This window comes from Talpa europaea, assembly GCF_964194135.1.
Source record: "Talpa europaea genome assembly, chromosome: 9".
NCBI lineage: Eukaryota > Metazoa > Chordata > Mammalia > Eulipotyphla > Talpidae > Talpa > Talpa europaea.
The window spans coordinates 42,552,577-42,696,755 of NC_140076.1; the positions used below are offsets into that span (position 1 = coordinate 42,552,577).

At 35.7% G+C, this 144,179-nt stretch overlaps 1 protein-coding gene across 3 annotated transcripts; it reads right to left on the reverse strand.

Annotated features, from left to right (window-relative positions):
- Positions 1-5,249: 5,249 nt before the first annotated feature.
- On the reverse strand, positions 5,250-117,803 carry PRKACB (protein kinase cAMP-activated catalytic subunit beta; the record flags this gene model as incomplete). Of its 3 annotated transcripts, none has more annotated exons than XM_084242062.1 (10): positions 5,250-5,375; positions 9,447-9,611; positions 23,475-23,597; positions 24,954-25,049; positions 25,917-26,043; positions 29,453-29,535; positions 31,101-31,199; positions 34,217-34,345; positions 36,243-36,304; positions 117,758-117,803. In XM_084242062.1, 10 exons carry the CDS (start codon positions 117,801-117,803, stop codon positions 5,250-5,252), a joined length of 1,056 nt encoding a protein of 351 aa, XP_084098188.1. The 3 variants fall into 3 exon arrangements, with proteins under 3 accessions (XP_084098188.1, XP_084098187.1, XP_084098189.1); XM_084242061.1 differs by lacking the exon at positions 117,758-117,803 and adding an exon at positions 65,041-65,224; XM_084242063.1 differs by lacking the exons at positions 31,101-31,199; positions 117,758-117,803 and having other exon boundaries at positions 36,243-36,302.
- Between the last annotated feature and the right edge of the window lie 26,376 nt (positions 117,804-144,179).

Here is a 144,179-nt window from a genome sequence, read left to right on the forward strand (position 1 = left end):
AGAACGCCGGGGAGCCCAGATAGAGTGGAGACTTGATGGTGGCTGGGAGGCCTGCCAGCCTCCCGGACCCCCAGCACCCCTGCCTGCCATATGCCTGGTGAACCCCAATAAAAGGCCTGCAAAAAACCACTGAGGACTCTGACTCCTCCTTTACCCGGTCTGCTGGATCTTAGAAAACCTGCGCTGTGGCCAGTCCTAGCCCTACAAGATGTCAGTCAGAAAAAAAAAAGGCTTTTGAGGCCTCTTAATCATAGCGCCAGCAACACATAGGGCAGGTTCTCTATTGATTCAAGCAGATGGGTAAAGGAGAATCCAGGAGCCCTCAGTAGCTTTTTCAAGCTTTAATGATCTTTCTACACCATTTGTAGTGAGGCAGGCAGGGGGCCCAGAGGCCTGGAGGCTAGCAGGCCATCCTGCCCCTGGCGAATCTTCACTCTCTCTGGGCTCTCAGGCATTGTCACGTGGTCTCTCCGGTGCTCTCTGCTGCACTGGCCTCTTCAGTTCTTATATGCTCAGCCTCCGGGCTCAGGTGTGCCCAGTTACGCACACCTACATCATACACCAGGTGTCCACCATCAGGCATGAGTCCATGCTCTGAGTCCATGCTCCCAAGCACCTCCTGCATTCAAGGCCTCAGGTGATAGTCACAGAGGCCAACGGCACAAAAGCCTGAGCAATCTTCATTTACCCTACATTTATAGATGGCTTTCTTCTTTTACCTTCACATGTGTGCCCCAGGTCCTGACCTCTTCTTATAACACTATTCATATTGGATTAAGGCCCATCCGTAAGACCTCATTTAATCTTGATGATCGCTTTCTTAACACCCTACCTTTAACTATAGTCACATTCTAGTTATACTGACTGGGGGTTAAGACTTCAACTTGTGAATTTTAGTGGGATGCATTTGAGCCTTTATCAGAGGGCACAAAGGGTAATCAATTTCAGGGGACTTAAAGTGAAAGTATTAATCTTCACACGCAATATTTGCACATAAGAGAAAATTTAAATGGATTCAAATAGTGATAATCCTAGAACAGAGATCTGCTCAGATTTTTATAATTAGTTATATAAGGAAATGAGAAAACTGGAATTTATATTAAGCCCTTACAGTGATAAAGTGAAACAAGTGCCAGTATAAAAATAGTAAGTACCATGTTATAAAATGCACCAATATTTATAAATGTTTGCAGTAACAATCACATCAATGGTAAGCTATTAAAATTACCTAAAAAAGCCATTTCTTGAGGAAAAGGATTATAGAAATACACTAATCAACATAGCTAAAACTGGAAGAGGTACTTTGAAGCACAAAAGTACTTAGGAAGAATAACGCAAAAATTCATAGTTCATTGTTTCAATATAAGGATGAGGGCCTGTAGGGTAAGGAAAAATGTCAGGCTTTTCTGCCCTCCTGCCATCAGGATAGATGATGGATCCTTGTCCTGAATGCATGCCTGATGGCGGGCTCCTGGAATAGGGTGTGGGCATAGGTAGATGGGATTCAGCTGAGTTGAGACTGTGCTCTTAAGGGTGGCGTCACGGGGACGCCAGCAGGAGCAGCAGTAATAGCAGCAGTAGAAGCCCAAGCAGAAGCCGAAAGAGAAGCCGAGAAGCAGCAGAACGAATGCTAGAGAGCCCAGATAGAGTGAAGACTTGCTGGGGGCTGGGAGGCCCCCCAGCCAGCACCCCTGCCTGCCATATGCCTGGTGAACCCCAAATAAAAAACCTGCAAAACTACTGAGGACTCTGACTCCTCCTTTACCCGGTCTGCATGGGATCAGAAAACCTGCACTGTGGCCAGTCCTGGCCCTTACAGGGCCCTTGTAGTGTCAATTCTTCACATATTAGTATTTCCAATATGTTAAAAGTAATTTGGACCAATAGCGTGAGGAATGAGTAGGAACACTTTTTAGAAACTATAGAATGAATCTAGTAGTTTCTTAGTAGATACTAAGTGGGTGTAGACTAGTGGACATTCCTTCCATTGCCTTGGCTCCAGCACCAAAAGGCCAACCTAAATATATAAAAACTAGAAGCACTGTCGGTATTGTTAAAAATAAACCAAGAGATAAGAGCATCAAATAGAACTCAAGACAATAAATTATTTTACCTTTGAAGATACTTTAATTTTGCAGTTATTGATTAATTAAAAAACACAGTTGATTTCAGCATTTCCTAGCTACAGTAGTGCATAGGAAATTCCATTCTAAACAAAGAAGTAATTAATGAAATAACAACACACCTTAACATTTTACATTGATAGGTTACAGTGTACAAGGTGCTTTCACATACATTATTTCATTTGATTCTTACAACAAGCAGAAAAAAACAGTGGGAAAGAAAAATGATTTTTATTTCAGGCTTACGATGAGTATTCAGGCCAATGGGCAGTCAGTACAAGAACGTATCAGAAACAAGACAAGCAATACCCACAAGCCACAATATCTTTTTTGGTAGGTTGATTGATATAATTGGATATTTAGCATCAGTGAATGAAGAAAAGAATCAAGACATACGTAAGGTTCTTGTGATATTCAAAGAATTGTAAGAACACTGTAAGAAATAAGAATGATGCCCTAAAATATCACCTTACTAAAATTTACTTCTGAGAATGTTATCCTTTCAAAATGTCAAATACAAATAATCTTGTTACAACATCTGAAAGTTAGAAGGGTCATTAGAAACTGCCTAATGTGATGGCTCCATTTTCCAGATAACAGAACCCAGGACCCAGCTAAGCACCTGGCTGAGAGTGACAGATCAGGCCTGAAACTCAGCTGCTTGACTTTCAGTCTAGGGCACCTTCCTCCACAATCCCATCTTCTTATTTATTGAGTAAAAGAAATGATTTATTTTGTTTCAAATAATGTAATATGAGGTTAAATACTGATTCATACCACTTACTTCTTATTCAAGTTTGTACCCTGTTGGCTAGACTGTGGCTGAAATTGAGAGTTTAAAAAATAATTTTAAAAGTCTGAATTCAGTGTACTTAATTGGTTATAAATAGGCTTGCTTGATATATGCAAAAGCTTGCTTAACGTCTTTTGGAATGGCTGAATAGCCTTCAAAACCAATGCGGGCTTAGGGGTCATCTACCACAGCAAATTGTATTGGGTAGTAGTAATTCCATTTACAAAATCTGGAGAATTCATAGAAATCTTTCAAATTACTGAAACCTAAAATGCAATAATCAAATTATCATCCCTGTGATTTATTAAAATAATTTTACAATAATATACAACAAAGCTACCATAGAATTTGTAGCCTACATATAAGAATACAATGATCAGCATGTTTGGGGGTCAAAATGAAATACAAAAAACTAATGAAACTATTTTATACAAATGATATTTTAAATTTATTAATATGATATAGTTTTGTTACATAAAACTTGCTACGCAAAGTATTTCATATTTTTCTTGCACATTTTAAATATAGGTAAACCAACTGAAATCAGTATCAGCCTTTACGTGACGTAACCATGCAGAAACACTTGACAACCAAAAGACATACAGATTGATGCAGAGAACATCTCAGGCAAGCTTTTTCAATGTCTTCAAAGGTTTTACAAGGGTGTGGTACAGAGGAAAAGTAGAGTCAGTGACCTATCCGCACCAGTGATGAAGCAAACAGAATGCTTATATACATTAAGATCCGTCTGATTAAAAACAACTCAGCTTATATGCATGTAAATTGATCATAAAAAAATGAACAGTTTATTTTCAAATATTTTGGTGTGTTGTTTTAAGATAGGTCACTGACACACAGAGATAAAATTAGATGGGAAAATTTTAAAGCAAAGGAAAAATACTTATAAACCGAGTTAAGCCATCGAATCTCAACAAACACTGAACTAAATGTGCAAAAGTGCTTCAAATTTCCACATGATAGCAGTAAGTCAGTTGGCAAATAAAGTATATAAAAAACTAAACTCAAACACTAGAATTGTATCTGCATGATCATATATTCTGTTTACTAAAAGAAAAGAAGCTAGAAATGATGACATATTTAAAAATATCAACTATGAAATTAAAATACAATTGTGGCAGTTTTATAAACTTTGTCCCCTTTCCTCCTGGATGAGGCGTAGGGTGAAAGTAGAAGTTGCAACAGCGCCTCTACCTTAGGCTAACAATTATAGTACAACTGAATAATAACTTGGTAATCAATTCTTGAGTTCTTAACTGTTTCAAAACAAAGCAGGTAAAACAACCAAAAAAACTCCCGTTTAAATGAGTGTCTTCGGTTTGCAAAAAATCAAGTCATATGACTTAGCAAAGCATTTGTCCACACGCTTTTTCTTTTTCCTTTGTTTCTTTTCCTCTAAAAAGTTTACAATAAGGATTATTTGAGAAACTTTAAAATTTGTCACTTCATTAGTCATATTCTATTAAAAATACTGGCTAAAACACTTATGGAAGAGTTAAGTTTTAGCAATCTTAGAACTCTTCTCTAATACCTACAAAAATGCTGGTACCAAGAGAGAGACTCAGGTTGATAGTGATCCTCATCATTAGTTTTTCTTGCAAATGAGACACACTTGTCACACTGCAAAGATTGGTCACTTAATTACTTGGGGGGTGGGGGTGATATAAAAGGGGAAGGGAAATAGAACATAGGACTCCAAATTGCTGCGCCTAGCTACTTTATATTAGCCTATCCAAATTTACAGCCTAGAACAGTGAGTTCTAAGAATGTACTGTTTAAATTTGTATAAACTGACTTGGTTGATAAGATAGTCTATCTTCAAAATTTGTCAAGAGTTTTGGCAAAACTGGGTCTGAACTACTCAAAGAAAAATTATTATTAAAAGGTCTGTCCTTAAGCCATTGGCGGATAAATATTGGCAAGAACTACCAAAAGCTACACTTATCCTTCCCTTCAAATACCACATAGCTTTGACACTGCCCATCTGAAACATGAACAAAATAAAATAGAGCACTGTTTGGAGAAAAACCAATAAAAATAAAAAGGAAAGAAATGGATGTAGGAGGAGAGGAGGAAGACAAACCAAAGAGAAGCAGGAAAGTGTCTAGTTCTGTGTTATGGCACAGACAATGCTTAGCGGTGCCTTGTTACATAGGTGGATGCAAAGTGCACACACGGATGATGGCAATATAGACCTCACTCAGTCGCTGGAATGAAGGAACTAGGTAACTGCTTCAACAAGGACGGTCTCAGCTCCACCTAATCTCTCAACAGAGTGCAGAGTGTGAGCTCTGATGTCATCTTGTTGTTCCTCCTTAAAATTCACAAAATTCTTTTGCACATTTTTCTGTTATAGAGACACGGATATCTTCTTCTTCATAGTCATCAAAGTTGCTGGTATCTCCAGAGCCTCTGAACTTTGGTATGAATGGAGCTTCAACCTATAATTGAGGTAGGAAATTAAAGGTGACATTGTGACTCATAATAAAGATATACTCGGTCTTCATGCCAGTTCCTGGCACAAAGCTCCTAAAACCCAGTATTGAGAGAGAAAAGGTGTACTTTGCTATTAGTGAGGTGAATACAGAAAGCCCTTAGATAACCTAAGAATGCCTTTTAGTAAAATGTTTTTGAGTACATATCATAAATATAAGCAGAGTTAAAGTATTCACATGCATGACTATAGTATAAGATATACTCACAAACAGGACATTTGAAAAGAATAAGGTGAAGAGTGACAATGGAAAGTCAACCGTCTAGTTTTGCCAGCTGGCTACCTTGCATGCCCTGGTTTGCAGACTGCTGTTTTGCACCATGAAGAAAAATGAGCTAAACAGACAGTTGCCTCATGTCTAGCCAGGCAGCAATTTAGGGTCACACCTATAAGGACAATCATTTAGAGAATGATTATATGGTCTGAGTTGCACAGGTCACTTTCTTCTGTTCCTTGTCTTTCTGCTTGATATCTATGGCTACTAATGAGTACTGGGTCAGAGAATAAAAAGACAAAGAAAACCATGCAAATGTACTATCATTTTCTACTGCTGTGCGTAGTTATAATTGAGATGACACTAAAAGAAATGGCTACATTAAAGTACTGAATTCTTTTTATTTCAATTTGTATTATCCATGGATCTCAAGTTCAATTGTGGTGATAATCCAGATGTGCTGTTGATCAGTTTGTTCAATACTACAACTGTTTGTTATAGCGCACTACTTCTTGACATATAAGCTGTTTACTGCCTGGGATAAGTTAAGCCCTTCAGAATGCACATGAAATCTAACTGAGCAGAAGCAGAAGCTGTTTAGTTCTACGTCATTTGAAAAAAAAATGTTAAAAATATATTATGTGACATAGATTGGTAAATGTTTAAGTAACAGCATTTTTCATTCCTATGAATATAAAAAGATTTCAAAATATGTTATACTTAAAATACTAATAAAATGAACAAGCCTCTAGCAAATCTAATCAATGCAAAATATCTAAAAATTCCAAATACCTCATTACCAATAAATATAGCAAGAAAGGTAATATAACACTCACAATTACAAAGCGATGTGGATGATTTTATAGGAAAAAATAAATTTCTAAAATTGACTAATGAAAAAACTTGAAGAGACTGTGTCCAAAGAATAAGTCTGTTACAATTTCCAAGGAATAAAAATAAGGAAATTACTATGGTTAACTTTTCAAAGAATAAAACACATGGAAATTTTCCATACTCATTTTTTACGAATCCACATTTATCTCAACTCTAGGAAACCAAAACTGCAGTTCAACAGGACTCATGACTATAGAAATAAAAACCCTAAACAAAATTTTAGCAAATAGATTCCAGAGAGATATTAAACTAATAATACTCTATAATTAAAGGAGTTCCCTTTAGAAATATCTCGCTGATAAAATTAATCATACTAATTAGTCAAAGGAAGATAAAACATAGTACACTAAACCTGGACTCATCTAATCTTTTTGCATTCTCAATACAAATTTTAAGGATGAGATAGCCAATACTTTATAGAGGTTAAATAATTTGCTCAAGATTACACTGCTTTTGGTTGGTTGATCTGGGATTCAAATCAACCTCTATCTAAACTCAGAGTTCAGTTCTTGCTTTGTTTTAACTTTTGAGGCAGAGTCTTCCTATTCCCAAAATGCTCACAGTGTAAGTATTCAAGAGACAATATTTAAAGTTTATGAAAATCTTATGAAACAAAGTATGTTCAATAGTTTGGAGTTTTATTACTACTACCATGTCAAAAAGCCTTTAAAGGGGTAAGTGATCCTGGAATTGGAAATTTTAAGAACCTGGGGTCATTTACAGGTGTACCTTATAAGCTGCATGATTATATTTATAGTAGTTAGCTTTTCGAGCTGATTTTGTTATTGATAAAATGGGGAAAATGGTATCAGCTCGCCCAAAGAAGTCTTCAAACATAAAGATGAGAAATATCAGGGTTGCTTTTTATTTATTATTAAGCACTACATTAGTGCTGGCAAATTTAGAAAAACATGAAAATACGAGTTTACTTATGATATCCAAAAATTATTTTTTTTATTTTATATAGAGATCCAAAAATTATTTTTAAATACTATGTACCTTGTTCTTTATGTAATATTTCCAGTTGAGATAATGATGTTAAAGCTATGTTTCATGAATTTAACGATTAGGCAGTTTCTGAGTGCTCTTTGTGAGTTGTAGAGGCTTGTATTACTTATTTTCTATATGCTTCATTTAATTTTTTTAATGTTTTGTTTTCATAATCTCTTACAAAAGCTATAAATTATGTAAACTATGCTGTTAATTCTTAGCGAATTTACATATTCCCCCTAAGGAAATTCACTCTCAAGTGGCTACACAGCATTATAAAACATGGAAAATCTCTAGAACATTTACAAGTGTTGGTTTTATGAAAAATTAAATATAGTCAGGATGAAACACTTTATTCACAAATTTTTCTTCAACTGGACACTGAAAAAACAAAGACATTCTTAAATGTCTCAATTCATTACAAAGTGAAGTGATTACTATTTTTTCAATTTATTTTCTTCTTTTTTTAATTACTTATTTTTATAGCTGCTATCCCCATTTTTAAAAATGACTATTATGTAATATAGCAGTATTATTACAACTATGATATTGGCAACTTGGAGAATAAAAAACTAGTTTCTTTTTAATAAGTTACTGTTCAACTGGAGTTTGTTCTCTGCCTTTTTATGGTAAACTAATACTAGAGATTAAATTTGTTTGTATTTACATTCAAGCCTTCATGTTACCTCAATTTTTAACACTAATAATTTTTTTATGAGACACAGTGAAACAAAACAGAAAAATGAAAGTACAAAGTTATTATTTTAGTATTCCCACATTTTCCCCAGTAGTACCTTCCCATTTATTTATGTGAAGGTTTGATTAATGCCTGTCTCCTTAGCCTATGAAACTATAAGCTTCATTTCAGTAAGGACAAGGTTGATTTATTCACCACTGTATCCTCAGCACCTTGCAAAATATCTAGCATACAAGTAGACATCTAATAATTACTCAGGGAATGATTACATGAATAAATGTTAACAGAAAGAAATGCAGCAATTTCAGATCTTCTGTTTTGTCTTTCCAAAAAGTATTAATTAAAACTCCTATTTCTATTTTTTATGTTCAAATTAGCTTTCAAATGGATAAATGGAAATTATATCTGAAGAAAGACCAATGTTTAGAGTAAGCAATTCAACAAACATTAGTGACATGCTCTATCATAGGATCTTGCCAGATGGTGGGAGCATATTAATAAGATAAGATCCTTCCTCTCAATGAAATATTTGAAAACAATATAGTAAGTATATAAGGTATTAAGGAAGAAAACCCAGCAGAGAAAATAGCATACTTAAGCTAAATATTCCACTAGTAAGAAGATGGCAGGTGCATAAACGAGGAAAGTTATTTAGAGCGAAGGGGGAAATGTACAAAGGCTTACAATGAAAAAGCATGGTCTGCGGGAAACAACATAAAAACATTTGGATTTCTAATAAATGCCAATGGAGGTCAATACTGAGAAATATTTAATTAATCTAGCAATTATATCTGGCAGTGTATAATTCTGTATAAGAGATTATACTTGTTTCATATTGTCTTTCTAATGTGATTTCATGTCAGTTTGAAGTGCCAACCCTTAGAACCTTGCCTAATATATAATCAGAAGAGTAAAAGGCAAGAGTGGGAAAAATTTAATAAGGAAAACATTTCAGATTGATGGCTGAAATGGAATACATGTTTTCTTTTTATCAAGGACAAAACTCATTTTTAAGGGCTATAAAAGATCCTTTACATACTACATAGGATTAATGCAAAAAGTGAAAAAACTATAATCTTATTAGATTGAATATATCTCTACTACATTATCATTTAAAACACTTACTTTTCTGAGATTAGATTGGGTGTGTTTGGGGTGGGGTGGCCATAGACTAGACACTTACTTTTAAAAAGCTTTTAAATCAAAAGAAAGAAAAGACTCACCTTCCTCTGGTAAATAGCAATCCAATCTGTGGTGGCAAACCACTTGTGAGTTTTTATATCACTCACACCATTCTTTAGATTTCCAAACCGCTTCGTCAAATCCACCTGCAGCAGGTTTCTTAGAAGGTCCTTGAGATCTGAACTGAAGTGAGATGGGAACCGGACCTGCACAAACACACCATATAGTAAAATACACATTCCAAGACTCATGATGTTTCTCTTCTGATTTCAGAAAGCGTTTTTTATCATTCCCTTAATAAGGTATATAATGATGGCCCTCAGCTATTTTTAACCACATACTTCTGTCCCTAGAATGGTCTTACAGAGGAGAATGATTTGGGTGAATGAACTAATAAAGATGGTTCTTAGGGTCTTATTTTGGTTGTGAACCCTTTAAAGAACATGGGTCCCTCTGCAAGTGCTTTACATACAAAACTTTTCCAACAATGCCAGAAGGTTCATCCATTCTCAAGAGATCCCTTGGATCTGACATTACAATCCTCTGCCTTAGAGACATGCAAATTTAAACTTGTAACTTAAATAGAAAAGGCAGTACATGAAACATATCAGTATGCACAGTTTAAAAAAGGAACTCTAAAAATGGCTATAAAAGCCCACACTGCCTTTCAGAGCATCGGAAACCATTCTTCATTTATTAGTGGATGACTTTCAAGCATAATTCTGCTGTTATGCAACAGTATAAAAATGATTTAGGTTGGTTTAAAAGCATTCTCCATCTCATAAATTGTGAAAATTTTACAATTAGCTGACTGGCCTCAATTCTTAAAAAACCACAACAACAAAAACAACTGAAGATGATACGTAGCAGGCTATTACTGAAATAAAGTAGCATTCATAGAAGACCTAGATCTATTGTACATTTCGTTTTGTTTAAACACAGTCTTGTCCTCTTTCTATTCCAATCTAACTTTTGGTTCTCATCTTTTATTAAACGCAGAATTATAATGGGTATTACTAAAGATGGCACTATTAGGAATAGTTGCGCCTATGCCTCCTTACCTTGTTCTTCCTACCACCTCTCCTCTATACTTTCAACTTGCATCCAGTCACTTGCCTTGCCCTGTCCCCTATCATACACACAGATATGTATGTGCCTATGTGTCCATGCAGGTGCACTTTCAGTCTAACCTCATTTTCCTATTTTGCACACCCATTTCATATTCTCTCTACCACTAAACAAAAACACTATTCTATGGTTATTATGGTCTCAACTTCAAACTGACCAAATATGAACATGCCCTTAACGGGTTAACAAATCCATTTCTGAACTCCTTACATTCTTACTTTGCTCTTCTAGTGCCTACCTTCATCATACAACCTGCCCAATGCTTCATTATCTCAACTGACCTTCAAAATGCATCCATTCATTTAATTACACTGCAGGATTGTTCATGTACCTGTCTCCCCTAGACTATGAAACAAAACACAAAAATAATTTTTGTGAATTCCCCCCCCTGAATTTATTAGATCTTTTAAAAAAGTGCAGTTCATCCATGTGACAATTATTTATTGAGTACCTATTATGGCAGGCATTATTCTTGGTGCTAGATTACAGCAGTAAGCAAAAAAACAGACAAGGTTTGTGATTTCATGGGACTTACATCCTAGTTAGATAGGACATACTTAATATGGTATTAATTCTCTTCTAAAAATGGATAAAGATTCAGAGACATTATGTAACTTACCCAGCTGTTAGATTATAAGTAGCAGTAGAAATCTAGTCTCATGATTCCTTTCGAATTTTGTTCTTTATTATACCATCTTCAAACATACAGAACTCTTTAATTTATATTCTCACTTTCAAAGAGCTCAACTTGATACACATTCTTAAAGTAGAAGTTAAATCATTAGCATGCAAAGCTAGGTTCTATAACAAAACTAGATTCATGAAAATCTCCTGACGGCCACTCTTGTGCTGCTGTGTAAATAAATATTTCTCAAGGGTGATTCCAGAACCCACTTTCATTGAAATCAACTGGGAGAACAGAGGATGAAAACGCAGATTCATCTCTTCACCTTATTTAATTTGATGGGGAGTCTATGCCTGAAAATCTGAATCTGTATCTCCAAGTGACACATATGTACATGAAAACTTGAGAAGTTCTATTTGGAACTCTAGTCACTATGCAAAAGTCTTATTTTCTCTGCTGACATAAAAATTTTTAAATGTATGGGGCCTCCCTGATGGCACAGAGGTTAAAGTCTCAGTGCTATCAAGCTATCGCTAGCCACTGCAGCATGAGTTCAATTCCAGGCCAGAGAGCTAATCCACTTGGCACAACAGACTTCTCCTGACTCGCCCGTTGCTCCCCTTAGAAGTGTATTTCAGTAGATCCACCAGTTCTGCTCCCCACTCTGTCTCTGGTGAATCCTCTCACACCCCACACCTCTGGCCTACACCCAGTTCTTGTATGCATAAATAAATAAATCTTTAAAATTTTTTAAATGTAAATAATAAACCAAAGTCATTAGTAATACCAGAGGAAAGCTAATATTTATGTCAGGCAACCAAAGACTTTTGAAGGTTGTCGAGTTAATCAATGACCAAAATTTGGGATCAACACATATAAAACATCCAAAAGCCTCATTTTTTTCAAACCCTATATTACTACAGGTTATAGGAAGTTTTATGTCCTAAGAAAAGATACATGAGCTACATCCTTCTCTAGATTTTTTATACATGATATCTTGTTAGAAGTTTAGGTACTATGCTCAATACTTCATATACATGGACTCAAAAAAATCACAAACATACACTGAGGTAAGTATGATTATTATTAGCCTCATTTTATAGGTGACGTACTTGAGACTTAGAGAGATGAATTGATTTGCCCAAGATTATAGAGCTAATAAGTTAAAGAGATATCATTTCAAGATTGGTACTTTGATTACAGGGTATGTAATTTTAATTTATTTTTTTAAAGATTTATTTATTTATTTATTTGTTTGTTTGTTTGTTTATACAAGCACTGGGTAGAGTCAGAAGCACGGGAGGGTGATAGCATTCACCAGAGCCAGAACGGGGAGCAGAGCAGGCAGAAGGACTGAAGCACACTGCTGAGGGGAGCAGCGGGAGGCAGGAGAGGGCTGCATGCCATGTGGGACCCTCCTCCAGTGGCCGGGGAGCAGCCGGGGATTGAACCAGCGCTGCAGAGGCTGAGGGCAGCTTCGCAACTCAGTGCTCAACTGCTGCGCCACTGAGGAGCCCCGACAGGTTATGTAATTTTTAATTATACTGCTTTCATGATTCAATAACCTGAAAACAGTTATTTTTAGGAGTCTTCTGAAAAACTGAAGTCTTCATCTTAAAAATATTTGCTGTACATTTCCTCATTTTTCCTAGTTGGAGTAAGAACTAAAGAATATGTGGTATTTAAAAAACACACTATCTATTTGTAAACTGACTTATTTACACAACGGTTACAATCTAACTTTATTTAGACTCCAAAGAGTTTATTTGAAATAGTCTATCTTTGTTTAGAATAGAATTTATATGATCAATGCTATGTGTCACTTATTCTTTCTTTCATGATATTCAGAATGATAGACGGGCATGCACTACGTATAAATTATCTTCTGAATTTCAGGTAGTATTAAATGTAATGCCAATAAGAATATTTGTACCTAAATAAAGTAGTTCTTTATTTTCTAATGCAGATAAAGTGTGTCTTGAATTAGTTAAAGTAGGTATCTGTTTAATCTTCAGAACAGTGATTCTCTATTGGAGCGTGGTGAAGGGTATTGTGATGGTAGATATTAGAATCATTTAGGAGCCTTTCAAATTATAGATACAGATGCCTCACTTCCACATCCCTCTTCTTCCCCAGAGATTCTGATAGGTAGTCCATACTCTCATAGTAGGCCATGTTAAGTTACTTTAAGGAATCTGTCAGACCCTTAAAAATATACTAGGGGAAAAACAATCATTGAAAATCATTGTGAGAATCATTGTAATCATAGTGAAAATATCTGTTCCATGATTGTTCTGAAATATAATCAAAAATACAGTTTCTTTCCTGACTGAATTTGCCAAAAAGTCACACTGACTTATCAAATTGAAATGAACAAGAACCAGAAAATAACTTAAACAGAATTATTTTAAACAATGGAACTTTATTTATAGTATATCAACCTGAAAACACCAAAGATTTCTATAAAAGGAAAAATGGCTATTTAATTTTTCCTTCAAAATCATAAGTATATTATTTTTATCAGTTATAACTGCTGTAGAAAATTAAATCCTACCATACTGGAGATAGAGGGAGAGTTTAGTTTAATTTAGTGTAAACCTTCATTTTAAAGATAAAGAACTTGTGCTTCAGTCAGACTATCAACTCAGTGAGGGGCACTGTTTGGAATATAACTTAATCCTCCTGACTCCTACCTCTTTCTGCCAGACCATGACAGGGCAAATTATGTGAAAGTAGCTAGAAGGAGTCACACATGGAAGCAACAGTCAAGCCCATTAAAAATCATTAGATCTGAGATATAAGCAGGCATTGTTTAACATGAGAGAGAACTTATACAATATTAAAGGGGAGTTTGTGCAATATAAACTTACTAGAGTTTTTATTTTGTCTTTCTCTAATATTTCCTGCTTAGAAATCTTTTCCAAACTCCAGAGATCAAATTATTTCTGAATTTCCTGATGATACATTCTTGAGAATAAATCTATTTCTACAGTGAGGTATAGACACAAAGAACAAATGTTTAACACATGGCAGACATCAATCCAAACTGTTATAAACACAGATATTTGGAATACACAGAACACCAACTGAATCACTATCTCTGAGAGTGGGAGTCTACTTCATGAAAGTTTCGTGAAGACAGAGACCATGAGAACTGATCAGACATATCCTATGAGCTCAATAAATATTTAATGAAGGCATGAATTCAAATTTGGCAAATATTGACTTAACACCTACTACATGCTAGGCAGTGGTATGCTTGGGAAACAGTGTAGTAAGTAGTAAATAAATTCCTGCCTTCACAAGGTTTACTAATAGGAAGACAGATGATCTGTAAAAATGTTGTCCTATCACTTCTGACAAAACCTTGATTTTTACCTTGAAAAAAATGGAGAATTATTGCAAGGTTCTGGAAAGAGGAACAGGATCTGATTTAACATTTTAAAGAACCACTCTAGTGATTCAGAAGACAGCAGTATCAGTGGAGGTGGTACAAAGTAGTTGAATTCTATATATATTCTAAATATAGAGCCAAATGGTTTTCCTGCACATTAGATATGGGGTGGGGCCCCCAAGGTGTATTGGTTTGAGAACATGAAAGGATGGCATTTCCAGCAATTGAGATGGGAAATGTGGTGGGAGGAATAATTTTGCTAGGGCAAACAAAAATCTGTGTTTTAGATATCTAAGTAGAGATCTCGGGTAGGAAGTTGCATTAAAGAGTAACTCAGGAAATATGTACGGACTGGAAAAATGACTTTGGGAATCTCCAGCTAGCATTAAAAGTCATTAGACTGGATGAGACCATCAATGTAGGAAGTGTAAAGAAAGACGAGCAGAGGAGATTGAAAAGGAAAGAGTGGTAAATAAAAATAAGATTGTAAAGAATCACTGAAACCAAGCAAAGCAATAATAAATGTACCGTTAAACTAGATTCTATTTTTTTTTTAAGATTTATTTTTTATGTATACAAGAGCTGGGGTACAGGCCAGAAGCGCAGGAAGGTGAGAGGATTCACCAGAGACAGAGTGGGGAGCAGAACAGGCAGAGAGACTGAAAGCACTGCTGAGGGGAGCAGCGGGGCAACAGCAGAGGTCTGCCACGCCATATGGGAATCTCCCTGGCTGGCTGGAAATCGAACCCATGCCGCAGAGGCTGTGGACAGCTTCACAGAGCTTCGCTCAACCTGTTGGGCCACCAGGGAGGCCCTAGATTCTATTTCTTATGTTGTCATAAACTATCTTTTATCTTTGGGTGATTCTGGGTCTTGATTTACCTACATATAGGATGACGGGGTTTTGGGCAAACCCCTTCACTTTTCTAAGTCTCAGCTTCCTCATCTATAAAATGATGAGGGTATATTTCAACTGGCAGATATTGGTGCTGAAAGCAGAATAAATATTGAGTTTGCTCAATATTTGCATCATGCCTAGTATTTTATAGGCACTCATTCAATACACTTTTCAATTTTTTTCCACCTCTCCAATAAAATAATAATGATCTAAAATCAATTTTTGCAACTATGAACCAGAGACACACTATGGGGGGTGGCGGGGAAAGGAGGGATTGCAGTCAAAATAAGGGGGTTGCAATTGTATGGGGAATATAAAAATAAAATTAAAAAAATAAATAAAATCAATTTTTGACTCAAAGGAGGACTCTGGAAGACAGCATCAGCCAATATTATGTTTCCAGACCCAAGGAGAGTCTGAGCTAGAAAAGTCATTTGGAGAGTGTTAGAAGTTCCTCCTTGCTTCTTGTCTCATGTTCCACCTGTTAATTTACAGAACACTTTTTTTTTTCCTTACGGTATTTAAATTTGGCAGCATCAGGGAGAAAATGGACAGCTAATAACCATGTTTTATAAAGACAACATTGTGAATATAACTTGATATTTTAAACAACTTTGTCAAATTACATCATGTAGTATGCTAAGTCAACCATGAAACTCATTTTGAATTGAGCAAACTCAATATTTATTCTGCTTTCAGCACCAATTAGAAAGTCTTGAACATTCTGGTTTTAGGAATGACTATTACTTTTTAAAAACTTAAGAGGAAGTTAGATCTAAAAAGAAAATCAGTTCATGATGCTATGGTATCCATAATGGGTGATTTAATTTTACTGTTTTATTTACTTTCTTCCTTTTAGAAATAAAAAAAAAATCCAAATAAAACTTGCTTATACTCAGTTCAGTCACACAAATTACAAAGTTAATTGTCGAAGGGAAATTTTTTACTGTTACTCTCTGCAACTGTCAGGGGAAATGATCTTTTAATTAGTAACATTATCTTTTATGCATTGGAATATAATTTACTGGGTTTAAGACACTCAAAAGACTTTATAAACAACCAACAAATAATAATCTGCTTGCTAACTTCTGTCCATACACCTAATTCTTCAAATTATGTATAATTCTAATAAATCGGTATCAGTGAAGAATTTGTCTGGCAAAAATGAGCAGATAATATATGTTAGTTAATTTTTTAAAAGACATAACAATTTTTCATACATTAGTCTTTACAGTTTTGGTGCCAAGCTCCACACTGCCTCATAGGACCTGGCAGGATCCTACCTACAAAAAAAGATCTAGGATATTAAAAAGAATGCTTATAAATACTGGTACTAAGACTGGATATTTTGTTTAATCTGTTCTCTTAGTTATGCAGAAACAGTGGTAGATCAGCCAAATTTACACAGTTGTAGAGGATATTACCCACCCCATCTTCATTCCCTCCCTGGCAAAAAAAAGTTGTAACCATTTGCCCACAGGACCACTATGGCAAAGAGCTATCTCAAAGCAGGTAGTAAGGTTTTTAAATGACCACAGCAATGTATTAAAAATAGTTCTGGGTTTCATGCAAATGTTTTGTATTTTATGAAAATGACTTCTCAGTGCTTTGAAAGTCTCTTTAACTATAGCCATAGCCATGTAGAAAATAACATTTCATTTTCCCAAATGCATTAACAAAAACTGCATATGTATATATTATTTAAGAAATAGAACATGTTCAAGAAAAAGATAATATAGCAGGCCTGAGATTGCTATCCTTAAAAAGGCCTGATTGCAAATCTGGCCCTAGGCAGGTGTTCTGGGAACTGATAAGAAATTTTCTCTCAATGATATCAGTGGCTCACTGTACTTATACTGCACCAACAATAAGGCTTATGAAGAACATCTGTTTTTCTTTGGGAAGTCTATGACTTTGGTATGTGCTAGGGGGTTCATTTATAACCCTGATAAAATCCTGCAGCACTGAATATCTAATAAGAATCCCTGGTACACCACATTCCATCTATGAGGAGTTTCATGCTGAGGAGTTAAGTGTGTCCTGTGAGCCACAGGGAAAGGACTCTTGAAAGTCTGTGTCTAGGTTCCTCTGGATTTTGCACTACATACGTTTTCCCCTAGCTGATTCCTTTTTGCTTTGTACACTTTCCTTGTAAGATTCTTTATGAGGACGGCACATTGTTAAAATGTTAGCTACTCCTTCCTTAATTACCACTATATGCAGAATTCTGCATGGAGAGAATTCTGCATCACCCTCCTAAAGAATCACCAAACCTGGGGATGGGCTTGGGAATCCCCACCACAGAAGGGAATAGTCAATTGGTTGCTAATCAACTTACGCTTCAGGTAAATGAAAATTTCCCCTGAGGAAAAAAATTAACCAACTATGATTATTCTGTGTTTACATGTTTATAAACTTTATATTTTGCATAATGTCTCTTTGCATGTTTCTTGGTACTCACTAAAAGTGGTGTAATATTGGTTGTTGGAAAAGTCATGACATAATTTTTCATTGAAAAACAGAAAAAATACATCATAACTTTTCTGACAAACCAGTATTTATATATAATGAAGTTAAGCAATTTTTTCAATTACATAAGTCACAGATTCTAAAGTAGTATTTCCACAACAGCTGTTGACTGCTCTATTTGCAAATATCATTTCTGAACACAGTATTAACTTTCATTTTTCGAAGAGTAATGTAGCCAATGGAGTTGCTATGGAAACCAGTATAACTGATTCTTGTCATAGAGTATATGGCACTGAGGCATAAAATTTAAAGACTATATACAAACACTAAGCACATGTATTGCAAGGAGAGGCACAGTTAATGTAAGAATTATACTTTTCTGTCAACTATGCATTTTTAAACCTGAACATTAATAGCATGAATAATTTGACATTTAAATACCACCTCCTCTATTATTTTAAAGACAAAATATGTGTAGGAGAGAATCTAACAAGCTGATTGATCATCTTTCCATGCATTTTAAAATACCAGCTTGAATTAAAATATTGTAATAAAGTATAAATCTAATTTTCAAATGTATGTACTTTAGTGAACTAATAATTTTATTAAATACATTTGATTTGTATATGCAAACAGTCAGTCTGAAGAGGAAGAAATTAAGAAAACCATCCCATTTATAACTGCACCAAAAATAAACACCTGAGACTAAATGTAACAAAGGAGGTGAAAGACCTATATAAGGAAAATTATAAAACACTATTAATAAGAGAATTAGAAGAAGTCACAAAAAAATGGAAAGACATTCCCTGCTCACAGATCGGAAAAATTATCATTATCAAAATGGCCATTCTACCAAAAGTAATCTACAAATTCAATGCAATTTCAATAAAAATCTTAATGGCATTTTTCAAGGAAATAGAAAGAATATTGCTGAAATTCATATAGAATCACACACAAAAAAAAAAACTGACCAAAACTCTCCTGACTAAAAAGAGGCATTACACTTCCAGACTTCAAACAATTCTACAACCGTAATAATAAAAACAACATGGTAATGAACAAAAAAAGACATAAAGATCAATGAAATCTAACTGAAGGCACAGAAATATAACCACACATGTATGGTCAACGAATTTATGACAAAGGAGCAAAGAATATGCACTGGAACAAGTAAAATCTCTTCAATAAATGCCACATGAAAAGAATGAAACTAACCTACTACTTCATACCATACACAAAAACCAACTCAAAATGGATAAAAGACTTGAATGTAAGACTTGAAACCATAAAATATATAGAACAAAACGTAAACAACACACTCCATGACATAAACCTTTGAAACATCTTTGAGGAGTCATCTCCAGAAGCAAGGAAAACAAAGGAGAATATAAGCAGCTGGGACAACCTCAAACTAAAGCTTCTATATGGCAAAAGAGACAGCAACCAAAACAAAAAGATGTTTTACTGAATGGAAAAAAGTATTTGCACACCATGCTACTGATAAGGGGCTGACATCAAAGATGTACAAAGAGCTTACACAACTCAACCAAAAAAAAGGGTAAACGATCCAATTAAAAAATGGTCAGAAGGCTAAAAAGACAATTCTCCAAAGAAGAAATGCAAGTGGCCAATAGGCATAGGAAAAATGTTCAACATCACTTATTATCAAGGAAATGCAAATCAAAACCACAATTAGATACCACCTCACAACTGGGAGAACAATCCATATTAAAAAAGAAAACAACAAATGTTGGTGAGGACATGTGTCAAAGGAACTCTCCTATACAGCTGTTGGGAATGTAAACTGGGAATGTAAACTGTGGAAAGCTGTGTGGAGGTTCCTCAAAACACTAAAAGTGGATCTACCATATAATCCAGTGATTCCATTCCTAGGAATCTAACCAAAGATCACAAAAACACTAGGTTAAAGGATATCTGCACTCCTATGTTTAATGCAGCATTATTTACAATAGCTAAGATAAGGAAACAACATATATACACAATGGAATATTACTCAACAATCAAAAAAGATAAACTCATGCCATTTGAAGTAACATGGGTGGAGTTGGAAGGGATCATGCTAAGCAAAATAAGTCAAAAGGGAAAAAAAATATCGGATTGTTTCACTTACATGTAGTATATATAGAGAAAACAAACAAAGAGCCAATAACGTGCTAGCTAAAAAAGACAAAAAGACAAAACTTGCTAGCTAAGGGTGTGGGAAAGGGGATGTCAAAATGGGGAAAAGTCACAGGTACTATAATGATGGGAGAATTACAGGGATAATACCTGAAGAGAGAAATCAAATATGGTTCAAAAATTAACAATGATATAAGAAAATAAAATTTTAAAATAAAAATAAATATATTTTAACTTGGTTTAAGTCACTTATACCTATAATTTTTATGACATAGTTTCAGAATGGAAAATATAATCAATATATTTGCAACATTGCAAAAGTATTTTTAAATCAGAAAAAAGAATTCTTAAATAAAAGTCTTAAATGAGATACTGTATCATAGAAACTATTAAAAATATCAAAACAAATATAGTATTTATAAAACCAAAATGGACTATTTAATGACTTGATCAATTAGCAAATTCAAAAGCAATCTGTCTCCAATTTGGCTTTGAGCAGCTACCTAGAGAGACAATAATATTTGTGTAATGTAGAGAGAGATAAATTCTAGTCTGGGTTTGAGTGTTGAAACAGATGGTTTTATTGGGAAACAGTGAATATGATTTTATATTCACATAACACAGATCCTAGAAAGCACTTAATTGCAATATTCAGCTTTCATCAGTTCTATATTAAGTGAGTGAAGAGAACAAGGGATAAAAACAATTTTATATACAATATAGGGAGAGAGAATCTGGCAGCTTTAATTAAAAACAAAAGTACACCAATAACTTATTTCCAAATAAATGAAAAACTCAGTTATTGTGATAGGATAAAATTTTATGTTGCTACTTTTCTGAGCTGACTAGGATTTAACTGTCATGATTTTAAAATAAATATACATTTAAATTTTAAGCAAACATTGCATTATAAATATTAAAGTTTGATATGAAATAAAAACATTCATAAACAGTTGAAAAAATTTTATACTATGTAGAATGATTCACAAACTGAGGCTAATTCACAGAAATGAAGATATATTTTGAATTAAAGCAATGTCACTAAGAAAATAAAATTTAGTTATGATAGCAACCTTGGTAGAAAATGTAGAATCCTTTTATGAAGTTAAGTATAAACATAAGTAATAAAGATTCAGGAGCTTTGTAATTAACCATAATTAAATTATTTGGAACTATTACTGTAACTTGGCATTCTTAGTCTTTGTATTAGCAAAATATGCTTTTCCCATTCAGTGATTTTTAAAGTATTTTAGTTCTCACATCATTATTCACAGGCCCTTATGTTCTTATTTTCTCTTGAGATTTTTACAAAATCACTTCTCAAATTCTTAAATCACTGTCTTTTCCATTAATTTTTCTTGATGCTTAGTTTTGTTCATCACAAAATTTCTTTTAATATGACTTTAGTATTTGGCTTGGTGGAAACAATCACAACTATAGGAATCCAAAGCTTAGATATCTATAAATAATACCAAGGACACAGTGATACTTTATTGCTTCAATATTTCATTCTGCCTTTCTGTAGTACCTTAGTAAATCTATTGTTACCTAACTTGGTTTACTTATCTGCAATATATATATATATATATATATATATATATATATATATATATATATATATTACCTCTGACATAGCTGAAATGCGTAAGCTATTTAGTCAGTCCCCTGCCATACTGCCATAACATAAAATGTTCTCCTAGAATTCAGTAAAACATAGCTGAAAAGCAGGTGATCTCTACAGACTGCATATGCACAGTGAGATATGGAAACAAGACTGTAGTAAGATGTGGATTCTAAGTGGCTTAATAGACTCATTCTGTTGGTAAATTTCTTATTCCTACAGCCCAGTTATGAGCATCCATGATTAAATTTGAATCTTGGTGAGAGAGAGAAAGAGAGAGAGAGAGAAAGAGAGAGAAAGTACTATATTATGAACATTAATGGTACCCTCTGAAATAATAACCATTATAAATTTTAAGTTCATGGATGTTAAGTCAGCTTTCATACTAATGTATAATATGAACCTGACTGAGATACAAAGAAATAATTTTCCCCTTTCTCCTTTCAGAATCATTAGGTTTATTAAGCTAATCTCTGCATTAGAAGGTTACAAAATACAAAACATGTCAACTATATCACATCTCAGTATGTCATGTCAATATTCAGGTACTATTTCCTGGTCATATTCTAAACAAGCCTGTGATAATTTTTTTTTAAAAAGCAAGCTAACAATGTACCAAATGTAGGAATAGGAAAAAGGGGGGTAGGGGAGAGAAGGGCAAATTTTCCTTCCCATAATCTCTGTAATAAATGTACAGAAGGCCTCTTTCTGGGTATTTTTAAAAGCATATTCTTGCTTTGCTCTATAGGGAGGGAAAAATCAGGCTCATTTGTATTAAATTTGACTGTAGGGTCTCTCTGGTGGCCTAGGGGTTAAGTCTCAGAGCTATCACCGCTACCAGCCTGAGTTCCATTCCTGGCCAGGGAGCTAACACACATGTGGCACAACAGACCTCTCCTAACTCGCCTGCTGCTCCCCTCAGCAGTGTATTTCAGTAGATCTGCCTGTTCTGCTCCCCATTCTGTCTCTGGTGAACCCTCTCACCCCCACATCTCTGGCCAGTTCTTCTATGCATAAATAAATAAATAATCTTTAAAAAAAATAGACAAATTTGACTGTAGTCTTTTTTTCTTTTAAGATCAGAGGTATATAAGTTAAGGCAAAAGGGAATGGTTGACTTTAAATAAAACACTTTTAGGAGAAAATTAGGGATTATAAATGCAAAAGAAGGAAGATTATGGAACAATTACAGACTATAAAATATTACAACTTTTTGTAACTTTCTCATGTGCAAGAAAAAATTGTTATTTCTATATTTGCTAAAGATCAATGGCAGTTATAATCAAAAGCAACATGAACAATTGTATCTATTTTATAATTTTCCACCTTACAAAAGTTTATCTATTTTATATTTATTTACAATTATGTTTGACATAATTCAAACAAGAAGTCCCTTCTGAAAAAGCAAGGACAAATAAAAATAGCCACTAGATCTTTTCTACAGGTTACCTGAAATAAGTAATGTTTTTTTATTTGCTTAACCCCGAGAATCAGTGCTATCATCCCAGAGTTTGCAAAAGATATATTACATAGAGAAATTATTATTTTGCTAATTTCCCATATTTCTTAAGAGATGTCATGATTTGATATCTGTGCTACTATTGAAATGTAAAATAGATATAAAAGCTGTAATTATGGATATTCTTTTCATTTTTCCCAAATCAAGGCAATATTCTCATGATATCAAATGGCTTCTATCTACAAAGCTTAACATATAGAAATAATAAATATTGTGGCTGGTTACAGGGGGAAAAAATGAAATAATAATAGAGGAATAATAAAATGCATTTCTTACCTTTCCAGAAACTATTTTTTCATAAATCTGAATTGGTTGGTCTGCAAAGAATGGAGGGTAGCCAGCTGCCATTTCATAGATTAACACTCCTAATGCCCACCAATCCACTGCCTTATTGTAGCCCTATGATAAACCAATATCAGATGTGAATTATAGATTCAAAGTGAACATTAAGCATACGAAATTAAAACAACAACAACAACAGTACCTATTCAGGATAGAATAAAAGTGAACAAAATATATCAGGTCAGATTTAAATTAAACAAAGGGGTGAGTTTCCAGATATTGGAAGTGAATATTATAAAATATTATTCAACCTTCTTCCTAAAACCATTAAGAATATTATAGAGATTTATTTAATTGAGATAATTTAGTCACTGCTTAACAACAGAGAACTGGACCAAATTATTTCTTGTAGTTAATTATAGGTCCATAATCTAATGAATCAGATTTTCTAGAGCATACTTAGGAAGGTCAAAAGTTTTGAAAGAAAATAGTAGATACTGAACTTCATAGTAAATAGTGGAGTTGACTTTAAAAAACTCTATATTGTTAGAATAAGGATGGTGAATATACTAGGGACAATCCCACTCACTTCACAAGATCTTTCAAAGCTGAAAGTTTAATTCAAAATCTAGTAGATGTAAAAATTTAAGTATACTTCAGCTTCGCTTCTCATCTCTAAAAGGCATTCAGGAAAGATTACTAATTAGTGGGATTTTGTGAAAACTTTATGAAAGGAAAGGAAATAACATGCACAAAAGCTACACTGCAAACAAAATACACAATTTAAAGGTCATTTTCAACTATATGTTTTTTCATATGATGTTTACTAAAATTAAGAAGCATTTATATGAAGGGAAAGTTTAAAAATTCACATATCTACATAGAGTTTGTCAAGTATGATTAGTGCCAATTGGCACTGAACAAGATTATCAAAAAAACTCCAACTTGAGCAGAGTTCTTGCTAGGTCTTCTGGTCTTCTCTCAAATGTGTCCTCTTATTACCCTCATGATGCCTCATATTCCAAGTTTTTGTTAAAATTTTAGCTTTACAAACTATCTAATTTTCAAATTACTAGCTAAAAATAATAGTATAATATGGAGATTTTTTTTCCCCTTGCTTTTGTATTTCTCTAAATGGGAAAAACTAATATGATAGGAATAACAGTTTGTTTTCAACTTTGCTATAGCTCTGTTAATTCAAATCACATAGTAAAGTCAAAACAAGGCTGCATAGTCAGATTTTTTCCATAGTATTTTTTGATACTGAACTTCACAGAATTGAAATTCACAGAGATTATAGGGTTAGCAGATGACTCTAAATAATTATTTTTAATAATTACACACAAATAAGTTCAAATTAATAAATTTGATTAAACAAGATGTAAAATTAGATCAACAAACTATTTTTATTGAAACCCACAGTGACACATGCTTTATATTTCTACTTAGTATATGATGAAATTATTAATATACCTTGCTGAGGATTATTTCTGGAGCCAAGTATTCTGGAGTGCCACATAATGTCCAAGTTCTGCCTTTAACTCTTTTGGCAAACCCAAAGTCTGTGACCTATAAAAGAAAAAATATTTATGGACATTTATTATTTCACAATAAATTTATTTATTGTGCATAAGTTGAAAGTTAAAAATCAGGTTTAAAATTAAAACCATGAAAAAAATTAAGTCAATATAATTGAGACTAATCCACAAAGGTCACTATTAGTTAAAGAAGGTTAAAACAACTTACATAGTTTTAATAAAAAAAATGAGCAGTGCCAGAAGTATTCCTTCAGTACAGCATGTCTTCTGTCACACATCATCAAAGTGCAAAAAAGGGAGAATTCATTGGTAACTGCACAAAAGGGGGTGTTCCCTCTTTCATATTAGAAGTGGAGAGAAAACATTGCCACATTCCAATATTGGAAGCCAGGGCACCTTGGGCAGCTGCACTGAAGTGATAAGGAGCAGGTGCAGGGGGCAGCCTGTCCAGGTTCAGACTCTGACTCTACCATCGACTGCCTCTGTGACCTTGCTGTGCCTTATCTTCATTAGGCTTCAAATGAAGATAACAGTAGGGCTTATACTTCATAGAGTTATCAGGATTAAATGATGTGTTAGAAGTAAAACACTCGCAACAATGTCTGGCACTGAGTACTCAAAAATTTAGCTATTATTTCTTTATGCAGGAACCTGTTCAGTTCACAGCTATAGAATAAGGGAGGTATAAACAGGTTCTATTCTTGATGGGATTTTTAGTTCTCTGTAATAGCGGGAAAACCATGAACTCAATTTTAGCTCTCAGGAAGAAATTATTCTCTCAAAGAAAGAAAAATGCAATATTGTTAATTGTGGTTAAACGCATATAATTTCTTAGTTTTTTTTCTCAAATACATTGTACATATTATATACATACACATATAACTTCTTCAAGTCATACCTGGATATAACCTTGGTGGTCAATTAAGAGATTTTCAGGCTTTAGATCTCTGTAGATGAGGTCTAGTGAATGGAGGTACTCGAATGTTAGCACTATCTGAGCTGCATAGAACCGTGCATGAGGCTCACTACAAGGAAACAAAACATTGATGATCTGTGAAATAGGTTAGCACGCAGTAATTATACAAAATAGTTAATATGGGGTATAAATATTTTGGAAGCAAAAATTATTTTTTTTTCAAACATATGTAAAGAATCTTAGTTTTCAAATATTTACTAGACCTCTAAATTATATATTTTTAAAGATTTATTTATTTATGCATACAAGAGCTGGGGGTACAGGCCAGAGGTGCAGGGTTGAGAGGATTCACCAAAAACAGAGTGGGGAACAGAACAGGCAGACCAACTGAAACATACTGCTAAGAGGAGCAGCAGGTGAGACAGGAGAGGTCCGCTGCCCCATATGGGTCACCTCGCTGGCTGGCTGGTGGACTGCCCCATAGTGCTGTGCCCAAGCCCCTGCACCACCAGGGAGGCCCCTAAATTGTATTTTAAAAATGTTCTGGTATGCTTAGCAGCATATGCAAAAGAAAAATATAACTCAAATTGTCATCTTATTTTAAACTATTATTGCCCATATCAGAAGACACTGATGTCTTTATAATTATATCTGATCTTGCGAATGACTAAAAAGCAAATGTGCTCATTAGAAATATCTATCAGACCATTGCTACTGCTGGTAGGTTCCATCTATCTTTCTTAAAAATTTCAAGTGCTTGAAGAATTTCACTACACAGAAGTTCTTTAACTGCATCAATCTTAATGCCATTTTACCCAGTTCTTTTTTTTTTCATTTTTATTGATATTGATACCCAGTTCTTATTACAAAAATTATATATGCTGAACACAGGAAAAAGCATCATAAAATATTGATAAAGAATGAAGACACTCACTACTCCATCCAAAACCATAGATATAATCCTAGTGTCTGAATTTCCAAATCTTCCACTATGCATGTTTACATAGACACATAAACATGGTATGTATGTTTGTGTTAACACACACAGTTCTTGCAAGTATATGATGGATCAACTGATAAAGCAGCTCAATCATGATGTCATATTCTGAATATTACCCCAAAGGATGTCTGATTTGAGTTTGTACTTCATCTCCTAGTGTATACTCTGAATTCTGTTGATCTTCCTGATAAATTGCAATGACTTTCAGATTTGTGCCCTCAATGAACAACCTCGGCTATGAATAAATTTCTCTCAAGACTGTTGACACAAGTCTGATCTGATAGTACCAGAAATGGAAATTCCCAAAAAGATTATATATGCTGCTCTTTTTGCTCATCACTGTATTTCCTAGTTCTTAACCTGATACACATCAAGTGCTCAGCTATCACTTGTTGAATGAACATGTAAAGAAAAACACTTTAGGGAGGTAATGTTCTATAATACACTTCCAGTTTTAAACTCATATCAATAATAATGCTACATTGCACTCTGTATGACAAGGAATGAGAACATTGTAAGGCAAAAATGGAAGAATCATACTTATCACTGAAATATTTGTTACTAACCATGGAAATATGTTACCTGGGAAATCCCCTCTTATTTTCTCCATGTATCTATAAATATAAGATGTACTTAGCATCTTATAAGCAAATATAACTTAATCATAACATGTAAGTACAATGTTATTATCATAAATATAAAATGCATTCATTATTTTATATTTATTTCTACACACTGGTGTTTAATAAGAACACAAACTAGATAATTGATAAAGTGTTGAAAGGTAAAGGCAAAATATTCTGTAGGAAGACTTAATGTAATAGTATAAGTCTGGACAGATGCTATTTAAAGAATCACACCATTGATTTTTTTTTTTTTTTTTTAAATACATGGGAGCAGTGGGTTGAAGAAGAAAGTTCTAAACAGGAACTGTAACCTAGAAGAAATAGGCATCAATGTGATGAGGACACCATAGCTAACCTTGTATGAAGTCAGGACCAAAATGGCAGGTTTTGAATTCACAACTAATACCTATGTATCTCTCTCTCTCTCTCTCTCTCTCTCTCTCTCTCTCTCTTTTCTCTCTTTCTCTCTCTCTCCCCCCTTTCTTTTTGGATACCTGATTCCAAGACTTCTAAATGTTGGTCCCCCTTACTTAATATTTAAAATAATCAAATTTTGACAAAATCCCATATTACATATAACCCTTCCTGTCTCTCCCTATTTAGACAGGCAAATAGACACCATCTAACAGAGGAAAGGTGAAAGGTGAAGAATGGAAAAAGTGGGCCCCAACCATTGTTCAAAAATACTCCAAGATATTATGACAATTTATTTTAAGTAAAAAGAACAAATGAAGAGTATCTCTGGGATGTTAAGGTTATTTTTAAAAAAAGAATACTCCATAGATTCCAATTAGAGCCATGCACAACAGTAACTCAGTATTCTTGTAGCCTCAAAGTTTCTAAGACGGAAGTTAGTAAACTGTTAAGTGTATGTGTAGTGAAATGAAAGGTCAGAAAAGACAGTTTCTCAGTATGAATAATTTCTGTCAATTTCCTTTTCTCTTAGGATCAAAATACTTATTAAAGAAATAGAGAATAGGGAGGTAGAAAGGGAAGAAGTAATTCTAAAAAGTATAAAATTTTTTTTGAAGAATGGTTTATGTGTGGTACTTCAGTGTAAAACTTTGAATTATCATAGGCTAGTGTGAGGATTCTAATCTTTTTTTTGAACAAGTAGAGGAGAAGACAACCGTAAATAAAAGAAACCATTAAAGATAAATAAAAATTACTTTGCATTAGCAAGTGCCTGACACATACTAGGTTTGGTTTAGGTCTCAGGTAACTAAAAGAACTCTAATGTTGGACCATTTTCAATATAATTTCATAATAATCTAAGGTTATCATCACTTTTTTATTAATTAAATTATCATCATCAATCCTTATTTGAACTCATATTTAATTTTAATTATAGCAATATAAAATGTAGTGAATGAAGATGCACCTATGTTGATTTTAGCTTCATTCTATTAGTTATTATCAATGAATAGTAGTAGTTTATAAACTATTATATACCAGTAAAGCTAAAAAAATTTAGAAACTATTTCAATAGCTGTGTGACCTTATCAGGAACAATCTAATGATATGGTACAAACTCTTTTAAGATTACATATATATTTTTAAAACAGCATAACAACTTTGAAAACATATTTGTGGGAAACAAATTTTCATAATCTCAGCATGATACCATCTTTTCTATATACCTTTCTTATCTTCATCCTTACACAAATTCTTCCTCAGAATTAGTGCCAATGGTCAAAATATTTAAATTAGTTTCAGGGAGGCTTGGATTTCTAAAACTTGGTCTGGTGTGGTTACTTTTTAATGTTTCCATCTTAATATAGCTAAAATATTACTAAATTAAGCAACATAAATTGTTAGCATTGACAGTAAGTTAACATTTCATTTAAAACAAACACACAGTATAAAATTTAAGGAAGTTAAGTATTAGTTACCTGAACCTTCCAATTCTTCTTAGATGTGAAAACATTTCACCCCCAGGGACATACTCCATAACCATGTATAAATTAGAATTATCCTATGAACAAATAAAGATAAATAAAAATAAGAAATCCAGATTATTTCAAGAAAAAATTTGAAAATAACACCATGTTCAACTAGAAAAAGACAAATATAAGAATATATCCGACAGATTACTAGTATCAGGAAATAGAGAATAAACAGAAAATGCTCAAACTTTTCTATACTAGGGAACTAATATATATTTTCCTCCTAGTATTCTTGGCACAAATTGGTATTTTTGCTTTGAGTGTTCTATCAGGGAACATATAATTCATCCACAATTAAACACTATGCCAATGGCTTAACATCAGCATAGAATACAAAGCAGTATACAAAGGAATAACAAAGTTTAAAAACAATTTGAAAAAGTAAGAATATTTACATTTTGTGTACTAAATCAGGCAAAACGATAACACACACATGATTTGAAGAATAAAGGGAGAAAATAAAAGTTTAAAATATTTCATGATAATTAATACTGCAGAGATGCCAACTACCATTACAAAAAGCTGGAAAGCTGTTAATGTATAAGATAAATCTTGCAAAACTTTATGAGACACTTTAGCAGAGGGCCAAAGACTGTTCTGTCTCATATAAATGAAGAGTAGAACACAAATTACTACAAAAAAGAAGATGATGAGATTATGGCAGAAAAGGTTCAAAAGAAGTACAAGTTGGGCCTCCCTGGTGACGCAAGGGGTTAAGACGCAACCTGTGAAGCTATCTGCAGTCACTGCAACATAAGTTTGATCCTCTGCCAGGAAGCTACCCACATGGCACAGCAGACCTCTCCTGACTCACCTGCTGCTCCCCTCAGCAGTGTGTTTCAGTCGGTCTGCCTGTTCTGTTCCCCACTCTGTCTCTGATGAATCCTCTCACCCCCCCGCACCTCTGGTCTGTACCCCAGCTTTTGTATGTATAAATAAATCTTGGGCCTCCCCGGTAGTGCAGCGGGTTGAGCACAGAATTGTGAAGCTGCCCGCAGCCTCTGCAGCGTGGGTTCGATTCCTGACTGGCCAAGGAGAAACCCACATGACACAGCAGACCTCTCCTGCCTTGCCCACTGCTCCCCTCAGCAGTGTCTTCAGTCCATCTGCCTGTTCTGCTCCCCGCTCCATCTCTGGTGAATTCTCTCACCCTCCCACACCTCTGGTCTGTACCCCAGTTCTTGAATAAATAAATCTTTAAAAAACAATAATTATTAAAAAAAATAAAAAATTAAAAAATAAATCTTTTAAAAAAAAGAAGTATAGGCATATGAGCATATTCATTTGCATGATTATAAGAAACTCTTAATAAGTTATCACTATGACTTCTAATAAATTGAAATATTTGATTTTACAATACCATCACATGAAGAATTACACATTAATTAATCTTCCCCAGGAAGAAACAAAACATTTTAAAATTTTGAAAGTTTACAAACACAAGAGGATTCAGTTACATAAACTCTAAATTTATTTCTTTTAGGTTTATTCATATTCTCCAGGTTTATCATCTGGTTTAGAAACTCATTATAGCCATATACTTTAAAAACACATGAGATTGGAAGTATTTTATTTGGTTATTAGAAAAATTTACCTTAAACGAATACTCCAGTCGAACAAGAAAAGGAAAATTCACTGCCTGTAATATTCTTTTCTCGTTCAGTGTATGCTCTATTTGCTTCAGTTTAACAACCTATAATTGAGAGATAAACCAAGTTAAAGTATTTGAACAAAATACAAAAGTTACTATGATTTAAAAGAAAAATATAAAATGTTTACCTCATATAATGAGAGGTAACTTCCTTAGGAACTTAGGAACTTCCTTATTAAAAATTCCTTCCCTATATACTTTACAACGGGTATATTTGTGTCCTTTTAATGTTTTATGACTAAAGAACATTTTATTTATTCCTTAAGAAAGATAACCTATTAGGAGCTATTAAAGCCATAGCATTTTAATGACAAATTTAATAAAAAATATAAATTTGAAGCATTTTTGGTGTTGTGCCACCAACACAAAATTACAAATCACTTACTCTCTCTGAAATACAATTATCTCATCTAGAAAATTAGGGTAAGAATCAATCACTTGAGTCGCATGGTCAGATTGCACAAATTAGGAATGTAGAACTTAAAGGTGAATTGAGGTTGTTAGTGAGAGTACTCAGGAGAGGGTATGGAACAAGAAAAGGAGAAGAGGGGCCAACCCAAAGATTGGGATTAGCAAACTTTAAAGAGCAAACAGAAGGGAAAAAAAAAAAAAAACAGGAAAGACACACAACAAGGATTAACCTAGAGATGTGTGGCATGATCAGAAAGCACGGGTTCTGAAAGTACTGAAACTTGAGACAGTTTCAAGGGAGTGAGCAGCATAGTCACAGACTTGCAAACAGTCACCTAAAATGGGTGCTTTGGTGGGAGGTGTGGTGATACATCTAAGGAGGTGTAAACCTATGCTCCTATATCATATACAGTGTTGTAAACCCATGTTACCTCAGTGAAAAATACAATTAAAAAAATGAGTATAAAGCATCTACTAGGCTTGGTGAGTAGTCACTTAGTGGAATAGCTTGAGTGTGAGATAAACAAGGAGGCAGCTGAATTGCTGTAGATTTCAAAAGAAATGTTGTAGGTTGAAAAACTGACGGAAAGTGAGCTAATAGATAAACATTTTTAAAGAAGAATACTTAGTGCGTCTTATGGCAGCATAGGGGTTATCACCCCTACAGCCTGAGTTCAATGCCCTGGCCAGGGAGCTAACCCACATGGCACAGCAGGCCTCTCCTGTCTCACCTGCTGCTCCCCTCAGCAGTGTATTTCAGTCAGTCTGCTCCCCACTCTGTCTCTGGTAAGCCCCCTCGCCCTACCCCCCATGCCTCTGCCCTATATCCCAGTTATTCTATGCAAAAAAAAAAAAAAAAAATCCTTAAAAAAGTTAGAAAACATGTAAAAAAAAGATAACAAAGATGGACAATTAGAAATGTGCATGTATGCATATAATTTTAGAGATTAAGACCATCACACCTTTTCAAGTTAGAAGTTAGTTTTATTTTTTTGTTTTAAAATAGAGGTTGGACTGGAACCTCTAGACCAGACTAACACTATGCTGTCCAATATCGTAGCCACTCATCACATGTGGTTCCTAACAACCGAAATGTGATTAATCTAAATGGATGTATACTGTAAGTGTAAAATACGCATCAGATTTTGAATATTTGGTGTCACAGAGAAATACCTCAATGATTTACATTAAGCACATGTTATAACGTGAATATTCTGGATACACTGGGCCTATGTTCGATGTAACTATTTCTTTTTACTTTTCAGTTGGCTAGTAAAAAAATTTCAAATAATGCATGTAGCTCATATTATACTTCCATTGGACAACATAAGCTTAGGCCACTCTCTGTAACTTTGTCTACTTACTTGTTCAGTACTATTTCCTCCACATTTTCCTATCTATATCCCAGTAGGTCAAAACGTCATGCTAGAAACTTATTTATAAAATAGCAGTATTTGTGACTTTCTGTAACCTTCCCTTATTGATTACTAGGAAAATAAAAGCTAAACATTTAAAGCCTGGACAATTCAGATGTCTTGATTCATGTTATATACCACTATGTGATAAATTCTTAAAAAATTGTTTTTTAGGGCCTCCCCGGTGGCGCAGCGGTTGAGCGCTGGGTTGCGAAACTGTGCGCGGCCTCTGCGGCGCCGGTTCGATCCCCGGCTGCTCCCCGGCCACCAGAGGAGGGTCCCACATGGCGTGCAGACCTCTCCTGCCGCCCGCTGCTCCCCTCAGCAGTGTACTTCGGTCCTTCTGCCTGCTCTGCTCCCCGCTCTGGCTCTGGTGAATTCTCTCACCCTCCCGCGCTTCTGACTGTACCCAGTGCATGTATAAACAAAACAAACAAACAAACCAGCAAACAAATAAATAAAACATGCCTCTATAAAAAAAAAAAAAAATTGTTTTTTATAAAATGTGGGTTTCAATACTGGATCAACATGGCAGCAAGGAAACACTGCGAGTAAGACCACCCATAAAAAATAAAGTTAATAGGGAGGAAAAGCGGCAGGTGCCTGTGAGAACTTGGGCACGGAAGATAAACGGGCAACTCTGGCAAACTGCCCTAAGAAGAAAGTTGCCCTAAAAGAGGACTAGAAGGGAGGAAAGCTCTGAACCCTGCTACCCTCCCCCACCCACAAAGTCGGCACTCACTGACCAACAGAAAGGAGGAAATAAAATAAAATAAAATGTGGGTTTCAAATTTTTCCCTGTCTAAATTGACCTTTTAAATTAGTCAAACTCAATCATGTTAGACAAGAGAGCTTCTACTATCAAGTAAAATAAATCATAAAATTACTAAATTTCCATTCCCTCAATCCAAGCATCAACTAATTGATTCCCACAAGGTAGACTGTAGAAGCGATGCCTGTTCTTTACCTGTTAAATTATTTTGTTAGTAAATATACACATATACTTATTATGAATAACTACTTAAATAATAATGTGTCCCACACACACAAAAATTGACATTGAATTATATAACCACAAAAAATAAGAATGAAAATTAAATGCAACAATTATTTGAAATTGTCCATGGATAGTCATTGCACTATATCCGTTTAATAGTCTAATGATAAAACTGATACTTTATTTAGTCTAATGATAAAACTGAAACTTCAGGGAATAACAATGAACACACTAACCTTCTGCTTATCTAGGATCTTCATGGCATAATACTGTTCAGTGGCTTTATGTTTCACCAGCATTACTCTTCCAAATGAACCAGTTCCAAGGGTTTTTTTCCTTTCAAAATCCTCAAGTCCAGCATTGTTCTACATACACATGAAAAATAAAATAATCTTTAGAAGTGAGAAATTCTCATAAGAAGTTTATGGTAAATATAATAGATTCAGTGATATATAACTATATTTAAAAATGCAAAATATATTTTGAAGTTCATATGACTGGTTCTATTTTCCCTTTTGAATAAGAAAGGACCTACACATGAGAAGAGAACATATTGAAAACAAAGAATAATAGTAACAGAAGGAAAGAGACACAGCTGAGATGTTAAAGGTTCTATTCAGTATGAATTCCTAGTATTGACTTAACAAATTAGTCTCGTATTTTAACAATTACAAACTGACCACAAGTGTACCAACAAAAAGAATCATGTAGCCATAGAATTTTAGTGTATTTGTAATGAATATATATGCTGAGGGATCAGAGTCCTTTCACTAATTACCTCTGAAGAAAGCACTGTTTTACTTCATTCCTATCTTTACACTAGTTTACAGAATTAGACAACAGCATGAGAGAACCTAATGGCTTTCATTCTCTGATGTTATAATAATAAGCAGTATTACCTAAAACAATAATACTAAGGAAAGAAGAGTTCCTCATTTCCACAGATAACCCAAAGTCAGAGTCCCAGAACAATAGTCAGTCTTTTTCTCCTTGAATAGATGCTTTGTTATGAGCAAACATCTTTGTTTAGCTTTGACTATAGCAAAAGAACTAGAGGCATCAATCTATTAAATTTGTTGCTGCCACAACAAAATGAAAATTATTAGGAACAAATCATGTGCTAAAACAGCAACAAGTAGTAATTGCTGACCCATTTGCTTAATAGGCTTTTATTACAAAGATCTTCATGAAAATCTTGCAAAAATATTTCCAAGGGCCAGTCTCTACAGTGTTGAGCTGGAGAAAAATGTGATACAATGTCACTCCTACATAAGAGAACCTGGATGGCTAATGGAGTTCACTCCAGTTGGATTTAATCTCTATTGCAAATCAAGCCTTTCATTTGGATACATCATAGCCTCCTACAGAATTATTACAGAAAGAATAGGCAACAATAACTTTTTACACTTATAAGACCTGTTTTCATCATATTTTAATTTTACATTTCCAATCATGATAAATTGCAATGAGAGTCTATATCAATGCAAAAGGAATGTATCTTTATAATTCTGATTGAATTATTTTTTATTTTATCAATTTTAGACAGATTGAAATATTTAATACAGTTTCCCACTAAATAACAGAAACAAACTTCATTAACAGACAACCAAATTTGCTAATCCCTGCTTTTCATACAAATATGCCATCTTCCCTACCTCCCTTAAGGTCTCATATTACATGATGTCTAACTTTTCAAAATCACTAAGGTGACTATGTTTTAAATTATAGGTCATGCTCTTAGTCTTGGTATCTATGGCATTTCACAAAATATGGAAAAAATGTTGAAATAAAGATTTTTGTGCTAAGTTAAGATTTAAAGTACTTAAATTATATACAATTTACCCCATCAAAGTGTTCATAAAAGGATCCCTGTGTACTTGGCATATATCATAGCTGGGTATTTGTGATTAAAAATATGAAAATACACAATAGGATCCCTATTGCCATAATTAATTTAAAAAAATTATCAAAGACATAAATCAAGATTGCTATACTATTAGAAAATATCAAGAGTGTGCAGCAACTTAGAATTAGAATAAAAATTTATAACTAGGTATTACACTGAAAATCAGTTCCTTCTCCAGTTCAGGTATACATAAAACTATTAATAAATAAAAAAACACTATGGCAAAATTTCTATGTTAAACTTACATTTATGCTATGTAAAAATTAAAGTTTCTGAAGTAAAAAATTACTTAGGCAAGAATCATTATTTTATTTACACAGGAATTTTAACTAGGAGAAAATTTTAAATATTCTTACCTGAGCAGGATTTTCCCACTTTTTTAAAAAGTCTTCTTTGGCTTTAGCTAGAAACTCTTTCACTGAAAATAGACATAAAAACAAATTTTGTCTTATAAAAATATGTCCATTACATATAAACATACTTGTTGACAAAACAGACCTAGATTAACTATGGCTGCCATGAAATTTATCTATTTACAACCATGATACACTAGAAAGCTACTGAGATTCTCTAAACGAGAAGCAAACATTTTCTCAAATTTCTAAAAATATGTATTATTGTTCTATGTGGAGATCACTTTGATAATTTCAAATCCAATAATAAAAATATTGTTCCTGAAAACATACTTGAGAGTGGTATTAAAATTGTTAGAAATCAATCTCGGACAAAATGATGATTGTAACAGGCCCCAGTGATAGTAATAGAGCCTTTAAACACAAGAACTGAAAATATCTGAAGCATGTGGTAGTTTGTGGAGTTTCAAGATCACTGACTTTGATAAAGGGCTGTTTTCAGGTATAAGGATTTAGATTATTAGATTTGTGTTCTCTTTACTAAAGGTACAGGGAAATGGAAAAACCACAGATGGACACATAAAGGGTAGTCCCTTAAAAGAACAACAACAAAATACCACAACCAACCAACCCAAACAGTCTAAAAATCTCTTTGTAAATTTGGAGCAAAACTAAATGTCTGAATGCCTAACTTCAAATGTACGTAAAGTAAAGCAACTCAAACCTCATATTTACGTAGTAACTAATAACACTTCTTTAAGAGCTGTAGTTTGAAGACTTAGGTTTGTTAAATGATGAATTATTCAAAAGGAGCCTCTTTTTCATTGTCTTTCCAAAGAGTTGTTAACAATGACTTCTATTTACAAAATGACATCAGGTGTTTGAAAACATAGTAGAAAAACATTTTTCAGAGGTATTAATGACAATAAATGTATTCTTATTCTTACAGTTAGGCGTGAGAACAAAATCTGATTATACAAGAAGAATAATTTTAGTCTTTCTTTTTGTTCAGAAAGTTCCCAACATTTTTCCAAACCCTCAATGTATAAATTAAGGAAAATATAGCAAAATAAAAAATAGGATTTAAATAGTGGTAAAATAGTAAAAAAACTAGTCAAAGTGAACTCAGAGTTCACACTGGCATTCACTGCAGAAATATTAAGAGTGATGATGATGAGGAGGAGGAGGATGATTATGATGATGATGATGAAGAAAAGAGAAAATTAAAAGTGCAAGTGCAAGGCTCAGAAATTCTTTTATAAGGTCATTTAGTGAAGTAGTAGCATTAAGATGAGGCACTGTTAAATACACATGATTATTTCTTCCCTTATCTCCAGTGAAGTACTTCTGGCAAAACACTCTAACCAACAAGCCCTAAGTTAGAATTCTAAAAGATATGAGATTTCAAAATGGTGATGACGAGCACCAAGAGCAGACAGTTTGTAAGTAACACCAGAGTATGCATTTCTGAAGACATTATTTTGCGACTTTATGTAAACTGTCACTTGTATTTTGCTATAAAATACTCTCAAAATACTTATTTTAGAAAATTTGAGAAAATAATTTTTAAGATTAGAATCTTCCCATTGTATGAAAATCTCATCCACCAAAATAATGAATCAAATAATTGCACCTAATTATGTAAATATGATCTTATTTCTTCTGGGGGTGGATTTGAGGGTGGAAAATCCTTACATTTTCTTTGAGTTTAGGATGGCTCAAGTCATTCTACTTCTAAAAGTTAATGTACTACTTACAACTGATACAGGGTGGTTTTATTAAAAAAAATTTTTTTTTTGGCATAAGGACAGACATATCTGCACATGGCTTTGGCCTGGAAATGGCAATTAGAAAATAAAAACATAATTTATTGCTAAATACAACACTGCCTTGCATGACCCCCCTAATATACCTCTGATTTCTTTGGAAAAAAATTTTTCAGCTATTTTCTATTTATAGAACTTGCACATCAGTGTGCAGTAGAAACTCTAGATGACTGCAAGAATACAGATAACTTGGAGAAAAGCAAGAGAATCAGAGAGGGAAAAAAATATCCTTAACATTCTGTTTCAGTTTCTCCTATCACTTCCTGCTTACTGGAGTTAAAGAAAAATGTAACTAGCAAAGGAAGGAAGACTGGCAGCATTGATGGTAAGCTGAAAGAAGTTTCCATTTCCTATTTGGTGAAAAAAATTCAGATACTATTTAATTTCAGTCACTAATAGGATATTCAGGAAATTCTTTGAAATAGTCTCTGTAGTCGTCAAAATTCAGTTCACGGTCAAGTAACACTATAGAGAGTAAATAATTCTCATAAAGGTGTCATGGAAATTATTAGAAATGGACATGAGTAAAAGTTATTAAATTTTGTGGTTTATTTGAACAAATGAAGAGATTCCCTTTTAGAGTAAGAATATGCCTTAACTACATCATCCATTAAATAAATAATTCCTTGAGGAAAACTCTGTTCCCAAACTATTTTTTGTCATGTAAGTATTTACACAGACATAAAATCTCCAGTTTATGTATATGTACTATTTAGATGCAAAGATGAACAGTCAACTCTGAAAATTTAACCAAACCAAAGTATAGCTCTCATAAATAGGAATACCAAAAATATTTTACAATATGCTGGATTATTAATAACTGCAAAACAAGCAACCCAGAAGCACATGCTTTGCTTTCAATTTCATTATTTTTAGACAGTGGTGAATCTAATTTTCTAAATGCTTTTCTCTGGATATTTTTAAAATTCATATCCACTGACATAAGGTGTTGGCAGCTTATTAATAAAATAAGTGTTTGGAGAGACAACCAAATTAAAACACTGCAGCACATTCAGTCCAGAGTTCTCTATAAAGCATATACTCTATGTTAGCAAGTTTTTAGTTTTCTTATATATAAATCATATCTATATTTAACTGTTTAAACCACTGTGACATCCTGAAACAGTCATAGGTTTTGGAGCTTGGCACATCTGAATTAGAATATTGGTTCTAATACTTCTTAGCTACACATCATGGACACCTAGTTACAAAGCATCTAACAGTGATTAGTAACTTCCCTTAGGATAAAGACCTCAAGGAAAGATTTTTCTGCAAATATATTTTGTTCAGTACTGGTCAGTAATGGAGCAAAGTAGGTATTACAAAATGGAGAATGACACTCCAAAAATTAACTCAATTTCTTCCCAGGTTTATATGTTTTAATATTTATTTTCCAAATAAACTGATTCTCTCTATTCAGTCTGTATTATTTAAAGAGTCTGTCACATTGTGTTCTAAAGAACTGAGCATACCAAAGAAATCTGTATGTGCACCCAAAGTTATTTGTAGGAACGTTTATCAACATTCATAGGATGATGAAACAAAGAGACGACTTGTACGCATTTCTACAAGTACATGCAAACACAACTTTTATCACCCTCAAAATATTTTTGAACATATTTCTACACAGGACGTAGTCTAAATATTAGAAATATTTATAAAAAATTCAAGCATGGCATACCTTTATTCCATGTTATTCAGACAATTCTACAATGAATAAGAATGTTTCACTAATTACATTCAGTAAATTCATCTACTAGGCATTCTGGGGTTCTAGATAAACTATGTCAGTTAGATAAACAAGATTACTGCTTATTATAAAGGGGGTCAGAATGGGGGGGTTGCAATTGTATGGGGAATATAAAAATAAAATTTATTATAAAAAAGGGGGGTATATTGTTAGTTATAGTATGCCATTATCTAATTCTTCAAAGAGGTTATCATTCATATTTTGTAAAAAGAGCTTAGAGTTCTATTAGTTATAGATTACAACTAACGTTAAGGTCTATAGTCCCTTTGTTATGAAATAAATGTTACCTCCTCCTTTATACCCCTTTTACATACAACAACAACTTTATTTAACTTTTACTTATTAGATGTCAGAAAAAATGAAGGGAAATAAGCAGAAAACAGGACAAAATAGAATATGAACTTCCTAGGGTAAATACCCAATACATCAGTAACTTTTTTTAATTCTCAACTTACAGTAGTATATTTTCTTTTAAAAGCCATTCATTAACCTGGATTGTCTTATTTAAGTGGTATGTCTGCCTGTACAATTCCCACTATTTCACAGTGCTATTATCTGTTGTTTCTAAAACACCACACATGAAAGCTGCAATAAAAATTATTTCTATAGATTAAAAATTAATATAAAACTAAACAAACCATGTCATCCATCAACTAAAAAAATTTATTCAATAAACTTTATAAAAATATAACTTTATGTTAGCAGCATAACAACAAGTAACCAAGCAAAATTTCTAAATGTAACATTTGTTTTATGAAAATGTAGTTGCCTACCATATACTTCTGAAGAGGAGCAAGCTTGTATCCAAAAAAATAAATTGAACAATGATTAAATGACACTCATATAAACAACATACATTAGCATGAAGTCATTTATACAATTCCCCCTGAATATTGCGTAGAGAAATAAAACTATGTAGAAATTCAATTATTTTACTGTACAAATTCAAATAGGACATTTTAAAATTAAATGGTAAAGAAGCAAAATCAATGATTACATTCAGTGCCAAAATCAATACCATTTGAATTCTGTTTTAAAGAGACAACATAACTAACAACTCACAACGTTAACAATAGCACCCATAATATCAAGTAGCAGGTACTGAAATATGTGTCATATAACTAACTATTGCAATAATATCTCTGGACTTTTGTTATTCAAACCTCTACTGTAGAGAAGACACTATGAATTATAACACTTTATTAACTTCCTTCTGAAAGACATCAGTGTCTTTAGGCATTTCATTTCCTTAGTGTCGGTTTATAATTTTCCCACATTTACCGAGCATGGCGTAGTGGTGCCAAAAACTCATTTCATTAGTTTGAGACAGTGAGTGCACTGGATTCTGGGCATACTGTGGAGAACAAACATATATCCACTATTAGGAGATGAGAAGATCACAGGGAGACAGGACCATTAGGAAGGATGTGACAAGGACTACAACTAAGGAAATTAGAAAGTGCTATGAGAGCTTGAAAGAGGAAATTCTGGGGTATAAGGCGAAGTATAATAGGAATATAGCATTTGTGTCAAATTTTGAAGGATAAAGAGTTCCTCTGGCAAATAAAGTTGAGGAAGAACACATTCTAAGCTGGAATGAGCTTGTAGAAAAAGCATGAAGGAAGAAGCATGGTTTATTCAGGAAATGGCAACTGACTAACAGCTGCACCACAGGGTATAAGTGGACAGCAGTGGTGGTGGGTGGGGTGAAGTGTACATGCAAGAAGGTGCCCAGTCACAGAATTAACTGCCATGGCGATGCTTTTCAATGTTTGGGAAGAAACGATAGTAAACTGAGTTAGTTCACAATTGCGAGACTCTCTTTTGGGAACTAGAAGGTAAGGTCACTTGTTAAGGAGAGGGAAGCCTGATGGAACAAGGAAGATAATGGTGGAGTTTGAGGCCTGAATAATTTAAACCTAGATTAGATGGCTATTTATGTAGGGAATAAAGAGTAGGCTATTACTTTAAAATTATCTATTTGGGAAAGAGAAAGTATTTTTTAATACTATAATTTTTAAATATTTTTGTAGTAATAGTTAATTTTTTTGGCTTAACAAATTAAACTCAAGGTCTCTCTAATCTATTTGTAATTACATTTTCCCCTTCCTCTTTAGCCTTAATAAAAAAAATTCTATTAACAGTTCAGCATATTATCAGAAAGCACAAAACAGGATGAAAACTGAGGTGAATTACCCGTGAAAATATTAAGCTGTAGCAACAAATAACAAACAGTACAACTCCTTCCAAAAACTTTTGGAAAGTGTAAATCTAATATAGAGTGAAACAGTCTCTGCCAATCCTACTTGAAACACCCACTACTTTAGAGATCTATAGTTATTTCTAAGAACACCCTCCATACACTGTACTAAGAATACTTAGAGTAAATAAAATAAAAAACATTCTAGTTGTCACAAAAATACCTCATAAAAATCCAATTTATAACAAAGTAACAGAATTATTCTGTAAAAAGTGGTTTCCTACCAGATGCTTCTGATGATTTGCGTGCTTGATCAGAAAGAATAAATTAAACAGGTTAAATATCAAATAAAATTAAATGCCCACAAGAAATTATCATCCACATGGGTTCACTATATATATACACACAGAAATAAATGAGAAAATACTTGCACATACATGTGCTTTATATAAGGATTACAACCAATTCATTGGAAATACATAAACATGTATGTGTTAGAACTGAAACCCTCCTCTGAAACTGTTAACAAAAAAATCATACTTTGATTCTTTAACTTGAAGAGCAATTTTCACAGCTGAAGGGACATTTAAGCTATCTCACCATATTCAAACATGTTCATTCAAAACAAACTCGCTGTAACCTTATGAAAACAATAGCAGTTATATAAACAACTTTAATTACTGCAACTGTATTTGTACATTTCAGTGTATGGGGTCATGCTTAGTTTTGTTTTCTAAGATATCAATTAGTCTTTGTCTTTGTACAACATCACACATGAATGAACATTCGGAAATTTAATAGGCAATAAAAGCTGTATTTCCTACTGGATATTTATTTGACTTTTATTTCCTCTTTTTTAAAATTAAATTCTTTATCAAGTCTTGGTTACAAGTGAACAGTAAAACTGACTGACTTGCACTAAACTACTGAAATACATAAAAACATTTTGTGTGGCATATATGTTTAAATGATCAAATTATAAAAGTAAATATTAACTTACTTGACTAAATTCTACATGGACAGATGGATACACCATGTACTCATTCATCTCTAATCATGAGTACCTGCTTTCTTCCCTCACTTGTTTTCTATGAAGGGGTACTGTGGATTTTCTAGGCCATCCAAGTTATGTTTCATTGGAAATATTCCCTACAGAATTTCCGTAATAAAAAAATCTTAAACTAAATTTATAGTCATAAACTAACAACACAGACAACTTTGAAATGAACTTTACTTCCTAAACTGTTAGCTGAATTTTTGTCTTGGAAGACTACTGTATCCGCTATAATCATATGCCAAAGATTTGCCATTGATTTAAAATTTAAATATTCTGTCTTGTTGCCAGGCAGTACAGAGCTAAGAGTACTCTAGATGATAGGGTATGCATATTTTCAACTTAAGCAGAGAGTAATATAATAAATGACTCAGTAAATGGTTGTGTCAATTTATATTCCCACCATATCCTCAACAAAGTGTGTTACAAACTTTCCAAGTTTTGCTTATCTAATGGATATAAAATCGTATCTTCTTGTTAAAGATTTGGTAAATATTTTCTCAGAATACTTCTTTAATTTTCCCTTAAACAGTGTTATTACTCTTTTATTAGATTTATTACAAGATTCTTTAGAGCTTTGCTTTCTATTATAAAAGGGAAATTTTTAAAAAGACACTTTTTATTTACTGCTGATATACACAGCACATCGTGATGCTGATATATTAATTTAATTATACCTGGCAACCTTGCCAGTCTCTTTTTTAAATTCTAAAATAACATTGGTAGATTCTCTTGAATTTTCTATGTGGGTGATCACGTGGGTGATCACACATCATCAGTGAATAATAACAATTTTGTTCCCTTCACCTTTTTCTTTTCCAACTGTGTAGGTTATATCTAACAGTACAATACTGTACAAAAGCTGATAATTAACACCTTTTTTCTATCCTTAACCTCAGAGAAAACAATTTTAAATAATTTTCTTTTCCCATATTTACCTGTAAAGTTAGACTCAATTAGTAGATTTAAAAATATTTTCTCTTTTTCAATTCTTTGGAAAATTTGTCCAAGATTGAAATTTTTGATCTTTGAATGTTCCCTAGAACTTGACAGTAAAATTATGATTAAATCTTAAAGAGGTATAGTTCTAATTAGTTCTTTTAAAAGTCTTGCATGAACTAACTTTTGACTCTGATGTATCTTTGTTTTATTTCACTGATTTTTCTCCATGTTTTATAATTTTTTTCTTTTTTTGACTACGATGTTTTCTCTAATGTTTACTTGACCATACTTATCATGAATATCTTTCTCCTTTCCTAACAGAAATTTAAAATTTTTGTACCTAAATTTATATTAGTTTCATCCCACAAGTTTTGATACATAGTTGAATTTTAAATTTATATTATGAGCTAATTCTTAAACTGAGTTACTTGAATCTATAAATCACAAATGTAACATTTCTTTTTGTTCAATTGTTTAGTTACTTTTAAATTATTGATTAAGTTTAATAGCTTTCTGGTCAAAGACCACAGTCCCTATATATCAATTCCTTAAAATATTTTGAATGTGTTGGGCCTCCCCGGTGGTGCAGTGGTTGAGCCCTGGGTTGCGAGGCTGCCTGCAGTCTCTGCAGCACGAGTTCGATCCCTGACTGCTCCCCGGCCACTGAAGGAGGGTCCCACATGGTGCGCGGACCTCTCCTGCCGCCCGCTGCTCCCCTCAGCAGTGTGCTTCAGTCCTTCTGCCTGCTCTGCTCCCTGCTCTGGCTCTGGTGAATTCTCGCACCCTCCCGCACTTCTGACTGTACCCAGTGCTTGTATAAATAAATAAATAAATCTTTAAAAAAAAAATATTTTGAATGTGTTTAGTCATATAATCAATTTTGCAAGTGTTCTATATGTCTGCATATTCTCCAATTACTGGGTGAGAATTTCTATATATACCTATGTGTACATAAATTATGTGTTTATAATTTCTTCCTCTAAACTGATCAGTTTTGTTTTATATATTTTAATGCTTTGTTAAAGATGCACACTTTTTTTTCTCTTATTTTGTATTTCTTTGTCATGTGATTGATTTTAAATGGTGGTCTATATGTGACAATTCTACTCTGATAGTCTTAGAAGAGTCTAATTCATTGTGTGTGCTGAATATCACTTGTGGCAGGTGTGTGTATGTGTGTGTATTTTGATTTTAGATTATGAATTCAATGTTCAGTGGTAGGTTTTCTATGAGAAATTGTACTTTTTGTTAGGTTTTGTATTAGCTTTTGTCTGGCACTGTGTAGATGTTACTAGACTTGAAATATTATAATAATGTACTATATTTTATTGGTAATTCTTAAACTACATAATTAAAGAGTTTAAACTGAAATCTCTTTGAGGGAATGCAACTGGTTACAAGCTCTCAGGAGTAGCATCATATAAACACATACACACACACACACACACCAAGAAACACAAGTTTCCTTATCTTCTCCCCATGGTAATGGAAAGTTTTATTTACTAATCTATGCTTTCACTGAGGTTATCATCTTTTGAGGATCCTGGCTTTATACAGGGGTCTAAGAAATCGTAAGTTGTATGAGTCAATGAGCATCATCTCCATGAAGACATTTAAAAAGAACCCTTGTGGGGCCCTCCCTGGTGGTGCAAAGGGTTAAGCACCGCACTATGAAGCAATTTGCAGCCTCTGCAGCACGAGTTAGATCCCTGGCCAGCCAGAGAGCAACCTACATGGCAAAGCAGACCTCTCCTGTCTTGCCTGCTGCTCCCTTCAGCAGTGTACTTTGCCCGCTGCTCCCCTCAGTAGTGTATTTCAGTCAGTCTGCCTGTTCTGCTCCCCACTCTGTCTCTGGTGAATCCTCTCACCCCCTACATCTCTGGCCTGTACCCCAGCTCTTGTATGCATAAATAATCTTTTTAAAAAAAAGTTAAAAAAATTAAAAAGAAAAAATAAAAAGAACTCTGTGGTTACCAACATATGAAAATCTCTTCTGAGTTGTCAAAGTATGCTCCCCCTGATAGGTCTGGTTTTCATTTACCACTTCACTCTTTCCACACTGAAGATTTCTATTATATTCTTGTATATTCAGTTATTCATTTATGGGCTACTTATTATACTTTCTTCAGCATTTCTAGGTACTGCTATATTTTCATTAACTTTTACTCTAGAAAGGTTTTCAAATTGCTTAGTCTCTAATTTTTGATTTTTTTTTTTTTAGAAGACAGGCTTTGTGCTGAGTTGCAAGATGTAAAGAGATGTGGATATTTGTAGAAATCATTTTTTTTTATCCTTGAAATTCAAAACTTCTATCAGGACTTATTTGGGTGTTGGTTTCTTTGTTAACATTTGTCAGTTCTAGAGAATCAGTCTACAAATTTAAATTTTTCTTCACCTAAAGTTTTCTTGAATTATATTTACTACTACTTCCATTACAACTTATCTGTTCTGAGCCTCCCTGGGGGCGCAAGGGAGTGGATGTCAGCCACTGCAGCACAAGTTCGATCCCCATCCCCAAGCACATGGTGCAGCAGACTTCTCCTGTCTTGTGTGCTGCTCCCTTCAGCAGTGTATTTCAGTAGATTCACCTGTTCTGCTCTCTACTCTGTCTCTGGTAAGTCTTCTCACTGTCCCCCACACCTCTGGCCTATGCCCCAGAGGGTATACATAATACCCTCTGTATACATAAATAAAATAAATCTTTTTTAAAAAACAAATTACCTGTTCTGTGGGAAAGCTCTTCATTCAATTTATAGAGTTCCCTATTTTTATCTAACATACTTTTTACTTCATAATTTTTGGTCTGTTTTCCCAACATCCTGGTAAGTTTTATCAAGCTAGTTCTTTACATTATTAATTTACTTTCCTGCATTATTTTACTCTTCAGTGTTTCTAAATAAGCTTTATATTCTGAAAGTGCCAGTTTTATTTTCTTATAGCCTTCCCTTATATCATTATTGCTTCTTTTCTAGATTTGCCTCTCACCTACTTTCTTTTCATCCCAATCTCTTGTTTATTCTCTTTCATGTCTTATTTCAGATTCCATGATTACTTGAAATTTTTTTTAAAGATTTATTTATTTATGCATACCAGAGCTGGGGTACAGGCCAGAGATGGGGGAGGTGGGGAGAGGATTCACCAGAGACAGAGTGGGAAACAGAATAGGAAGATTGACTGGAAGTACACTGCTGAGGGGAATAGCCGGCGAGTCAGGAGATGTCTGCTGTGCCATGTGGGTTGCTCCCTGGCCCACTGGGGGTCAAACTTGGGCTACAGAGGCTGCGGATAGCTTCATAGGTTGCGTCTTAACCCCTTGTGCTACCAGGAAGGCCCAGTTACTTGAAATTTTTAAGAATTCAACAAGATGCTCTCATAACTTTTTAAACTCCCTCATACATACTTTGTAAACCAAAGTTAACACCTCGAAAGCTGTAATTTAATCCTTAATTGGTGCATAATCTCTTTCATAGGTTCCATGTTGTTTGGTTGTTGCTTTTCTTATTTATTCATTATGAACAACAAGAATGTTTTTAAAACTTGACAAACGCCCACAAGTAAAGTGGATCCTCTCATCTCCTATTTGGACATGTTGGAATCAACTTCTCAGATCTTTTGGTTGATATAGATGATATATACACACAATATATATATATACCATATATACATATATGTGCATATATGTACATGTACATACACACACATTAAAAAAAGTTGAAAAACCTAGTGACTTTCAGAAATGCAAATGGAGCCAAGATTATAGGCTCCTTACTAGTGGTGATGTCCATTACATTAGGGAAGAATCCTCTCATATGTAGAAGAAAAACCACTTTTCAATTTGGAATAGACCAAATATTTTAGAATGAAAGTATCAGCACAGTTAGATGTTCCTTTATTCTCTCACAGTGTTTCTTATATGCTTCATCCTTCCAAGTAAATGAAGATGACACATTTTATTTCTTTCCATAAAGGCAAACTACCCAAAGTAAAAGTGTTCAACTTTGGTACCTGATATTAATCTGATACTACACTTTTCTAGGCATGTACAGTTCTTTAATTCTTAAAGACGGTTACAATATTTTCCAGTTTTTTGCTTCTTAGATTTTGAACTAGGCTATAGAAAGAGGAATTAATTGTTTGCGCTCAAGTCTGTAAGTTTCTTATAATCACAATAGGTTGACAGTCTTCTTCAGAGGTTTGTCCTTAACCATAACCAGAGTTCTCACCTGGGATTCTGATATAATGATGCTGGATTTGTTCTGAGAAGAACATGAACCTCCAAAAATCTAAACACATGACTTACATTTTCACTGATAATGTAAATAAATGTATTAGATATGTAAAAAGTGGATAATTTTTAGTCATTAATTCTACAAGGATTTATGAGTTTCTTATTCTGTCTGGGATACAGGTTTAACTATTGGAAACACACAGATGGACAGAGCACTATCCATGACATAGGAGTTCAAAGGTGGGAGACTGGAAACTGATATGCAAATAAGTAACTTTAGTGTCATAAAAACTGTTATCATTTATGATTTTGCTTTGGAACTACAGGGGAACCACCTAACTCTAGAGCATGGCAAAACTTTTACGATGAAAGACATAAATGTGGAAAGGTAGCAGGAAATAATGTGCAGCCAAGTCTGACTGATCAGAATTTTATGGAAGAGATGCAAATTAAGTGAGAAAAGTAGGTCACTAATTTTGTATCCCCTACTAAGGAGTTTACTGTTTATCTTAGAGACAACAGGAATCAGCGAAAGTTCTCATGTTGGGTTAAGAAATGGGCAGATTTGCATTTTTAAAATGGCAGCATGGAAAATGGTCTGGAGAGATACAAAGTTGGAAACTGAAAGATTAGTTCATTAGTTACCACAATAGTAATGAGAAGATATACAATACCAGTGTCAGTGACACTGGAGAAAATGAAAGATTTTTTACACATTTCTGATATACGATAAATAGAAATTAATGACTCAATGAGTGTCTAGGAATAAGAAGCAAGTATGGAATGACTACAATATTTCTGTTTTAAGTCCCTCGAGGGGTCGTGAGATAATTAACAGAAATTAGATTAAATGTAAAAGAAGATTTGGGATGGAAGGAAAAAAATTCATTTTTAACTGAATTTTCAGGTAACAACTGAAGACGTGGGCATGGAGGAGATCATTCAGAGAGCTTGTAGCATTAAAAGAGGGTCAAAGATAGATTCCCAGGGAAAATATCTAATAGACTTAGAGAAGAAAAACATAGATTTTTAACTAGAAAAATACTACATACACATAAATACCACATGTGTAGGTATAGACTTAAATAAAAAGATCTAGTATTTGCCCACTTTTACAAATAAACAGATATTTCATTTGAAATTTTCCACATTTTGATATGGCGAAGGCATTTAACCACTTATAACATGAATAAAATTAGTTGAAACTGGATAATCTTGGAAACGTCAGAATGTCTACTTATATGATTTTTCTAGTAGAAAAAGCAGGCCAATATGACCAAGCATATCACATACTATGTGAATAATACCCAGCTTTCTTGAACAAAAAAATAAAGCAATAGAAAAGCAGCAATGCTTTTCTTCACCTAACCCAACACATCCAACTGTAAACCTCTAGAACCGCACAGTGGTTATCTAAAGATTTTATTATATGTCGAACTTTCAAACAGAAAGCACATATTAGCCTAATTCAAAGAAATCTATTATTTTAAGTCTGATAACTAGGTATCTTCAGTTTTGGTGTCCACAGAATTCCTAAGAAATGGTTGCATACTGATTTTGTAATTAGTCCAAATTTAAAACACAATTATCAGAAAGAGCCACCACTTCTATAGCAGGAAAATAATAATCCAATTAATTCTTAATATCGTTCATGTAGAATTATCTAATATTCATCTATAAATAAGTATCTAACAATGTTGAAGAGGCTTGTGTTATATTGCAGCAGGACTGAAAAACATTTATTGGCAATAAAAATAATCTCCAGTTATGGAAGAAAAAGGTTCATCTATTTTGAGTTCTATCATTATACAGCAAAAATTTAACTCTCAGTTTTTGAATTCCAATTCCTCAAATCTTTTAAGTGTAAATTATAGACTGTCGTATTATCAGAAAGAACCTGCAACATCTCTTAAAATGTATCTGATTCAAGGTTAATTTATAACCATCCTTTTTTTTTAAAGTCAAGAAAAAATATGCTAATGAATTATGCTTTAAGCAAATATTTCTCACTCTAACAACAGGATGTCTATTTTTAGCTCTAGGTTTGGCTTAAACTGAACAGCTTTTACCCTATGATAAACTGCAGTATATACTATAGTATTTTTATTCAAAAAAACATTTTTGGAGATGTTTAGAAAAAAATAAATCATACAATAGAAACAAAAGAAGAAACAATCACAAATGTACTTATTCTAACAAATCAATTCTCCAAAATATTTTGTCTGAACTATTTTAACAAAGCTCCTTAAATTTAAATGCACACATTTCATTATCAAATCTTTATTTCTCAATGAAGTGTAGTTAAAAATCCAATCAATAAATCAATAAAATTTTGGCAGCCTCTTATTCAAGACTAGTATTGTTTTCATATAATTAAAAGGAAGCTAACAAAAACTAATATTAGAATGACAAAGCTAATCAAAGGAAAGTTAAACTAATTATCTTCTGAATCAGATAAATTGTTCTCTTATCACCGTAAGTCTTTAACCCGTTCATTTATAACACAATTAATAAAAACAGAATCTAATAAACACAATAAGCCAAGCCATAATGTAAATTAGAAACTGAATCCTTGTATTGACTTATTAACAGTGGTATTGTTTACCATTCTTAATGGATATTAAAAGCAATTTACAATATTGCCTAAATGCAAAAGCATCAACACAAAATGTAATTCATCGTAGCTCTGGCTTTTCAGCTGCCCCTTAAAAATATTTTTCCATCTTATAGTTAAATATTTTTTAAAAATACACAGCTGTAGAGTCTCAGAGAGCATACTTACCACTCATGATGAAAACCAACCTTTCCAAAACATATTGCTCAAAACAACAATCCAACAGCAAAGGGAGTTATGCTAATCTCTAGAGGTAGAAGAACCGATGGTGTAAACACATACACTGGAACATGCAGCACACAGAAAATGAAAAGAGCTTTCTTTTGTTTTAAAAAGAAAAGCCTCTAGAAGCAAAGCATAACTGCCCAGCACAAGATTATCACCAGCAAATATCAGATAGATGGCAAAGATGTGTAGAACAAGATTTAATTTTTTTCAAGCTAGTTATCCCAGCCTCCTTCATATACCACTAGAACTCAAAATGGCAGGGAGAAAATGTTCGAACCAGGATGTATAAGATGTTCTCAATTATATCAGCATGAGTTGTTACCACGGCAACATTAGACCAGAATTATCGGTTCACTTGTAACCAAGGAGTAGCTTTTCTAAAGCTTTAATCAACCAAGACAAATAAAATACCTTTTCATTTTATAGCCACATGGTTTTAAAATTACCACATTTCTTAATTTAAGCACTTATCTACCCATTTATATCTTTTAAAGAGGCAAAAACATAGCTGTTTTCTTCAAATACTCACACAATCCCATGTTGAACCTGGCAAGAAACAAACAGCAGAATGATCGCACCTAAACGTCTTTCAATTACACCAGCTCTTACTGCTAGCTGTGGACCTCACTGATATTAAAATGCTGTGTGCTGTTGCTAGTGACTATTGGCGATGAATCTTATTGCCCATCGCTGATAGCTTTCATTTTTCATGAGCCAGAAAACTATACTGCAGCACAAATGTTAACCATTTAAACATTCTGTATTATGGGAGACAAAATATACTACTCTATATATAGATATATATATATATATCTTCATTTATAAAGAATAACAAAATAACTTATTTATAAACTCGCATTAAATTCAGCATTACAAAAAAATGTGTCAGATGCCATTTATGTAGTTTTCAAGTGGGCAATACACAAAGAAGTTACTGGCAATCATTGCTGAAGTGTAAAATTTCTCACATCAAACAGGATTAAGATGACAGATTGTATAACAAGGTAGGCAGCCTGGATGGCATGGTGAACAGACTGTGCTGATCCCCAGAGACCCAAAATGTGTATGAAGGATCTATAGAATGGTGTCTTATCAAATGGAACTTGAGCAAGTGAACTTGTCATTTTAAAAGTTGCCAGGTGAGGCAGGACTTCTGGGGACAGAGGAGTAAGTCAACAAATCTGATTCCCAAGAAACAACATGAAGCTGGATAAATTATCATAAACAACAACTTCATGGCATGAATTCTGGAAATCAAGCAATCACAAACAATAAACTGAGAAACATTTATTCATGAGGAACTGCTGGACTTTTGTATAAGAGCAGTGGAAATCTGTGGTGTCCTTGTTTGGGGTTGCTTCTGTTTCCTCACAGCATAATCAGCACAGCACTCCTACCAGGGTGGGGCTGACAATAAAAACTAACAGCTTTGCTGCCATATAGGGTTGACTTGATTTGGAAAAGGAGGCCAAGAAAACCCATACAAGTAATGTCAATTTAAAAAAAGCAAATAAATAGGAAAGTGAATAGCAAAACATACAGCTTTACTAGTCTGAAGTTGTAGCCTTAATAGAGGTAAACAACAGACTGATGATCTAGCAAGACATTTAACATGGAAAATGAAAATGAGAAAGGCAGAGAAGTCCTAGATAGGCTCTCCACATATCTCTGGTTGATTAGGAAGCTATTTCTATTCATAAAACAGACCCACGAGGGTCCAGCAAAAAGTTAAAAGTAGTATAGATTTAAAAACTGCCCCAAAGATCGAGTTGAAAACACAGACAGATTTGTCAGTATATTCTGACTCGAAATGTTTGAACACAACCTCTGATCAATCACTAAGTCACAACTGTATAGACATAAGGTGATACCTAGCAGAGAAATCAGCATCCAATGCCATGGGGGATTAAACTTCTATAGCTTAATTGTAAGGAAGTTTTTAAAATATTAATAAAACAAAACACAAACAAAAGCAAACTTTAGGGAAGAAAAAAAATCAGAAGCCAGAACTGCAAATAAATTGTTAATCCATATTTTGACAAAAACGTCATAAAGCCCTTTATGAGTGGGGAAACGCAGTCAACAGAAAGTCTCCGATTGGGCCCAGATAGAAGACTCGACATACAAAAGCCTTCAAAACAGCTATTATAAATACCAAAAGAATAAAAGAAAACTGTACTTAAGGAGTTAAGGGATAAAAATGATGGCAATGATCTAACAAAGAGAATTTCAATATAAAAAGAAGAAACTTTAAAAAATAAAAATTCTAGATTTGGGAAGTGCAAATACCAACACTTAGGAACACATTACACAGGCCCAACAACAGATCTGAGGGTAAAAGAGTGACATAAGTGAACTTGAAGACCAATCAATAAAAGTCATCCAGTCTGAAGAACACAATGAACAAAAGAAAAGGAAAAATGAACAGAACATCAGACACCTATGGGATATCAAGGGTACCAACTCAACACACATGTAATGGGACTCCTAGAAGGAGAAGAGGCAAAGGACAAAGAAAAAATATTTGAAGAAATAATGGTTGAAAATTCCCTAATCTGATGGAAAACTTGACCTACAGATCCAAGAAGCTCGTTTAACCAATTTCAAGTAGGATAAACACAAAGGGATCCAAAATCTACACACATCACATTTGAATTGCTGAAGTCAAAGAGAACATCTTAAAAGCCACAAAAGAAAATGACTTATTATGTAGAAGGGAAAAGAGTACAATTAATGGCTACTTCTTAACATAATAATAGAGGTCAGATCTATGATCTATCATGTATCATGGATACATGATAAATTGAAAATGCTGAAAGAAAAAAGAAACAAACCTGCGCACAATAATTCTCTCTACAGGAACATTATCTTCCAAAGACTAAGGCAAAATGACATTCCCCAATAAACAATAACTGAGGATATTTGTTGCAAGCAGATACAGTTAAATGAATATTTAAGGCTGAAAGGAAATGACAATAGATAATAAACTGGCGAAGAAAGGAAGAACACTGGTAATGGTAAATATATAACTAAACGATGGCATAAATACATATTCTTCTGTTTTCTCTTCGTATCTTTAAAAGAACTGAAACAGTATGAAGTAAAAATTATAGCACTGCACTTTTGGGTTTATTATAATACATACATAGGGCCTCCCTGGTGATGCAAGGGGTTAAGCATCGGCACTATGAAGCTATCCACAACTACTGGAGCATGAGTTCCATCCCCAGCCAGGGAGGAGACCAACATGGCACAGCAGACCTTTCCTGTGTCGCCTGCTGCTCCTGGCAGCAGTGTATTTCAGTCAATCCACCTGCTCTGTTCCCCACTGTCTCTTGTGAATCCTCTCAGCCCTTCCCCTGCACCTTTGGCCCATACCCCAGTTCTTGTATGCATAAATAAATCTTTAAAAATAAAATAAAATATATATGCACTATGAGAAAATGGTAACAAAAAGAGAAGAAATTAAACAATATTGTATCAAAGTAGCTATTTTATTATAATTAAATCAGTATTATCCTAAGTAAACTGTGATAAAGCTCTTACAGCAACTATTAAGAAAACATCTTTTAAAAATGTAGCTAAAGGGGCCTTCCTGGTGGCGCAAGGGGTTAAGACACAACCTATGAAGCTGTCCGCAGCCTCTGCAGCACAAGTTCGATCCCCAGGCGGCCAGGGAGCAACCCACATGGCTCAGCAGAACTCTCCTGACTCGCTGGCTGATCCCCTCAGCAGTGTACTTTGGTCAATCTGCCTGTGTCTGTACCCTCAGCAGAGTACTTTGGTCAATTTGCCTGTTCTGTTCCCCGCTCTGTCTCTGGTGAATCCTTTCACCCCCCTCACCTCTGGCCTGTACCCAAGCTCTGGTATGCATAAATTAATAACAAAAATTTTTTAAGATTTATTTATTTATTTATACAAGCACTGGGTACAGTCAGAAGCACAGGAGGGTGAGAGAATTCACTAGAGCCAGAGGGGAGAGGAGAGCAGGCTGACTGACAAAGTACAATGCTGAGGGGAGCAGCGGGCGGCAGGAGAGGTCTGCACACCATGTGAGACCTTCCTCCGGTGGCCGGGGAGCAGCTGGGGATCAAACCAGCACTGCAGAGGCTACGGGCAGCTTCCCAACCCAGCGCTCAACCGCTGCGCCACCGGGGAGGCCCAATAAATAAATCTTTTAAAAAATGTAGCTAAAAATTTAACAAAGGAATTAAAATGGTACCATACAAATATTTATTTGTTTAACATAAAAGGAGGGAGGACAACAGTAAAAACCACCAAATAGAAAACAAACACCACAATGGACAACGTAACTCCAACCATATCAATAATTACATTAAATGTGAATAGAATAAACATAGATCAAAAGGCAGAAATTATCAAACCAGAGAAAAAAGCAAGATTCACCTATATCCTATCCACAGAGAGATATTTTAGTTTTAAAGATATGAAGTTGAAAGGAAAAAAATAGATATATATAATTAATGCAAATAGTAACCATAAGACAGTTGGGGGGGTACTTAGATTAATATCTGACAAAATAAACTTTCCTAATGAAAAAAGAGCCAACATATGTGGGAAATTTATCAGCTGGAAATATACATGCACTAAACAAAAGAACCCTCAATATGCTAAAGCAAAACTGACAGAATTGAAAGGAGATATAGTTAATTTAACAAATATAGTTGGTGATTTCAATGCTCTTGTTGCAATTATGACATATACTTCAGAAATATCTGTGAGGACTCATCTTCAGAAGCAAAGAAAATGAAGGAAAAGATGTACAATCTAAAAAGCTTTTATAAAGCAAAAGAGACAGTAACAAAATGAAGAGACACCCTACTGTATGGGAGAAAATATTTGCACTCCATACAACTGATAAGGGGCTGATATTTAAGATCTACAAAGAGCTTACAGAGCTCAACAAAAACAAACAATCCAATCAAAAAAAAGGTCAGAAAAGCTAAAAGGACACTTCTCCAAAGAGGAAATGCAAATGGCCAAATGGCATATGAAAAAATGTTCAACATCAATATCACTTATAATCAGGGAAATGCAAATCAAAACCACAATGAGATACTACCTCATACCTGTGATAATGGTCCCTATTTAAAAAACTGACAATAACAAATGCTGGCAAGGATGTGAAGAAAAAGGAGCCCTCTGACATTGCTGGTGGGAATGTAAACTGGTCCAGCCACTACAGCAAGGTGTGTGGAGGTTCCTCAAAATACTAAAAATGCTAAAACTGTATCTGCCATATGATCCAGTATTTCCAGATCTACCCAAAAGACACAAAAACACTAATTCAAAAGGTGATCTGCACTCCTATGTTTATTGCAGCACTACTCACAATAGCTAAGATAAGGAAACAACCTAAATGTCCCAAAACAGAAGACTGGATAAAGAGGATGTGCTACATATACATAATGGAATATTACTTAGCAATCAAAAAAGATAAACTGATGCCATTTGAGGCAACAAGGATGGAGATGGAAGGGATTATGCCAAGTGAAATGTCAAAAGGAAAAAAAATATATATCTGATGGTTTTGTTAGGGGTGCCCTATAACAGTTTCACTTATAGGTGGACTATAGAAAAACCAAACAAAGGGTCAGGAAAAAGGCAAAACTTGCTTGCAAACTATAGACCTGAGGCATACAGCAGGGGAGGGGAAGAAGAGGGAACAAAACAGGGGAGGGAAAAGCACAAAGGTTTTGGTTCACAGGCTATGTGGTAATGGGAAAATTATGGGGACTACACCTGAGGGAGAAATCAAATCTTGTACCAAAATGATCAACAATATAAGAAAATACAAATCAATAAATAGCACATAGTCATAAAAAAAATTTTTCCTTAAGCTGATAAAAGGGTGTGTGTATGTGTGTGTGTCTCTCTCTCTCTCTCTCTGTGTGTGTGTGTGTGTGAAGTTTATAGCTTACATTGTATATAAATAATGATGAAAGATGGAATACTTTCCTCCTAAGATTGGTAATAAGTTAAGGATGTCTGCACTCAAACTTCTTCATGACTTTATACTGGAGATAATAGTTAATATAAAGCAAGAGGGCCTCCCTGGTGGTGCAGGGGGTTAAGCATCACCACTATTAAGCTATTGGCAGACACTGCAGCATGAGTTTGATCACCTACCAGGGAGGTGACCTGCATGGCATAGCAGACCTCTTCGGTCTCGCCCACCACTTCCCTCAGCAGTGTATTTCAGTTAATCTGCCTGTTCTGTTTCCCACTCTGCCTTTCACACACCGCTCCCCTCATCCCCGGCACCTCTGGCCTGTACCCCAGTTCTTGTATGCATAAATAAATCTTTAAATATAAAGAAAAAGAGACTAAATGCATACAGATTGTTAAGAAATAAAACTATATTTTCAAACTACTGAATCTGTAAATGAATTTGTGATTGACATTTTAACAATAATATTAACTACTACAATCTGTGAACACGAAATCTCTCCATTTATTTTGATGTTTTCTAATTTCCAGCAATTTTAAAAATAAATGAAAGCAGCAGTAGTAGTAAACAATTCTTGTTGATTCCTAAGTATATTTCTAGTAATATTATTGTGAATGGAACTGTTTGTTAATTTTTGAGATTGTTCCTAGTACATTAAAATGCTATTGATATTTGTATCTTGATTTTATATGCTATGATATATAGGATCTCTATGAGAATCCCGGCAGGATTTTCTTTAGAAACTGCAAGTTTATGCTAAAATTTATATGAAAGTGCAAAGGAGGGCCTCCCAGGAGGCACAGGGGTTAAGTCTCAGCACTGTCACCACCGGTGGCCTGAGTGTGATAGCTGGACAGGGAGCTAACCCACATATGGCGCAGCAGACCTCTCCTGTCTCTCCACTGCTCCCGTTAGCAGTATGTTTCAGTAAATCTGCCTGCTGTGCTCCCCACTCTGTCTCTTGTGAATCCTCTCACCCACAAACCCCTAGCCTACACCCCACCCCATTTCTTCTAAACAAAAATTAAATCTTTAAAATAAAAAAGAAGGAAAGAAAGAAAATGCAAATGACCAGAACAGCTGAAACAAATTGTGGAAATGAACAAAGTTGGAGGGAGAGAGGAGAGGGGAGAGAGGAGAGGAGAGAGAGGGAGAGGGAGAGAGAGGAAGACAGGGAGAGGGAGGGAGAGGGAGGGACAGAAGGAAAGGGAGGAAAAGAGAGGGACAGAGAGAGGGGGAGGGGTAAAGAGAGAGAGAGAGAAAGAGAGAGAGAGAGAGAGAGAGAATGAACTGTTAATATTTATGGTGAACTGATTTTTCACAAAGTTGCCTAGATAATCCAATAGATAAAGGGAAGTCTTTTCAACAAATTGTGCAGTAAAAATTAGATATGCACATGAAGGGAAAAAAAGAACTTCACTCCATACTTCATATCATATATAAAAGTCAACTCAAAAAAATAAAAAGATTTCTAGATGAAAGCACTGGATAAAAGTCATTACCTTTAATTAGGCAAAGATTTGTTAAAATTTATTACCAAGATACCCATTTCGTTCTTCATTTAACACTTGGAAATAATAGTAGCCTCTCTGAAGTGAGTGAACTCCTAGGAGTTTAATAGTACTTGAAGGGGACTGGTAGAAGACCCCTAGAAAAGAGAAACCCAGAAGTCCTATTAATTTGAATAGATGGTATCAGTGATTAATTTGAATATTCAAAAGATGAGGCCTTATTTGTACATCATACTTGTCATATGACTATAACCAGACCCCAGGGCTAAAAGCAGTCATTGTTTCAGGACTTGCATATAATATTCATTCTCTCAGAGAACACATCGTTCTTCCAGTTTCATCATTTATCCTTTTGGATGCACTGTTGGCCATGGCCTGAAACACACAAGCCCGAATGCTACCATCCCAAATGTTAAGTCCTGAAAGATCAAAATACCTAAACTTAGAAACCCAAAAGCCACAATTTTAAAAGATCAAGATCCTGCATGTTGTGCTGTGTCTTTCAGGATTATGACACTAACCCTTCTGATGACAGCTATTTTCAAGTTCATGACTAGTCTAATGGTCTTCTGGGTTCTGATAATGTCCACTCTGTCTCTGTATCTAATAAGAAACTTCAGACATAAATTGTTGCTATAGGAATCAGAGACCTGTTCTTATGTACACAGAGAAAAATTTCATAGCTTAGTGCCTAAGAGCATAGACTTTGAACACAGATTACCTGGGTTCATATTTCATCTTCTAGGTATACAACCTGAAAGAAATTACTTTTCCTCAATGTGAGGCATCTCTTCATCTATATGACATGAGTAACGATATTACCTATCTTACTGGGTTGAAAGGATTATATACATAATATATGCAATGTGCTTGGAATGATGGCTAAAAGATAGTAAATGTTTCTGTGGTAATGTATACAATATTCCACCCAGAGAATGTGGAAGTTATTTGGTAAGAGTTATTGCTATAATGCACAATCAGAATTATGGAATATACTTCATAGTACAACTGAATCTCCAACTAGGCTAGATATTATGATGAGTATCAAGAAACACTTAAGGATAATGTTCTGCTCAGCAACTAAAAAGTACCTTTCAGTTATTCACTGATAAAAATTGATTAATTTTGAGAAGTGAGAAAATTTTGATAAACACTAATAAAAGAGAAAATAAAGCATGCTTGATGAACCAGAATAATTATACAAATGAATCAAAACATGTCTTCTCTGAATACTGAAACAAGTTTAACTCCAAAAGGATATACTACATGTATCTAGGATGCAACTCTTTAGCACAATTCTACAATCAGTATGATCACAGTAGTTCTTCAAATTTGTGGTACAAAATATAAAAATAATGATATGCACAAAGATTTACCTACAATATTTTTTTTTGTGCAACAAAATATTTACAACAATCTAGATGGTTAAATAAATTGTGGTACATAGTTATGAATGAATAAAAACCAACCATCTCTAAAGGTACTGTAGAACAACTCTATGATAAGGAAAAAAGTTCTAAAACACACTGTACAGAAAGATCTAAATTTAGATGTTGGTGGAAACTCGTGCATCTATACACAAAATAGATTGCGTATAAAAATCATTAACTATGGTTATTTTTGCGTGGGATTATATGGTTCTTACTTTTTCTTTGTTCCTGTCTATGGTTTCCAAATTTTCTCCAATGAAGATATATTATTTGGTTATCAGATTAAAATGCTATTAGGGACAAAAAGTACTTTTCAAACTTTACTATGCCGATGAATCAGCTGGGTCATCTTGTTTAAAATGAAGATTCTACAATTTAGTTTTATATGGCACCTGAGATTTATTTTCAACAAGTTCCCAAGTGATACTAATGTTGCTAGACTTGAACTATAGTTTCAGTCACAGACACTACCTAGTGAATACACTTAATCTTCCTTCTTCTCTCTGTATAATGGTCCTTCTTGAAAAATACACACAAGTACTAACTTCTCACACATTAGTACACATGATATAACACTTGGCATTACTAAAAAGCCCATGAAAATATTTTCTAATTTCAAATCATTTAAACATTTTTACTATACAATCTGATTACTCAAATTCTTATTAACAAATAATGATAAAAATACACAGATAACACTGAAAAGTTCAGTACCTATGGCATGGGGTATTTATCTGGGGATGATTTTACTGTTTTTGATTAATTGCCACAGGCCTTTAAAAAAAATTACAGAGATTACACATAGTAAATAATATAGGAAGTTTGTTAGTGTGAGACAGTAGTATATTCAATGTTAATTTAAAAAACATTTATTGGGCCTTCCCGGTGGCGCAGCGGTTGAGCGCTGGGTTGCGAAGCTGCCCGCAGCCTCTGCAGCGCCGGTTCGATCCCCGGCTGCTCCCCGGCCACCAGAGGAGGGTCCCACATGGTGAGCAGACCTCTCCTGCCGCCCGCTGCTCCCCTCAGCAGTGCACTTCGGTCCTTCTGCCTGCTCTGCTCCCCGCTCTGGCTCTGGTGAATTCTCTCACCCTCCCGCGCTTCTGACTGTACCCAGTGCATGTATAAACAAAACAAACAAACAAACAAATAAATAAATAAATTAAAACATGCCTCTATTAAAAAAAAAAAAAACATTTATTGAGGACTATGCTGGCAATACCAAAATAAACTAACAAGTTCTATGTCTTCTAGGGATTCAAGGTCAAATAGGGGAGTTTGGTAATTTATAGCACTAATATAACTTTTAATACTATAAAATAAACTATAATAGAAGTGAGCATAAGAAGATATAAGAACATAGGAAGAGATCATGAATCCTAATAAGGATGAAGGGCAGAGGAATAAAATAATTTTGTTAGAGATAATATTTGAGCAGAGCTTTAAGCAAACCTCACCACTGGTGGAAGTAGCTAAAAGGGAATTACAGGCAGAAAAAAACTCTTAAACAAGCACTGTTCCATAATAAACAGAATCCATTGGCTGCCTCTTCATTACCATGTTCATGTAGTGAATAAATGGTATTCTGAAAGTTCAAATTAAGTGCTCAGCACAAATAAAAAGGTATAGTAGATAAATACATAAACCTATGCATTTTTTCTTTTAAAAACTTCAGCAACTCCCTACTATTAGAATGTAACACAAAATGCTGAATAGCTAATAGAAAGCTTTCAAAGATCATCAACAAACTACCCTTCCAGACAATACTTTACTAAATCTTTTAAGCAATCCCTAATTTTCAGAATTTCATGTTGTCTTATAATAAAGTTTTCTTCTTTCTCCGTGTCACAAAATGCTATTCATTCTCCAGCAATTTTAAAGATCCCATCTGATCTTTATTATTAATCTCTTCTTAAGCTGAACACCAACAATGTTATTTATGTATTTTTAAGCAGCTATTTCATTATGTCTTGATTATTATGTTGTTTGTATGTTTGTTCTTCCTACTCTTGTATTTGAAGGTAAAATTAGATTTTCTTTTTTCCCACAGCCTAACTTCATACCATGATACAGTAAACATTTAGAAAGTTTACCAATAAGCTTATGGAATAGACGCAGACAGAAAAAAGTAGATAAAAGGATAATGGGGAAAGTTAGACTTGACAGTGACACAGATTCAGTGGACTAAGAAAGCTTAGACTTGACAGTGACACAGATTCAGTGGACTAAGAAATAGCAAGGAAATGAATTGTCTTAATGATTATGAGTTTCAAAAAGATAAAATTAACTAGATAAAGTGGTCTATTATAACCAGTTTAGCTATCTGATTCTACCTGAAGAAATCTATATACAAAATTGCTCATTTGTTCAAAGAAGCATTAAATCTCAGACGCACTAACACCAATTTGTGTCTGTCAGAGAAATACCCCATTAATTTATGGGAAATGAACACAGTAAATTGTTGGGTGGTATTGACCTATTCAGCCCTTAAAAATATTGTTATCATATATTCATTAACTTTTAAAAGTCCATGTTTTAAAAAAATAAAGTCCATGATTTAAAATGTGCAAAGCTTCGATCAAGTTCAGCACTGTATAACTCAACAAACCATTTATAATTAAAGGAACATTAAAAAGCTAACCATAACAAATACACTAGAAAGAGAATTCAATGAGTGTCAATACTCCATTCATTCTAAGAACAAAAAGCAAAATTCTTCCAGTCTTTTGAAATCATGTACTTGCATGTGCATGGAATCAGTTGTTAAATATTTGTTATCAACAGGAATTCCTGTTACTTAATTTAGAGTGAAAGATGAAACACATTAAAGGCACCTGGAAATCACTGTGTGACTTTTATTCTACAATTCTTCCTCTATTTAATGTTATAAAAGAAAAAAGAAACTTGAATTAAAATTTGCTACAATTCAAACTTGCATAAATTGATAAATTTTTACTCATAGTTCATGAACGAAATTTTTTTTAATTACATATAGTTTCTGTGCTAAGTTGATTTATTAAAATAAGACTTTTGGAATACATATATTTAGCTTATTTATTATTGGAGATATAACATTCTGTTTTCTTGACAAATAACTCATGCATGTAAAACTTCTTTAAGTAGCTTTAAAGAATGTGGCTTGCATATGAAAACTTCATTTACAAAAAAATCCTTCCATAACTCATTCTATAAATGACTAAAAATATGTGTTTTCACCACCAAAGTTAGCTTTGGAATTCTGAAATAGGGTTTCTTTTTCTGTTGCATTAGTGTTTTCTCTTCTACATCAACACATTCCATAATAAGAAAATAGAGTTTCATGTTTACAGTACTCTTCATTATATATATAAAATTAATGTGCTTATTTTGATAATTTGGGGAAACAAATGAGAGGGAAAAGTGAAAAAATAATAGTGAACATTCAGTTATTCTTGAAGTATTTCTTACATTAAGCACATTACGTAATTACAGGGTTACAAAGTTTACACCTAATTTTACTTGGGTTATAATGTTCCTATTTATTTTGTGACATCACAATAAAGAAAAAAATTTACAACGTTTCATAAGTCTGTTTTTTCTAAAATAAATCATGGCTCTTGATATTACCTTTCATTTCTAGATTTTGATTGTCTCAGAAAGCATCAAAGTCCTCACACATTTTGAAAAATAGGAAGAGTAAAATTTAAATATAACTGTCAATTATTAAAAGCCCATGATACCCATCCATTTGAGATACATTTTCTAAACACCTACTGTTTGGAGGAACAGGTATTAATGAAACACAAATACTATCTTCATTTGTCACTTAACTTTTAACTAAAGTATCTTTAAAATGCATAAAAAGTATTTCCAAAGGCCTTAGAAAACTGCAATTTTACAAAAGTAAATAACAAGGATGAGTAATAAACTTTTGCCATGAGAAATTTTAATAATGTATCATTTTGATATCCAACAGTTTATTATCTTGAAGTTAGGTGATTTCTTATTTTCACCAAAATATATAGTAAGGATTAATTACAAGTAATCAACCTTCAGAGTAAAAAACAAATAAAAAAATAAAAATAAAAAAATGAACAAATATGTCTTTCACTTTTCCCCTAAAATAGCTTGAAGTTGTAAAAACTTAGAAGTTAATTTTATAAATCAGTCTTAACTTATTTCTCTTAAACTGAGTTTTCTTCCATAACTGCAATGGAAACAGAAAGAGAGGCAAAACTTAGAGCTATTTGATGATCAAACAAACACACCAAAAAGGGCAAAAGCACCAAGGGTAATTCTATTGTTCCTTTAATCAGAGTGACAAAAATACTTTGGGGAGGGTCCAAGGTGAGATGTGAAATGGAGGCACTGGTATTGTTTATTGTGAAACTTATCTTTTAAAGTGCATGTCACCAAAAATGGTTACATATCTTCATTTTAGCAAAGCAGTTAGTCCAAACATTTTAACATGCCTGGAAAGAATGTAATGTATGTATAAACAACTCTCCTCCCTTTAACGAATTATAACATAAAAGTTTTTGATATGTTATTAATACAAGATTTCAGATAGAATAATCAAAGTATGCCTTTATATTAGAAAAACCTGCTTGTGAAAGTGAACTTTCATACATGCATTTAAAAATAGAAGATGGCAAACATAACAGAAATTTAACTATAAATTCAAAGGTTTTTTGTCCCTTTCAAAATATAAAGTTTATAAATATAAGAAATTTTAAAAAGTAAACTGATCATTGTGTTTTTATTTTAGGTATTTTATTTTTATATAAGAACAAAAAGCAAAATCAAATAACAATAACATACACACACTACTAGAAATAATGTAAGAATTATTGAGAAAATTTTGCCATTGATATTCAAGTTAAACAGTCATATATAAAACAAAACATGAACTAACATGTTTAGTTAAACTTCTAATCAAGTTTCTGTGTAATTTTTCAACTGTGTGTCTTGTGCAAATCAACAGACAAAACACAGTTCTCTATGCTCGATTTTAAACTCCAATTAATATTTTAGCTTCTAGTTATAATGTATCATCAAAAGAAAAACTTACTTGATCTGTCCCATAAGGCAGTATGTTCAGAGAAATGAAGGCTGTCATTTTCCAGAGCTGTTTTCTGATCATGTGCAGCACCTTTAGAGTGTCTGTGAAATAATCGGCTAGCAAAACCTTCCAATTTCTGAAGAGTAGTTGTACCTGTACACTGGTTACAGGGCAGTTCTCTATAAGCTGCCATTCATGTGTATTTACACTTTACTTAAAGTAACTGAAAGTATTTCCAGAAGGAGCTCAACAACTTCTTACACAGAAGCTAAGAGCTATGCATGTGTCAAACTTCCTGTTTGCAGGGTATTCAAACCACTACTGCTGTTCTGTTTCCTGTTAATATAAAACAGCACATTACTTAGACTTTCTTAGCAAAACTCTCCATCTCAACTTGAGATGAGGATTTTAAAAGACTTGTAATATTGCCCTAAAAGGCTCTGTGTAGAATGATGTTTTACTATTAATTATGCATGATAATGAGAGCATTAAAAATAGATTTTATATAGATTACAGGCTAAAAAATTTTTTAATGAAAACTAGTTAAATATGCATTATAACCGTATGCAAACAATTGAAGACCAAAAAACTCTTCCAAATATGTTAAAAAGGTATTCCCCCCCAGGAAATTAGCTAATATACAGATTGTGTGATCATTTATAAACAACTAACTTTTCACCAAAAAGTGACATGGAATGAATATCATTACAAAATTCTTGCAAAAGAAATTTATAACGTGTGTTATAACTGAGAAAAAGGTCTGAAATAGCATTTTAAAAAAAGAACTGAATGTTGCTAACTCATTGATTTAAGTCTAATAAATACAGGAACTACAAAAACTTAGCATGTTAGCATTGATTATCAAACTTGCAATCTGCTGAGCAGCAGACTGTAAGATTTAATATTATATAAAATCAGTCACAGCAAGAAATTTCAACTAAAAAAAGTTCTTCTAGTTGATGCAGATATGTTAATATTTAAAATGTAACACTAAGGACTACTGCTAACTTCATCCTTGAACTAGGACTCAGTTTCAAATACCTCTTTAAATTAAAAGTAAATAAAATTTGCCATTGTCCATTTGTAGGGTTAAAAAAGTAACCTGTGATTATTCAACAATGATTTTGAGTACTTCCCTCTTGAAACTAATTAAAGAATGGGAAATTTGTATGGCTTTTCACTTTGGAAACTAAATAATAAGAAAGAAAAAGAAAGAAGAGAGGGAGGGGTTCTTTAAAAATTGATCTAAAAAATATGTTCATACATATTTCCTGCTTGACAAATAGAATAAATAGGAACAACAATGTAATCATATTAGGACACACACACACACAAAGGAAACATTAACTAAAGAATTTTGCCAAATAACAGCTCACTTGGGTACACTTTGTTTTGTGTAATAAAATTAGTATTATCTAAATAACTAACTAGCAACACTACCTTTATGACTAAACTTAATTTGCAACTTTGCATCTAAAAATCATGTGTATGACTCATTTAACAATTGACAGTGTTTCATGAAAAAATAAAACCACTGAATAAGTGTCTAATAAGTCTTCAATAAACACCTACAGAGAATAAACTAATGGTATATGGGCAAAAACAGTTAAAATTCCTGAATTCTTTGACTCCTTCTCTTGGGAAAAATTCTAGCTCAAGGCTCACCACAAATGCCACTGAAGACTCCCACGTAATTCCTAGAAAAGTAAACTCTTCTCTCTTTTGTCTCCACTGATCTCATAATCTCATATTAAAATTCCTTGTTTATATCTATGTTGCAAATTGTGAATTACTTCAATTCATAAATATTATGTATTACATATTCAATAAATATATGTTAGCCTAAGAAAGTATTTGTTCATTATGAACAAATTAAAGGCCTAAGGAGAATAATCAAACAATTGAAAATGTCTTGATTTTATTTATGGGTAGGTTGTATTTGTAATTTATCCAATAAGCACCAAGTTGTTCATAGGTAGTGCAACTGGAAATAATTTTCATTGGACTCCTTTTGTTCTATATTCAGTTATAAAATTATTTCCTTCTTTGAGTTCTATTTTCACTTATTTTTATTAATGCAAATGTGAGTTTCTAAAATTACCTCTTGGTTTCCCTGCTTCCAATCACTCAATCACTCACATCTGACTTATTAACCTCCCCAAACTATTACACTGATACTTCCTTGTCAAATGCATAAACTAATTCTAACATTCCAGCCCCACTATATTCATTTTTAATACGTGTCTAATCAGATTTATATTCAATGTTGCTTGATGATAATCGGTACAGATATTCCAAATTCCTAGGTAAAACAATGCATAAGCTTTACAACAAAATTACTCCAATAAAAAATGGGGGAAAAAATTTACTAGATGAGTGTTTTGAAAACATTATATTTGAAATCTGCACCTATTTTCCCAATGAAAGTGTTTCATATTTATTAGTCTTTATAGAAAATACAATCTTTAGGCCTCTGAGCAATTCTATATATGGTAATGTGACCAGGAAGCTGTTGCTATGGATGTTGTTACGGGATTTAATCTTTATTAAAAAGAACTCTACTGGCATCTACTGTTAGAAAGAAATAACTACAGCTTTAACAAAATTCCTTTATAATTCAAATCAATCTTAAGTATATTATTTGTTATTCTTCCATATGGTATTTAATTTGTACTAAGATGTGTAGCCATGTACCCAAATTTTGTTTTAATAGCATATCTTATAATCTATTAATAGTTAATCATAAATATTGACTTATTTCTTACATTTAATAGTAGTTAATACCTTACATTTACCAAGCACTTTATAAAATATAAAATGATTTCCATTGGCTCATCAGAACTTTGCAAATGAAGTAAGCATGACAGGTATTATCCCTACTTTAAGATGAGAAAACACATTAATAAACAGTAAGTAACTTGCCCAAATTCATCTAGGTTTTCTAGTTCCTATATCAGTGCCTCTCTTACACTATGTTACCACAAAAAGTAAACATTTTTTTCCAATGCAGCATTTTTCAATCACAGGAGTGGAAGTGGGAATGAAAGGATAATAGGAGGTGGGACCAGAAACAGGTGCTGGTGAGGATGTGGAGAAAAAGAAACCCTATTTGTGGGAATGTAGACTGGTTGTGTCCCTATGGAAAACAGTATGGAGATATCTCAAAATATTAAAAATAGATCTACCATAAGATCCGGCAAGTCCACTTACAGGTATCTACTGGAACTAATTCAAAGGAATATATGCATGCCTATATTCACTGCAGCGCTATTTACTACAGCTAAATTATGGAAACAACCTAAGTACCCAAGACAGATGAGTGGATTAGGAAATTTTGTACACACACACACAGACACACACAAATACACACAATGGAATACAACTGAGATATATAAAAACAACAACAAAACTCCTGCCATTTGCAATAACATGAATGGAACTGAATTACGCTAAGGGAAATAAGTCGGATGGAGAAAAATACAACATGGTATCATTTATATGTGAATACAGAGAAACAAAACCAAAGGTCAGATAAAACCAAACCAATGACAAAACCTAGAAATTTGACTGTAGAATTGAGGCTATCATAGGGAGAAGAGGGGAAAAGCAAAGTGGGGAGGGGGCATAATGGAATATGATGGTGAACTATGGGTGCCTTCAAGCGTGTGATCCTATACCTCTAAGTTAAATACAGTGTTGCAAACCAATGTTGTTACCTCAAAAAAAAAATCTTGCTGGGACTACTGAAGTTGTGTATACTGGGAGAAAAGATGTCTTCATTATTTTGACTCTTTCAATCCATGCTCTAGTATATGTCTTCATATACATGAGTCTTTGATTTCTTTCATTAGTTCTTTATAGTTTTCAGCATAACAGATCCTGCACATATTTTTGTTAGACTTAGCATTTTTTTTAATTGAAGCTATAATAAAAGGATACTTTAAAAGATGCTTATAATTTTCATTACCAGTATATAGAAACATGGCATTTTATTTATTAACCTTGTATTCAGCAATCTTGTTAAACTATTAGTTTTAGGACCCTTTTCTTTCTATAGATATTTTTGTTCTGTTTTTACTTTTTTTATTCCTTTTGCAGCACTGTTTACAGTAGCCAAGTTATATAATGGAAACAACCAAATGTTCTATGACACACGAGTAGATTAAGATATCACACTTACACACATACACACACACATATACACACAAAATGGAATACTACTCAGCTATAAAAAAGATGAAAGCTTGACATATCCAACTAGAAGAGATTATGCTAAGCAAAATAACTCAAAAATAAAAAGGTCTTTATACATAGGCAATCATGCTATCTTTGAATACATGCAGTTTTATGTTTTTCCTCTCTGATCTCTATGCTTTTGATTTACTTTTCTTGTCATAGTGCACTGGCTAGAACTTCCAGTACAATGTTGAAAAAGAGTGGTGAAAGTGAACAACCTTGCCTCATCTCCATTGTGAGAAAATGTTCATTTTTCCTTGTTAATTATGGTGGCATCTATAGACATTGGTTTGTTAGATGTCCCTTTCTGAGATAATGAAATTTCTTCTTTCCCTAGTTCACTGAACATTTTTATCTTAGATGCTGAATATTATCTAATGTTTTAGCAGTGCCTGTTAATAGGATCATATGGTTTTACTTCATTAGCCTTCAAATTAGGTAGGTTAAAATTACTGATTTCTAATGTTGAGCAGATCCACTGTTAACCAAAGCCCATAGTTTATTCAGATTTCCTTTTTCTGTTCTAGAACCTCATCCAGGATACCACATTACAGTTGACTACTTTCTAGCACTAAAAATGGTGCATGTTCATTTTTCATATTTTCTGCCCCAATCCTAGAATTAGCTATTTCTTCAGGTAGTGCTAGAGTTCCTTTTATTTGAGAATGGTGTTAGAAACCAAGATCTGGAAACCAGGGGTGCTCATTACCACTAGGGTAGTGTTGCTTCTAGGGTCTCAGCTGACAAAGCAAAGAAATATGTGTATATATGCTCACATCTGTAACTATTTCTATTTGTAACAATCTGTGCCTATAATAAGTTTTAACTATATGAGTTATCCTGATATCTCTAATTCTAATCCATTACTTCATGATTCATTTGTTTTTCTGCCTTTCTTATCTGAAAATTCCCAACCCAACACTAAGAAATCTGACTTACACAGCATACGTTTTTCTTTCTTGTTTAATTTCAGTGTATCCATACAGCAATATTAGAATTGTTAATGAATTTATTCCCATGGGGGGGAAAAAACTATCATCTATAGTATACTATTTATGTAGTTTCTTTTGTCTCTAGACTAACAGTTTCTACTTATTTCCAAGTTTATTTATGTCAGCATCTTTTACCTTCATAAAATGAGGCAGTTTCATACATTTGTAACACAGATTGCTTGATCACATTCTGTATTTTGAGTGTCCCTCAATTTTCTAAATTGAGATATTTAAATTTTGCATACATTAAGATTACTCTTTGTATTATAAGTGCTGTGGATTTGGACATAAGCAAAATGTCCTGGATCCAGAAAAATGTGTCATACAGACTAGATTACCATCTTAATAAATCCCCTGTGCTTCCCTTAACATCTACTGACCTTTTTACTGTATCAAGTTTTGCTTTGTCTAGAATGTCAGGTAATTGGAATCACACACTATGCAAACTTTTCAGACTGCTTTTTATCACTTAGCAATATGCATTTAATATTCAAGCATTCTTGTGACTTTAGGGCCAAATAACATTCATCATATGGATGTACCACAGTTTATGTGTTCACCTACCAATGACATCTTAGTTCTTTCTAGTTTTTAGCAATTAGGAATGAATATGCGATAAACTTGTATGTGCATGCTTTTGTGTGGACATAGTTTTTAAATTAGAGAAGTACATTCCTAGGAGTGCGACTGTTGGATTGTAGAGTAAAATGATGTATCTTTGCAAAAAATTGTCAAAATGTCTTCCAAAGTGGTTGTACCATTTTCATAGTACCAACAATAAAAAAAAAATGCCTACTGCTCTGCAGCCTTGTCAGCAATTAGCAGTTGGGTGTGTGTGTGTGTGTGTGTGTGTGTGTGTACATGTTTCTCTAATTTTAGCCATTTTAAGAGATGCACAGTGGTATTTTGTTTGTTATCTTATAATTTTTATTTGGTAGAATTCACCAGTGAATTAATATGTTCTGATATTTGCTTTTTGGAAATTAGTTATTTATTAGCAACAATTTATATAATCTATAACCAACAATGTAAATGAACATTAGTGCAATAAAAATTTTTATTGCAATTTAAATAAAATCATTGATTCAATTTTTAAGACTTATTCAGATTAGCTATTTCTACTTGTGTAGAAGACTGTGTATTATAACAAACAATCCAGTTAAGAAGTTGATAAAAGATCTGAGGAGACACCAGATAAAGATATTGATGGCAAATAACATGAAAAAAATGCTCATATCATTTGTCACTCTAAATAATTGCAAATAAAAACAACCTATTGAACAATGAGATACCATCATACATCTTTTGATGATTTATATCTTTAAAGGAATTGGCCCATTTCATCTAAGTTATCAAAAGCTTTCAAAGCATTCCTTTATTAATTTTTAGTGTTCATGGGGTCTATAGAGATGATCCATCTTTCACTAATGATATTGGCTATTTGTGTACATTTTCTTCTTGGTTATACTGAATACCTGTTTATCAATTTTATTGAACTTTTCATATAACAAACTTTGGGTTTTTTTTCCCTTATTGTTTTCCTATTCAATTTTATTGATTTTGGCTCTAATTTGTAATATTTCTTTTCGTTTGTTTGCATTTGGCTTAAAGAGCTCTTTTCTTTCTAGTTTTCTATGGTAAGATTACTCACCATTTTTTATTTTAGATAGTTCTTCTTTTCCAGTATATAAATTTAAGGATATCAATTATCCTATAAGCACTGTTTTTGCTAAATCCCCCAAACTGGATAAAATGTGTTTTCATTATCATTTTGTTCAAAATATTTTAAAATTTCTCTTGAGACTTCTGCAATATGTGTGTTATTCAGAAGTGTGTTCAATCAATTTCCAAATGTTTGGGGATTTTTCTATCTTTCCTTCTGTTAAAATTTCTAGTTTAATTCCAGATTATTTCAAGTATCTCAGTTACCCTCAAATCTAAGATGAGTAGACAGAAATGACCTTTATTTGAGCACCACATATCACCTGTATTTCTTCACTACTTTAGAAGGATATCTATTTCAAATATCATCAATTTTTCTATTTTAATTTAAAATTGGATGTAAAACTTTAATAAAATATAAAACTTAGGGCCTCCCCTGGTGGCGCAGCAGTTGAGTGCTGGGCTGTGAGGCTGCCTGCAGCCTCTGCAGCGTCGGTTCATTCCCCAGCAGCCGGCGAGGGTCCCACCAAAACAAAACAAAACAAATATATATATATAACCTATTGTCTAGGATATTTTGGAGTCTATTTACTTATAAAATGTATAAGAGGGCCTCCCTGGTGGCGCAGCAGTTGAGCGCTGGGTTGCGAAGCTGCCCACAGCCTCTGCAGTGCCGGTTCGATTCCTGGCTGCTCCCCGGCCACCGGAGGAGGGTCCCACATGGCGCGCAGACCTCTCCTGCTGCCTGCTGCTCCCCTCAGCAGTGTACTTCAGTCTGCCTGCTCTGCTCCCCACTCTGGCTCTGGTGAATTCTCTCACCCTCCCGTGCTTCTGAGTGTACCCAGTGCTTGTATAAATAAATAAATAAATAAATAAATCTTTAAAAATAAAAAAATAAAAATAAATAAAATGTATAAGAATGTGAAACATTCTAAAAGCTGCAAGATCGATGATGTTAACTCATTCTATGTTTGGCATTGTTCAAAGCATTTAACACAAATTTATTTCTTCCTAAGTTTAAGTATTATTTCACTTTCCTATATTTAAGATAAATATTATTATTTCATTTTCAAGAATCAGGGAGGTAAAGTATGTTGTAAAAGGTCACAAATGTGTAATATTCTATCTATAGTCTACTTACTTCTCCCAACCTCTCCCTAAGAAGTATATCATACTTATTTAAAGAAAATACATGTTAAAAAATTTAAAACTTTTCTCAAAATTTTTTGTTTGATAAATGAAAATACTGAAGAGTAACAAAACCAAGATATAAAAGCACTAACGATTTTGTTAAGAAAAGAGCCATATGGGAATCACAAAAAACCCCGAATAGCCAAAGCTCTCCTGAAAAAAAAAGAAGGGAATGGAGGCATCACACTCCCAGACTTCAAACTATACTACAAAGCCATAATCATCAAAACTGCATGGTATTGGAACAGGAACAGACATACAGACCAATGGAATCGAATAGAAAATCCAGAAATAAACCCACAGATTTATGGTCAACTAATCTTTGACAAAGGAGCAAAGAATATGCATTGGAGCAAAGAAAGTTTGTTCAATAAATGGTGCTGGGAAAACTGGGTCGCTACATGCAAAAGAATGAAGCTTGACCACCACCTCACACCATACACAAAAATCAACTCAAAATGGATTAAAGAACTAGACATAAGACCTGAAACCATAAAATATATAGAAGGAAATATAGGCGAAACACTACGGGATTTGCACATCAAAGACATCTTTACAGACACATCACCCAAAGCAGTGATAGTGAAGGCAAAGATAAACAGCTGGGACTACATCAAATTAAAGAGCTTTTGCACAGCAAAAGAGACAATAACAAAAACAAAGAGAAACCCCACCAACTGGGAGAACATTTTTGCACCCAACACTAATGATAAAGGACTGATCACAAAAATCTGCAAAGAGCTGATGAGACTCAACAACAACAAAGAAAATAATCCAGTCCAAAAATGGGCAGAAGAGCTAAAAAGAAACTTCTCTGAAGAGGAAATACAAATGGCCAACAGGCATATGAAAAAATGTTCAACATCACTTGTCATCAGGGAAATGCAAATCAAAACTACCATGAGATACCATCTTACACCAGTGAGAATGGCACATATTAAAAAAGCCAGCAACAACAAATGTTGGCGAGGGTGTGGAGAAAAAGGAACTCTTCTGCACTGTTGGTGGGAGTGCAAACTGGTCCAACCACTGTGGAAAGCTGTATGGAGATTTCTGGACCTACTAAACATAGAGCTTCCATATGATCCAGCAATTCCACTCCTAGGAATTTACCCAAAGGACACAGAAACATCAATTCCAAAGAACACCTGCACCCCTATGTTTATAGCAGCACTGTTTACAATAGCTAAGCTTTGGAAACAACCCAAATGCCCAAAAATAGATGACTGGATCAAGAAGATGTGGTACATATATACCATGGAATATTACTCAGCATTCAAAAAAGATAAACACATGCAATTTGCAGCAACATGGATGGCGCTGGAAGGGATCATGCTCAGCGAAATAAGCCAAAAAGAAAAAGAAAAATACCGGATGGTCTCACTCATAGCAGGAATCTAGAAAACTTAAATAAGGGACCAGGAAAATGAATAACTATAAGAAAGTGAAAATCAAAATCAACAAAAAACTATGAACCAGAGACACTTTTGGGGGGGGGGTGGGAGGGGAGGGATTGGGGTCAGAATGGGGGGGCTGCAATTGTATGGGGAATATAACAATAAAATTTATAAAAAAAAAAGAATACTTTGTGAATGGAATATATAATGTACAATCTTTGGATTTTTTTTCACATAATTTCCTTGAGATCCATCTAGGTTTTTTTCAGATACCAATAATTTGTTCTTTTTAAAGGCAGAAATAATGTTCCATGGTATACATATACCACAATTTGCTTAACCTTTTGTCCAATGAAAGATATCTAGTTTGTTTACAGTTTTGGATTATTGTCAGTAGATTTTATTATAAACACTCATGTGCAGATATTTTGGCAAACATGAATCTTCATATTTCTGAGATAAAAGCTTAAGAGTGCAATTGCTAAAAAAAAAAAAAAAAAAAGAAAAGAGCCATATGGTTTCTTTTTTTAAAAAAAAGAATTTATTTATTTATTTTTAAGATTTATATATTTTTATTTATACAATAGCTGGGGTAAGGCCAGAGGCGCAGGAGGGTGAGAGGATTCACCAGAGACAGAGTGGAGCAGAACAGGCAGAGAGACCAAAAGCACCGCTGAGGGGAGCAGCGGGTACAACAGGAGAGGTCTGCTGCACCATATGGGGAATCTCCCTGGCCAGCAGGGAATTGAACCCGCGCTGCAGAGGCTGCGGACAACTTCACAGCGCAACACTCAAACCGCTGCGCCACGGGGGAGGCCCCTTTTCTCTTCTTATTTTAGAACTCTGGTTAAGTAATTATTGAATCTAACATTATTTTCTCTCTCAAAATTTGGCAGCAATTTCATTAACTTTCATTTCTTTATCACTCTGCAAATAATTTTCTTATTGTGACAGTGATAAACAACTAAAAACGTGATATAGTTGAATATCAAGTGGTATTTGCAGAAACTTTAGTATCTGGAAAGTAGTTTTAACTACATACTCTTAGAGGAAAGAACCCCATATATAATCATGTAGTATCCCATTTTAATAAAGTCTGACACATCCTAGAACTAGAGATATATGTGAGCCAAAGGCAACAGAACAAAATTATAACTTAAACTGCCTCATCTGAAACCTCCCAGGCCCAACAAAAGAGATCTGGTGCCAACCAGGACAACAGCAGTTAGATGACCTTCAGTCCACAGCACTGTAAGTTATGGAGTCAGCCAGAAGGTGGCAGAGTGAGGCCATTTAGTCTTCACAATACAAATCCAAGAACATTCTTTTGTCATTACCTTAGGTTTTACGCATTAAAAAACCACAATTTTCGATCTTTATGTAAATGAGAATTGAATATTCTAGAAATATGCAAGAGCATTATTTCAAGTATACAAACCAAACTATAAATTCCCATATAGACCACCATATTAGAAACTAATCCCCCATTCTCCCACTTATAAACTTTCTCTATTCCCTTTATATATACAACTCTATGAAAAAGGAAGTCCTACAAAGTCCCCCATATCATTCCAATATTGCATGTGAATATACCAACAAATTAATGAATAATTACTATTAAATATTGTATTACATATTTAATTTCATAAATTCAGTCACAGTTACTATATAATGGCAAAGTGAAATTTTTTTGTAAAATCTCATATAACATGAAACAGTTGTTTTTATATTAGGATTTTATTTAAGTGGGATTTAGAAGCTATGGCTTCTAATATTATGAAAGTATTATTTTTTCTTCAAATTGCATTTGAATGTTTATGGTAGAAGTGTTTGTTTTTGCATTCCTGGTACCTAGCATAGGACCTAGAACACATTAGCCCTCAAAATCATTTGCTCAACCAAGAACAGAATTTCAAGGAAAAAACTGAGGGCTAAAGTAATTAGGTGGATACCAAAACACCAATATGTATTACAATGATTTTATTTTCCCATCAAATGACCAGTCCCCCAAATCGAAGAAAAAATAGGTGCTAATCACCCATAGGAAGGGAGTAAGCCAAATACAAACTAAGATGTTATAAAGTCAGATCTAGGAACATTCACCAATATACATCATAGTTAGAAGCTGAAGAATCCTAAAGATTTGTTCTGGAGCAGTCATAAGACAGGTAACACTACTTAGTGGAGGAAATATTTCACCTTCACCTCAAATCAAATGAGGGGTTTCTAGAAAATCAGTCAAAAATTTGACATGTATACTATCCTCAAGTCCACAGGAGTTAGAGGGTTTGGCAATGGACATGACTCACCAAATGTGCCAAATGTAGATATTACATGGTAGATGAAATCACCTCAGGCCACTGGTACAGTAAAATGCTGGATTAAATGAATTCCACTTGCAACAATGGGGAAAATGTATCTACATCCTAGGGACCTGAGAAATGTGGTAAGGGAGTCATGTGTGGCATCAGGAGAGAGGTATTCCCTCAAATCTGATTTACTGTAAAGTTAAAAAAGCTTAAATTTTTGGAACCCTCAAGTGCAGGGCAAAATCTAATATCCTAGGGCCTCCCTGGTGGCGCAAGGGGTTAAGCATCGCACTATGAAGCAATCCACAGCCTCTGCAGCACAAGTTCGATCCCCGGCTGGCCAGAGAGAAACCCACATGGTGAAGGCTGCTTCCCTCAGCAGTGTATTTTAGTCAGTCTGCCTGTTCTGTTCCCCACTCTGTCTCTGGTGAATCCTCTCACCCATCCCCCCATCTCTGGCCTGTACCCCAGCTCTTATATGCATAAATAAATAAATCTTTAAAATAAAAATCTAATGTCCTAGGAGAGAATCTAGAATTGTATTCACAATGATATACGTTTTTGTAAGATTTGCAAAAGTAAGGTATTTTTACTACAATTAGTTAAAACTGCTCTGTTCACTGTAAATTTCCCTCTTTCATGCTTCTTATTATAACAGTACTTAATGGAGTTGTTACAAGCATTTTAAAGACGTTGCTAAGGAGAAATTCAGATGGGATATGCCATTTTAGCTACAATTAGGAAGATGTTTTGTTATTTTTCAATAAAAGTCAGAAAATACTGACTCCTGATTTGAACATATGTGAGAAATAGATTTTTCATCTTTAAGCTTATATACTAAAAACTAAAGTTTAGATAAAAAATAATGGAATATGTGACAAAGGTGAGCCATGAAATTAATAGAATATGCCTATAAAGTGAAAAACTCAACCAAAATTCCCTAGATCGTCCAAAAGCATAGAATTATTAAAAAGAAGCTATTAATAGAAATGAATAGGCACTTCTGTTGTTTCATAATCACAAATGAAGGGAATATGAATGCCAAAAAAATTTTAATTTCTTGCTGATTTCATATAAAGTGCTAAATATTGCCAGATACTTAAAATACATAATTGCCAGTACAAAAAGGCCATTGAAGACAAAATAGTTAATATTGTTTTTTAAAGATTGTTTTAGTTATTGCCAAAAAACCTGAAATGCTCTGAAATCTTATAGTTGCTATAGGAAAGAAAGTTATCAGCCATCAGTGTATGGCAGTATATCTTCAACCAGAGAAAACATGGATATAGGAACCGTAAGTGTAAGAACTCATTACCCTATTTCATTGACCTAAGAATCACTATTGTTTTATGCAACACTATTAAGAAAAAGGTAGAGAAATGTAGCAATGAAATGATGAGAGTGCTTTATTAGCTACAAGTTTTTTTCTTTAAATATTTTAGACTTTAGACATAACTTTTTATCTTGTATCAATTATGTACACATAAAATGGAAAAAAAAAAACACATTGGTTAAAGAATTCCTAAAACTTTCAGAGTCTGAATCTTTGGAATCTTTTCTTTTTAAAGATTTATTTATTTATCTGGTTTTATTTATACAATAGCTGAGGTACAGGCCAGAGGCGCAGGAGGGTGAGAGGATTCACCAGAGACAGAGTGGGGAGCAGAACAGGCAGACAGACCAAAAGCACTGCTGAGGTGAGCAGTGGGCACCATAGGAGAGGTCTGCTGCACCATGTGGGAATCTCCCTGGCTGGCCAGGAATCAAGCTCATGCTGCAGAGGCTGGGGACAGCTTCCCAGCACTGTGCTCAACCCACTGTGCCACCAGGGAGACCTGGAATCGTTTTTTGAGTAAGATATCATTGTGTATTTTTACACAATCACTCTCTTTTATAAAATGAAGACTACTGTGAATGCAGTATTTTTTTTTAAATAATAAATTTTATTGTTATATTCCCCATACAGTTGCAGCCCCCCCATTCTGACCCCAATCCCTCCCCTCCCGCCCCCGCCCCCCTAAAAGTGTCTCTGGTTCATAGTTTTTTGTTGATTTTGATTTTCATTTTCTTATAGTTATTCATTTTCCTGGTCCCTTATTTAAGTTTTCTAGATTCCTGCTATGAGTGAGACCATCCGGTATTTTTCTTTTTCTTTTTGACTTATTTCGCTGAGCATGATCCCTTCCAGTGCCATCCATGTTGCTGCAAATTGCATGTGTTTATCTTTTTTGAATGCTGAGTAATATTCCATGGTATATATGGACCACATCTTCTTGATCCAGTCATCTATTTTTGGGCATTTGGGTTGTTTCCAAAGCTTAGCTATTGTAAACAGTGCTGCTATAAACATAGGGGTGCAGGTGTTCTTTGGAATTGATGTTTCTGTGTCCTTTGGGTAAATACCTAGGAGTGGAATTGCTGGATCATATAGAAGCTCTATGTTTAGTAGGTCCAGAAATCTCCACACAGCTTTCCACAGTGGTTGGACCAGTTTGCACTCCCACCAACAGTGTAGAAGAGTTCCTTTTTCTCCACACCCTCGCCAGCATTTGTTGTTGCTAGTTTTTTTAATATGTGCCATTCTCACTGGTGTAAGATGGTATCTCATGGTAGTTTTGATTTGCATTTCCCTGATGGCAAGTGATGTTGAACATTTTTTCATATGCCTGTTGGCCATTTGCATTTCCTCTTCAGAGAAGTTTCTTTTTAGCTCTTCTGCCCATTTTTTGACTGGATTATTTTCTTTGTTGTTGTTGAGTCTCATCAGCTCTTTGCAGATTTTTGTGATCAGTCCTTTATCATTAGTGTTGGGTGCAAAAATGTTCTCCCAGTTGGTGGGGTTTCTCTTTGTTTTTGTTACTGTCTCTTTTGCTGTGCAGAAGCTCTTTAATTTGATGTAGTCCCAGCTGTTTATCTTTGAGGTGCTCTATTACTGACGTCAAAATTCTCTTCCAAGGTGCTACCAAATTTGTATTTGAACATGCATAGATAATGATGGTATGTCACAAGCACTGACTGACAGCAAATACAAAATGTCAGCAACTTAAGGAATATCAGAGACACTAATATCAGAGACATTAAAATATGAAAAAGTATGCTAAAAATTAATACAGTATCATAGTGAATTATCCATTAGAAATATGTCCACTTGCTGTGCCTGTGTCTTTGCACTCTGCTGATTTAGTAATCTTAATACTCATGGGAGGGATACTTCCATCAAAGGGGACATAACAATGAACTCTTGAACTAAAAATTCTAAGAGTTCCAGGTGGATATTCTGATCTTCTCATTTCACTGAAATAATAGGCAAAAAGGAAAGTTACTGGTTTTGTTTGGGTGATTCAATTCTGAATATATCACATTTTCATGTAAGTTCTGGCTATAAAATGTGGACAGAAAAGAAATTTGACTGAAACCTAGGAGATCTTGAGGGGACACTGTAATTTACATATGGAGTGATAAAAAACATAGGCTAGTTGAGCAATCCAAGATAGGAAATACTACCACAGTCTCAATAACTGAAGAATGATGGTTTGATGTACTATCTCAAAATAGAAACACTTCTGGTTTACATGCAGATGAAGAGAACATGGAATGAGCTGTGGAGAACAGTTTTGTATTTGTAGATATATATCCAACTTCTAGACAAGACATGCAGCAGCTATCCATAAATACTGTTGGTCTGCTATGTGTATGCATATGTATGTGTGTATGTATAAGCACATCATTTTCCTTCTCCTCTTTCCCCAATAATTTTTTATATGACAGTGGTGCTTAACTTTGTAATTCAGCAATGGGATGGTAGAAAACCACTGATATTGTGGTTAAATGAAGAGTATCCTACAGAGACTGGTACAGGAACTGATTTAATTTGAGTGCTCTTTTGGGTAGAATTTGGGTGTTATCTATGAAGAAGAGTATCATTACATAAGATGCAGCACATTATGTTTGCCATTGTTGTTTGAAAAGGTGAATAGAGGGTATATATCAATGAGAGGCCAAATGATTGAACCACGCTGGATGACAAAATATATTTTCTGAACTTCCTACTATTGAAGTTTTGGGTGCAAAAAGAGTTCTCCCTGTCTGATGCATTTTTTTTTTGATATTTGGAAAGCAGAGCGGGGCCAATTTCTGAGAGCAAGCATGGTCACGGAAATAAGATTTCCCAGAATCAGTATTTCAGTGACTTCCAGCTTCAGCTTCAGACCATGAAAAAATTCTTATCAATGCTAAAACACAAAAAGAGAAGCAGAGAGATAGAAACACAGAGACAAATAAATAAATCCAACAATATCTTTTGAGGTTGTGAGTAATGCAATGCCTAAAGCTAGTTTCATCACTTGAATTTAAGTTACTTTAGAAAATTCCCTTTGTGTTTTAACCAGTTTGAAATTGGTTTCTGCCCCATGCTACTAAAAGAAACTTATTTAATACTCAAAAATGAAGTATTTTTTCTTATCCGCCTTTTTAGATAAATCAACTGTTTTCTATATGTCAGTTCATTTTAAGAATTTCTAGGTAATGAGAAGTAAATATCATTTTCCTTAACTAAAGATGGAATAATGTGAAAAATGATTAGAAAAATATTGTCAAATTTCATAAGCAGGTATTATTGCTGTTGAATAAGAAACAGAGGATATATCAAGTGTGTCACATGTAGCTATAAGTTGTTCACAGTATTATCATCTGAAAGGCTCATTAATAATATTATGTCCCTTGCCAATAAAATACAGTGAGTTCTTTGAAACTACAAAATGTGCATCTTTGAGTTCAATCAACCATGGATTAAAAAATACATACTACATACTTAGCTGCATCTGTACTAAGCATGTATAGACATTTTTCCTTATAATTGTTCCCTGAACAATAAAGCATAACAACTATTTACATAGCATTTACATAGGTTTAGGTATTACAAGTAATCCAGAGATGATTTAAAGTATATGAGAGGAGACACCACAGGTTATAATGCAAACACTAAGTCATTTTAAGAAGAGACTTGAACATCTGTGGATTTTTGTATCCACAGGGGTCCTGAATTGCCTGTGGATACCAAGGAATGACTGTACCATAATCCTTAAGTTCCCTCTTTCCAGGCAGAGTTCTGTAGTTTCCTACTGCTATTCCAAAGATGAATGGTTGTGATGGTAAAGTTATTCCACTCTTGCTGCTCTCCTCAGGTCTACTTTGGACTCAGAAGGTTATCACTGACATTTTTTCAGATTTTTTTATTCTCTTTTTTAAACATATTTATATTAAAGAGAAGAATGACTTTTTTATATTTGTTTCTTAGATTCTAATTTTTTTCTCACCTTTACTCCTACCACTGAGAAATGTCACCATTGATATTTTGAAATATTTGCTTCAAGTCCATTTCTTGTTTTTATATATATAATTTTGAATATAGTATTTATTTAGAAATTAGAACATTACAAACAATACCCTGTTGAAGTCTACCTTCATCCTGGTTCTTCTGCTCTGTTCCTTAGAAGCAACCACAGTTGTGAATTTGCTTGTAGCCTTCAAATTTCTTTTTCAATTTTTCGATACACATACTTCCACAGAAAACATATTGTTTTTAATTACTTCTAATTTTTTTCATTGTCAGTATCATTTTTATTATAGTTAACTTACAGTTTCCTTTTGCCACATATATACTCAAGCTTATTAAGGGAAATAAACCAAAATTATAAGGGCAGCAGACATCAAAAATTCTCATATGATAGTCAAGGTTAAATATATACAAACCACAGTCAAGAACTGCTTTGGCAGTTTTCAAGCAACACTGGTCACAGCACTTTAAGGACAAGTAGTTTGACTCAATTTTAAAATGTGTATTGACTTAATTTTAAAATGTATATTGACTTAATTTTAAAATGTATATTCCCGACTAAAACACTACTCAGGAACCTCTCTGGTGGTGCAGGGGTTAAAGTCTCAGTGCTATCAAGCTATAGGCAGCCACTGCGGCATGAGTTCAATCCATGAGTTCAATCCTGGCCAGGGAACTAACCACATGGTACAGCAGACCTCTCCGGTCTCACTCACCACCCACCTCAGCAGTGTATTTCAGTCAATCTGCCTGTTCTGCTCCCCACTCTGTCTCTGGTGAATCCTCTCACCCTCCGCACCTCTGGCCTATACCCCAGTTTTTGTATGCATAAATAAATAAAAATAAATCTTTAAAAATAAATAAATAAAATACTACTCAGAGTTCTTGGCAGAGCAGTATTTCAAGGTTTCTACTGCTAGAAAATTTGAGGTTTTCTTGCTATCTTTCAGTCCTAAAAGTTCTGTTTTGAGTTCTCCCAAGCTTTGATGGAATTTCAGGTATTATCAGATAGGGCTGGGAGTATATGGCTAGGAGGCTGGCACAAATATTTTCAGGTAGGTGAAGCAGGGCATACCCGAAGGCATGGTTGGCAGGCAGAAAAAGCAAAACTGTTTGGCATGCAGCCAGTCTGAAGGCTACCATTATTTTTAATACACATTGAATGGTATCATGCTCTAAATATCCTTTGGCAAGCTACTTTTTTCCAAACACACTGTCCCAACCCGTGGGATTCGAGAGGCATGGAAGAGGGGTTGGGGATGAGATGAGAGGCTGACACACTTGATGAGAAGCTGCAAAAAAGAACTTTATTTCCTCTCTGCCTACCCTTAAGTACCTTATGCTGCACCTGCGCTTTGCCTGTTCCGCATGCTTGGACTGTGTGGCTTTCTTTGATTGGCCCTAGTGTCTCGTGTGCATCTTTTACTGGCTGCCTGTTAACTATATGCATTTCAAGCTACGCAATAGCCTGCCACAGCCCTGGACAACACACCATATTTTATTTAGCTATTTCTCTATTGATGGGCTTTTCGGCTACTTCCAGTTGCCATTATTACAAAGAGTATAATAATGAACATCTGTATTTGTGTGTGTGTCTGTGCATCTGTGTATATGTGTACTTGTGTGCTTTCCACGATAAGCCTCTGGTCACATTTTCTTCCAACTATCCTTCATACAAGTGCTGATCTACCATCTCAGGCTGTAATGTTTATAAGGTCCCTGACTATTAATTATTTTAAACAGTTTTATTGAGAAAAATTTACATACCATAAAATCAACCAGATTTATGTGTGGCTTTTAATAGATTTATAAAGTTGTACAATCATCATCACTACTTAATTTTAGAACGATTCCCATCACCCCAAAGAAACCTCATTCCTATCTGCAGTCACTCTCCATTCCCATCACTACCCCTGGCAACCACTAATCCACTTTCTGTCTCTACAGATTTGCCTTTCCTCTTCATACAAATGAAATCACACAATATGTGGTCTTCTGTGTCTCACTTCTTGCATTAGCTTGCTTTTGATGTTCATCCATGTTATCATAACAATACTTTACTTTTTATTGCTGAAAAGTATTACACATTGTTTCACCAGCTGAGTTGGTTCCACTTTATAGCTATTATGAATAATACTTCTATTAACATTCATGTGTAAGTGGTCTTGTGGACATATGTTTTGTTTTTATTTCTCTTGGATAGATTTCTAGGAGTGAAACTGTGAACATGATAATTTGATGCTGGGCATTTTGAACATTTAAATAAACTTTATCAAGTAGTTACATGATTTTACATTTCTACTAACAATGTATGGGAGTTCAAATTTCTTCAACGCTTTGCCATAGTTTTTTTTTTTAAATACACACTAATTTTTGCATAAGTATTTTTAGTCAGAAGTATTTCTATTCAGCTGATATCTAATGGGTAATGCCTGGGTTACAGTGTTGTTGGTTTTTTTTTTTAAAGATTTATTTATTTATTTATACAAGCACTGGGTACAGTCAGAAGCGCAGGAGGGTGAGAGAATTCACCAGAGCCAGAGCGGGGAACAGAACGGGCAGAATGATGAAATACACTGCTGAGAGGAGCAACGGGCGGCAGAGAGGTCTGTGGGACCCTCACTGGCCGCCGGGAATCAAACCGGTGCTGCAGAGGCTGCGGGCAGCTTTGCAGCCCAGCGCTCAACTGCTGTGCCACCAGGGGAGGCCAAGATTTATTTATTTTTATACAAGAGCTGGAGTACAGGCCAAAGGCGTGGGAGGGTGAGAGGATTCACCAGAGACAGAGCAGGGAGCAGAACAGGCAGACGGCTGAAATACAATGCTGAGGAGAGCAGCGGGCAGAGGTCTGCCAAGCCATGTGGGAATCTCCCTGGCCAGCCAGGAATCGAACCCATGCTGCAGAGGCTGCGGACAGCTTCACAGCACTGCGCTCAACCTGCTGCGCCACCAGGGAGGCCCTAGGTTACAGTTTTAATAGATACAATCAAATGATCTGAGATATGGTTGTCACAATTTACACTCAGTATACTTGCCAGATATATTGTGTGACTTGTTCATAATTGCTAAATCCAGTAAATGAAAAACAGTTCATTTAAAATCACATTTCACTGATTTCTAGTGAAACATATCTTGTTTGTCAACTGATCATCTCTTCAGTTCATAATTTATTTATTCATATCCTTTTACAATACTTTTCTTTCTTTTTGGATTTTGTATCTCTATAAATTTTTTTTATTCTGAATATTAAGCTTCTCAGTTTTATACAGCAAAGATATTTATGGTCATCTCTTTTCTTAAGGGTTTTAAGCACGGTCTTTCAGAGTTTTTCTACACAAAAATATTTCTCCATGTAATCAATTAGAGTCTTACACCTCTTGAGTTCTATGTCTAAGAATTTAAATATCCATCCAAAGAGTAGTTTTCATTTGTTTCCTGAGAACCCTATGAGACAAACATACAAATAATAACTCTAGCTTCCCTTTAGGAGGATATATGAATAAGAGACTCTTTTAGGGTAAGTACTAGTAAGGCTGGTTATTGCATAAAAACAAAAACAAACAAAGCTGATGTAAATTAAGGCAGAAAAGAAATTTATTAATGGGTAGGAAGACTAGAAAACCAGGTTAAGGCAGGGATCAAAGGAGGCAAGACAGTTTTGAAGAAATCCATGTGAAATGGACATTCACCTCCAATACAGATTGTAATGTTTCCAATGGCTATTCATTGCTACACTAATATAGTCTCAGTTTCACAAAATAATCTCAGTTTGATCTTGCATCTTTGAGTCAAGTTCGCAAGACTCACCTGTAATATTATTTTGCTTCTAACATAACAAGAAAACCCTGGACTAAAATTCAAGTATATAGTTTTAGTGATCTCCAAGGAAATATTTAGTCTTCTTTATTTTTTCTTTTTTTTTTAAAGATTTATTTATTTATGCATACAAGAGCTGGGGTACAGGCCAGAGATATGGGAGGTGAGAGGATCCACCAGAGACAGAGTGGGGAACAGAACAGGCAGACTGACTGAAATACACTGCTAAAGGGAGCAGTGGGCAAGTCAGGAGAGGTCTGCTGCACCATGTGGGTTTCTCCCTGGCCAGCCAAGGATCAAACTCATGCTGCAAAGGTTGCAAATTGCTTCATAGTGCAGTGCTTAACCCCTTGCGTCACCAGGGAGGCCCTTCTTTATTTTTTCTATAGTTAGTCTTCTTACCAAGCAGAAGTATTTTCAGGGTTATCTTCCCTATCTTACATGAGAAGTAAATGTAAAATAAGAACTGTAAGCTCAGTTGGCACATCAACAAATGAGATCAATAGAGATTTTAAACAGTAATTTTTAGATATATCAAAGTTGTTATGGCTATATTTAAAACAAGCATTGCTCTAAAAATTATTTCAGATCTATCCTTTTTTGCCTATCAGAACTGTATTGATTTATCAAGTATTTCCTGAGTGCCTAATACATGCAAAGCATAGCACTATGTGCTAGATTTCAATGATGAACAAAAACAGACATTTCAGCTCAGTAGGAAAACTACTATTTTTTAAAAAGTGACATGATTCTGTGAAAACATGTAACAGGAGACTTTATTCTAGTGTGGGAGTATCAGAGACTACCTTTCTGAAAGCTTAATGATTAAAATGAAAAATAAAGAATATAATAATGGGTTAACTAGGCAAAGAAAACTACTGTGGTGAATTTTAGAAATGTATAGCTTATATAAAAAAGCATGTTTTCCAAGTAAAGTGATCAAAAATTGGTAATTATATATAGGTATTCTTTATACCCTTAGTTAAGTTCTTTGAGATGTTTCTATAAAATCAAATGATGATAAATCAGATAAGTAAATATTTAATACTTCATACTAACAGAAGGTATTAATATAGATTATTCCCAAGCAACAAACATCCCACAAAATCATTTTCACTTAGTTTTGACTTAACCCTACACATTTCCATAATAGATTGATTCATTTTGCTCAAACTAATAAAAAATTCATTTGTAATCGCTTAATAAACATTAGCTAGCAGTACAAAAAGAATCATTCTGGTTTGGGGAATATATCTGAATACAATAACTTTTGGTGTTAAATAAATCAGTAAAAATACCAATACAATCATAGTGACAACAATGACTTATTGTGCCTTAAACAACACTTTAAGGAGTGATAAGAAGTAAATCAAACAAGACAAGGAGGCCAAATCATGACAATCGGTCATATATGCTATGTTAAGAATAGATACTAACCTGTATGCAATTAAGCACAATAAAAAAAATTTAAGCAGGAAGTAACTAGATCATATTTGGGAGATGGGTAGGAAAACGAAGGCAGAATGACTGGCTAGACAAACGGTTTAAAAATCCTGAAAAGGGATGACAAAATCTGAATTAATCTAGACACAAATTTAGAAAAGAGAGGAAAGTCATTGATAAGACCCAGTCACCACTAAAAGGTAAGGGATAAGAAATATCAAAGAATCTGGGGCCTCCTTGGTGGCACAAAGGGTTAAGACACAGCAGTATGAAGCTATCCACAGCCAAGGCAGCACCAGTTCGATCCCCAGCCAGGCAGGTGACCCACATGGCGCAGCAGACCTCATCTGTCTGGCTCACTGCTCCCCTCAGCAGTATATTTCACTACATCCGCCTATTCTGCTCCCCATTCTGTCTCTGGTGAATGCTCTCACCCCTCTGCATCTCTGGCCTGCACCCCAGCTCTTGTATACATAAGTAAATATTTAAAAAAAAAAAAAGAAATATCAAAGAATCTGGAATGAATGCCATATTTACAAGATAAGGTTTACATGACAAGGGAAATTCCCCTATTTTCATAAAAATAAGAGATACAGCTTTATAGATTTAGCTAAAGATAATTTCCTCAATTTGACTTTCCAGGAAACATATCCAATACATTTTAGATATGCCTGGAAAATAGAAGAGAGATGTGTTAGTCACAAAAATAATAAGTAATAGGAAGTGGTAGTACTTGAAGTAATTGTGTGGATGACTCACGTGGGGAAACACCTAACATAGGAAATCTCTGTTATGGAGTAAGGTAAAAGTTTACAAACAGAAGCAACTCTAGCACTGTTGATGACGCTTGCTGGCGCAAGTAGAAACTGAAATCAATGTAAGAGGATTTGAAGTGTACACAGAAGGTAAGAAAGAGGAAACAGTGAATTAGCCTATCAATAAAGAAGTTTGGTTTTGAAGGGAATTTGAGAAAAATAATATGATGTACCATAACGGAAATTTACATTTTCACATTATTTTTCAAAAGAGAAAAAATCTAAATATACATATAGGTATGTATGTGTATACACCTATAGCTATATATATATATATTTTAAAGATTCATTCATTCATTCATTCATTCATTCATTCATTCATTCATTCATTCATTTATTTAAACAAACACTGGGTACAGTCAGAAGTGCGGGAGGGTGAGAGAATTCACCAGAGCCAGAGCGGGAAGCAGAGCAGGCAGAAGGACCGAAGTACACTGCTGAAGGGAGCAGCAGGCAGCAGGAGAGGTCTGCACACCATGTAGGACCCTCCTCCGGTGGCCAGGGAGCAGCCAGGGATCGAACCGGCACTGCAGAGGCTGTGGGCAGCTTTGCAACCCAGAGCTCAACCGCTGCGCCACAGGGGGGGCCCCCTTTAGGTACCCCTTTAGGTATATATTTACACAAACACACACACACACACACACAGGGAAAGAAGAAAACAAAACGGAAGAAATGAAAATATGAACAGGTCATTGAAAGCATGATGATATAGTCCATTTATAGCAAACCCACAGTTAACATCATACTCAATGTATGATGATGTAAAACTATAAGCTTTTCCCCTAAGATCAGGAACAAGAAAGGATATCTATTGTTCAAATAATTTTGGAAGTCCTAGCCAGAACAATTAGGGAAAAGAAAGAAATAAAAGGAATCCAAATTAGAAAATAAGTAAAACTATTGCTATTTACAGATGACATGATAATATACATAAAAAATCCTAAAGACCCCACCCAAAACTCCTGAAAATAATAAGCCAATACAGCAAAATGGAGGAATACGGAATCTATAGACTACATCTATTGAACTTCCATATACAAACAATGAATCAGAGGAAAAAGAAATTAAGAAAACAATTCCATTCGTGATTCCATCAAAGAGGATTAAATACCTGGGAGTAAACTTACCATCAGAAGTGAAAGACCTATATACTGAAAAACTAAGACATTGCTAAAAGAAATGGGAAAAGACACAAAGAAATGAAAAGATATTCCATGTCCAGGGATCTGAACAGACAATGTTAAAATTTGCCATACTACAATTTAATCCATATCAAAACCCCAATGGCATTTTTCAAGGAAATAAAACAAAAAACTTTAAAATATATATGGAACTTGGGCCTCCCTGGTGGCGCAGCGGTTGAGTGCTGGGTTGCGAAGCTGCCGCAGCCTCTGTGCCACTGGTTCTATTCCCAGCTGCTCCCCAGCCACCAGAGGGGGGTCCCGCATGACATGCAGACCTCTCCTGCCGCCCGCTGCTCCCCTCAGCAGTGTACTTCAGTCCTTCTGCTTGCTCTGCTCCCCGCTCTGGCTCTGGTGAATTCTCTCACCCTCCCGCGCTTCTGACTGTACCCAGTGCTTGTATAATAAAAATAAATCTTTAAAAAAAAAAAAAAAATATATATATGGAACCACAAAAGACCCCAAATAGTTAAAGTTACCCAGGAGTAATGGAGGTATTTTATCTTGCTCCCTGACTTCAAATTACACAATAAAATGATAATAATCAAAACAGTATAATACTGGATCAAAAACACATAGAGACCAATGGAATAGAATTGACAGTTTAGATACATGTCAATATATGGACAATTATATGGACAAAGGAGCCAAGACCATACAAAAGAGAAAAGAGAAGCCTCTTCAACAAATGGTACTGAAAAGTCTGGACAGCTACACATAAAAAAATGAGAATGGATCATTATTTAACACCATACATACACAAAAAATTAACTCAAAATACTTTAAAGACATGGATATCAGCCCTGAAATCATAAAACACATAGAAAAAAAAAAATAGGTAATACACTCCTGGACATTGAGCACCAAGATGTCTTTGGAGATTCAACTCTGATGGCAAAGGAAACAAAGCAAAAATAATAGGACTATATCAACGAAACAAGCCTTTGTACAGTGAAAGAAACCACTGCATAAATGAAAACAAAGCCTTATGAATGGGAGAAGACACTTGCTCATCATATATCAGACAAGGACTTAGTATCCAAAATATATTAAAAAAAACAAAACTCAGCAACAACAAAAACAACCTAATCAAGAAATGATCAGACCAGAATTCTGTTCTTCAAAAAAAAGAAGACCTCTATTCAATAGAACAGCACAACTGAAGGACACTTGAAAAACCCTTTAATGTTTCATGAAGACTAGCTGTTTATTTCCTGGAGTATTATTAAACTACTCTGAATTTCCTTTAAGAAATTTTCAGTTAGTTGTACTTTTCTTTCTAAATGTTTTTATATGTGGGATTCCTTTTATGAAAGTCATAGAAGGACCCAGTTGAGATTTTTTTTAAACTAAGGAGTAGTACCAAATTATTATCTCAGATCACATCATTCTACTAAAATTAAGTGAAGGAAGTATGCCAACCATAACTGTCAAAGTGTTAGCTGCAATCTGTTAGAGAATAAGCCTACTTATGGAAAGACTATAGGAACAGACAGGTCTATTAATCATGTGAAAGGCACATTCCAGAGGCCCCTCTGGAAAGAATGTAGGCAGATCAAAATGTGATTGAAGTCAATGGTTCTTATTATCTCTGTGAGGTTGCGCAGACGATAAAATTTTCCTATATTTTGCTTCCTTCTTTTGTGTTTCAGTTGTCCATTGTATGTAACAAGTACCAAACCTAGTGTAAAAAACCTCTATTTTGCTCAGAATTATGTGGATCAATAATTTGGACAAGGTACAGTAGGAACTGCTCACCTCTGCTGCACAAGATATGAAGTCTGAACTGGGTGCCCTACACAGCTGGAGGATAGCTGGAACAGCAGACTGAGGTCAGACATCTGACATTTCACTTCCCACTATTTGCTGAGTCACTCACTCATCTGGCTTCTGTTGAAGCCTGGGCTGAATGAAAGGTCTAAGGAAGCTTCATTCACTTATCCAGTGCCCAGATACTACCCCAAATGGACAATCACCCTCTCTTTCACCCTCTTCTATTCTTACTGATTCTCCCCCTCTTACTCTCCAAGTGACTAGGTAGCCTTCTAACAGTATGCTGGCCTCAGAATACTCATATACCTTACACTGCCAGTGGCTTCGATGAGAGCACAGGCTGTTAGTCCTCTCAAAGGCATAATGCTAGAAATTACTCAGCATCATAATCACCATATTTTACTGGTTAAACAATCACAAGCATAGCCCATATTCAGAGTGAAGAAATCAACTATGCCTCTGGATAAGAAGAGGTAGATAAGAATTAATAGCCATCTTTACTGTCGGTCTACCTTCTGCCCACATATGATTTACATACCTCAAAATATACTGAATTCTTCCCTAGGTCCCCAAAAGTCTCATTCCATTCCATCAGCTTAATGTCCAAGATGTAATCTAAATCGGGTTACAGATGTAGATAAGATTCCTCGAATCCAGCTTCTTAGGTATAGCCCCTGAGATACACTCTTCTAATCTGAGGCTCTTCAAAATAAAGATACAAGCTAAGGGTCCAATATCTCCCCTTAGCCCCCCAACAGACAATGGTGAGGTGGGAACAGGACAATTGCAATAGACACTCCAATTCAAAAAGAGTGAAAACAAGAGGCATATAATAGTCATTGGTCAATAGCAATTTTGAAATCCAGTTGGGCACATATTACCAGTTCCTTATTAGTTTTGGGAGTGGTTCTCTACATCTTTTAGTTCTACTCTCTGATTTCTTGGCTACATTCTATGAGTCAAACTTTATTTTCCATAAGAAATGGTGTATGTCTAGAGCGCTTAATAGCTTCTCAGCCTGTTTCCTTTCCACAGGAGGTTAAGTCTAGAGGCTTCTTTTCATTATAAATGTTCTCTGCCCCTTTTAAAACTCTCTAAGTTTCTTATTACCAGCTATCAATTTCAATCAACTTCACAGTCACATTTTTTCCCTAAGGCCTTTTTTTGCCCCCTTTATTTTTATTGATTAAACTTTTTATTTTCTTACATTGTTGCTTATTCTTGTACAAAATTTGATTTTCCCCCTTAGGGAGAAATAGTCCCCATAAAATCTATAGAAATATAGTCTATATATTTCCCTATGTTTGAACCAGAAAACCTATGTTCTTCCCTCCCCTGCTGAAAGGCCCATTTTTACCTTAGTCCTCAAATAAGGCTGCTATGGGGTAATGTCCTTAAAATTTTTAGAAATGCCTCCTAGAGAGGCCTGCAAGACAAACACTGAAGATTCTTATCAGCTTTTTCACCTAGAAAAAGGTCTTTTGAAGCATCATTTAATATTTTCTATGTTTTAGTAAAGAATCTTGCAGCATTTTAAACTATGTTGGTCAAAAGAGACTATAAAAGGTCAAGAAGTAAGAATTACTAGAAAATGTAACTCCAGACAGTTCTCTGATGCCCTTCTTCTTTTATCTAGGAATCTAGGAAATTCTCTCCACCATTTATTTAAATAATAATTATTTTGCTAATTATGTAGGCAAATGTTTCTTTATTTAGATACATTAAATTTCTGCTAGAATGCAAGGGTGAAATTCCTGTCAGAATTTCAGTGAATTCTAAAAGTGGTTCTATACTATGTAATTCCCTTGCCATGTTAAACTAGTAAATTTTATGGTCAAATACAGTAACTATCCCTAGCATAGGTTTTCTGGTTCAATCATTTCTCTACCTTTTATTATTAGGATCTGTTTATTTTTTTAAATTTGTTTTAATATGATTTATGTATATGACTTCTATTGCAAAATACCAGAAATATATTTTGGCTGTGGTAATGAGGGAGTAGGTAGAGATGAGAAGGAAAAAGTTCTATTCCTAGCTTAAGAAAATGAAAAAGTCCCTATGGGGTTAAAACAACAACCAGAAAAAGATACCTGTGACAGCTAGTTTTATGTGTCAACTTGGCTAGGATAAAATCTCCAATAATTCAATTAGACACTAACCTAATTTCTGCTGTGAAGGTATTTTGTAGATTTGATTAAAACCCATAATCAGTTTACTTGAAATAAAGATTAACCTGTATAATTTGGGCGGGTCTGATTCTATCCATTGACCTTACAAGCCAAACTGAACTTTCTTGAAAAGAAATTGGGACTGGGAACTGCAGTTGCCACTTGCACCTCAGAATTCCAACTTGCCCTTCCTGGTAGTCCACTCTATGGATTTTGGACTTAACTAGCCCCCACAATCAGTAAGTCAATTCCTTGCCATATATCTCTCAATAGATACCATACTCTGTTTCCCTGATGCAACCTTAACTGATAGGCCATCATACTGAGTAATTAGTTTTATATGACTGGAAAGATTATTATGAAAGAGATAAGTAAATGAAGTTTAAAAAAACTTAAAATGTTTTAGAAAATCAGCTAATAGAGCAAGATGGTTAAGAACACAGACTCCAGGCTCAGACTGTTTGGGTTGAAATCCCACCTTCCCTACTTACTAAACTGTGGCTATGGACAAGTTACTTAAGCTCATTGTGCCCAAATTGCCTTCTGTATAAAATAGGAACAATTGTAGCTCCTACCTCAAAGGGTTGTAAAGACTAAGTAAGTTACTATATATACAGCATTGATAAGTGGGGCTGGCACATAATGAAAGCAAAGAAGTATTCTAAAAATGGTAAAAGATTTTCTAAGGGCAGTCCAGATACTAGGGAAGATTTTCTAAGGGCCCTCCAGATTCTATGGAATTATGCATTTCTAATGCATAATTTTTGTAAGAAAAATACCATTGTCATATTAGGGAAACAATGTACGAATGATGAGTAGAAGGTCTGAAATCAAACTGGCTAAGTTTGCATCACACAATAGTTCTGCTACCCAGCTGTATAATCTTAACTTCCAGTTTTCTTACCAGAAAAAAATGATGATAATAATAGTTTCATTTTATTGTGAGAAATAAGTGATATAAGCTACATTGTATAATTTAAAAAGTTTTGATGGACAACTTTCTAAAATTTCTCCCTGAATTTTTTATCTTCTTATGATGATTTTAGGTTATGAATATAAATCAGCTCTTTATAACCTAGTAAAATATAAATTACCCCAGTAGATTAATTGCTATTTCTAGCTGTTTCCATTGATAGCATTTTCAGAATACATGTTTAAAAAGGTGCCTTAAACCTCTGTGGTGGCACAAGGGGTTAAGTCTCAGCACTATCAAGCTATTGCCAGCCATTATAGCATGAGTTCAATACCCAGGCAGGGAGATACCCACATGGCACAGCAGACCTCTCCTGTCACACCCACTACTCTCCTCAGCAGTGCATTTCAGTCAATCCGCCTGTTCTGCTCCCCACTCTGTCTCTGGTGAATCCGCTCACATACACCCCCGCCCCCCAACTCTGGCCTACATCACAGTTCTTATATGCATAAGTAACATAAAAATAGATCTTTAAAAATAAAAAGAATTAAAAGGTGCCTTAAAAAGGTGGTTAAGGATTTCCCTTAACAACTATAGTTATTTATCATCTTCTAGGTACCAAGAGAAACACATCATACACAATTTTTAAATCTTACAACTCAGCACTATCACTATTTTGCAGATTATGAAAGGCTTTGAAAGTAGCTGTGGACTCTGATAGAAGTACACTGCAATGTCTATTGTTGCTTCTTTGCAAACACTTTTATTACTTTCAGGATCTCAGTGTTATCCAGATACCAGATTAAATATATTAAGTGCCCAAGTAAGTAACCTCTGATCACCTAATTAGCTAGCTTCTACAGTCTCAAATATTCAGTTTATTTTAAAAGGAGGGAGGGGGCGGGGGCAATTCCTTTCTCAGATAAACTTAATGTGAGCTGTTAATAAAAGCTGTATTTTCACAGAGAATTAAAAAAAAATTCCAATTTAGCTATGCAAGTATGAATACTTTTAAATTTCAGAAGAGAAACACATTTAAACTGAAGTGCATGCTGATCTATACAGGACATATAAACCAACATAAAATTACTCTCTTTGGCCACATACCATTGAAATACACATGGCACAGCAGACCTCTCCTGTCTTGCCTACTACTCCTCTCAGCAGTGTAGATCTGCCTCTTCTGCTCCCCACTCTGGCTTTGGTGAATTCTCTCACCCCCTGCACCTCTGGCCTATATCCCAGTTCTTCTATGCATAAATAAATTACATTTAAAACATTTTTATCTGAAATTACATTAAATTAAAATCAGTGTTTTAAAGTATTTTGCTAAGATCTTTGATAGAATTATTAAACGGCCATTGTATGTATATATCTATCTCATACTTAGGACTAGAGATAATATCGGGCTACTTGTAGTTTATTTAATATGTGTATCTTGTAAACTGTCTAATTTAGTGTTTCTGCTCATTTAATATGTACATCCCAGTCCTATAGTACCTTAGACATTTACTCAAAGATTATACCTTAGACCCATTTCATTATATGCTCTTTGACAGCCTTGTTCTATCTTTTTAGATCACTGCTTTAAATGTCTCAACTTCAATAATCTTCAGTCTTATCAAGAACTAATCCTTGTCACCACATTGTATACCTTAAAATCCTTTTTCCACTATAAAAATATACATAAATTCTAAGGTCAAATATTATCATCACTTTGCTGGATATATTTTCAGCACTTGTCCCTCTCCTTTCATCCATACTTGCTTGTCAAAACCTTAAGCCTAATGAAATTCAATTCTCTACCTACTCTCAGCCTAGGTGGGGTTGGAGGAAAATACAAACTATACTGAGTTTTTACTCACTTGAAATCTATAAACAGAACCTCAAGTTTATATTTACTGATTTCTGAGCATCACACCATATTTCCTTAGTTTATTTAATCTCCCACCCTTCTAGATGACTTTCATTGCTTCTCTCTCTCCCAAACTCTAACATCTTTACCATAATTCTTTCACTCTTGCTTCCTACTTCTTTGAGAAATATAAGCAGTTCTAAATGTAAAAGATAAAACAAAAGTTTCTGAAGAAAATTCGAAATTATTTTCATGAACTTAAAGTATGCAAAGATTTCTTTAAAAGGAAATTATTATATTTTCTTTAGTTTGAAGGATCTAGTCTTTGAGTATGTGAGTTGTAGGAAATATGTGTATGCAGTGTGTGGTATAGTAATATTCCTATCCCTAAAAAAAAATTCTTATTTTCTTTAGTCAGAAGTCACTATAAGCATGTACTACACTAAAATAGAACATCCAGATAACCAACAAGTATATGGAAAGGTTTTCAACATGATTAAGTCATTAGGGAAATGAAAATTAAAAGCATTATTAGATACTGACATACAACCACCAAAAGGACAATCTGAAAAAACAAGCCTGTCAACACTAAGGATGGTAAGGACATAGAACAATGAGAACTTCCCTATCTACTGCTTTAAGTATAAAGTGGCATGTGTCTTTGGAAAATTGTTTGGTAGTACCTTCTGAAACTGATATACATAATACATGATGGAATAACTCCATCATTGGGTATATGCCTAACACAAGTAAGTATAGCTATGTATCAAAAGACGCAAGTATGCTGAATAACATTCATGTTTCATTCATAATAATCCTGAAACTGGAAAACAACATTAATGTTCATCAACTGTAGAATGGAAAAATAAGTTGTGGTATAGTCATACAATGGAAGAAAACACATTAATAAAAAATAAAATATTGCTATATATATTAATGTGGCTAAATTTCACAGAGTGAAATAAATAAAGCTATAAAAATACAAACACAAAGGAATAAAGCTATGTGATTTTTCCTTATGTAAAGTTCAAAAACAAGCAACCTAATTTACAATGAGAAAACAGTGGTTACCTTTTGTAGAAAAAGGATATTTATTTACTCTGAAGGGGCACAAGGAAGTTTCTAGAATGCTGTTATTTGTATATTTGATCAGGTTGTGATTATTATGGGTGAATCCAGGACTCTTCAATCTATAAACTTAAAATCTGTATACTTACTGTTATAACTCATTGGTCAAATGTACAAAAAGAAAGAAAATACTATCATGGAACTTCTACTTCAATAAAATAGTTTATATAAAAAAATATTTATTGCTGCAAAGATCTACAAATATTTGGGGGAGGAAGTAAAAATAGTTTAAAACTACTGGAAATAAAAAAAAAGCTAAACTAGTATTCTACACTACTTTTTCCACAGATATCTAAGGTAACTAGGACATGATACTAAAAAGAATGGAGAGGGAAGCAGCTGCTGAAGAGTCTAAAGAATGAAGAAGAGATTTTAATAAGTTCACAGTTGTATGAAAACAAACCACAGCTCAGGATTGGGGTGGGGGGGAAGCCCTGATAAAAACCTTGGTTTTCAGTCAGGAGTTACCCCATTCCAGAAAAAATAAACAGAAAATAAACCTAGCCTCACAAAGACTGAAAGCAGTCAAAAAGTCATCTCAATCACTGATTCAATCACCATGACCTGTCCTAGCCTAATCACCAGCTTATAAGAATATTAGATATTCTATGAAAGAATATAATATGATACAGACTATTTTCTACTTCTCTACATGTAATTTCTAACATTCAAACAAAGAACCCAGACATGTCCAAAAGACCAAAATTTTGGCCTTTGATGACTCACTTGTTCAAAACAGAAATGACAAGATGGAAAATTCTGAGGTAAGTAGAAACTCCAGAGATTAAACATGTATTAACTATATTATATATATATTTACATGTAATATTATTTTAAAATTTATGTTAAAGTATATACATTAAAACATGTGTATATAATGTATACACATATACATTTTGCATTATATATACATAAAATATAAACTGGATATTTACATATAATTGGAATCCCAAAAGAGAAGGAAAGAAAGGACAGGGTAAAGCAGTATTTTAAGAAGTATCTCTTATCTACATGGATGAAAGATACTGAGTCAAAATTTACAAAAAGGTACCAAGTAGGGAGGATAAAATCACTTAGGAATATTATCATGAAACTGTTGAAAACCAGAGGAAATGAGAAACAACCAAAGGAAAAAGAGATATACTACCTTCAAATAACAATAAGACTAAAGGTTGCTTCTCAACATAACAATGGAAAAACAAAACATGATGCACCATCTTTGAAGTATTTAAATAACTAGCAACCTAGAATTATCTCCAGATAAAGCAAATTACTGAAAAGGTAAGTTAAAAAATAGACAATTACAGATAAATAAAAACTAATATAATTCATCACTAGGATACCTTCACTAAAAGGCTACCTCAGGCACAAGGAAGATTACCAGAGAAAGTATCATAAAAATAAGGGAATAAATAACAAAAAGAGCAACTATATGTATAATTATAAATAAATGTTGATGACACATAATAATAATGCATAATAGGGTTTAAAGTACATGCAGGATTAAAAGGCATGAAAATAATATGTAAGATGAGGGGGGAAGAGGCAAGTGGAGTTACAGTGTTCTAAATCTGTATGTGGGGAATGGTAATTTTATATTACACTATAATTAGTCAATGATAAACATTATAATGTCTAGAGGAACTAAGAAAAAGGTGGAAAAAAATAGATGACTAACAGAGAGGGCTAATCATATTAACAACAGATTACTTTAAAAACAATATTAAAAAAAAAAAACAAGATAAAAAACCAAAATGGTATATATAAAGTCAGACTACAAATGGGCTAACTATGCCAATTTAAAAACAAAGATAATCAGATTTGATTAATAAGAACTCAACTTTTATACAGCTTACAAGAAACACACCTTAACTATAAATATTAAAAAAGTCACGCTGATTATAATAGAAAAAAGTTCATGTAGATACAGTAATACCAGAAAACTAAATTAGGAAAGAAACATCACTAGAAATAGAGAGATTTCTTATAAAATGAAATAATAATTCTAAATTAATATGTATCTAAAAATATGGCTTCAAAACATTAAACTGAACTTTGATGGAGAAATAGACAAATTAAGAGACACTTTTTAAAAAATGAGGTAATTAATTATGTGTATATATCTAAATATTATTTATACATTTTTAAAAATATTTTACTTATGCATATAAGAACTGGGGTGTAAGCCAGAGGTGCAGGGAGGTGGGGGGGGTGAGAGGATTCACTAGGGAAGAGTGGGGAGCAGAACAGGCAGATCCCTGAGCAGAGCAGTAGGTGAGACAGGAGAGGTCTGCTGCACCATGTGGATCACCTCCCTGGCTGGAGATAGAACTCAGGCTGTAGTGGCTGGCGATAGCTTGATAGCGCAGTGTCTTTAACACCTGTGCCACCAAGAAGGCCCCTACATTTTGATGTGTTATAATTATACACACACATCTGATCAGTTTTATAAGAATATACAAATATTCTAAAACTCTCTTAAACCTACACTGTACTTAATAGCTAATGATTTTATCATGCCCATATATTTCATCTCTAGACAATGTTATATAAAGATATTCAATATATCGAGGACAAAATAATTATATATCAAAAAATTCAGAAAACAGTCTATAATTTACATCAGCTTTATAGGTATCTACAAACTTTCTCAACCAATGAGAAGAAAGAGAAATAAAGCTGGTTTAATAGGAGACTGCACTAACTGCTTGAAATTCTACTTGGTCTATCGACTAACATCATCACTAATATTTTGGCAGTCACCAAATTATTCTCCAAACACTGTGGATCCCTAACAGAAATTGCTCTCTGTGTGTGCCACAGAAAGACACTTTCTATAACAAATAGTAAGAGAAAAAAATAGTAAGAATAAATAATATCGAATCACACAATAAGCAAACAACTTAATCTGTATGTGTATAACTGAGTGAAAGAGAACACTTAAGGCAACAAGAGCAAAATATACAGTCTTCTCAGAAGTCAATGTGTGGCCTCTCTGGAGGCCTAGGGATTAAGTTTCACTAGTATCACCACCATCTCTGCTCCCTGATGCTGCCTGCCTAGAGTTCAAATCCCCACCAGGTAGCTAAACCACACATGGCACAGGAGACCTATCCTGTCTCACCCACTGCTCCCCTTAGCAGTATATTTCAGTAAATCTGCCCGTTCTGCTCTTCACTCTGTCTCTGGTGAATCCTCTCACTCCCCGTACCACTGCCCTACACCCCCAGCTCTTCTACACAAATAAATATATATATATATCTTAAGTCAATGTGACATTTACCAGACTGTATGGTGGGCCATAAAGCAAGCCTCAGTGAGTTACAAAGAACTTTAGTCATTCAAAATATGTTCTCTAACTCTGACAGGGTGGTCCCCAGGAAAGGGGGAGGTTCCAGGTTTCCTGCCCCAAGAGAGGGTGGAGCTGAGCAGGGATAAGAAGCAGCAGCAGAAGAGACTGAGGAAGGAAGGAAGCAGGATAGAGAGCCAGAAGGAGACTTGGAGGAGACACAGGGAGCAAAGAGACATGCAAAGAAACTGCGTTTGCCTTTTGGTCGTGGACTAGTTGACACAGATGTGGGTGAGAGACCCATGGGGAGGTGACAATGGCTGTTTTTGTCTTGATTTTGATTTTGCTCTTTCCTCCCAGACTTGTCTGGTTGTTTCTGATCCTTTTCTGTAGGTCCCCACTGAAGGGTGCTTTGAACTTGTGGCAGGTGTTGGGGCCTTGCTCTGGGCCAATCCTATTTGGGTGGACTTTTACCCACAAGGGAACAGGTAACTCTGGGTGCTTGATTTAGAAACTGTATTCTTTGCCTTTCCTGTCTTGTTTACTAACTGTATTAAAGTTCCTTTTCATTAAAGTCTCATATGTTTTGTGTCAATGTGGCGGATGGCAGAACCTATTTAGAGCAGGCAGGTTTACAGGGTCTAGGGTGCCCCCTCCCTGCCCTGTAACATAACCATAGTGAAATCAAGCTAGAAATCCCCAAATATTTGAAAACTAACCAATGTAGCCATCAATGTAGTCAATTTGGAAATGTAGTCCAATAATGGAAATTAGAGAATATGTTGACATATTTTGGAAAACCAAATTCAGCATTATATAAAAATGATACAAAAAGGGATAATATACCAGACTGGGTTTATTTCACATATAGAATACTGGTTTTCAAAAGTCAATAAATGAAAATAACATTTGATAAATCATGTATCTTTTTTTTCCTGAAAAATCTATGTTTAATTAGATCTTAGAAATTATTATTGCTTGATAACCAGAAGTATACTTTGAGATACTTTGGCTGTGTGTGTATATACATATTTTTTTTACATCATTCTTGTACAATGTATTTCCTGTGAAATTCCCACTACCATAGTCCCTTATGCTCTTCCCACCCATTTTAATCCTTTTCCCTCCTCCTCCCCTGCAGAACATCTCTGATTTATAGTTGCCTGTTGATTTTGATTTCTTATTTATTATAATTATTTTTTCCCTGATACCTTATTTGTTTTGTTTTGTTTTTAAGATTTATTTTATTTTATGCATACAAGAGTTAGGGTGCAGGCCAGAGATATGGAGGGTGAGAGGATCCACCAGAAACAGAGTGGGGAACAGAACAGGCAGATGTACGAAATACACTGCTGAGGGGAGCAGCGGATGAGTAAGGAGAAGTCTGCTGCACCATGTCAGTCACCTCCCTGGCCGGGGATTGAACTTGTGCTGCAGTGCCTGAGGCTAGCTTCATAGTGCTGCATCTTAACCTCCTGCGCCACCAGGAGGCCCCTGATCCCGTATTTGCTTCCTCTACATTCCTCCTATAAGCGAGACCATCCGACATTCTTCTTTTTCTTTCTGGCTTATTTCACTGAGCATAATCCCTTCCAGCTCCTCAAATATCTATTTTTAATGGAAAAAATATATTAGCAAGCCAGAAATAGAAGGTATCTTCTTTAATAGATAAAGGATACATTAAAGTTTTCTTTTTCTAAAGCCAAAATGACACCAGGAATATAACACAAATTCCCATTATCATTATTTTTATTTATCACTATCTTGAAATTCCTAGCCTCTGGAGTGGGAAAAATAAAGCAACAAAAAAATATAGGGATTAGAAGGGAGGATAATAATATTATCATAATTAGGCAACAGCATGGTATGCTTGTATATGTGTAAGATATAAAATAATCTATTACTAACTTATTAGAATTAATGAAATTAGCAAGATCACTAGAGCTCAGCATAAACACCTAATCTTAATTTCATAAAATTACAACTAATATATCAGAAAATAAAATTTTTACAAAAACGGGCCTCCCTGGTGGCGCAGTGGTTGAGCGCTGGGTTGCGAAGCTGCCCGCAGCCTCTGCAGTGCCGGTTCGATTCCCAGCTGCTCCCCGGCCACGGGAGGAGGGTCCCACATGGCGCGCAGATCTCTCCTGCCGCCCACTGCTCCCCTCAGCAGTGTACTTCAGTCCCTCTGCCTGCTCTGCTCCCCGCTCTGGCTCTGGTGAATTCTCTCACCCTCCCACACTTCTGACTGTACCCAGCGCTTGTATAATAAAATAAAAATAAAATAAAATAAATCTTTAAAAAAAAAAAAAGAAAACATTTTAAAAAAAATTTTTTACAAAAACTATCATTTTCAGGAGCATCAAAAAACATCTACAACTAGGACTAAATCTAATTTTTAAATGGCCACCACTTTAAAAATAGGTACTTAAATAAGCTAACAACTTAAAAATTGAAGGAATATACCATGTTAACATAGGCCTAAAAATTCAATACTTTCAAGCAGAACATTCTTCTCAAACTATCTTTTTGATGCAATCTGAATTAAGGACTCTACAAGATTTGTGTGTATAAGTGCATGTGTGGAAATTGACAAGTTTAAAAAATCAAAATTTCACAAGGAAATACAAAGAGGAAGAATATTGACAACTATCTTGAAAATCAAAGCTTTGGGTCTTAAAGTTATAGGATGTAGTAAGTTAAGACCTTATTAAAAAGCTATGTGAAATGATAGTTTTATACTGATAAAATAGATAAATAAATCAGACAGAATGAAAACAAACCACACATTTCAATCATTACAGTACAATAGGACAAGGATGAATATATTTTCAATAAATGGTGCTTTGTTTAATAAATATTGATAGTTTGATAGTCCCAATTGTTTATATTTGCTTTTGTTTTTCTTGCTGATGGAGATGGATTCACAAAGACATCACTGAAGCCTATGTTGTGGACTGTTCTGCCTAAGTTTTAATTCTGTGTATTATATATACCCAAATGTATGGGACACAGAAAAAGTAGTACTAAGTGGAAAATATAAAGCAATACCTGCCCAGATCAAGAAACAAAAAAGAGCTCAAATTATTATATCGCTCGCCTTAAGGAACTAGAAAAAGATGAACAAACAAAAGCAAAAGGAAGCAAAAGAAAGAATAAAAATTAAAGCAGAAATAAATGAAACAGAAATCAAAAAGAAAGTCCAAAAGATTAGTGAAACCAAAAGTCAAGTCTTTGGGGGGAAAAAAAAAAAACCAACAAATAAAACAGATCAACCACTAGCTAAGTTCACAAAATAAAAACAGGGAGAAAATGCAAAGAAACACAATCAGAAACAAAACCAGAAGTTACAACAGAAATTTGGAGGATCATAAGAGACTACTATAAACATTGGTTTGCCAGTAAGTTGAATAACCTAGAAGAGATGGACAAATTCTTAGAAATATACAACCATCCAAGACTGAATCAGAAAGAAATAGAAAACCTAAACAGACCAACTACAAGCAAGGAAATTGCAAGAGTAATCAAAAGTCTCCCAAAAAAACAAGACCAGGCCCAGAAATTTTCACTAGTGAGTTCTCCCAAAGCTTCTAAAATGAACTAATGCCTAACCTTCTCAAAGTCTTCAAAAAACCTAAGATATAATAGAATCCAAACTGGGGGGGGGAATAAAATTACCACTATTTGCAGATGATCTGATATTTTACATAGAAAACCCTAAAGACTCCACTAAAAAACAAACTGAAACAATAAATCAGTTCAGCAATGTGGTTGGCTATAAAATCAATTAACAAAAATCAGGCGCACCCTCTAGCCATACAATAAGCTAGAAGAGGAAATCAAAAAAAACAATCCCAGTTACAATCACATAAAAAGAAATTAAATACCTAGGAGTAAGCTTAACAAAGGAGGTGAAGGACCTATACAATGAAAACTGTAAGACATTGTTAAAAGAAATAGAAGGCAAAAAGGAATGGAAAGATGTTCCCTGTACATGGACTGGAAGAATTAACTTTGTTAAAATGGCCATCTTGCCCAAAGAAATCTACAGATTCAATGCAATCCCTATCAAAGTTTCAATGGTATTCGTCCAAAAAAACAAACTACTGAAATTCATATGGAACCATAAAAGACCCAAATAGCCAAAGTAATCCTGACCAAAAAAAGAGAGGAGAATGGTTGTCTTGCATTCTCAGATTTCAAACTATACTACAAACCTATAATAACTATACAGTATGGTACTAAAAGCAAACAGACACACAGATCAATGGAATAGAACTGAGAACCCAGTCATAAACACATACTTATACATACAGTTAACCTACAACAAAGGAGCCAAGAGTACACACTGCAGAAAAAAAGTGTCTTAATAAATTGTGTTGGGAAAACTAGACAAGCACATGCAAAAGAATAGAACTAGAACACTATGTCACTCCATACACAAAAATTAATTCAAAATGGATTAAAGACTTGGATGTAAGACCTAAAACCATCAAATACAAAAAAGAAAACATAGTTTAAAAATACTCCAAACATAAAACCCCTGCCCTGATGCCTTGTGGCTCTCTCCAACAAGAGAAACAAAAGAGAACATAAACATTAGGGACTACATCAAACTAAAAAACTTCTGCACAGTGGAAAGAACTACCACTAAAACAAAGGTACCATACCGAATCTGGAAAAAGATTTGCACACCATACATTTAACAAGAGGTCGATATCCAAGATCTACAAAGAACTCACAGCAAAAAGAAAATAACCCAACCCAAAAGTGGGCTTAAGTGCTAAACAGACACTTATCCAAAGAAGACATACAGATAGATGGCCAATAAATGTTCATCATCACTATAATTAAGGAAATGGGAATGAAAACCACAATGAGTTACCACCTTCACACCAGTCACAATGGCCCACATCAAAAAGTCCAGAAACAACAAGTGTTGCCAAGGAACTGGAGAAAAAGGAGCCCTCTTATATTGTTGATGGGAACATAGACTGGCTCAGTCCTTATGGAAAATAGTATGTAGATTTCTCAAGATACTAAAAATAGATCTACCATATAATCCAGCTGTTCCACTCCTAGGTTGCTGCAACAGGAACTTTGTCACTTTGCCGCAGGAACGCGATAAGGGACACAGCAGTAGTGGAGCAGGTTTGCAAGGCAAGACTCTGCTGCTGGAGCAGAAGTTCTTGTGCCATTTATTGAAAGCATACAAGCTTGTAAAAGTTGATTGTGTGACAATGGTATGAGGAATGAAGTCCGGAGGGTGGGATAGGAATGGGGGACAAAGTTTTACAAAGGATAGGGAAAGGAACATCGTGACCAGACGTCAAGAGCCATTTGCGTCAGCAAAGTATTTGATGTTATCATAGGCAGAGTTATCCCGAGACCACCATGGAGACAGTCATGTAATCAGGTCAACAACGGCCTAGGCATCCCCGGGCCTGCCTCATGATACGAGCTTTACTCTGTAGGTAGTCAAGGAATTCTCTGCTGTGATTTGTAGATATCAAATAGGTCACAGTTGCCCATGAGTGGCCAGCTAGTAGCCAGCTCATAAGAACCCACACTAAGTATCTACCTGAAAAACGCAAAAACACTCACTGGAAGGAATACATGCTCAATGCAGGACTATTTACAATAGCCAAGTTATGGAAACAACTTAAGTTGTTAGAAAGATGTGGTATTTATACACAATTGAATATTACTGGGCTATTAAAAAAAGTCTGAAAGAGAAAGAAAAATACTGAATGGTTTCAAATATATGTGGAATATAGAGAAAATAACAAAGGAACAAAGGGTCTGACAAAACCAAACCAATAACAAACCTTAGAAATCTAACTGTAGAGTTGAGGTTACCAGAGGGATTGTATAAGGCTACTGGAGATGGAGGGGGCAGGGGAGAACAAATTTGCAAGGGGACATAATGGACAAAGAAAGAGAACAATACATTTGAAAGGGGTGATCCTATACTTCTAAATTATATACAGTGTTATAAACCAAACTGTTAATTAAAAAAATTAAGGATTCTAAAAAGAAAGAAGCCTACAGATTAAAGTAAGATTCATATTCTTCATATTCTTTCTTTGTTTAACCTTTCATGGTTCCTACTCCACTAAGGCACTGAGCCGGGATGGGACTGTAATAGCTGAATTATTATCAGAGTTGGCTCCTACAAAAGAAGCATTATCTTTAAAATGTGTTTTCTGAAATTTGTGCCTCATATAAAACAAAGGTATGTTGATGCTTTATGGTTATGTACTTAAAATTAATATAGTATAGAAACTGAATAGTCATTTTTTAAGTGCTCCCCTAAAATGATGAGCTCTTATGACGATACCATTTTTTTAGGACAAGATCCAGATGGAGTATATATATAGTTTTTTTTTCAAGAATTTTTTTTTTTTTTTTATAGAGGCATGTTTTCTTTCTTTCTTTATTTGTTTGTTTGTTTGTTTGTTTTGTTTATACATGCACTGGGTACAGTCAGAAGCGCGGGAGGGTGAGAGAATTCACCAGAGCCAGAGCGGGGAGCAGAGCAGGCAGAAGGACCGAAGTACACTGCTGAGGGGAGCAGCGGGCGGCAGGAGAGGTCCGCGCGCCATGTGGGACCCTCCTCTGGTGGCCGGGAAGCAGCCGGGGATCGAACCGGCGCCGCAGAGGCCGCGGGCAGCTTCGCAACCCAGCGCTCAATCGCTGCGCCACCGGGGAGGCCCTTTTTTCAAGAATTGAAAGGTTTAGATCAACCATTTGCCTTATAGGAAAACAAAAGTTTCATAAATCATTGAAAAGTCAACATTATATCAACAGTATGAAATACAACTATAAACTATGGGCATAAAGCCTGGAACAGTAGAGCTGATTACAGCAAGTCAGATAAAGATGTGGCAGCCCTAATATCAAATGTGCTAGCATATCATTCACCACTATGAATTGTCAATTAGTATGTTACTCTGTTTAAAAAGTCCCAAATGTGGGCCTCCCTGGCGGTGCAAGGGATTAATCACCTCACTATGAAGCAATCCTCAGTCTCTGCAGCACAAGTTCGATCCCCAGCCAGCCAGGGAGCAACCCACATGGCAAAGCAGACCTCTCCTGTCTCGCCCGCTGCTCCCCTCAGCAGTGTATTTCTGTCAATCTGCCTATTCTGTTCCCCACTCTGTCTCTGGTGGATCCTCTCACCACCGCCTCCCCCACATCTCTGCCCTGTGCCTCTGCTCTTATATGCATAAATAATCTTTTTTAAAAAAAATCCCAAATGTGATTCAGAAATTGTCCACACAGATACAGAATATTACTGAATCTAATTTACACTACAAGTGAAAAGTGAAAAACTAATTTATTACTATAGGAGACATCCCATATACTATACTTCCCTAGAACATCCTCATGATTGTGCTTCTACTTATCTAAATCTATTACACTATGTGCTATATGAAGACAACCCTTGTCATCTCCCTACCCCATCAGTCAAGAAACAAACAAACAAAAAATGAATTAAAATAATACACTAAAAGCAATTTAAGTTATGCCTCCTTATGAGGGGAAATGTGTATTATTACATTAAACTAATAAACCTCAATACTAGTGAGAAAAAGGTCTAGTCATTAATAACAATTATTCTTTGGAAGTTGTAAGGGTTGAAAAGGTTATAAAACCTATAAATATCCATGTGTAAGTGGAAAAAATAAAACCTATAAAAAGAACTAAAACACATTAAAATTTTCCAGCAAATTTTAATTGGTAAATACACTATCTAAATTTATAAGCATACATTTTTACTTTCAAACATAAATGACTGCTAATTAGTTAATTACAGTTATTCTTTAGTTTACAAGGGCTTACTGTTCTTATCTTTATCTGCCCTACAACTAGTTTTGATAAGTTTTGAGGAATAGTTCTTGAGAGCTAGTGTTTCAAATTCATAAGAACAATTCAGGTTATTTTTATGTATGTTACTGATTATAAATTTCATTTAGCCCTAATCTTTCTAAATTAAAGAGTCCATTTTTGTTTTGTTTTTAGTTTATCCTCATACAATACACTTTCCATTCTCTTATCCTATTAGCTTCCCAGATCTCAAGTTTCTCTGGTTCTGCTATAAACAAAACACCACAGCTATACATAGTATGCTAAGGGTTCTGATAAAAGTAGAATGTTTTATATGTTATTTCTAATACTCTCCCCTGATAACCAACATTCACATGGTCCCTTTACCCATAATGAAGATGAGAATATTTTCAAGGATCAACACTGATTCATAAATTTGTTTCTTAGATCAAAATCCAAAGATTGTCATTCCAAGAACAGATACTTGTCCCTAAATACACTACCTTATATTTGCTCATACTGAGAATCATTTGCCCCTTCTCTACTCACATAATGTTGTGAGAACTTTGTATAACTTATTCCCAAGTCTAGCTACTTTTTAAAGTAATATTCTCTCTTTTAATAAATACATTGGAATCAACTGGGTCATAACCCTGGAAGATCATAGCCTCATTATCTAATCCATTCTTTTCAACTTTATTATATACTTGGAGACATTAATACACTTATCCAAAGTCAAGTAATAGACTGCATTAGAAAACAGAATTTAAATTTTTCTTACGCTAAGTTCATGTTCTTAGTACTAAATTACATCTTAACTTTTCATATAATACCTACTTTAAAGGACTCTAAGGGAAGAAAATTGATGATTACTTAGTATACCATATATTGGTACTGTATTTTACAAGTTGTTTGCACTATTCCACACTACTCTACAAAGTTTAATAGCTTACAGGTATATACTTTAATTACAAAAGTATTATTTTGTCTGAACTTATTTTGTTTCCTTTAAAGTTATGCTACTCCTATGAAAGATATGACTTTTACCCCATTCTAAATAAATCCCCCAAAAGCTAAACTTTTAGAAGTTATGGCTGATGGCATACTTCTGCATTTTCTAAACAGTTGCTCTTAAAAAGGGGATGAAGTGTGGTAAAATAAAATAATCTTTTCTATAGATTACTTGACTATCCCTGGTCATTTCCCCTTGATAGCTGGCAGGTTAAAGGATAACCCTACATATAAAACAACCAATTAGGGACCTCCCTGGTGGTATAAGGGATTAAGACACATCACTATGAAGTTACCCACAGCTGCTGCAGCGCAAGTTCGATCCCCAGCCAGGGAGGTGAACCACATGGCACAGCAGCACTCTCCTGCTTCACCTGCTGCTCCCCTCAGCAGTGTGCTTCGGTCAATCTACCTGCTCTGTTCTCCACTCTGTCTCTGGTGAATCCTCTCAACCCCCGCACCTCTACCTGTACCCCAGTTCTTGTATGCATAAATAAATAAATCTTTAAAAAAAACAACCAATCAGATATCATTTCTCAACTATGCCAAGGCACCCCATGCTCAATATGTCTCTCCAATCTGCTCCTTCCCTTATTAGTTTTCTGGTTCCATTATTACCATCACAACTCATCCACAAAGACACAGAAGCTAAAATTTTTGGGAGTCATTCTTAATTTCCCTTTTTCCTCATTCTCCACAAGTAAACAATAAAATTTTACTTTCCAAATTTCCCATATTTAGGTCCTTTCCTCCATCCCTAACTCTACTATCTTGAATCGGACACTGCAAGGTCCTCACTTGAATGAGGAAATCTTTTCCCTCATCTTCCTGTCTTCACTCCACTTGTTCCACAGTGACTCATCTTCATACCACTACCAAAATAATCCTTAAGACCCAAATTTTATCACGTCTCTCCCTTACTTCGTCTAACAACCATTCAAACTTTTTCTGTTATGTGGCCTCTGTCCATTTCTCTAGTCCAGTTTTTATTACACAATCTACCATTTTCCCTACCACCACCCATCTTCTATCATTTAGTCATAATGGAAAACTCACTTCCTTTCCCTGAATATGCCATGCTGTTTCACTCCTCTGTGTCTTTGCTCACTCTGTGCTCCCTCTACCCAGAACACATGCCTTCCTGTAATTTTCCATTTCTAACATTCAAGTTAGGGCTCACTTTCTCTTTAAATCCTTTTTGAATTTCATCTTTCCCACCCCAGTAGAAATGACTGTACTTTCCATTGTCTCCCTCATTCGACTTTTATGAAAGCATTTGTAACTTTTTATTTTTCATTTATTTGTTGATATGTCTGTCTCCACATTCTGGAATATAGGCATTATGGAGCAACAACCATGACCTTGTCAATCTTTAATCCCATTGTTTTGCTTAGAGTCTGTCACACTAATTTGGAGTTCAATTATGTGGAATGAATGAATGAAAATAGGATCTCTTGAAGGACTATCTTTTCAATTAAATTATTCAAAGTAACATGCTATTGACCTGTGTATGTTTACCTCCTATACATATCACATTTTTCTATTTAACATAATTTTTTTCATTGAAAACATGTGCTACTTCTGCCACTCACTCTGGCTTACTTTTCTAAACTGATTCCATTTATTCTGTCATTGACAATGAAAAGCAACAATCTGTTTATATTCTAAGTGGAGGACACTGACCAAGAGAATTGGAAAAGTGATTCCTGAACATGGGATGATTTATAATGTAGGTAATGTGCACAAATGAATCACAAATGAAACTGGATCAGAAAATATGTACTTATCATCCAACTAGTGTTGCTGTTTGACTTCTCCTTTTTCTTTCACTTTTTAACCCAAGAAAGACTATCCCCAAGTACTTCTGTCAATCTACCAAGCTGGAACAAATCTCTGCTTCTGATTTTCCTTTAAAAGGAAATCTGATAACTCAAAGGTATAAAGACAAAAGATATAGGGCCTCCCTGGTGGCATAGGAGTTAAGTCTCAGAGCTATCACTTCAACAGCCCACCATGGAGGCCTTAGTTAAAACCCCAGCCAGGGAGCTAACAAACATGACGCAGCACACCTTTCTTGTCTCCCCGGCTGCTTCCCTCAGCAGCGCATTTCAGTAAATCTGCTTGTTCTGCTCCCCATTCTGTCTCTGATGAATCCTTTCCCCCAAGTCCACCTCTGATCTATACCTGTTATAGCATAAACAAACAAACAACTAAAATGGTAGAAGCCTCCCTGGTGGTACAAGGGTTAAGATGCAGCACTATGAAGCTATCTGTAGCTATTGCAGCACAAGTTAGATCCCCGGCCATGGAGCTAACCCACAAGGCACAGCAGACTTCTGTCTCAGACTTCAGTGCTCCCTTCAGCAGTGTATTTCAGTCTGTTTCAGTGTATTTCAATGTATTTCAATCTGCCTGTCCTGTTCCCTACCCTGTCTCTGGCAAATCCTCTCACCCCCTGTACCTCTGGCCTGTACTCCAGTTCTTACATGCAGAAATAAATAAATCTTTTTTAAAAAAATGGTAACACCAGTTAAGACAGTAACTTTTTTTGGTGGTTATTTGACAGGAAGGGAAGGTATACATTTAAGAATAAGAAAAATAATTAAATACAAATAAAAAGGTTTTGAGTATATGAAATTAATTTTACATGGCCTATTTTAAAAAGGCTTTCAAGGAAAATTAATCTTTCATCCACATTTTACAGATAAGGAAATGATTCAGTAAGTAATAGAAGAAAAATAACTCAATTAAGATATTAAATATATCTAAATAAAATCGCTATTGAAAACAACCAAAATTTTTGATAAATAAAATGAAACAAAATAAAGTGTAAGCTATTCCAAGTATCTTAGAATCAGCTTTTCCACTGTGTACTGAGGATGTTTAGCACAGGAGTTCAGGTTCTGGGGGTAGGATACCTAGGTACAAATGTTGCTCCTTGATTTACTAGCAGTGCAAACTTAAAGACATTTAAGGGGCCTCCCCGGTGGCGCAGCGGTTGAGCACTGGGTTGCGAAGCTGCCTGCAGCCTCTGCAGTGCCAGTTCGATCCCTGGCCACCGGGCAAGGGTCCCACATGGCGCAAAGACCTCCCCTGCTGCCCGCTGCTCCCCTCAGCAGTATACTTCGGTCCTTCTGCCTGCTCTGCTCCCTGCTCTGGCTCTGGTGAATTCTCTCACCCTCCCGTGCTTCTGACTGTACCCAGTGCTTGTATAAATAAATAAATAAATAAATAAATCTTAAAAAAATTTTTTTTTCAAAAAAAAAAAAGACATTTAGGCTTTCTGAGGCTTCATTTCCTCGCCTATAAAATGGAGAAATAACTAAACTACTTTTGTAGGCTTAAAAAGATTATGTGAAATTATGCTTCTTTGATTAATTTCTATTCACCTTCAAGTTATTAAGCCAGAACTATTTTGGAAAACATTAAAGTACCATTATGTAAATACAAGGTTACATGATGGCTCTACCTTTTGCAGTCCTGGGAGAAACTACATTCAAATCTCTACCAACACTTCAACTGTAGTCCTCAACACCTTTGCCCTGTGAGTGTAATACAAAGCCCCATAGCCAACATATGGGGTCTAATATTTTTAAAATGAAACCAACAAAAAACCTTCCAGTGACAGGTGCTTTTTATGTTGGTGACTGTGGGTAAAGCATAAAGTGGGAGACTGGGTAAGTAAAAGAGTTTTTAATTTTAACCCTTTGCACTCTGCTGTCCCCTCTAAGGGGACATCGGAATTCTAGCATATCACTCGGATGTCCCCTCTCAGGGGACATTGCAATTTATTAGTGATTACGGGGAATGGAGTTATTTCAACGCAACTTTTTGAGACATGCATGTTTCCCTGAAGTTTTATCTTGAAATGGCACAAGAAATTAAATCAAAATATCGTAAAATTACTAAGATATATACAAGAAATGTCAGCGGGTTTTGTGTCGGACGAGAACGTGAGAGCGATAAGGGGAGTTTGTAGAAGAAAGGTCGGTTTTCGAACATAGCGCGCACTGTATAGTGAGATACATAATTACAAATAAACAAGTCTACATCTGGAGGAAAAGATTTTCAAAGCTGAGCTCATTTTGGTTTGAAGCTTCGAGCAGTGCACATAGATCTAACGAGGAGAAAATCAGAAAAGTGATTCTTTTCTTAGTGAATAAATTGTTTGGTGAAAGCTATTTTGGTAAATATCCTCTTGTCAATTAGTAATAACAATTAGAAATTTTAAACCCATGCATTTATTCATATTTTTTATTAGAACAATGGCAAAGCGTCCAACCATGAATGAGTCTCATGACACAAGTAGTAGTGAAGATGAGCTCCAGATAGACCTCTATACAGACATGTCAAACATGCACTAATCAGCCTGCAATGCATATTGGGGAGTGTTACAAAACTTATCATACTGTACAAAATTATAAACAATAAAATATTGTGTTTTTTGCAAATATACATTCCTCGATGTCACCCAATTCATGTAAGTCCAATATCATTATAATACGTTACTTGGTTCCAAAATTATACTAAATAATATGAGGGTCTGTAAATGCACGTTTCCACCGCAAAGTAGCGTCAAGTACCTGGTAGCCAATGTCCAGAATGGTTCGGAGTGCAAAGGGTTAATGATAAGAATTTAAAGTGTCTAAGAAAATTATTCATATTTCTAAACTTTGTTTCTATATATATTAACTGAACTTTAACTACATTCAAATTTTGAAAGTAATACATTTTCAAAGGTGATTTTTAAAAGTGTACAGAATGGTTAATGATTAAAAGTTGTTAATTAAGTTTTAAGGCATTATAATTTAATTTTCCAGCTTATTACAATAAAACAGTAAATATCTAACTTATTTCCAGGAATTGTGGAGATGAGAATGGAATCTCTCTAGCTTTCAAGTCTCATGCAGAAAATGTTTTATTCTTAGAGTAGACAGGTTTCAATAAGAGTGCAGCATAGGCACCAAATGATTAAAGTGAATCAGGATCTTTCTCAAATATCTTTATGCCCAGCTTCATTCTTCTGGAATATTTTTAGAACAAAACTCTGGAGTCGAGAGCACAAAATGTGGACCTAAGTAAATCTCAAATCTTAATCTACCTGATATTTTTAAAAATATTTATTTATTTATGCATACAAGAACTGGGGTGTAAGCCAGAGGTGCAGGGGGTGAGAGGATTCACCAGAGACACAGTGGGGAGCAGAAGAGGCAGATCTACTGAATCACACTGCTAAGGGGAGCAGATGGCCAGGCGAGAGAGGTCTGCTGCTCCATGTGGATTGCTCCCTGACTGGCCAGGGATTGAACTTGTGCTGCAGTGGCTGATGATAGCTTGATAGCGCTGTCTTTAACCTCTGTGCCACCAGGGAGGCCTTACCTGATATTTCTTAAATTAGTTTTTCATATCAAACATTTCCCTATTAATTCTAATTTCACCTGCTAGCACTTACCATATTTTACCCTTAACTTTTATTTTCTTACTCACATTAGACAATAAATTTCTTGAGCTTTTACTTACAGGGTGTCCAAACTAAACTAATACACTTGTTAGACATTTTTAAAATAAATGTATCAATTATTTAGTGATACAGAATGGAGTCAGGGTATCAGAATGCATTACCTACTGTACTATCACTAATAGTAGTATGACCTCAGTTCCAATTTTTTTCAGAGATCAGGCTCTCTAGTTTTGAAATGGAATGATGATACAGAGTGATCTATAAGATTACTTATATTTCTGTAAGTTCATGCTTTCAATTATCAATTGAAATTTAAATAAATGCATTCAAAATTTGAAAGTATGTTTTCTGGAGTAATTTATTAAGAATACACAAACAGGCCCTCCCTGGTGGCACAAAGGGTTAAGTCTCAGCATTTTCAAGGTACCAGCAGCCACTGCAACACAAGTTCGATCCCCAGCCAGGAAGCTAACCCACATGGCACAGCAGACCTCTCCTGTCTGACCTACTGCTCCCCTCAAACAGTGTGTTTCAGTCAAACACCTGTTCTGTGCTACACTCTGTCTCTGGTGAATCTTCTCACCACCACCACCACAACTCTGGCCTGTACCCCAGTTCTTGTATACATAAATAAATCTTTTTTTTAAAATACACAAAACAGGTAAGTAATGGTAAGACGTGTTCTTTCATTAAGTCTTAGACATATCAATACAATTTCTTTGCTCACTACAGTGGAAAAGCAGCAGCTTACAACTTGGTAACATTGCTCCAAACGAAATTACAAATAGATGAACATGTGACATTTCAAGTAATTGTCCCTAAGAGACATATTTTGCAATTTTCTTTTAACAATTAATAACATTCATTCAAACATATATAATGATCTTCAGTTCCATAAGTAAACTTACATGAAAAGCTGGCTAACATACCTCAGACTAGGTTATCACAAATAATTAAAGCTTAGGAAAGAATTTATTCATAGAAATAATTTAAATATTTTTAGACAAACATCTAAAATTTTCCTTCTGTTTTCTGTAAATATTCCAAGATTATCCCACAACTATCAACGTCAAAATAACACTTTCTAGGGGTGAATTGGTTTGGTAACTTAGTAACAGAAACAAATATCACAGAAGAGTCTGTCATTATTAAAAATATAAACATTGTACATGCCAGCACTTGCTAATGAAAATCACTGATATGATTCAATTACCAGGCACACTCCTTTGGAACACAATCAGCATGTGTTTTATCTTTAAGTTAACTGTGTTAAGTTAAAAGGGAAAAATGACAACTCATCAGGCACAAATAATTCTTAACACTTTCTGCACTCTTTATATTTTCTTAATAGTTACTACTTTTGTGCAATTTAAAAATATAAGATAATAAAAGCTCTACTACTACACTGGCTTTTTAAATTTTCCATATCACATACTAAATTAAGTTCTTTGGTAATTTGTATGACAGTACATCAAACTTGTCTGGAAGTCCTAAAATCAATCAAAACCTTATTGGTGAGGGCCTCCCTGGTGGTGCAAGGAGTTAAGCACAGCACTATGAAGCAATCCACAGCCTCTGCAGCAGTAGTTTGATCCCAGGCCAGCCAGGGAGCTATCCACCTGGCAAGGCAGGCCTCTCCTGTCTCCCCTGCTGCTCCCCTCAGCAGTGTATTTCAGTCAGTCTGCCTGTTCTGTTCCCCACTCTGTCTCTGGTGAATCCTCTCACCCCCCACATCTCTGGCCTGTACCCCAGCTCTTGTATGCATAAATAAATAAATCTTTAAAAAAAAATCTTATTGGTGAAACATAAGCCATAACATATAATCCGATCTCACTATTCACATTAAACAAATGAATGTCTAAATTACTCTAAATCAATTCTGCTTTAGAATTGATGCAGAAGAAAAATCTACTAACTTCACACTAACTTACAAAATTAACTTAAAATATGTTACAAACACAGAGCAGTAAAAGATACTTTTTACACAAACTTGAATAATTCATCATCAACATTCCCTCAAGTGCTGAAATGTCATTTACTCCATTTGTTACTTGGTCACTGTAAACTGTAAAACCTGAGGATGAACCTGACAAAAGCAAAAAGGCAAACCAATTTACACACACGTGCATACACATACCATAGAGATACAGAAATTCAATTTTCATAGTAGTTCACTGTTTGTTGGAAAGTAAAAAGTTGCACTTTCAGCTCTCAAAAGAAATCCACTACATTCTGGAAGCTCTTCAACCCCGAATGACCTTTAAGCTTTACAGTCATTGTAGCAGATTCCTAACAGTCTCAAGAAAACGCAAGCCTGCCTTGCTTTTTTTCCTCTAATGGCTAAAGCGCTGATAACTAGTAGTATATTTTTCATGCCCAATCTGTAGCGATAGAGAATCTCTAAAACATAGTTTTACCCACTCAGCATTAACCTCACCTCTGCGGAGAGCCATGCTCAGCAGCCCCTCACCTTGTGAAAAGGTTGGGTTGCACCCCAGGGATGGAGGGAAAAAAGCCAACTCTGTCCGCAGCACTACCTGTGGCTGCCCAAGGAGGGGGTGGCGGTGGGGGAAGAGAGGGTGTGAAGGCACAGGGACTTCTCTACCCGGGGCATATCGGGGGAAGTGTTCAGAAAGTGTGAGTCCTCCCACTACAGTGAAGAAAGGAATTTCGGAGACCGCTCTAGTCCCTCGCTCTTCCATACAGTCCTCCGAGCTCAGCCCTCACGCCGGAGCGGGGGGGAGGGAAAGCAAGAGGGAGGCAGCAGGTCCCCAGGGCCCCTCGAGCGGCTCCCGGCGGCCGCAGCGAGGCCTGGACCGTGCCCGCCGCGGCCTCGGGGCTCCGACCTGGAGGGGCGCCCTGTGCCCCGCGCCGGCCCGCCCTCCCGGCCCCCCGACCCCCCGACCCGATGGTCCACTCACCGCTCTCCACCTCGCTGCCTTTCTTGGCGGTCGCCGCGTTCCCCATGACTGGGGCGATGGAAAGAAGGGGTCAGGGAGGGGAAGGGGGGGCTGGGGCCGTCCACGCCGCTCCACAGGGCTGGGGCAAGTCCCGCTCCTGCACGGGTCCGAGCGGCGGGGGCTCCCGGAGCTGGCGCCCGGGTGCGGGCGGCGAGAACGGGCCGGTGTGGAGGGCAGGCTCCAGCCAACTCCTCAGCACCCGCGGCGGCAGCGGCAGCAGCAGTGGCGGCGGCGGGCGGACACTCCCCCTTCCCCCGCCCCGCTCGCCCTGCGCGCCGCCGGGCAGTGGCGCGCGCGGGCCGGGGCTGGTCCCTCTCGCCGGCGGGTGTGCGCGCCGGAAGTGACGTGACGGCCGGGCGCGGGCGGGGGCCGAGGGGCGGGGCGAGGCCCGTGCGGCGCGCTGGGGCGGTGGAGACCGGCCCTGCCCCGGGCGCCCGGAGTGGCGCGCGGGCACCCGGCCCTGGCGTGGGGCAGCGGCGGGGGAACCGCTAGCTTCAGGGACCCGGCGGCTCTCCTCTGGGCGTCCCCGTGCCCTTGAGCTCTGCCGCGGGAGCCCGGGCTGGGAATGGGGTTGCCCTCTTTGTGCCACCATCGCGGCGGACCCTCATTGCGAAGCCGCCTTCTCCCCACAGTCCTGGCCGGAAAGAGTCGCACGGTCGGGTCTGGGGACACGCGAGGGGAGCCCCTTGGTGCCCTCCGACCTGCGGGGGAGTCAGCATCAGCCGCGGGAACTACCGTCTCCCTAATTATGATCGTGTGCGGAGCCTCGGTTGGCCTCAGAGATGCAGGTATTGGCGGACCCCACTAACCGCAGGCCTTTGGTGTTTCCAGCGCAGTTTTCACTCGCCTTTAGTTTTGCAGGATCGCTTTCAGGTGTTGTCTGACATCGCAGGTGAAGGTAAAGGAAAATGTTACCATTCCTGCTGAATGTCCATTGACGTGCGCATTGTGTTTGTCAGTGTTCTGGGTAGGTGTCAAAATAAATACATTCCCAATTGGTAGTTGCGTTTTTATTACACATTTTAGAGCACTGGAATTTGCTAATAGGCTCACTTATCAGGTCAATTTATGTGGAACTCGAATTTTTGTCGCTCTTGCATGGTCTTTGCACTTGGCTCTCTGAGCATTTATTCCAAATTTAGAGTAAAAACACTGCAACTTCCCAAGGGACAGAAACCACGTAAATTTATTTTCTATTCCAAGGTACCAGACACAGTAAGTGTTTAACAGCTACTTGAAAGTACGCCAAGGAAATTTCTCACATCATATATATATGTATATATAGAGAGAGATAACATGACAATAATGGAGTAATAACTGTAAAAATAGCTCAGTAAACTCTTCCTGATTTTTCGTACTAACAGCATACCAAATTAATTTAGCAAATATTTATATCAGGTATATTATATTCCAAGTAATGCACAAATAATAATTCATTTGATCCTTGCCAGAATCTTATGAAAGATGTACTTCTACTATCAGTTTACTTATGAGTAAACTGAGGTACTGAGTAGCAAGGCAATTTACCCTAGGTTACAACTGTTATCTGGTGGAATACTTGAACCAAATTTATGGGCTCCAATGTCTCATCCTTGGTCCATGATGTTGCTGAAAAAGCTGTAGATGTTGTTCAAGTTGCTTTCCTCCATTTGAAATTCCACTGACTTGAAAAGATATATGCACAGTGAGTTTACTTCTTGGAAGAATTCATTATATTGTTTCTGAGTTTCTCTTAAAGCCAAGTAAAATAAAGATAATAGAGAAGAAAAGATTTGAAGTAGTTCTTCAAGGTAGATTTTGTATCAGTGTGCAACAATGTTGTAAATGGTGCATCTTCCATCATATTACATGTGTATGTAATGTTTTGACATACATGCATAGACACTTCAATAAATAGCATAAAATCACATATATGCCAAATTAAAGATAACATTTTATATTCTTTTTTCTCAAAGAAATCTTTCTGGAATACTGGAATATGCATACTGCCCTCACTGGAGTGAGTTTTTAAATGTATGCGTTAGTAATAAAAGTGGTTGTGCACATAATTGGACCCTTAACAGAATTTTGAATTCTAGGTCCCCAACATGAGGACAGCTGTCTGCTTAGTAAATCTTAATTTGCAAAGGAGACGATTCACAGCTATGATAGTTAGATACATCGTAACTACATTCTAGAAAATTAATAAGCAAAAATTCAGCTTTACGAAATTTCTCCCTTTCTCAATTTAAATTCATCATGGGTTACAAAAGTTAATTGCTAATAAAGAAAAAAATGATCAACAATTTAAAATATCTTATTTGTTCCTATAGTATTATTTCTGTTTCCTGTATTAGTTTACATTGTTACTATAATTCAAGAATGATTATACTTTAAGAATACAGTTTCATAGTTTTCAATGAGTTAACATTCACAATCATTTATTTGTAATTATATAAAAGTTGCCACTCATTATTAGAAAATAGTTCTCTAGAGGAATATATTGTGTCTGTAGCATCTAAAATACTATGTTTCTGAGCCTCCCTGGCGGCCTAGGAGTTAAATTTCAGCACTACCACTGCCCAGCAATGTACTTCAGTAGACCCACCTTTTCTGCTGCCCACTCTGTCTCTGGTGAATCCTCTCACCCTCTGTACCTCTGACCTATACCCCAGTTCTTCTGTGCAAAAATAAATAAATAAATAAATAAATAAAAATAAAGTACTATGTTTCAAGAATTGTTTTGTTATATTCTGGAAGGGCAGGAATTGCAGTAAATGTTCAATTATTGTTGAATGGTGAAAGCTGCATGGAGCAATTGCTATCCTTTGCACTAATGGCTTTGCTATATCTTTGACAACCACAAATGTAGATCACATCTCATTTTCCTAGGAAAGTAGATGCAGCAAGAAGGGAATCACACAAAGAAAAGATTTAAAATTCTCTTCCATATAATATTTTATCTAAGAACCTGCAGCACTATAAAATAAGGAAAATTTTACTGGTGCTAGTTTCTTTGGAAATAATTATCCCTACATTTTCTAGTTGTTTACAAAAACATTTTCACACGCCATTTTTTTATTTGCTCCCCACAATAAACCTACATCAGGAAAACATATTAGCCACATTTTACAAATCAATAAAGCTAAATTCAGAGGCCAATTAAGTAGACCAAGATCACTTAAATGATAAGTGGAAGAGTGCTAGTTTATATGCCATCACTTGGTAAAACAAATATAACCCCAACTCTTAATAAGGTTCAGTTTTATTATCCCCAACTTGCAGATGAGAAAGCTAAGGCTTAGAAATTAAGAGCCTTTGTTCTCTCCTTCCTAGAGGCATGTCTTTGCTCAGGAATGAAAAATTGGGGGAAAATGGTAAATTATTGATTGTTTTGTAGTTTTTACATATCAACTTGATTTCCAAGTTCTTTTAAAGTAAAGCACCCTCAAAAACAATGTATGTCAGAAATATTCCTTTGTAATTACCAGGACAATTAAAATATGACCAGGTCATTTTGTCTTTATATTGTGTTTTATATCAAATAAGTGCAAGTGAGAATTAACAATCAAAAGATGGTGATTATTTTGAATAACAGGTAATACACTTTGTCTAATATTTCATTATTGTACTATATTGCATATGCTAAACCAAATAATACCCCACATTAAATATCAGGCAAAAGGCAGAACAATATTTCTGAAATGAAGTAATTTTTAGTTAATAAATTATGAATATGAAAATTATTCAAATCATCCTAGTATAGTACAAAGTGTGCTTGTAGGGCATAATTCTAATCTCTTTGATCAATAGCTAATTATCTGCAGTTTTATATTCATCTTTTTAGGTAGCCCTTCTCAGATGAAAAAACTAAAATAATCGACTGTTGTTAAATAACCTGCTCAAAATCAACAAAAATGAGCTTGTGTCAGGGTAGAATTATAGCTTACCTCTTTCATAGGAACTAAAATATACACTGTTGTTAGGGGTAAAAAGAAAAACCATGGAGGGCAAAACCAACAACTTTCCCCCCTTAATATGTAATACATTCTCTGGGCCTCCCTGGTGGTGCAAGGGGTTGTCTCAGCACTATGAAGCTATCTGCAGCATTTCAATCCCCAGCCAGGTAGCTAACCCATATGGCGCAGCCTGTGTCTCTTGTCTGGCCGACTGTTCCCCTCAGCAGTACATTTCAATCAGTCTGCTTGTTTTGCTCCCCACTCTGTCTCTGGTGAGTCCTCTCACACACACACCTGCTCCCACACCTCTGGCCTATACCCCAGCTCTTTTTTTTAAAAAAGATTTATTTATGAATACAAGAGCTGGGGTACAGGCCACAGGTGTGGGGGAATCAGAGGATTCACCAGAGACAAAGTGGGAAAAAGAACAGGCAGATTGACCGAAGTACACTGTTGAGGGGAGCAGTGGGGCGAGTCAGGAGAGGTCTACTGCGCCATGTGGGTTGCTCCCTGGCTGGCAGGGAATTGAACTCGTGCTGCAGTGGCTGTGGATAGCTTCATAAGTTGTGTCTTAACCCCTTGCACCACCAGGGAGGCCCTAAACCCCAGATCTTGTATGCATAAATAAATAAATCTTTAAAAAGGGCATATGTAATACATTCTCAGAAAAGGTATATTTGTTTTGGCTATTCTGATTATACTAGTGTGTTTTATCAAAACTGCTAAATCTCTGCTATTTCACAAGTGTATAATACATGTTTTGACTGTTCATACCAAAAATAACATCCATATCTATAAAATACCTGCTTTATGAAATCACCAAAGAAATGGAGCAAGAACTTCATGAAATCTCAGCTTTCATAATTGAATCCATCTTTGACCAAGGTAAATTTGACCCACTAAGTTAAAAATTGGATTCATATTAGTGACAAACTAGAGAGATGTGTAATGAAGTGAAGGGTTTGAGCTTTATAGTCATAATAATCTGGTGATGGCCACTTATCTGTGACCTTCACATAAATTACTTCATTTTCCTTGCCCTTAGTTTTCAACATGTGAAGTTATGTGGATTAAATCTATGAAAAGCACCTAAATTTTGTTATATCAGAAGGCCCTCAATAGATGTTACCCAGGACCCAACCCCCAATAACATTGTATGTTTTCTTGTATTTGTATTTCAGCTGTCACTTAACAAATATAACAAATTTCAATGAGTTTCTAGTAGATGCAAAGCATGATAGGGGTATAAAGTAAACAGAACCTCATGGTTCTTGTGGAAGGCAAGATAAACATGAAAATAAGTATACAAAATAAGACAAAGTTGTACTATAGAATGAATATAAATAAATCACTGAGGAAAAGTAAAAGAAAGTCCAGTTAAATGATCAACAGCGTAGAGAATTCAACTTTGGATTTAACTGTTAATGCATGTGGGGGAAATCACTGGAACTAAGAACAGCACAAACAAAAGTTTGCAGCCTTAGGTCATACTAAGATGTCGGAAGGAAGTTGTAAGAGTTGCAACATTCCCACAGGAATGTAAGCTAGTTTGTCTTCACTGTTTCTGCTATTTCCTTGTAATGTCTGGCACATAGTAGTTGCTCAATAAATATTTGTTGAATGAGTGAATAAATGAAAGACTGATGAGACAGATTATGCTCATTGGGGAAACTATAATGCTATTTAAGAAATGTGGACTTTGCAGAAGGAAAATGAAAAATATCAGATTGTCTCACTTACGGGAGAATACAGAAAAACTGAACAAAGGATCGAGAAAAAGACAAAACTGCTGGCAAACCAGATCTGAGGCATATAGCAGAGGAGGGGGAGGCAGAGAGGTAAAACAGGTGAAGGTAAAACAGGTGAAGGAAGAGCACAAGGGACTAATTGGTGATGGCTCACAGGTACCATAGTGGTGGGAGAATTATGGGGACTACACCTAAGAGGAGAAATCAAATATTACACAAATATTACCAATGATATAATAAAATAAATAATTTTTTGAAATGTACTCTGCTGGGGGTAAAAGGGAGCCTCCGTCCTGGTTAAGTCTCAGCGTTACCACTGCGATGGCCTACTATGGCAGCCTGAGGTCTATCCCCAGCCAGGGAGCTGACCTACATTGCACAGCAGACCTCTCCTGTCTGGCCTGCTGCTCCCCTCAGCAGTGTATTTCAGTTAAGCTGCCTGTTCTGCTCCCTACTGTGTCTCTGGTGAATCCTCTCATGCCCTGCACTTCTGGCCTAAAACCCAGTCCTTACATGCAAAAATTTTTTTTAAATGTGGACTTTGTTCACCATGCAATAGAGAAGTATGATGATATTTAAAATAAAGGAGTAATATAATTTCATGTTAATAAGCTATATAAGCTAATTTTGATAGTGTAAGGGATACAGCAGGATGATATCCTTACAGTCAAAAACAATTCATTAGAACGTTGATAAAAAAAAAAATCCTGACCAATGTTAAACAAAATGTTATGCAAAACTACTTTCCTTACACATGGCCATTTTGCTTGAAGTCACAGTTTCCAAGAACCTATCAATTACATTAAGTGAGGACTTAAATGTAACTTGAATGAACAGATTGGTAATAAGCAGACCTATAAAGTGAAAATAATGTTAAATCATTGGGTAGTATAACAATAGCGGAAAAGAAGAGATTTTTTGAATGCAAGATTAATAGGATTTCTTAAGCATGATGAACGATTGAAATTCAATTCCAGCTAGCATAATAAAACATAAGCAGAATTTGGGCCTCCCCGGTGGCGCAGCGGTTGAGCGCTGGGTTGCGAGGCTGCCCGCAGCCTCTGCAGCGCCGGTTCGATCCCCGGCTGCTCCCCGGCCACCGGGGGAGGGTCCCACATGGCGCGCAGACCTCTCCTGCCGCCCGCTGCTCCCCTCAGCAGTGTACTTCGGTTCTTCTGCCTGCTCTGCTCCCTGCTCTGGCTCTGGTGAATTCTCTCACCCTCCCACGCTTCTGACTGTACCCGGTGCTTGTATAAATAAATGAATAAATCTTTAAAAAAAAAAAAAGAAAAACATAAACAGAATTTATTGGGTCAAAGAACTTGAAAGTCTAGATTGAACAGGGCTTCAGGTTTAAATAGAACCAGGAGTTCACATTTGTTTTTCTTTACCTATTCAACCTTATTCTGTTTATGTAAATAGAGCCAACATCCTCCCAATTTGTCACCTGAAAGAATAATGCTTTCTCTTTCCCAATATCCATATATTATAAATACACATATTAGTTCTGTATGGGTCTCTGTGAAGAGGAGGTAGGGTATCGTGATTGACATGGAATGAGAGACGTGCAATTTTCCAAAAGAAACATATAGGGCAGACAAAAATAAATAGTATAGTGAAATAAGAATGACTTAAAAGCTTTCAATGAATTTTCTACTCTGGGTGATTGGCTAACAAAGGTCAAGAATGAAGAAGAAAGGGTCTCCTGGTGGCACAAGGGGTTAAGATGCAAATTATGAAGCTATCCACGGCCACTGCAGCGCAAGTTCAATCTCCAGCACACCTCTCCTGTCTTGCCCTCCTGCTCCCCTCAGCAGTATATTTCAGTCAATCTGCCTGTTCTGTTCCCCACTTTGTCTCTGGTGAATTCTCTCACTCCCCCCGACACCTCTGACCTGTACCCCAGTTCTTGTATGCATAAAAAAATAAATCTTTAAAAAAAATGAAGAAGAGAAAAATCAGTTTTTAAATTAATCAAAAATGTGTGACTTTGGTCAAACTGAATTACAGCTAGTAGTGTGAGAATGATCTACACAGGGAGGATGAATTACAGGCAAATGCAGAATTATGAATACAAGGGTTGTGAATTCACGATAAAGATGAGTGTCAAAGTCACAGTTCCAAATGAAATCTCAGAAAATGTAAAGAAAATAAAAACAAAACCAGCTAAGAATGGACAGGTATAGAACAGAGAAGGGAGTCCTAAAGAATGTGTCACAGGTTGCATTTAAAATGTTTAAAGGAGGGCCTCCCTGGTGGCGCCACACTGTGAACTGTCCGCAACCTCTGCAGCGTGGATTCGATCCTGGCCGGCTGGCGAGAATCCCACATGGCACAGCAGACCTCTCCTGTCTCGCCAGCTGCTCCCCTCAGCAGTGTACTTCAGTCAGTCTGCCTGTTCTGTTCCCCCCTTTGTCTCTGGTGAATCCTCTCACCCTCCTGCGCATCTGGCCTGTACCCTGGTTCTTGTATAAATAAATCTTAAATAAATAAATAAATAAAATGTTGGTAAAGGGCCTCCTTGGTGGTGCAAGGGGTTAAGCACCGCACTATGAAGCAATCTGCTGTGCAGCCTCTGCAGCACCAGTTTGATCCCTGGCTGGCCAGGGAGCAACCCACATGGTGTAGCAGACCTCTCCTGTCTCACCCGCTGCTCTCCTCAGCAGTGTACCTCCATCAATCTACCTGTTCTGTTCCCCACTCTGTCTCTGGTGAATCCTCTCACTCCCCCCATCTCTGGTCTGTACCCAAGCTCTTGTATGCATAAATAAATAAATCTTTTTTAAAAAATAAAATGTTGGAAAATATGAAATTACTTTTTACCTTATATACATATCCTTGACTATCCAACTGACCTTTACTTTATATTACCTTTGTTTATACTTATATTTTTGGATGTATGTTTAGCTCCTTAAATCAGATACCAAGCACTTTGAGGAGCAGGGTATTAGCTTAAACAGTAGAGTTTGGCACCTTGCTATATAGGATCTCGACTTTTTCCTCCTCCTCCACATTCTCCTTCTCCTCTTCACCTCCTTTCTTCTCTTTGCCTGTGATGATGGTAATCATAAAGATTTCACTTTCTATGAATGAGGACCAAACTAGGTGTTCTGGAGCTATCAACCCTGTGACACAGTATCCATTGATTTTCAGGGACAATGTCTACATAGACATAAAACATGAGGCCAGCGTTGTCCCTACAAATATTTGATACAAATTTGAACAACTTCTTGAAAGATTTTGGAGAAGAAAGGGGAAGCACAGCAGAGAGATCATCTGAAAGCCTTTAGAAAGGAAGTTGATGTTTTCTTTATAAGAGTAGAAGGAAAAAAAAAAAGAATGTGTCACAGGGACCTGGAGTGCTCAGATGAAAGAGAACTATGGAATACAGTGAAAGAACTCAAGAAAGAAGGGTATCAGTTAGATAACATGCTAGAAATTGACTCCAAGTAATGTAAGCAAACAGAAATTTACTAGAGGACTCTACAGATACTTATAGACAGGTAAAGAAAGTTGAAGCAGCAGGCTTCCTTAGAATCTGTCAGAGAACAGAAAGCTCCAAGGAGTCAAAATAGTAGTTACTGCTTGCCATTTTCCCCTGAAATAGCCAATGGAACAATAACAACAACAACAAAAAAATAGTGGTTTCAGTCTTGTTCCTTTTCCCATAATTCAGTTTCTGAGAAGAAAATTCAATTGGCCTACCTTGGGTTAAGTTTCTGCTTCATACCCAGAACAAGATAACTGACTAGCTATCCCATGGGACTCCTCAATTGGGAAGCAAAAATTTTCCAGTACCAAAAAAAGGATGGAATAGAAGTCCAGCACTCAATAAAAAAGAGTGTCCACTACAGAGGATGTAAACAGCAAAAGTAAAAACAAGTGGTGCCACCTTTTACTGCCTCTGCTCCCATCCCAAAAATGTGGTGGACTTTATCATAAAACTGTATACTTTTTTTGTTAAATATACCATAAATATTCTGTTACCTGATATGGTAAGCGGAATAATGCCCTCCCCGAAGATGTCCATGTCCTAATTCTCAGAATTTGTGAATATGTTATCTCACATAACAAAGAGAATTTAAGGTTGCAAGTGAAATTAATTTGCTAATTAGCTGACATTAAAATAGAGAGATTATCCTGGACTAGCCCCATGGGAGCAATGTAATTACAAGGGTCCTTAAAAGTGAAAGAGGGAGGGCCTCCCCGGTGGCGCAGCGGTTGAGCGCTGGGTTGCGAAACTGCGCGCGGCCTCTGCGGCGCCGGTTCGATCCCCGGCTGCTCCCCGGCCACCAGAGGAGGGTCCCACATGGCGTGCAGACCTCTCCTGCCGCCCGCTGCTCCCCTCAGCAGTGTACTTCGGACCTTCTGCCTGCTCTGCTCCCCGCTCTGGCTCTGGTGAATTCTCTCACCCTCCCGCGCTTCTGACTGTACCCAGTGCATGTAAAAACAAACAAACAAACAAACCAGCAAACAAATAAATAAAGCATGCCTCTATAAAAAAAAAAAAAAAAAAAAAAGTGAAAGAGGGAAACAGAACAGGATGTCAGTGTCATGTGAAGTGATGTGAGGACTCAACACCACTGCTGACTTTGAAGATAGGAGAAAGGGGCCAGGAACCAAAGAATGTTGACAGCCTTTAGATGCTGAAAAGAGAAGACAACTGCATCTTCCTTAGAGTCTCCAGGAAGGTCCCGGGCCCTGCTGACACCTTGATGTTAGTCCAGTAAGACCCATGTTGGACTTCTGTTGTTTTAAGTCACTAATACACACCCCCTTTTTAAAAGTAAATAGAGAGTTAGGTTAAGTGATTTTTTAAATTGTCTAAGGCAGAAACAGGACTGAAAAAAGGAGTATTTCAGTTCACAAGTCAGTATTCATCACACTTTAGGCAGGAGTGGAAATTCATTATTTGGAAACACTGATCTCCTGGCAACAGGATAAAGACGGAATATTCCATATCAGACATTTTAGTTTATGTCGTGTGTTACTTATTACCACAATTATTCCCTAAAAAATGATGAATCTTGCTAAATAAAAGATGCTGTTTTTTTTTTTATGAGTAGTTATGCAAGGTTAGGAGTGGATAGAAAGAGTTGAATTGCTCAATCTAATCACAGGAAAATTCAACTTTAACAGTAAAATCACTATTTCCAAAATTCTAATGCTAACCATCTGCATTAATATGATTTGGGAGTACTTGTTTCAGAAATGAAGATATCTGGAGCTATTAAATCAAAGCTATTAAATAAAAATCTTTTGTGTGGACTCTTAAGTAAGCTGCTTTTTAATAAAGCGTGATCCTTTGTGTGTGTAGACTACTAATTTACACTATTCAAAGTCTTAACTGATGCAGATTAACAAGCTTAACACAAAGTTGGTGAGCAACACTTGAGAATATTTAGAACAGTATTACCACCACCTTCTCCCACACCCAAATCCATAGAAGTTTCCAAATTGTTATACTTCCTTTTTTTAATAGTATTTATTTATTTGTTTGTTTGTTTATTTTTGCATAGAAGAACTCAGGTATAGGCCAGAGGTGCAGGTGGTGAGAGGATTCACCAGAGACAAAACAGGCAGAATTACTGAAATACACTGATGAGGGGAAGCAGCGGGAAACACAGGAGAGGTCTGCTGCATCATGTGGGTCACCTCCCTGGCCAGGGATCAAACTTGTGCTTCAGTAGTTGTGGTTTGCTTCATAGTGCTGACACTTAACTCCTTGTGCCACAGGGGAGGCCCCTGGACCACTTCTTCGTGTCACTTATGCCTTCAGGGACTGCTTAGGCCCAATAGCAGCACTTGCACCACTTCCAAATTGGATGATACAGTGCTGCTGTGATGCTCAGCTTTATGGTTGGTGGATTATTTACCACCCAGTACATGATGGGTAGCTCAGGTCTCATGGTGAATTGATGGCCCAGGTTAAACAGTGTCTTTTAAGGCCCTGTAGCAGGCCAAAAATTGTTTTCCAATAAGAAAGTAGACAACGGAGACAGATAACAAGATTTGCTTCAAAATTTTCAGGGCCTGCGCTGCCATTGACATATGTTGACCTAGGTCTCCACCACTAACTTGTGACACCATGGATCTGTTGGATCATATGGCCCTAGTGGCAGAGCAATTTGCATAGCAGACTGGATATATTACAGAGCCTTCTCCTGATCTGGGCTCCTCTCAAATATAGCAGATTTTTGGGTCACTTAGTAAATGGGTCAAAGTAATACACTCAAACGAGAAATTGCTGGAGTTATGAAAAATCCCAACATCTTGGTTGCATTACAAAAAGGATTCTTTCTTATTCTTATTACATGTTAGTTAAAGATTGACTAAAATTCTGGACCACATCCTCTAATCTGAGAATCCAGGCTGAAAAAGAAGCCTGTTTCTAAGCATTGTTAGAATTGTGGAATCACATGAAGACTCATAAAATTCCTGCTTAGGGCCTCCCTGGTGGCGCAGGCGGTTGAGTGCAGCCTGGTGAAGCTGTCCGCAGCCTCTGCAGTGCTAGTTAGATCCCAGTAGGCCTCGGAGCAAAGCACATGGCAAGCAGATCTCTCCTGTCTCACCCGCTGCTCCCCTAACCAATGTATTTCAGTAAATCCTCCTGTTCTGCTCCCCACTCTGACTCTGGTGAGTTCTCTTAACCCTAACACCTCCTGGTGGGAACCCATAGGAAAGGGACAGAGGGGGCCAGATTAGTTTGGATGGAGAAGAGTGAAATCAAAATCAAGAAAAATGCTGCCATTAACCTCCCACCAGTCTCTCCCTCAGGTCTGTTTCAAGTGTCTTCTTTCATGTCCCCCAGGGCTGAGAAGCAAGCACCGTTGCTTCACAAGTCTCTCCACTTCATGTGCCTCCTTCAGGTCTTCTTCTTGCTCTCCATCCTGCTTCCTTCCTTCTCCAGACTCCTCTCCAGCTTTTTCCACTCCCTGCTCAGCTCCTCCCTTCCCTGGGTGGGACAGAGAACCCAGAACCAACCCTTTCCCTGAGGATATTACAGTACAAGTTTGATTTTTTCCTGGTACAAGTTTGAGAGACTGAAGTTTGTTTTAGATCTCAAAGAGTTAACTATTACATTAGTAAATGTTCATAGGTTCTTTGACAATATAATTTCTACAAATTTAAAATGCTCTTGACCAATTTCTCTGCTGAAATTCCTCAACTGGTTTCTGCATGTTCTCCACCTTTTCCATTTGATATTTAAATATGTTAATGATAATTAATTTAAAGATTCTGATAATTCTAATACCAGGATCTCCTCTGCGTCTCTACTGTTGATTGCTTGATCTCCTCTTGGTATACTGTATTTTTCCCTTGCTTTTAATCTGCATTTTTTTTTTTTACTTAATATTGGACATCATGTGGAAGACAATAGAGACTAAGGTAAATAGAATTTAACTCCTAGATATGGGATTATCTCTTCTGTCAGGCCACTAGTGTGGGGTTGAGCTCATAGAATCAGGAGTTGAATTGGATTTGGGCATCCTTGTTTTGTCATCTTCAGTGCTAACAGACTTCCATTTCCTTTGGCTATCAATCTATTTGATGCTTTGTGCTTTGGGGGAAAGACAAGAGTTCTTGAGGATTTCTCATTGTTTCTGCTCTTCCCTTAGTTTTCAGTTTCTTTGTCCACTCTCTTGCCCCTCCCCCATTGGCAGAAGCCTCCTGCAGTAGGGAGTCTTTGTTGTGCTGCTCCCCTTTCATTCTCTGGGAGGTCCTATACAATTGTGCCTTGGAAGTATAACTTTTTCAATGTCTGCACTTCTTCTTATTGGCAACTGAACTCTACCGTGTATCTCGGGGTGGTCTTGAACAGGAGTTTCTTGCCTCTTCTCCAGAAATAGGTAGATTTTTCTTCTCATCTTTCCTCAGATACAATGAGTCTTTGCCTGTAGGCAAGAGAGGCTTCTGCCTCTCCCTATTGTCATTTAAACCTATTGTGATTTTGGGCCTCCCTGGTGGCATAGGCAGTTGAGCGCCTCACTGTGAGGCTGTCTGCAACCTCTGCAATACAGGTTCCATCCTGGCCAGCCAGCGAGAATCCCACATGGTGCAGCAGACCTCTCCTGTCTCGTCCGCTGCTCCCCTCAGCAGTGTGTTTTGGTCAGTATGCCTGTTGTTTTCCCCACTCTGTCTCTGGTGAATCTTCTCACCCTCCTGCGCATCTGGCCTGTAACCCAGTTCTTGTATAAATACATAAAATCTGAAAAAAGAAAAAACCTATTGTGATTTTTGCTTCATAAGAGAGAAGAAAACTGGGGAGCAAGTAAGACTTGAACCCATCACCCCTGACCATTACTTCCTTCATACCTGCATTTGTGAGGCACTTCTCTAAAGTCTGCTACCCTGGCCCATCTCTTTGTGAGGACTCTGGGGACTTGAGAGGGAGCGCTTGAGTGTGACTGCACTCTCCCCATGTTTCTGGGATGCTCAGCTCTCTTATGCTGATACCTTAACTCCTGTGTGGAACCCTAGAGTCTCCTAAGACTGCCTGCTGAAATTTTCACCACCATAGATTTAATGGGAAAAAAAAAAAATAAAAGACAGTGGGGATTGTAACCTCGCCAGGGAAAGGGGAGGTCCAGGTTCCATGCACCATCATGGAAGGGAGGAGCTGAGCAGAGAGGAAGGGAATCAAGAGGAGACTGGGAGGAAGGAAGAAGGAAGAGAGCAAGACCTGGAGGAGGCATATGGAGCCGAGAGACATGCAAAGAAGCTGTGCTTGCTTCTCAACCTTGGGCTTGTTTCAGGGACTTGGGGGACATGGAAGGAGACACTTGAAACAGATGTGGGTGGGAGACCTGTGGGGAGGTTAACAATGGCAGCTTTTATCTTGATTTTGCTCTTTTCCTTCCAGACTTGTCTGGCTCCTTCCCTTCTCCTATGGATTCCCACCCAAAGTTGCCTTAGACTTGTGACAAGTTTGTAGGACTCAGTGGTCATGCTTTGGGCCAACCTTGTTTGGCTTGGCATTTGCCCACAAGAGGATGGATAACTTTGTGTGTTTGATTTGGAAACTTTGTCTTTCTCTTCTCTCCTCTTTATTACAATTAATTGCTTTAAAGTTCCTTTCCATTAAAAGTCTTATGCACTAGATTATATTTTTTCTTGATGCAGTAGATAGCAGATCCTATTTAGAACAGATAGGTTTGGAGGGTCCTGAGGTGCCTTGTAACATTTTGAATTTAAAAAAGAAATTTAGTACTATTTTCTTACAATTTGTATGGTGGCTACTGTTTTTATCCATCCTCTGCCATGGTGAAAAGTTTTCTGTGCTCCATCTTTCCTTGAAGGAGATCAGTGGAATTTGGGTTATTCAATGGCTTGATGATCTCAGTTCTGTTAAATGCTAGAAAAAAATTATACTTTTGTAGATTAATTGCCTTTTTACTCATTTTTAGATTTATTCATTTTAGTTTTACAACTTTGTTCATCCTGCATCGAAGCTGAAGTATTCTTCAGTTCTAAGTAATGGAATTAATTCTGGTTAACTTAAGCAGAACAGAGATCTTATCATATTGATACTGGAACATGAACAAAATCCACAATGATGGTAGAGTCCGGTTCAAATTAAAGAGTACAGGGTAATTCCAAGAGTCCAGGCAATAAGTGCTATCAAACTATCTTGTCAGGGGAGCTTTATTGGAAGGAAGGAAGATTCAAAGTCTTCGGAGAATTTTTGATTGGTCACTTATAATCCTCAGATTATCTCTTGGTTTAAGGAAGATACCATGGTTATACAAAGAGAAAACCAGGGTGTACCAAAAATAGGTATAATATCACTGCAACAGTATTAAGGGATTCTGGGCAAGCAAAAAAAAAACAAAAAAAAAAACAAAAAAAACAACAACTATCAGTTTTCCACTATGCTTGTAGATGTTGCTGCTTTGTTGTTTCAGTTTGTTAAAGTCAATATTTCACTCACTCATTCAATAAATATTTATTGGGCATTTGCTTTATGTAAACCAATGTCCTTGTTGGATTATGGCAAATGACCACAAAATAAGGAGGGTTTCATAATTTAAATTAACAATTTAAATTTTCTTGAATATCTAGATAATAACGAGCATGTGAAATGCTAATCTATGTTGTCTTGGCAGTGAGTTCAAAGAATCGAGAATAATGCCAGGGAACCTATTTTTGCTCACTGAAAATGCAAACTCATCAGCAGACTATTATAGGATGTTTTAAGAGAGACTAATTTTTGGAAGATGAATGCTCTGTCTAGTAGCAAAAGTACTTTTTAAAAAATGTTTATATAGTTAGATGAATGTCAATGATTATTCTCTATATCCAGAGTTTTATAGTCTTATTAATTTTGGCAGAGACTTAATGGAAAAAGGGCGAGGTCAGAGGCAGTACAGTAGTATATTTGATGGGATTTTTATTGTGAGTCAGATTTTCATTCATTGTACTTCTAAGGAAATTACTCTTCTTAGAACCTGAGAGTAGGTCAAAAGGTTACAGTTTAATTTTGTATTATTTGCTTTGCAAATGGAATGGGTTTTCCTAAGGAATTGACCCAGTGATAAACTATTCTCTGGCTGAGGTGTTTGGATCCACAGAGGGGATGGACATTACTAGCTTATCTTTCTTAATTAAGAAGTAGAATGGAGGGGCCTCCCCAGTGGCACAGTGGTTGAGCGCTGGGTTGCGAAGCTGCCCGCGGCCTCTGCAGCGCTGGTTCGATCCCCGGCTGCTCCCCGGCCACTGGAGGAGGGTCACACATGGCGCACAGACCTCTCCTGCAGCCCGCTGCTCCCCTCAGCAGTGTACTTCGGTCCTTCTGCCTGCTCTGCTCCTCTCACCCTCCTGCGCTTCTGACTGCACCCAGTGCATGTATAAACAAAACAAACAAATAAAGAAATAAAACATGCCTCTATTAAAAAAAAACTGCAATAAATATTGTAGAGTATAATTAAAAAAAAAGAAGTAGAATGGAACAGTAAGGATGGGAGCTCAAGAATCAAAAAAAGCTAGACTTATGCAAACTAGAATATAAGACCCATTTTGTCAATTTCTAGCTTTATAACACCATGGAAGCTATTTAAAACTTTTAAAATTTCATTTTCTTCATCTATAAGATGGGAGCAATATAATGCCTTCATGGGGTTTACATGAAGATTGAATGAAGAAAATCAAGTACTTAATATATGTATCAAATTTATTAAAAGGTCAATAAAAATTGCTATAATTAACTTTCTTATCATAATAATCTACCAGAATTTTTATCCTCTATGGATGATTAAGGTTGAATTGTTTATCTTTTTTTTTTTTTTTTGAGATGAACTTCATGCACTGAAATCCTGTCATTAACACATTGGCTTGTTATAATTATCAACCAGAAATGTTGTAGTCTCACTCTAAAAATAACCAGACTTGCAAATTACAATAAAAAAAAAGGTGTCTGTCATTGGGAGCACCAAACAGAAAATTTAAGTCTTATCCTTGACTTGAAGAAGCAGAGCCATATTGCATAGGAAGGGTCACATTCCTTCTTTAAAACATCACTTTTGATAGGAATCTTACTCAAGACTGGAAATCGCTCTTTCTGCTTGAGGGCAATTTTTAGTCCCTCAAACCCAATCATAAACTCATGGAGTCATAATCAATGGGAAAAGTAATTGGGGAATTTTATTTTTTAACTGCAATTTTGATTTCCTTTGAATCCTTCTCTAAATGAAAAAGGGACGCTATGACATTATGGGTTTAATCTAGATGAACTAGACTTTAATCCTTGGACCAGGATTTCTTCTTTGTAGGTTCTAGCAGGGAAGAACAGTCACTCATATACCCTTGACAAGGAATGGTCTATTTCTTTTTGGGAAAGGCCAGCCTCTCCCTTGGAACACACAGCTTCAGGGAGGGACACATATAAGTGGTGAGGGAGCAAGGAGACACCTGCCTAGCCAGCCAGCTCAGCCCAGTCAACCCTGGTGATCAATGGGGTGACAGATGTAGCCATATCATCTTGACCTCCAAGTCTTTGATTTCTTTTTTTTTTTTTTTTTTTAGAGGCATGTTTTCTTTCTTTCTTTCTTTGTTTGTTTGTTTGTTTTTTGTTTATACATGCACTGGGTACAGTCAGAAGCGCGGGAGGGTGAGAGAATTCACCAGAGCCAGAGTGGGGAGCAGAGCAGGCAGAAGGACCGAAGTACACTGCTGAGGGGAGCAGCGGGCGGCAGGAGAGGTCTGCGCGCCATGTGGGACCCTCCTCCGGTGGCCGGGAAGCAGCCGGGGATCGAACCGGCGCCGCAGAGGCCGCGGGCAGCTTCGCAACCCAGCGCTCAAACGCTGCGCCACCGGGGAGGCCCCAAGTCTTTGATTTCTTATGTGACACTGACATGTGGTTGTGTGACTCAGTTTTCAAACTTTGATGAAAAAAATTGTTTCCTACTGGGGGAGGGGAAGGGAAGGAGGGGTTAGGGTCAAAATAAGGGGGGTGGGAATTGTATGGGGAATATAACCAAGACAAAAATGAATATATTGTGCATAAATGAAAAATGATGTAAAAAATATATAAATTAAAATAAAATTAAAAAAAAATTTCCTAGGGGGTCCCTAATGGTGTAGGGGTTGAGTTTCAGTGGTATCACTGCTAGGGAGTGACTTTGATCCCTCCCTTGCCAGGGAGCTAACCCACATATGGCACAGTAGACCTCTCCTGTCTTGCCCCCTGCTCCCCTCAGCAGTGTATTTCAGTATATCTGCCTGTTTTGCTCTGCACTCTGTCTCTGATGAATCCTCTCCCCCCCACACTTCTGGTCTATACCCCAGTTCTTCTACAAATAAATAAATCTTTAAAAAAATAAATGTTTCCCTTAAAGAGGGTTAAAATGGAGATGTTGTAATGACAATCATTAGTATTACCATTTTCTTTCTCTATTTTTTTGTTTTTTTTTTCCCCTCATCATCTTATGGGGTCCACTAAGTTCCATGCAATGTGTTCCATACAATAGTGCGTTCCAAAGTAATTTCAATGAAAAAAATGGGGCTGATGGAAGGTTGCTTGGAAACTGAGGCCAACCATTCCTCACTGGACATTTGCCATTTTCCTTCCCTTCTGCTTGAGTTTCCAAGAAATGCCTCTGGTGTGTTTCCTCCCCAGTTTTCTGCTACTACTTATGTCTGTGGTAAATGCCTGTCCTCCAAAAGAGACCATCTAAAATTAGGAAAACAAGCAGCATCAGCTCCAAAATTAAACAAAAGCCTCCCACCCATGTTTGTCATGGAGGTCCTAAATAATACTGTCGTGAGCTTTCAATGTCTTACTGAGTTTCCAGTAAAACAGGTTTCCGTTTTTCCTGAGTCCTCACTTGCCCCAGATTTGAATGTAAGTGCTGGGCTGGAGGACAGTGTGAGCAAAAAATATCAAGGTGTATTCAAATTTTAGCTCAGAGGGAAATATATTGAAACAAGTTTGTGTGCCTAACTTTTTCTGCCTTAGGGTGAATCCTTTCTTTACCAGATAACTCTTAAGACCATACAGAGGTATAGTTGGCTGATATTTCTTCCAGACAAGCCCTAAATGAGCTTCAAAGCACAGAATACCTGAGCTCAACAGAAATCCTCACTTCATTGTCCTTTATGTATCTTTTTTACAACATCAAAATAGATGTCAGAACATGTCATAATAACTAATACAGACAGTCTGGCTCTACACAGGTGGAGCCTGGAAATGGGTCGATGACTCAGATGAGATCCTCAGCTCCTCAGATGAAATTAGTCTGATGCTTTTCCCCTCATGGGATGGACAAAACATCAACAGGACGCTAATGAGGACAAAAAACAGCAGACCTTAGAGAATCCTGGGAGATCAGAGATCTATGGATCTTCAGGCAGAAGACAATGATGGCTCAGATCTTCTTACCCTCACAAGGCAAAGAAAGAACAGGATGACTGGATCTCCCCATTGTTCAGGATGTGGGGGTACCAGGAGGTTGTAGAGCAGGACATTGCTTTTAAGATCGGCAGCAAAATCTGGGAGCCTTTCTGCTTTACACAAGCATAAAAAACTTGATACTACTGACCCTGGTAGTAGTCATAGCTTCATTTTTCACTGTGAGATTTCTGTCCTTTAGCATCTGTGCTCCAATGAGTTAATATAGAAAAATAACCCAACCAACAGCTGAGAGAAGAGCAGTCATCAGAAAAAACTACCAATGATAAAATACTACTGGAAGAGATAGTGACATCCCAAGTTAAAATTCAAGACTGGCATAAAAATTTCTTCCTGGGGCCTCCCTTGTGGCACAGACTATCAAGCTATTACCAGCCACTGCAATATGAGTTCTATCCCGATCAGGGAGATAAAACACATGGTGCAGCAGACCTCTCCTATCTCACCCGCTGCTCCCCTCAGCAGTGTATTTCAGTAGATCTGTCTGTTTTGTTCCCCATTCTTTCTGGTGAATTCTCTTACCCCCTGCACCTCTGGCTTACACCCCAGTTCTTGTAGAAATAAATGAATAAATCTTAAAAAAAAAGAGAAAAAAGGGGAATACAGGATTTTTGGTAAGCACATAATTACTATCTTGCTCTCTTAAGATAGTCCAGTAGTATACTCTGACTCTGGTGAATCCTCTCACCCCCCGCATTTCTACATCCCAGTTCTTTTATGCAAAATTAAAAAATGAAGAGTCGAAACATAATAAAAATATAGGTGTACTGGATTGTTCTGTATAACTTTCCCAGAATTATAATTAAATAGATTAAGAAAGAGCCTCGTGGTGGCGCAGCAGGTTGAGTGCAGTGCTGTGAAGCTGTCCTCAGCCTCTGCAGCATGGGTTCAATTCCCGGCCAGCCAGGGAGATTCCCACATGGTGCAGAAGACTTCTCCTGTCTCCTGGCTGCTCCCCTCAGCAGTGGATTTCGGTCCACCTGCCTGTCCTGTTCCCAGCTCTGTCTCTGGTGAATCCTCTCACCCTCCCACACCTCTGGCCTGTACCACAGCACTTGTATAAAAATAAATAAATCTTTAAAGAATAAATAGATTAAGAAAAAACTACAGAGAAGATATTTGGGAAATGAATCATACAATTAATAAACTTGATTTAACACATTGCATGTTAAAATATAGAACATTTTATTCCTTGAGTAGGATATACATAAATATTTATGAAGAATTTTACAAAAATGAATCATGTACTTAACCAAAAAGAAAATCTCAACAAATTCAAAGAAAGCTATCAGTTTACATTCTCCCACCACAGCCCAATAAAATTAATTGGAAGTTAAGTAAGACATATAAGATGGCTTATGTGAAAGAAGAAATTAAAAAACTATCTTAGTCTTTTAAGGTTCATGTGACACTATACCACAGTGTAGGTAGTTCATACATCTATTTTTCACAGTTTTTTAAATGTTCAAGATTAAGGCACCAGATGGTTTTTTTAAGCCAGGAACGTCTTCCTGGCTCATGTAGGCACTTTCTTGCTGTGTCTCACATTGTGAAATGGGCTACGAATCTCTCTATAGCCTCTTTTATAAAGTCATAAACTCTACTTATGAGGGCTCCACCCTGATGATTTATGAACTTCCACATGCCTCACTCCTAATGCTATTATTTTCGAGGACTAAGATTTAAACATAAATTCTGGAGCACGCAAACAATGAGACCATAACAAGGAGAAATATGGGAGTGCCCAGAAGACCAATGAAATAAATAAACACCATGTAAGTCTGATAAGGAAAAGAGAGTGAAATCAAAATTAAGCAAGAATAACAAGATGAAAGTGGGAAAAAGATGTGAAGGATTCTAAATAAATACTAAAGATTACTCTGTGGCAGTACAGTAAAACAATAAACCCTAGAAGAAATGAATACTTTCCTAAGAAAATATACATTATCACAAATGACAAGGAACAAATGAAACTTGAATAGACCAATTATTATAGAAAAGACTGGAGAAGTGATTAATGATTTCCTATTGAAAAAGGCAGGAGGCAGATGAATTCACAGCTGAATTTTTAATTTAACCATTAAAGAATAGACAATTCCAGTATTATTTAAGCTACTATTAGTCTTAGAAAGAGATGGAAAGTTCTCCAGTTAATTTTATGAAGTCTGAATAACTTGAACACCAAAGCCTAAGAAAGAATGTAATAATTAAAAGTTCAGACCTATTGCATGTATGACTAAAGATGCCAAATGTTTAAATCATATATTAGAGAATACAATATAGGAATGAATCAAAAGAGGAATAAATCATTATGAAACAGTCTTTATTAAAGGGATGGAAGGGCGGGGTGGTTCAATAACAGGAAGCCCATATACATACTGATTACATTAAAAATTAAAGAGGAACAAAACCAGATCATTACCATTATGTGGTGGAAGACTTGAGGTAAAGATCAAGCAAATAATTGCAAGGGAAACAGAAGGAATAAGAAGAAAATATTTCTCTAGTAAAGAAAATCTCATTTAGCAGACATTATCTTAAATGACAAAAATTAAGTCTTTCATTTAAAATCAGGACTCAGATAGGAAACACCATAATCACTTTTATCGATGATTCTAGCAAATGTAAATAAAAAAGTAAATTATAAGAACATTTAATTCAAAAGATAAATGCTTGAAGATAATTTGGAATAAACTGAGTAAGAAAGGTGTAATATATATATGAACAAAACTATAAAAATATTGGGAAATGCTAGATAAAATATAAGCAAATGGAAAAGTCTGTTATTCTTTGGTGGAATGACTTACTGTTACACACATGTCACTTCCCCCAAAACTTACACATAAATTTAATGCTCTTCTTTCTAATTAGATTCTCCTTTCCTCTTGCATAAAATACCATGTAGAAATTGAAAACAGTCTTAAGTCCCAAGTACCTACATACAGTAATAATTGTCAAAAAAAATAATTGTCAATGGATGTACTCTTTAACTAGAGATTTTTTTTTTTTTAGATTTATTTTATTTATTTATGCATACAAGAGCTGGGGTGTAGGCCAGATGTGTGGGTGGGGTGGTGAGAGGATTCGCCACAGACAGAGTGGGGTGCAGAACAGGTGGATCTACTGAAATACACTGCTGAGGGGAGCAGTGGGTGAGACAGGAGAGGTCTGCAGTTCCATGTGGATCAGCACCCTGTCCGGGCATCGAACTCGTGCTAAAGTGGCTGCTGATACTTCATAGTGCTGAGACTCATCCCCTTGTGCTATATACAAGTTAAAGGGAAGGCCCATTAACTTGAGGTTTGTGAAGAATTTTCTGAATGAACCCCACAGTATTGAAAAAAGTCCTAAGGGCCTCCTTGGTGGCGCAAGGGATTAAGCACCACACTGTGAAGCAATCCACAGACTCTGAAGCATGAGTTCGATCTCTGGCCAGTCCAGGGAGAAACCCACATGGCGAGGCAGACCTCTCCGGTCTCGCCCGCTGCTCCCCTCAGCAGTGTATTTCAGTCAATCTGACTCTTCTGTTCTCTGTTCTGTCTCTGGTGGATCCTCTCACCCCCGCGTCTCTGGCCTGTACCCCAGTTCTTGTATGCATAAATAAATAAATCTTAAAAAAAAAGAAAAAAGAAAAGTCTTTAAATTTGATACATTCCTGAAAGTAAATGTGAAATTACATATAGTAGAGTTTAAATATCAGTCTCTTTCTTTCTCAGTAAATGTTAAGACTATGGGATTACGTCTAGGAAACCAGAAACTAGATGATTCTGTGGCTCCATATCCTTCTGGTTGTGCATTAGAATCACCTACAGTGCTTCATAAGAACATTGGCGTGATTAGAATCTGCAGCAAGAATTTAGAACTCACTGGTCAAGTCTATGCTGCAATGATCATTTCTTATTTCAGGGTCTCCTTTGTAAACCCAAGCCTACAAATGGGTACTTCTTGTTTCCAGTGTGAAGAGATTCTTTCATTTTTTTTGAAAGATTATTTATGCATACAAGAACTGAGGTGTAGGCCAGAGGTGTGAGGAATGAGAGGATTCACCAAAGACAGAGTGGGGAGCAGAACAGGTGGGTCTACTGAAATACACTGCTGAGGGGAGCAGTGGACGAGACATGAGAGGTCTGCTGTGCCATGTGGGTCAGCTCCCTGGCTGGGGATGGAACTTATGCTGCAGTGGCTGGTGATGGCTTAATAGTGCTGAGACTTTAACCCCTGCGCCACCAGGAAGGCCCTGAATAGATTCATTTAAATCTTTGTGGGACATGACTCATTTCCTTTTAGGAATGAGAGTTGAAAATACATTGCAAAAATGAATAGGAATTAGATGTTATTTATTATAGAGACACATTCATATATACCTGCTTTCTATGTTGCAAGAGACGCTATAAAGTTTGCTGAGAATAATGTATTGGGTAAGGTTTGAAATTCTGCTTTGCTTCTCTCCAGTTGTGCTGCCTTTGACAAATTAACCATTGCAATGCTCAGTTTCTTTATATAAAAAGAAGATAATAATAATACCTTCGAACTTATCTCAAACATAAGTTTTAGCTAAAAGCAAACAAATGGAAATAACACTATTAAATACTGTCCTCAACATAAGTAACTTGGGACATTAATGTCATACACAGCCTTTGTCTGTGACCAACAAATAACAAGTACTTAATATTAAGTCTGTAGGCAGGGCCTCCCTTGTGGCACAAGGGGTTGAGACACAACCTATGAAGCTATCTGCAGCCACTGCAGCATGAGTTCGATCCCTGGCCAGGGAACTACCACATGGCACAGCAGACCTCTCCTGTCTTGCCTGCTACTCCCCTCAGCAGTGTATTTCAGTCATTCTGCCTGTTCTGTTCCCCGCTCTGTCTCTGGTGACGCCTCTCACCCTCCGCATCTCTGGCCTGTACCCCCATTCTTGTATGCATAAATAAATCTTTTAAAAAAGAAATAAATGCCTTTCTAACATTATAAAAAAAATAAAGTCTGCAGTTAATGCTGGTTTGTGAATACAAATAAATTCACGTAACAGCATTGTTTAAAATGATGAAACATTCATCTTAGTTTAACAAGCACCTCCCCTGACCCAAGCATCCTCACTTAAGACAGGAAATTCTCAACTGTGACTTAGAAACAATGTCACTGATTCTTACTACTCTGGTCTCTTAGACAAGTTCTCTGATGCTGTCTTGGCCACCAATGCCCTTTATGAGATTAGTTCTTTGTTGGCAGAGCCATTTCTTATTAATGGCAACACTGCATAGAGACCTATGGCAGACTGAACAAGACAATGGTCCCTCCCCACCAGTTCTGTGCTAAACATTGCCACCAACACCCACAACATCAATTGTGAAAAGGATTTCTCAGTTTCTAACCCTGACTTCTTTCCCAAGGGGATCAAGACAATTAGGAAAGTCTATGGGTAAACAAGGAACGTAGGAACCATAATGTCTATTCCTTCTGACAGTCTCTCAAGGCTTAATTCAGAAACAAATGCTCAAAGAATGTCAACTTAGACAAATACGTAGCTGGAGAGGTGAACAGTCCAAGGGCGTATAAATGATACAGTTCTAGTCACAATTTGTACTCAGGTGGACCACCAAGATCTTACCCTCTCTTCCGATGTCCTTGTTAACCAGAATCTGACAGAGAACTAAATGCATCTTGTCTACTCCATGCTCCTTTGTTGTCTACTGTGAAAGTGAAACAACTGTGTATGGAAAGAAGATTCACTCATTTCTGAGGCTGAGGACATGTGACCCTGAGTCGCATCTGCCTGTTTTCATTGGGATCTAGTGTCCCAGTTCCTCAGCAACATGGAACTCTGGGGATTTCTGTTGTGCTAATGTGTGAACATTTATAAAGTTGACAAAGCAACAATGGAATGATATAGGGAAACACCTTAATTTTATTCTTGATTTCTTAAAAGCTTCCTTAAAATGTGGGTTGTTACTGTCCTTGCTATTTTTTTTGTTCTTGAAATTGTGCAATATATGAGGACCTGAGACAATAGGTTTATATAAAAAAAAACTCTTGCTTCTTCCTGGGATTAGAAGAGTGATAGTGTCAAGTGGTGTAATAATATAGTGTCAAGTGAAAAATTAGAATAAATGATGTTGTAAAAATGATTAACTGAAAGGTATTAGAGAATTCCTCTTTAGTCTCACATGACCCTAATAGTGCATATTTGACATTGTTGTTTCTGGGTTATTCTAATAACCATTCTTAACCTCAGGGATTTCCACCTTAGATTTCTAAGTGTCCCTTTCTCTACCTGAAACTTGGTTTTTCAGGAAAGAATGGTAAACAAACCCATATTTAAGTGCCAGTCATAAATAGACAGTGTATCTTTCATAGAGATATTCTAGTGCAAAGACACAAGCCAACAATTCCTAGTTGTAACACTAGCTCTGTCACTCTTAATCTATAAAATGGGAATCCAGAACAAACTCCCCAACAAAAAACAGGTACAATAATACCAATTTCACAGGAGCTTTTAGAAAAATAAAGGCACGAAACTGGAAATACAATCAAGACAGTGCTTTGTCCACACTAGGTGGCTCAATTTATGTCAGTTTACTCAAAAAGAGCACAAACACTTAACTAGAGAAAATGACTTTTACGTACTACGTAATTTCATATTGTTTGGGAGAACTTGTAACAAATTTTGGCTGCTTCCTTACATTATCTTTTAAAGGTAGTTGCAAATTCCTTTTTTTTTCCTTCTGTTAAAAAAAGTGTACAATTGTATCAATGTTCACCAAGGCTCGACGTGAACCTGGGTAAGCCTG